The following is a 142595-nucleotide window of genomic DNA, read 5'->3' on the forward strand; positions in this document are numbered from 1 at the left end:
CTCTCTTAGAGAGAGGCAAGTGGTTATATTGCCTGAGGGCACCAGTGTACATCAAGCATGGGGTAAGGTAAAGAGACACTATGCTTCCATGAAGGGCCTGCCAACAATTAAGAGGACAATTAAGCTCATTAACGGATCAATTGACTCCGATTTTTCATGGTCCTTCCAATCTTATAGTTGGTGTACAGGCGAATCAGCCAAGCGGACTTTGCATTTTTCATGAAACATCATCCAAGGGCGGGATGAGGTTTCCGTTATTAAATAAAATAAAAATAAAAATAAAAATCTATGGACAGCATTTTTATCATCTATATGTTCAGGTGCCTGACTGTGATGCTTGGACATTCTTTTCCTGATTTTAAAAAACTTTATTCATGGTTTTCGGGTCTGCAGCACCATGTGGCAGCTCTCCCCCTTCAGGGAGCTTTCTCTCAGCGCTTGCCCGTGCCTGCGGTGACATCATCACCCGCTGTCCTCCCACCCCGGCAGCACTGAGCATTTCAGCAGGCGTTCCACACTGGCTGGCTGTTAATTGGCCAGCCAGCGTGAAATGGCCATCGGGGGCCAATCGCGGTCAGCGGTCCGTTTCCAGACGGCTCCCGGGCCTGCCGTTCGCGCCTACCCACCGAGCTGAAAATTCACGCCCAGATCTTAATAAACCTTTGTGTGAAGAAATTTCTCCTCAATTTCCCTCTCATTATACCTCTGTCACTGATCCACTTGCCACAGGAAACATTTTCTCCTACGTACTCTGTCAAACCCTTTCACAATTCTGAATAACTAACTTTCTCTAAGTCTAACCCCTTCACCTTCCCTGACCCAAGAATCTTCACCCAGCTTCTCCAATCTTTCCACCTAACTGAAATCCCTCATCCCTCATCCTGGTGAACCTCCTCTGTACCCTCTCCAGAGTCTTGATATCATTCTTAAAGTGTACGGGGCGCCCAGAATTGCACATAATATTCCAGCTGAGGCTTAACTAATTGAAGCGATGAAATAAATCAGGAACTTGTCACCATGTAATGCCAGGTTTTGGCTTGTAGTGACAAGAAAAGACTGAGGAGGTGAGGAATTCCATAGTCCTGAGTCGCTGTGAAAGAATGAATAGGCTATGCAATGAATTTTAATTTCAGCACCGTGAGGATATAAGGGAGCTTTTTTAATAGTTAATTTAGCGTTAGAAGGAGCAAAAGTGTTCAGGAGAGTACTGGTTGTATTAGTAATGATAAATTGTAAAATGGCAGTAAGAAAATATTATATCAATACAGTAATTTAGCCAAATTGGCTATTGTATTCTTACATTGTTTTCATATTTTCGATTCACGGGGAGATGGATTTTTTGCCTTATCCATTTTGAGTGTTGTGGGAAAATTCCCGCAGAACATTTTTCCTTATTCGGGGTAATTTTCGATGTCTGATAGTGTATTGTGAACCAGGAGCCTCTTCTACATCAGTCTCAATTTTCATTTTCCATTGACTTCAATGGGCTTCATTGTCTTGAACTCCCCCTCAGCTTCTGATGGAATTCCTTTGAGCCATCTGCCTGATTGAGATCACTGTTTAAATCTCAATCTAAACCTGACAGTTCTATTGAAACTCAGGTAGGAGACTAATGAAAACTGTCCTCTCACACTCAACCTCCAGCTAAAGAGAACTGTACTGTCAGAGAATGGTAATAGGAACACAAAGGAGTAAATTAGAGAAACTGAGCAATACAAAAATTAAACAGTGCTGATAAAATATACAGAAAATAAAGAATGTTATTCAGGTAGGAATGTTACCCTCAGAAATTTCACTAATAAAATGAATATCTGTGTTTGTATCTTCATAGGCTTTATACATTCCTTGTCTCCCTCTCCCTTCTTTATGTTCCTATTTTTCACCAGAGTTTCACAGTTTTCCAGCTTTCATTTTATTATGGTGAACTTATTGCCTCCTACATGGTTTTACATTCTTTTCTGTTGAATTTTACTTCTCTCAAGCGCTGTGTTAAATATTTACAGGATTGCAATTCTGAGGTGGCAGCAGGATGTCTTCTCAGCAGCAGCTGTGCCTGAAAATAGAGCAGAATTCCAGGAATTAGGCTCATTTTGTCCAGAAACATTTTCTACTAAAACACGAGTACTGCCAGAAATGTTAAATTCGAGTATTCCCTTTAGCCTTAGCTAGAATGTGGCTGTTTTTTGCACTGAAGTATGCTCACACAGAACAATTCAAACTCCGGTTCAGTTCTCTTACTTAATGGCAGTTGTCATGGAAACCCAAACATTGCTTCATCAAATGCACAGGCAATCTTCCTCGAACCACTTCTCAACATATGAGGAAGGGAACAGAGTGAAGCAGCTGGGCTTTTGTGGTAAGTATCTGGAGATTAGGGTGGAAACATAAGAAATTATGGTGTCAAAATGAAATAGATATATAAAATAGGTTAATCGATCTTGATCCTTGTAAAGACCAAATATTGTCATGATTGCAGCCATTCCAAAGTTCTTGGTTAAAATCTTCCCTAATGCTATTTCTTTCAAGCAAGACATCACCAAGGCCTCAGTTGACACAGCTCTGCAAATCTATCACCGTGTCTGTAATGGAAAGACGAAAGTCAGCAGGAGAATTTTAACCATCCCCCCCTCCCCCCACAAGAATGGGTGGATTGGGGGTGGGTGAGAAGGTAAAAATGTTAAAATTCTCAAACTTGACTCCAACCTGCTTATTTCCCTTGTTGGGGTATTGGGAAACCTTTCATGTATTGTTAAAAAGGTGTCATGAGGTGTCACAAGGATGTGCTGCAATAATAAGTTGAGATGTGTCTGCTTTGTATTGAGAAACAAATCGAATGATTAGCCAAACATATTTTCATAAAGGCATTCGTCCTTGAATATACGACCAACAATTATTTTTTGAGTTGTCCTTTCCCCCCAATATTTCAACCTTATTTGTAATTTGATCGGACTTTTCTCTCCAATTTCAGGTTATTGAAAATGTTTAAGAACATTTCCTTTCAGCAGAGCCCAGTTATTTTGGTTCTGGCATTAGTGGCTCTTCACGGTAAGCTACAGAAAAGCAATCTATAACATTGAACACTGTTGAATTTTAGACTGTACATAGTTCATTGAGCAGGAATAGTGTATAAAATCAATTTCTTCACACAAAGGGTAGTAGAAATCTGAAACTCTCCAACTGTGGGCTGTGGGAGCTGGATCAATTGAAGCTTTCAAGACTGAGATGGATAGATTATTTCTTAGCTAAGGGCATCAAGTATCAAGGAATTGTGGAGCTAATATGGGTGAATGGAGTTGAGGTGCAGATTAGACATGCACTAATTGAGTGGTGAAACAGGCTCAAGTGGCTGAATGGCCTCTTCTATTTCCATGTAAATAAAAACAAAATACTACAGATTCTGGAAATCTGAAATAAAAGTAGAGAAGTGCCGGAAATGCTCGGCAGGTCTGGCAGCATCTGTGGAAAGAGAAACATTAATTTTTCAAGTCGAATATGACTCTTTCTCAGAACTGGAATCATACTCAACTCAAAACATTTGGCATAGCTCCCCACCGGCGTGTTTAAAGGCAAGGGGACTTGTAAGATTCGTAGTCTTCCCACTGCCTTCCCGCCCACTCCTGACCATTTTATGGTGGGCAGGGAAGGCATCAGGCAGTTGCTTGCCCTCACTTGGGCCTATTGAAGCCCTTATGTGGCCAACTAATGGCCACTTAAGTGCTTCATTCTGCCTCCACCACTATTTTACCCAGGGTTAGGGGGAGGCCCAGGCTAGGTGGGTACCCTGGCAGGTTTTAATGCTGATGTCAGGGACCCATCAGAGGCACCCCCTCCTCCCCCAAGGTTATATCCCCCCTTTAACCTTACAACCCCTGGCCTCTAAAACCTGGTTCCACCCGCCCGCCTCCGACCACACCCCGCCCCCCTCAGTCTTCTTTCTGAACCAAAGATGCTGCCAGACGTGCTGAATATTTCCAGCACTTTCTATTTTTATTCATGTTTCCATGTTCTTGTGCTCCATAAGAATAATTCCTTTTGGAAGTGAATTTTGTAGAATAATGGGTTAATAATTATGATAATGAGATAGTGATGTGTACCATGATGCAACTGACATCAGCAGTCATGTGCAAGAGACTAAGAAGAAAGATGGAATAGTCTGTACACCTACATACTTATTACATACACAGTGCAAATAAGGTAGTTTTGAAGAAACCTACCTGAGTTAGACCTAAGTCAGTCACGAGTAGTGGGAAACCTAGATTAGGCCACAAGTTACCCAAAGAGAGGTCCAAGTACTATTCAAAGTGGGAACCAAACTACAAACCAAATTTGACTTCTTGGGTCTGTTTAGGTGTACATACACAAAAAGAGGAATAGTAATTGCCCTTTGTTTTATGCCCCTCCAGGATATGCTCAAAAGACCACAGAGAGAAATTTGTTTTGTTAAAACTATCTGTGATGACTGCCACTTTAAGATCAGTTTAACTGAGTAGGGGGTCACGTAATTTATTCCCCCGCGCTAGCCACACATTGGTTGAACAAATCACGTGGCCCCTACTCAGACGAACTGATCTTAAAGTGACAGTCATCACATCATCGACAGGTAGAATTACATTTACTAACAAAATAATGTCAGTCAGGCCAGCTTTCTCTTGCTGCAGTTTCTGGCATTGTTCAAATGTTCAAAAGATTTGTTTGTCAGGAAGATATAATAATTCTCATAATGTTATTGGAATTTATTGTAAAATAGTGGAATCTATGTCTACATGTTTCAGTGTGTGAGAGACTTAATTGGATTAAAGGCAGCTGGTCTGAAGGCTTTGATGTAAACATGGTAAACATGGGGGAAGTTTAAAAGATGTAAAAGTACATTTGCATTTTTAAATAAACCAGACTAGATTGTTTTCAAAGGAGGAGTGAAATGTGTCACCTAGCCAGGTGAAGTTTAAAACAGTGTGTTTATTTTTCCCAAAGATTACTGGTAAAATTAGTACTATGATAAATCTTTATGATCAGGAAGGTAAAGTCCAAAGACATAGTGAAACAATGGGAATTTGCATTCAAAGAGGAAAGTATGTATAAAGGAGCGAAGTGTGTGTGTGTAAGGGTAGGCATTTTAAAGATCTAACAAGTGTGAAAAGCCTTCAGCATCTATGCCTCAAGCTGCTATTTTCAAAGAACTGAAGTTAAGAAAACTCACTTTGAATTTGACTGGTTCAGAGTATTGTGTGTCACCTTGCCTGGGTCTTTTAAAATCTATGTGTTTTACTGTTGCCTTAACAAAATTGTAACTGGAAGTCAGATTAAGTAGGGGATGTAGAAGTTATTATAGTAGTAATTTGTAGACGTATGTATGTGCTTAAAATCATTTTTCTTGTTAATAAGTGTTTAATCTAGTTTTGTAAAAACCTATAAGACATGGTGGTCTTATTACTACTGAATTCAAGGCATGCATCTCGAAATTTATACAAATTGCAAAACAAGTTGTGGAAGTTGTTTCAAGTTTCCCTTTGGGATTTGAACAACTCAGCATTTACCATCGGCTGTGCCATAACAATGTTTCTTCCATCTTCATTGCTGCACTGATACAACTTGACCCTATAATGACTACTGCAATCATATCTAACTGCCTAAAATTGGTTAACACCTCACCTTACAACTAGTTGATCAAGTGGTAACATATTAGTACAAGAAGGTACAGCATAGAAACAGACCATTCAGCCCAACTGGTCTATGTCAGTGTCTATGCTCCAAATGAACTTTCCCCCGCCCTATTACATCTCAACCTATCCTTCTATTCCTTTTTCCCCTCATGTACTTATCTAGCTTCCCTTTAAACGTGTATAGGCCATTCACCTCAGCTATTCCATGTGGTAGCAAGTTCTACATTTTTAACCTAAAGAAGTTCCTCCTGAATTCCCTGTTGGACTGATTAGTGACTATCGTATCATTGTGACCATTAGTTTTGGATTCTTCCACAAGCAGAAACATTTTCTCTACATCAAGTCTATCAAGCTCCTTCAAAATTTTAAAGATTGATTTAGGTCACCCCTCAGCCTTCTCTTTTCTAGAGGGAAGGGTCCCAGTTTGTTTCAGTCTTTTCTCCCAGCTCTGGGATAATCCTTGTAAATCTTTTTTGCACTTTCTCCAGTGGCTCTATATCCATTTTGTATATGGAGAGCAAGTTATTGAGTAATGCCTGGGGATTAATTCCCCCAAAGATCCTTTTAGATTCTCTGAGCAGGAATTGGTAAGGACTATGCCTTTCCTGTTTTCCTGTCTATTAACTCCAAGGAGAGATGTTTACTCCCCCAGGGTACCAACACAAACACTGTTCTTGTTCACGAGTGACATGATCCTTTTTACATATTTGCAACTGACAGTTCATTTGTTGTAGGTTGCTTATATTGCAGCCAGTGCACATAAAGGGCCCTTGATTGTTTGAAATGTGCCAGCTGTAGTTAGGATGAAAGATTGTTGTTATCTGCAGCAAGCTGGAGCCAAGCGCTGAAATTGCTCCGCAATTTAATCACCTGCAGAAAATGTTCAAAGAATAAGCTCCTGGAGAGAAATTTAATGCAATTTAACAAAAATAACATTCTGAATAAAGTTTGCTAACACATTTGGAGTACATTTGATCCTAACTATGTTTTCCAATTTTATATTTTTAGGTTCCTGCAATTCCCAAAACAGTAAGTTATATTTCCTACTAAATGGATAAGTGCATGTAATTAGCATATTTCTCATACTTTAATCAAAACTATTTAATATAAATGTGGGGAGTAATTTAGCTTTATCTTTTACAATTTTCTCCCTTTCTATTCTAAAGAGAATCTTGCATTTATACAAAGTCTTTTCATTTGCTCAGGACACCCAAAGCACTTCACAGGAAATGACTTACTTTGAGGTGTAACTATTATTATTTTACATAGGCTTTGCTGTTATAAAGGCTGGGGTAAAGTTCCATGGATGCCACCCGTCCTCTGGTACCACACAAGAGGAGTAACTTTCATCTGTCAGCCTTGACATTGCTCAACTGTGAAGTTATCAAGCTGAGCCTGAACTTGTTCCCACCTAAGCATTTAAGAATAACAGCTTGTGTTTATACAGCAGCTTCAACGCGGAAAAACATCCCAAAGCACGTCAAAGAGACATAATCACAAATTACATCACCTATGCCTGTGACCGCGGTGTATTATTATTCATTATGCTCCTCGGCCTTTCTGCAACCTTTAGCACAGACCACACCACACCATCCTCCTTCAGTGCCTCAGCTCTTGTCATCTACCCCCGTGGGATTGCCTTGCTTGGTTCCACACTTATCCATCCAATTGTAGCCAGAGTATCTCCAGGAATGGTTTAGCTTTTCACCTCTTCCAGAGTCCCCCAAGAATCAATACATGATCCCTTCCTCTTTACTTCCTTCCCTTTGACAGCATCATTGAAGACATGTTTAGCTACCACATGTCCGCTGATGAATTCCAGCTCTGCCCCTATCCCTCCACTGCCTTTATGTTACCAGATTGCTTATCTAACATCAAGTGTTGGATGGAACAAAATTTCATCCACTTCAAAATAAGGAATACTGAAGCTGTTTAGCCCTTGCCACAAACTCTCTACTCTTGCCACGAATCCCATCCACCTGCTGGTCACAGTCTTAGATTGAGCCAGACCATTTCAACCTTAGCATCCCATAAATCCTGAGCTGATCTTTCAATCATATAACTTTTTTATCACAAAGACCACCTCTATCCACCACCATAACATTGTTTATGTCCATCCCTTCATCAGCCCATCTGCTGTTGAAACCCTTAAATGTGCAACTGCAATGTGAAATTGACAATTCCAGTAGTCACCTGACCAACTTCCTATCCTCAAGCATCCACGAATATGCTTATCCAAAACTCAGCTGCCACTCTCTTGCCCCACATCAAGTCCCATTTACCCGTCACTCCTGTGCTCATCACAAAGTGGCTCCTGGATTCTAATGCCTTCGATTTAAAATTCTCATCTTTGTATCTACAATTCTTCATGACTTCACCCCTCCTTATCTTTCAAACCTACAGTGCTACAACCTTCCCAGAACTATGGGGAGAATTTTATGGGCACAGGCAGGCGTGGAGCCAATCGTCACCCGTGATCGGCTGCGCGCTGCCATTTTACGTGGGCGGGCCAATTAAGGCCTGCCCAGTGTGATGCGCGCCCGGTAGTGCTCAGCGCTACCTGTGGGCAGAGGGAGGAGGGAGGGTCGAGGCCTGCACTTTTTCGCATATGCACGCAAAAGAGCACAGAAACCTCCAAGAGGCACGGAGCTGCTTCAGGGGGATTAACTTCAGTTTTAAGGTTTAAAATAAAGAAAGTCGAAAATCATTTACGCTTGTCCCCTCATGTGACAGCGTGACATGAGCTGGACATGTTTATGAAATGTTTAAAAATTTTTTATTAATTCAATAAATCCTCATGAAACCTCGTCCCGCCCGCAGATGAGGTTTCATGAAAAATGCGAAGGCCGCCTGGGCTCCTTGCCTGTCCCCGCCAACCTTAGGGTCAATTTATTTAATTGGTTTATTAGCGGAGTCAACGCTACTGGAACCTCGCAACTGACTATTCATCTACTGGAGTCAACGCTACTGGAACCTCGAAACTGACTATTCATCTACCGGAGTCAACACTACTGGAACCTCGAAATTGACTATTCATCTACCGGAGTCAACGCTACTGGAACCTCGCAACTGACTATTCATCTACCGGAGTCAATGCTACTGGAACCTCGAAACTGACTATTCATCTACCGGAGTCAACGCTACTGGAACCTCACAACTGACTATTCATCTACCGGAGTCAACGCTACTGGAACCTCGCCTTTGACAGCTCGGCAGGCACGCAGCCGACTCCGGTGCGTGCCTGCCGAATGGAAGATCGGAATGATGCACGGTGACATTGGGGCGCATGCCCGACATCACCGCGCATCATTTTACGCATAGGCGTGCAGGGCCTGCCGCCGCTTGCCGAAGAGAAAATTCTCCCCTATGTCTTCTTCTGTCTCGGGCCTCTTGCACATCGCCCCTCACTTCACTCCACCATTGTGCCTCACTGTGCTTTCAGCTGTATACTCTACCGAAATTCCCTCCTTAAATCTCTCCATCTCTCTCTACTACTTTAAATTTCTCCTTAAAAACCTACCTCTTTGCTCAAGCTTTTGGTTACAGTTCATAATATTTCTTTCTTTGGCTTAATGTCCATTTTGAAACGCCTTGGGACATCTTTCAACATGATAGGCACTATATAAATGCAACTGGGGACAACAGGATTGTCAGAAGCAAAATCCTTGAGTTTTTATTTATTTTCCTCAGCTCAGGAATGTCATGGCCAGCTGCAACACTTCTAATGCTGCCCCCTCAGGTCAACAGAGTGGCCTCAAATTTGGGATCTTCCTGATCTCAACAGTTCAGTAAGCTTTAACTATTAAGTTATCTCGAAGTTGGGGAAGGTTAATCTCACTCAAGTTTGTGGCTGTTTGAGCCAGGGCTAAAATCTATTGTACTTGTTGCCATAGGAACTGCTAATGTGTTTGTCACAATGAGAATTAAGTCTTGAGGGAATTTCAGTTTGTTATAATGAGGCTAAACTGCACAGCTTTTGCTCAGTAAGTGTAGTGGCTTTCATTAATTTCCTCACAGCACCATTTTTCTATCTACTCATTGGATTCCATGTGATTGCAAACAACAGGATTGTAGACAAGGCAGGAACACTTACTGCCTGATTGATTGTTCATTGGCTTCAGGAGATGTAACTACTCACATGAATGATGCTGAATTGGTGCAGAGAATCAATAACATATTTTCAAAATCTCAAAGTAAAATCATTTGCAACAATAGAGAGCTCCATTAAACCCCCTGAAATAAAAAAAAACAAGAGCTTTTCTCTCCATATAAGGTCCTGGAATAATTTTATACTTGTGATAGCAATAAAACAATATTCCAAAACAATATGCTTCACTAAGCATTCTGCACATTCATTACACAGATTTACTTGTATATCCTCATTTTAAAAATTTGTTCATGGGACATGGGTGTTGCTGGCTAGGCCAGCATTTATTGCTCATCCCTAATTGCCCTTGTTTAGAGGGCATTTAAGAGTCAACCACATTGCTGTGGGTCTGGAGTCACATGTAGGTCAGACCAGGTAAGGATAACAGATTTCCTTCCCTAAAGGGCATTAGATGGACTTTATGACAATTAACAATGGTTTCATGGTCATCATCAGACTTTTAATTCCAGATTTTTATTGAATTCAAATTCCACCATCTGCCATGGCAGGATTCAAACCTAGGTCCCCAGAGCAATACTTTGGGTCTCTGGAACACTAGTCCAGCAACAATGCCACTACACCATCACCTCCCCTAAATGTTTGTAGATAGCATTAAGTGAGAAGCACAATAAAGTTGTGTAGCTGGGAGCAGTAAATTACAAAGGGATGTAGATAGATTATATGGGTGGGCAACACTATGGCAGATGGAGTTCAATGTGCAGATCCAAGAAAGACAATAGCAAGAGACTAGGAACTGTGGAGGAGCAAAGGTGTTTTCGGTGTTGAGGTACACAGATCACTAAAAGCTAGTGTATAGGTTCAAAAACTAATCAAAGAACTAATGAAATCATAGAATGTTTTTCTTTATTGCAGTGGGGCTGGAATGTAAATTGGAGGCAGTGATGCTTTATTTGTGCAGAATCTTGGTCAGTTCCCATCTGGAATACTACATTCAATTTTAGGAACATCAGGAAGGACATATTGGGGAGAAAGTACAGTACAGATTCACCAGGATGAAAGCTTAATTTGTGATGACAGGTTGCTTAAATCTGGCTTGTATTCCCTTGAGTATAGAAGGTTGGGGGGTGATTTAATCAAGGTGTTTAAAATGATAAAGGGATTCAATAGATTAGATAGAAAGAAACAATTTCCTTTGAAAGGGTAATCCAGAACAAGAGGGCATAATTTTAGGATTAGAGCTAGGTCATTTAGGAGCAAATTTAGGAAGTACTGGGAAGATGGTGGCATAGTGGGATTGTCACTGGGCTAGTAATTCCGAGGCCCTGGCTAATGCACTGGTGACCAGGTCCAAATCCCACCATGGCAGCTGGTGGAATTTAAATTCAATGAATAAATCTGGAATATAAAGCTATGAGACTAGCCACTGAGACGTAATGGTGACCATGACAACTATCATTGATTGCTGTAAAAACTTGTCTGGTTCACTACTGTCCTTTAGGGAAGGAAATCTGCCATTCTTGCCTGGTCTGGCCTACATATGACTCTGGTTGACTCCTTACTGCCCTTGAAATGATCTAGCAAGCCATTCAGTCCAAGGGCAATTAGAGATGGCCAACAAATGCTGGCCTTGCCAGTGGCGCCCACATCCCATGAAAAAATAAAAAAACACAGAGGGCAATGAATAGTAGAATTCCCACCCCAAAAGGCTGAGGGTGTTGGATCTTTTGAAATTTTCTAGACTGAGATCAACAGATTTTTTATTATGTAAAGGATATGGAACATTGGATTTGATGTACAGATCAGCCATGATCTAATTTAATTGACACAATGGACTCAAGGGCTGAATGTTTCTGTTCCTCTGATTCATCGTTCAATTGTGTTTTGACAGCTGATTTACTGTAATTTTTGGTAACTTTACTATACTTACCTTTAAAGAAATGACTTGTGTATTCTCTCTCTTTTTTAGCACCTGACACAGATATTGAACTCACACCTACAGTCAATAGATTTACAGTAAGATTCTTCAAGTATCTCTGCTCCTTTTATTCAGGGCCAAGTCCCATAGTGAAAATAATAGATTTCAAGTGTGCTTGGTCCAGTTATACCGTCAAATGCCTTCCAATACTTCCACTTGAGGAACGGATAATTTTACTAACAAATATCAGAAAAAAAGAACTTGCATGACCTCAGGACATTCCAAGCCACTTTCTAGCCTGTTTAGAAGTACTTTTTTGAAGTGCAGTCACTGTTGTAATTGCCAATTTGAACACAGAAAGGTCTCACAAACAGCAAGGAGATTAATGACCATATAATTGGTTTCAGTGATGTTCTTTCAGGAATAAATATTGGCCGGGACACCAGGAGCACTCTTCTTTGAATAACAACATGGACATTGGAGATGAAAACCTGAGACAAATTCATGAATCAGTTGGATGAGGGGAGTCTAAACTTTCAGAACAGGTGGCTGGATCCACACAGCACACTAAACATCTAAGCCTGCCATTCAGTAAAATGTCATGCTCACTATATTTTAAATATCTCCCACCCCCACATAAACACCACATCATTTATTTACCTTTTTGCTCTTAGTGGCCTGGTAGGCTCACTTCTGCTACTTCCTCTTCAATTGCTTGGCCTAGTCCACTAACATTTATATCTTGCTGCTCTTTTGGTGCCATCTCTGCTTTCGTTGGTTCATGCAATCTAACTCCTAGTTGTCACTATGCAGCTTTTTAAAATTCCTGGACTTATTGCTACACTTCAGTTAGCCAGGCATTGAAGACTAGAAGCCCCTAGATTTAACACACTTATAAGCTTCTATGTGTGTCCACTGCAGCTCAGCTGATAGTACTCTTGCCTCTGAATCACAAGGGCCAGGATATTGAGGTCGGTGAGCGGGGGCGGGGCCCACTCACCGACGTGTAAAATGACGTGAGATGACATTGGGCGGAACTCCCGAAGTCACCCCGCCTCATTTCAATTTTCGGGTCGGCGGGGGCGCAGCTGAATCAGCTGTGCACCCACCGACCTGTCAACGGCCAATTGAGGCCATTTAAAAACTAATTTAAATAGTTAATGGGCCTGCCCGTCCAACCTTCAGGTTGGCGGGCAGGCCGGGAGCCCTGGCGGGCTTCAGAAAAAGCATGAAACCTCATCCACGGGCGGGATGAGGTTTCATGAGGGTTTTTAAAAATTTAATGAAAGTTTGATTTAAAGTGATGGACATGTCCCAACTCATGTGACAGTGTCACATGAGGGGACATGTCAGGGAAATTTTATTTTTGTACATTGACCATTTTTAAATTTGGCGCCGATCTCCCTGAGGCAGCACTTAGCCTCAGGGAGATGAGTGCACTCTTTCATGCACATGCGTGAAAGAGCGCACTCTCAGCTGAGGGAATCCCCCCTCCCCGCACGCACAGGGAGGGCATAGCGCTTCCTGGCGGACATCACGCTGGGCGGGCCTTAATTGGCCTGCCCACGTAAAACGGCGGCGCGCCCCTGATCGGAGGCGTGTCTGCATGCGCCCGCTCCTGCACTTCCCCTTTAACGGGGGGAAAATTCTTCCCAAGCTTCTAGGTTCAAGTTTCGCTCCAGGCTTGAGTGCAAAAATCAAGGCTGACACACTGGTGCAGTACTGAGAGCATGCTGTACTGTTGGAGATGACATCACCTGGATGAGATGCTAAACCAAGGCCTGATCTGTCTGCACTATTTTGAGAAGGACAGGGAAGTTATCCCTGGTATACCAGCCAATGTTTATCCCTCAATCAACATCACAAAAAAAAATTATTATCTGGTCATTATCTCGTTGCTGTTGGTGGGAGTTTGCTATGCGCAAAATTGGTTGCTGCATTTCCAACATTAAAACAGTGATTACACTTCAAAAGTACTTCATTGGCTGTAAATTGCTTTGATATGTCCAGTGGTTGTGTGGAAGGCATTTCATAAATGCGAGTCTTTCTTGTTTTTTTTTACAGAGGCACACATTTCAAATGCAGACCCACAAACCCAACCAACACAGTTTCAGTCTGCTCCTATATGCTCTTTTGATTAAAGACAGCACCTCCAACATTGCAGCATTTCCTCAATCCTGCATAGATTTTGTGCTTATGTTCCTAGAGTGGGACTTGAACCCAAAGCCTTTTCCACTCAGAGGCAAATGTGCTACCACTGTACCATGGTAGCCACTGATCCTATATATATACTATTTTAATTAAACCAATAGAAATGGGGTCAAATCAACAAATTAATAAAAGATCAAATAAACAAATAAAAGGGGCAGCCCCACAAAGGGAGACTGCAACAAAAAGACAGAACTCAAAGGAAACTTACAAAGATCAAACCAAAATGTGATTTTGGGGTCAATAATGCACCCCAGTCCCCACGGTGCCCATCGGTCACAGAAGGCCTCACTCATCACCAGTGGACAGAATATTGAGCTTGGGGGTGGGCACGCGCCCAACCCAGCCGAGTGTAAAATGATGCACAATGACATCAGGCGAGCCCCCCGACGTCATCGCGTAGTATCGCGATATTTCGTTCGCCAGGCACGCACTGGACTTGGCAGCGCACCCGTCGACAATTAAAAGGCCTATTAAGGGCATTAAAAGGATAATTAAATTCCAAATTACGCTGCCCGTCCAACCTTACGGTTGGCGGGCAGGCGGTAACACCAAGCAGACTTTGCACTTTTTAGGAAACCGCATCCATAGGCGGGATGAGGTTTCCTAAAGCAAATAAAAATAATATTAAAATTTCACACTTGAATTAAAAACATGTCCCTGCTCATGTAACAGAGTCACATGAGGGGACATGTTTTATGACATTTTTACTTTGTTCATTAGTTGCGCTTCATCTCCCTGCGGCAGCTCTGCGCTAGGCCCACATGCCCTCCCGCCTGCAGAGGCAATGATGAGCGCTGCCGCTTGTGTTCCATGCTGGGTGGGACTCAATTGGCCCGCCCGCGTAAAATTGCGGTGCGCTGCTGATCGCGGGCGGCGGTCGGCTTCCTGACCGCTCCCGCTGAGCACCGCTGCCAAGGGCAAAATCCTGCTCCATGTGTTCCCACTCTAAGGACACCCAGCCGCGAACGTAGCTGCGAAAGAGGGGCAGACAGTTGGTTCGGACGACCTCCTCGACCACCCGCTGCCTGGACCTGTGAATGTCTTCTTTAGCCAGGCCCAGGAGCAGGCCTATGAGGGGGTCCATCTCCTTCCCCATCCTCTCCATGCCAGGTGCCCAAAGATTAGGAGCACGGGTCTGAAGTGCAACCAAAAATTAAGAAACAAATTTTTTACATAACTAAAGAGACAGTGCAGCCTACAACAACCTATATATGCATCTCCATGGACTCCACAAGACCACAAAAAATGCAGGTTTCTTGGGAGTCCGTGAACTGACACAACTTACGATTGTATGGGACTGCTGTGTGCAACACCCTCCACCCCAGATCCCCACTGAAAAGTGGGGGGACTCTGCGTAGAGGGCCCTCCAGTGGGGACCTCCACCGCTGGATGGCAACAGGGCACGCCAAGGCATGTCCGGACAGTGGGCGAAGACAAGGAGATGAAGGTTGTGCAACTGCAGCCCACATAGGAAACCCCTCGGCACCGAGCTAAAAGACACAGAGGGCATTTCCACGAGGCAGCTCACGTTATGGGGCTCCAGCTCCCGAGAACGGGTTCAGGGCTTAGGGCCAATGTGGAATTCCATCTGAGCAGGGCTTCGCTCAGACCCGAGTCCACCGCACATATGAGCCTCCTTGAGACCTCGTATGACATTGGGGCCATTGGGGCAATGGCCATGAGCCAGACATCCACCAACACATGATGCACCAATTCCTGTGGAATCATCCAGCCCATTCCTCCGCCACCCAGTATGTCCCCGATTCAGGTCACCCCAGCTGCCACATCACTCCCTTCCACCAGCCACCTAAAATGGTGGAGATGTGGATTCCTGAGCCGTGGCTCTCTAACAATAGCCACTTTTCCTGACAGTGGAGAAGTGCGGCGCAAGGCGACCATGATCCAGACTTTGATCATGTTCTAGTATAAGATGGGTGGTGCCTGCAAAGAGCCACGAATGCCCCTCAGGTCTAGAAACAGGGTCTGCACGTCATAATTCAGACTTTGCACCTGGTGGAAAAAATATATCACCAGGGCACACCATCTAGGATGGGGCTCAACGTAAAGGTATCACTGCAGGGCCTGACAGCGGAAGGTTGGATCATATATAGGAGCACAACTGAATCCCCAGTTAATGTCCACCACCTGAATACAATTAAACATTCAATTAATGTACAATTATCACTACCTTTTTTATCTCTACCTTTTAGCCTATTTCGATCCCTTCCCCCCACCCCACCCCCACTAGGGCCATCTGTCACTTGTTCATCCTGCTTTCTACCCTCAATGTCACCATTAGCACATTCCTCAGCTAATATCACCACTGTCAACACCCCTTTGTCTTTTCGTCTATGACATCTTTGGCAATCTCTTCTTTGCCTCCACCTATCACTGGCCCTCTATCCAGCTCTACCTGTCCCACCACCACCCCACCCCCCTCAACCAGCTTATATTCCACCTCATTTCTATATTTCTTAGTTCTGTTGAAGAGTCATACAGACTCGAAACGTTAATTGCATTCCTCTCCGCAGATGCTGTCAGACCTGCTGAGTTTTTCCAGCTATTTTGTTTTTGTTACAATTATCACTTGTTCGGGATGGATGAGTTAAAATGCACCAACCTTTCACAGGACAAAGATTTGTGTAAGATGTTTGCTCACTTCATAACTTTCTAATGTTTCCTTTGTATTTTAACTTCTTTGCTCCCTGAATAAAATTATATAGGGGATGATCATCCTCAGGGCGTCTCCAACTCCACCACTGTAACTTCAGCAAAAAGCCCGCTTACACATTCCTTTTATTTATATTGTGTTCGTCTTTGATTTGCTGCTTGCAGTATTGCTGTGTACATAAAACTAAATTTTGGGGATAGCCTTAGCCACTTGCCAAATTTCATTATCTGCTGGAAAGGACCCTCCATTATAATAGATAATTGAGGTTACTCTTGCCAAGATTTTCAGGTCCCAACAGCGGCGGGCATTATCACGGGCAGGACGGGAAAATTTGGAGAGTGGCCAATGGTGACTTTTGGATATTAAAGGATATTTTCTGCATTGTTTCTTCAAATAAAATCCAATGCATCATTTTGGGAATTTGTAGTCACTACAGCACAGGAGACTATTCAGCCTCTTTTGCCTGTGCTAATGCTTCGACTGGAGTTGTCCCCTGTACTCTCATTGCCTTGCTCTTTCCCTGTGTTATTTAACATTCTTTCACTTCAAATACTTCTATAATTCTCTTTTTATGTAATATCCGATCTGAAACAAACCTGTACAAAGGGCAGCAAGTGTAGACCTGATGATGAAATTCAAATTTCTCCACAATTTGCAGGGAGCCACAACCTCTGTACGAAGGACTGAAACCTCTTGTTACTCATGCAATGCCACTGAGAACTGTGCTGAGTATCAGCTTGCCAACTACACAACAGAAAAATGTGAAGATGCCAATGCTGGCTGCTGGGTACGTCTATAGTTAGATTCACTTTGTCTTTATTCCAAATGCCAGTACAGTACATAGCTTCTATCTTCTGTGCAATAATGCCTTAGACCTGGGTGCTACAATATCGGCTCAACAACTGAATTCAAGGGGTGGATTAGCATAGCCATTTTCTTTTACACTAATGGTCAGCTTCACAGTACTTTATTAGCAGATTAATTTAAGTAAAAGCATGGAAGACCTCCAACACATTGTGCAGTGTGATAACGATGCAAATAAATGCTCACCATGGTGAAGAAGCACCTACAGGATGAAAGAAGGAAATAACTGGCAGCTTGGGAGGGTTTGAGTTGCTCATCGCTGAAGGATTAAATTTAAATTCATCTGCTCAATGAAGACATACTAATGAAAGAAGCAGACAGCCAAATCCTAAATCTAAGCAGTCACTGGATAGAAATTGTATTCAATTACTTCCTATACTGGGATTAAAGGTAATTACTCAAACACCACAACATATTTCTAGCTCTGGCTAGAGGGAGTTCACTCTAAGTTAAACCTTTTTTTATTCTTTCATAGGATGTGGGTGTTGCTGGCAAGGCCAGCATTTGTTGCCCATCCCAAATTGCCCTTGAACTGAGTGGCTTGCTAGGCCACTTCAGAGAGCAGCTAATAGTTAACCACATTGCTGTGGATCTGGAGTCACATATTTGTAGGCTAGACTGGGTAAGGATGGCAGATTTACTTCCCTAAAGGACATTAGTGAACCAGGTGAGTTTTTATAACAATTGATGATAATTCCATGGTCACCATGGACTAGCTTACAATTCCAGATTTTATTAATTGAATTTAAATTCTCCCAACAGCCGTAGTGGGATTTGAATCCATGTTTCACAGTTCTGGAGGCATGCCATACTCTCAACTTTTGGACACTTACCTCCTTTACTCTGATGAAGGCAGTTTATCATAGAATTAGTTAAACAGAAGTAGGCCATCTCGTCCCTTGAGCCTGTTCCGCTGCCACTCAATGAAATCATGGCTGATCTGCAACCTAACTCCATATACCCAGTTTCTCCCAATATCCCTTAATACTTTTCGTTAATAAAAATCATCAATCTTAGATTTCAAATTAACAATTGCTCTAGCAACAAATGTCATTTGCGGATGAGGTTTCCAAACTTTGTGTGTAGAAGCGTTTCCTAATCTCAATACTGAAAGGTCTGGCTCTAATTTTTAGTCTATGGCCCCTAGTCCTAGATTCCCCAACCAGCAGTCATTGTTTCCCTATATCAACCCTATTTGTTCCCCTTAATATCCTGAAAACTTTAATTAAATCACCCCCTAACCTTCAAAATTCCAAGAAGCACAACCCTAGTTTGTATAATCTCTCCTGGTAATATAAACCTTGGAGTTGAGATTTCATTCTGGTAAATCTATGCTGCAATCTCTCCAAGGCCAATATTTTCTTCCTAGGGTGTGATGCCAACAACTGCTCACAGTACTCCAGATGTGGTCCAACCTGAGTTTGCATAGCTGCAGCATAACTTTTCTATCCTCTTGCATTCTATTCCCTGAGATATAAAGCCAGCATTCCATCTGCCTTTTTGATTATTGTCTGTACCTTGTTGTGACTGGGTGAGGACAGGTGCAAGGATTCCCCCACTTCTCAGTTGATTGTAACAGGGTTTTTTGAAATTTGTACGGGTGAATGTGCCAATTCAGTGTATGTACTTGACTATTTATGTGCTGATTGTAAAGAACTGTCAGGCAGGCTTTCTTGAGTTTAAACACATACGGGGCTAGTTTTTGTTGTGCTAAAAACCCACCCAGGTAAATTTATTAAAATATTAAAAAAGGTAAACACATATCCTGACTGTTGCAACACAGAACACATACAAGCATGCAAAATACAAGTTACAAAGTAGAAGAGGTTAACTTGTGGCCAGATTAAGACGCAACGATAAAAGGCAAAGATATAAAGAGTTCACTGATTATGAGTCCTTCACTGTTGTTCGTGGCTGAGGCAGTTCTTAAAGCGCAGTCCTTGTTTTTTTTTTCTTGGAACCACTACTTTGGAATTTGAAATCTTCTTTAGAATTTCTCTGTCTGCTGTCCACAGTCTGATATAAGCAGGCAGGGTTCACTTTAGTTGAAAGAGAGAGAGAGAGGCAAGCAGCGTTGTTGCTGCCTTCGGATGTTCCTTCCCTAGACTGCCCCAAAACAAAAGCAGGATTTTGTAATAAAAGATATTTAAAAATGGTGATCACACGACCTCTCTTTCCATAATGATTGAGTATTCCACAGAAGGTAATTGATTAGCTCATGTCTGGTTAGACCTTGGCTATTGAGTTATGGCCTAAGTGATTAATTTTAATGCCCAAGACATCATTTCTGAGTGATTGATTCAGTCTTCCATGTAATGAGCTAGGAAGAACATATCAACCCCTCCAAGGTACCCATTGTCTCCGTAGACTCTCCATCTCCAGCCTGATAGATGATGTAAATGGTGGTAGTCATTTTAAGTTTCAGTCCATCCTTGAAATAATCCTTGACATCAGCAGGTGTGAAATTCCACAGGAGGGTTGACTGCACATGTCTTAATTGTAGTTCACATTGGAAACTTCCAGAAACTTGACCAAATTGCAGTTGCAGGCATGTCAGGTGACCTGTGGTGGTCAGGATCTTTGTTTTAACTGTTGAAAATGCCTTTTTAAAACATTCCACGTGAGTCCAGCAGATGAAATTGAAATTTAATATTTGACATCAGCATACCCTAACTTGTTCATGACAATTTAAAGATCTATGTATCTGAATCTTCAAGTCTCTTTAGACCTCCACTGTTTCTAGCTTATCACCAAAAGAAAGCACCCTGTTCTATCCTTTTTACATGTGAAGTGAATTAACTCACAGTAACCTACATTGAAATTAATTTGCTACAAGTTTTGCCCATTCACTTAATCTATCAATATCTCTTTGTAATTGAATGCTTTAATTTACACTGCGTTAATGATGCCTATTTTTATGTCATCATCAAATTTGGATTTGTAGCTTTCTATTCCATTATCTAAGTGGTTAGTAAATGCAGTAAATAGTTGAGGCCCCAAGATAGATTCTTGCAGGGCACCATTCATCACATCTTGCCAATTAGAGTACCTGCCCACTATCCCAATTCTTTTTCTCCTGCCAAACAGCTAATTTCCTAAACAAATCGATAATTTCCCTTCAATGCCATGAACTTCAGCTTTAGCTAGCAGTCTCTCATGAGGGATTTTACCAATTATCTTCTGGTAGTCCATCTAACATCCGTAACATCCATAGATACTCCTGTCTACCACTTTAGTCACCTTTTCAAAAAATTCAACCAGGCATCAGTTACTCTTCGCAGGTTCATGCTGGCTTTCTCTGATTAGTTGAAAGTTTTCAAAGCGTTCAGTCATCCAATACTGAATTATGGACTCTGGCAATTCCCTGACAACAGATGTTAGGCTAATTGGTCTATAATTCCCTGGGTCTCCATCTATCTCCTTTCTTAAATAGCAGAGTGATATGTGCAATTTTCCAATCTAAAGGAATGGTTCCCAAATCGAGAGAACTTTGGAAGATTACAGTTCGGGCATCTGTAATGTTCTCTCCAACTTCCTTTGAAACTATGGGATGGAAGCCATGTGGTCCTGGGGATTTGTCACTCTTTTGTGCCATTATTTTCTTCATCACTGTTCTTTTGCTTACATTAATTTTGGTGAGTCCCTGTCCCTGATCCAATATTAGTTTCTCTGTGATGTTGACCTCTTCCTCTACTGTAAACACTGATGCGCAGCAATCATTCAGCATGTCCACTGTTTTTCTTTTTACCGACAATACCACTGTAATCAGTTTTCAAGGGGCTCATATTGCTCCTTTTCCTCTTTTTCCTAATTGTAAAAAGCTTTGGTGTTGATTTTGCTATCCCTTGCAAGTTCCTTTTCATACTCCTTTTTGTATTTCTATTTGTTTTGTCATCCTTTGCTATTCTTTGTGTCTTTCTCATTCACCATGTGCTATTTTTTTAAAGTTCTTGTATGCTTTTTTTCTAGTTTTGTTGTCACTTATCCCTTTAATTATCCATTGTTGCCTTTTTTGGCACATAAAGCTCTTGCTGTTAACGGTATAAACTGGATCATGTTAATTTTTTTTCCAAAAATATACTTTATTCATAAAATTTGTAAAAGCACATTAGAAGACATTTCAAATTGAATATTACAGAAAGTGTAATAAAATTAAACTTTTCTCCATACAGCATGTTCCACTTTGTGGCGCTTCAATACAATTGCAATACTCTTGGTATTCATAATATACATTCCATGTCAGGCATATAGTCCGAGGGGTTCCAACAGTTTCTAGCCATTTGGTGTACTTTGGCTGAAAGGCCCTGTAGAGTGACTTTTCCCCATTGTGCCTCTGCGGTGGCTGCCCTAAGCTTTAGTACATCCCTCAGCACGTAGTCCTGGAACTTGGAATGTGCCAGTCTGCAACTTAGTTGAGGACAGCTCTGTACTGGAAGACCAGCAAGTTTTGGTAAACCAAAGTGCGTCTTTCACTGAGTTGATGGTCCTCCAGCCGCAGTCGATGTTTATTTTGGTGTGCGTCCCTAAGAACTGTGCTCTGTGCAGCACAGAGTCCTGCTGCTCAGGATGAACCTTGATAAAAACCACTGTATCGCTCTGCAGACCTTCTTTGTAAAGGTACATTCCAGAAGGAGATGGGCGAAGGTCTCTTCCCCACCACAGCCACCTTGAGGGGAGCATGCAGAGGGGATGAGACTCCGATTATGTCGGAAGGATCTGACAGAGAGGGCCTTTCAAACCACAAGTCATGCTATGTCTTGGTGCTTGTTTGAAGGTTTTGGCAATGAGGCATTCTGCCAAATGACTTTCCTGCTCAGGGAACCATCGAACAGGATCTACCATCTCCTTTCCTCGCAGGGCCTCTTGGACATTAGATGTGGATCATTGACTGATGGACTTGTGGTCAGAGGTGCTCTTCTGCATAAACTTTTCTATGAAGGATAGGTGGTGTGGCACAGTCCAATGGTTTGCAGCATTCCGTGGCAACATGGCCAGACCAATCCTTTGCAACACCAGGGACAGGTAGAACCTCAGTACGCAGTGACACTTGGTGTTTGCATACTGAGGATCCATGCAAACCTGTATGCAGCTACACGCAAAGGTGGCGATCAGGATGAGGGCGATGTTGGGTATGTTTTCTCCCCCCTTTATCTAAAGATTTGTACATCGTGTCCCTGCAAACACAGTAATTTTTAACTTCCAGATAAAGTGGAAGACAGCACAGGTGATTGCCACAATGAAGGAACGAGGAATGGGCCCAGACCTGTACCACATACAGTAACACCATGAGCACCTCGCACCTGATGACCAGGTTCTTACCCGCAACGGAGAGGGAGCATCGCTCCCACATGCCGAGTTTTTGTTTTACCATAGCTACTTGTTCCTTCCAATTTTTAGCTCATGCCCCGGCCACTCTGAACCATATCCTCAGCACCTTCAGGTGGTCTGACCTGATGGTGAAGAGGACAAAGGATTGATCAGTCCAGTTACCAAAGAACATGGCCTTGCTCTTGCCACAGTTTACCTTGGCTCCTGAGGCCTGGTCAGAGATGCTCATCAGTCTGTGCGCAAATAGCGGATCCAAGCAGAAAACAGTGACGTCGTCCATGTACAGGGAGGCTTTGACCCGAGTGCCTCCACTATCTGGTATTGTCACCCTACTTATGCCCACATCTTTCCTGATGAATTTGGCAAAAGGTTCGATACAACACATCAACAGGGGAGAGAGGGTAGCCCTGCCTGACTCCAGATTTGATTGGAAACCTTTCCAATTTCCACTCATTGATTGAAACTGTGCTACTGATGTTTATGTAGTGTAGTTGTATTTAATTGGTGGTTCCCTTCCCTAACCCCATTTTGGAGAACACATACATTATGTAACTCTTTTGTTACAAAACAATTAAACTAAATTAACAAAATCAGGGACAAAGTAAAAGGCAGCCCCTTAAAGGGAAACTGCAAAAACAAAAGACAAAATTTAAAGGAAACTTACAAACATTAAACTAAAATGTGATTAAAGGGGTCAATAAAGCACCCCAGTCCCCGCGGTGCCCACTGAGCATGGAAGGCCTCGACGGTGCCGGCAGAACCGCATGCTCCCTCTCTCCCGCTCCAGGGACACTAGGCAGCAAACGTAGTCGCGGAAGAGGGGCAGACAGTTGGGCTGGATGACCCCCTCGATCGCCCGCTGCCTGGACCTGTTGATGGCCAACTTGGCCAGGAGCAGGTTCACGAGAAGGTCCCTCCCCGCACCATGTGACCAAAGATCAGGAGCGTGGAACTAAAGTGCAAACGAAACAAAGCAAAAGGTTTTTCAAATAACTAAAAAGTGGGTGCAGCCTACAACAGCTTACATATGCTTGGCGCACAGACTCCACAAGGCCACAAAAAACGCAGGCATCTTGGGAATCTGTGAACCAACACATCCCACGGGTGTACAGGACTGCCGCGTGCAACACCCTCCACGCCAGGTCCTCAGTGGAAAGGAGGAGGACACCCCCGTAGAGGGCCCTCCACTGGGGACCTCCACCGCTGGATGGTAACAAGGCACGCCAGGGCGTGTCCGGGCGGTGGGCGAGGGCAAGGAGGTGGAGGGCGTGCAGCGGCAGCCCATACAGGAAATCCCTCCGTGCTGTGCTAAAGGGCAAGGAGGGTATTTCCGTGAGGCAACTCAGGTTGCGGAGCTACGGCTCCTGAGGGAGGGTTCGAGGCTTGGGGTAAATGTGGAATTCCGTCCAAACAGGGGTACGCTCAGATGGAAGACCACTGCCCGCCTGTGTCACCTCGAGTCCCAGAATGATGTTGAGGCTGACCATGACCGTCCGAAGGTCACGGATGGTATTGGCTGCGAGCTGGACATCCACCAATGTGCCAATTCCTGTGGGAGCATCCTGCCCGATCCACCGCCACCCAGCACATCCCTGATCCTGGTCATGCCAGCAGCCACAGCCCTCCTCTCCGCCAGCCACCGAAAGTGGTGGAGGTGCAGATTCCTGAGCAGCGGCTCTCTGATGATAGCCGCTACTCCTGGCGGTGGAGAGCTGCGGCGCAAGGAACCATGTTCCAGACTTTGGTCAGGTCCTGGTAAAAAATGGGCAACGCCTACAAGAAGCCATGAAGGCCCCTCAGGTCATAGGGTCATAGAGGTCTACAGCACAGGAAAAGGCCCTTCGGCCCATCGAGTCTGCGCCAGTCAAACAAGTACCTAACTATTCTAATCCCATTTTCCAGCACTAGGTCCATAGCCTTGTATTCCATGGCATCGTAAGTGCTCATCCAAATACTTCTTAAATGTTATGAGGGTTTCTGCCTCTACCCATCTTTTCAGGCAGTGAGTTCCAGATTCCCACCACCCTCTGGGTGAAAAAGTTCTTCCTCACATCCCCTCTAAACCTCCTGTCCCTTACCTTAAATCTATGCCCCATGGTTAGTGATCCCTCCACCAAGGGGAAAAGTTCCTTCCTGTTTACCCTATCTATGCCCCTCATAATTTTATACACCTCAATCATGTCCCCCCTCAATCTCCTCTGCTCCAGGGAAAATAACCCCAGTCTATCCAATCTCTCCTCATAACTAAAACTCTCCAGCCCAGGCAACATCCTGGTAAATCTCCTCTGCACGCTCTCTAGTGCAATCACATCCTTCCTATAATGCGGATTCCAGAACTGCACGCAATACTCTAGCTGTGGCCTAACCAGCGTTTTATACAGTTCCAGCATAACCTCCCTGCTCTTATATTCTACGCCTCGGCTAATAAAGGCAAGTTTCCCATATGCCTTCTTATCCACCTTATCTGTCTGTCCCACTACCTTAAGGTACTGGTGGACATGCACACCAAGGTCCCTCTGATCCTCGGTACTTCCCAGGGTCCTACTATTCATCGTATGTTCCCGTGTCTTGTTTGTCCTGCCCAAGTGCATCACTTCACACTTATCCGGATTAAATTCCATTTGCCACTGATCAGCCCATCTGACTAGCCCGTCTATATCCTCCTGTAATCTAAGGCTATCCTTCTCAGTATTTACCACCCCACCAATTTTCGTGTCATCCACGAACTTACTGATCAACCCTCCTACATTCAAGTCTAAATCGTTTATATATACCACAAACAGCAACGGACCCAACACCGATCCCTTTGGAACCCCACTGGACACAGGCATCCAGTCACAAAAACACCCCTCGACTATCACCCTCTGCTTTCTGGCACTCAGCCAATTCTGGATCCAATTTGCCAAATTGCGTTGGATCCCATGGGCTCTTACCTTCATTATCAGTCTCCCATGCGGGACCTTATCAAAAGCCTTGCTGAAGTTTAAGTAGACTACGTCAAATGCATTGCCCTCATCTACACACCTGGTCACCTCTTCGAAAAATTCAATCAAATTGGTCAGACATGACCTCCCCTTAACAAAACCATGCTGACTGTCCTTAATTAATCCCTGCTTCTCCAAGTTTAGAGTAGTTCTACAAACAGGAGCTGCAAGTCATAATTCAGCCCTTGGACCTGGTAGAAAAAGTGCATCGCCAGGGCACATCCATCATGTGAGTGTGCAATATTCTGTGAAAGGCCTTCTCCTGATTCAGGCTGATAAGGCAGGTATCCACCCCACTGTCCCACACATTGGCAATCATGTTTCTGACTAGCACAAGGCTATCAGAGATCTTCCTCCTGGGTACAGAGCAGGTCTGGTCAGTGTGGATCACCAACTCCAGAGCCGAGTCCTTGACCCAACTGGCAATGACCTTGGACAGAATTTTGTAATTCACATTCAGCGGTGAGATGGTTCGCCAATTTCTGATTTCCTCCCTTCCCCTTCCACTTGTGGATGAGCACAATGATGCCTTTCCTCATGGATTCTGACATGCTGCTGGCCAGAAGCACTCTCATACACTTCCAGCAGGCCTGGGCGGATCCAGGCCCACTGAGTCAAATACAACCCAGGCAGCAAACCATCGCTTTTGGGAGTTTTGCTTTTGTCAAAGGACTTGACAGCCTTAGTCAGTTTGGTCCCTTGTACTGTCATCTAAGATCTAAGTGATGGAGGACAGGAAGGACTGAGAGGCTGTACTGTCTGAGGACTTCACGTCATAAAAGAATTTTCTGATCCTCAAAATGTCAGACTATGATGTCGTTACTGAGCCATCCACTTTCTGATCTTGGAGGCCTCTGCAGAAAAGGGTGAAGCCTGCTGCTCTTCACCTCTTGGAGATCTTCCTTGAGATCGACTGCAACTGGATCAGATTCTGCATGCTTTTCTGAAGTTGGGACATTTCCCTCAGTTCCTCTAAGCCTTCTGAACACCTCTGAGGACGAAGAACCTCTTGATGTTTGTCCTGATCACTTCCCACCAGCGCGTCTGAGACTCAAAAAGGGGTCTCATGGTTCTCCAACCTTTGTAATCCCTTTTGAATTCCTCAACATTTTCTGGGGTCAGCAAACTCATGTTCAACTTCTATGTTCCCCTTACCAACCCTCTGGTCTTCCTGTAAGTGTCAGTCAGCCAGTGGGAGGCCGTGGTCAGAGAGAAACACCGGCTTGACGCTGGTGGATCTGATGGTGAATGCACAGGACACAAACAGGAAGTCTATTTGGGAACAGATAGATACGTCTGACCTCAACCAGGTGTATCTATGCGGTGCTCCTTCTGCAGGATTGTTGAAAACGTTTTGCAGCTTGGCATCTTTTCCCATTTCCATCAGGAGTCTGGATGTGGCGTCTAGTTTGCTGACGGCTGCAATTATGAAATCGATCATGCAATTGAAGTCACTGCCCAGAACGACCGGCCTAGCCATGGGAGCTGCTGAAAGACAGACAGCCACTCACAATTTTGAGCTGGAGCATACAGGTTAATTAATCAGCATGGAGCATTTTTGTACATTTCATATACTACGAGGAGGCATCACCTCCTTAACTGATGACAGTGAAGTTACCTCCCGCAGCAGAATACCAGGGAATAATTTCCTCCTGACTAAATCGATGGTGGCCCATGGGACCACCATTGCTTGTAAAAGCTGAGGTGCGGTATTCTCCCCTCCTGCAGAAGCGGCAGGTCAGTTTTGACCTTGGCAAGGAAGGTTGAAACACATTGCGTAATATATTTTACAGTATACACGTTAATGGAAGCTATTTTAAATTTTAAAGCGTTTTGTCACTTACCAGACCCATTGTCTTTGAACACCTCTCACTGATCTTTTGTCATTTTACCCATTAACAAAGCTGTCCAGTTTACTGTGGGCAGTCTGTCTCATCACACTGAAGTCAGCCGTACCTAAATCTAGGATCTTTGTAGCTGTTTCACGTTTCTTCCTCTCAAACATTATGTTGAATTGATTCTATTATGACAGCTTTTAGATAAATGTTCACACACCTTCCGGCTGTTAACTAAATTTGGCTCATTATTCTTCTAAATGGCACAGCCTCTTGTTGGTTCATGTTCCAAGACACAAAGAACCCTCTTGTACTTTGCCCCAAGTGGCAATATTTTTAATTTGTGAGCCAGGGTAGGCTATTCAATTATACAGGAGAAAGAGAGGAATGTCACAGTTAGGCATGATCCTATGATTACTGCATATCCATACAGCAAAGATCACTGAATGATGATGATTAGGACAGCAGAGCTCTGGCTGATTATTATACCCCTCCATAACTGAAGGGCTAACATAACAATTCTAGTTGAGGTCAGCTGACTCATCACAGACCAAAGGTAATTAAACCAAAGGACCCTCATAGGCTATATAGCTCAGTGGGACATTGACTCACTGAGGAACCTTAAAAGTACACTCTCAACTAGAAAGTCTTAATCTACAAATGTTATAAACTCACTATTTACTCAGAAAAATACAAGTAGTATTTCACTTGATATTCAGGAAAATGTTATTCCTGGTCCTAATCTCCTAAAAGAAGATTACGAAATCTTTGCCATTATATACTGCATGTCCACACTTGAATTAAAGAGGCAGAAATGGATATGGATAGGAGGTCTTGTGGTGCAGTGGGTAGCATCCCCACCTCTGAGCCAGAAGCTCCGGGTTCAAGTCCTATTCTGGGACTTGGTGACCATGGAAGGTGCGTTCGTAACGTGGTAAAACAGGTTGATTATCAACCTGTAAATCCTTCCAATATACCTATGGCAGGTGGTAAGAACAGGAGAGTTTCCCGGTCAACCATGCTTGGTGTGGAATGGCACCACTTAAGCTACAGCCTCTGGTGACGGGCTAGTGAACTGTTCCAGGAAAAACTACTATGGAAACAGATGGATGCATGTCTGCCTCATGTGTCATTAGACATGGAGAAGCCTCTAAGTGGATATACTAGCATTGTTGTTATTTACTAGTAATACAGGAAACATGAGTTCAAATCACACCTTGGCAATCTGAGAATTTGAATTCAGAAATTACCATGAAGCTATCAAATTATCATAAAAGCCCAAGTGGTTTATAATGCCCTTTCTTTAGGGAAGGAAACCTGCTGTCCTTACCTATATTGGCCTATATGTTACACCGACCACATATCAATATGGTTAATTCTTAATTGTCCTCTCAAGTGGCCTAGGAAGTCAATCAGTTGTTTCAAACTGCTAAAAAATAAGAAATTTTCATGCAACCTAGGCATCGAATTAAGATACAATGAAGGTACTCCCAATCCAGTCAACCATGCACAGTCCACCTCATTAATATCTGGGAATAGCTACACTACAGACAAGTTAAGGAACAGACTGACATGGTCATACTGACAGAATCATACCTATCAGCCAATATCCCAGACTCCTCCATCACCATCCTCAGGTATGTCCAGTTCCAATATTACTAAGAATGACTTGATAATAAGTCATCTGCTCTTCTACAATTTATAATAAAACATATCATTTGTGTCATCTGTATGAGGATACCAATTTATTCAGCAAGGTGGAGAAAATATTGTGAATGGCATTCACTGTACAATTGCAAGGAACCGTCATCAATTGTTTTTGAGTGGAGATAAGAAATACATAGGAAGGACGGCATGGCCAAGTAGCCTTCTCAGAGTGTCTGCCTTCACTTAGCAAAATTCCAAACCAGCATTAATGGACAATTAAAATGATTCTAAGTTGCAAAAAGAAAAACTTTTCTCTGCCTTATTGATTAAAGTGCTATTTCAAATTCTAATTCTAATGTTCTTTTGCAGATATGGATGACTATCTTAGGCAATGAAACTACTGTAGCTCGTGGCTGCAGGGAAAGTTGCACAGATTCCAACAGAGAGGAGAGCTGCAAAGAGCTGATGGGCATGAAGTATTGCATCAAGTGCTGCCCAAATCCTGTGTGCAATGTGGAGGTGTTGTTCAGTCATGGCACAAGGATAAGACAGGGCACATGTAACATGCTTGTCATCCTTTCACTTATCATTTCGGCTAAATCAGTGACATAAGAGGAAAATGTTGAATCTTTTAAACGCAGACTTTTTCAAAAGCCTCATGGACTCCACATAACCCTATTTCATGTCACTTTGCATGATTTCAATTGACAGCTCACTCACCAGTCAATGGTGTTCCTGCTTCCTATGACTTGCAGCTCTCAGTGTGACTCAGATTTAATAGCACCCATACCACTTACATAATTTATATAGTAAATGAATTAACAGCAGGGGTAATGATGTTTGATCCTGCTTTCATGTTAATTGACCTCATGAATTGTCCAAGGGGCACAGACATGAATGGATACAGCAGATAACTGATTTAGCCATTCACCATCAGACTTGGCTGGACCACATAAAGCACCATCAGGTCTTCTCTAGTCTTCCAAAAACTGCTCGCTATTCCAAGACCATCTTGAAATGCAAAGATAACTCACAGCTTGTTTTCTTTAACTGGTCTCTTAAACCCCCTCCCCTGTCTTATCCACCTTCACCTCCAATAACAACTGCAAGGAGCTCATGGATTTTTGTCACTATGTTTCAGGCCATCCAATCAGGTGCCTCTGCAACTTCCGTCCCTTCCTTAGCCCACCAGGCTAAACTTCATCCAAGGTTACTCCCTGCCCTAGCCCTTGTTGTGCCTGCATGCCACTGTAATGTAAAGGTGCTCGGCAGAGCAAGGGTTAATATGGGACTGGAGAATAGCCATGCCCATGGTATGATGTTTGGAGTCACACGGTAATAGACTGAGAGAACAGCCTAGAAAGAACACTCTGGAACCAAGCTGGGAGTTTCCCTTATCTCAGTGTTGACATAGCTTTTAACCATCATAAAATATAAACATGTTAAGAAAAGAACTTGTCATTATAGGCTTAGAACCTAGGCAGCTGAAGGTATGCTACCAATGGTGGAGTGAAGAAAATTAGATATCTGCACTAGGCCAAAATTGGAGGAGGGCAGAGATCCTGGTGGGTTGTCGGGCTGGCCATGGCTATGGAGATTAGGAGGGGTGAGGCCATGGAGAAATTAGGAAACAAGAATGAGAATTTAAAATCAAAATGCTGCCAGGCAGGGAGCCTGTGTAGGTCAGTGAGCACAGGGATGATGGGGAGGTGGTGGCATAGTGGTCGTCACTGGGCTGGCAATCCAGAGACCCAGGGTAATATTCTGGGGACCTGGGTTGGAATCCCACCATGGCAGATGGTGGAATTTGAATTCAATAAAAAAATCTGGAATTAAAAGTCTGATGATTACCATGAAGCCATTGCCAATTGTCGTAAAAACTCGTCTGGTTCACTAATGACCTTTAGGGAAGGAAATCTGCTGTCCTTACCTGGTCTGGCCTACATGTGACTCCAGACCTACAGCAATGTGGTTGACTCTCAAATGCCCTCTGAACAAGGGCAATTAGGGATGGGCAATAAATGCTGGCTCAGCCAGCGACACTCCCATCCCATGAATGAATAAGGAAATTCATAATGCTCCTGCAAAGAGCCTTGGGACATTTTATTTTGTTCAAGTAACTATGGAAATACAAGTATTATTGTTAAAATTTGTGTATTCATTTGCATTATTTTGGATAACCGAGATTCAATTCTATTTTACTTATTTCACTGACATTTAATCTGAAATAGAATTCCTAAATAGAGAAGTGACTTTTGTTGCCGGTTTTGAGCTGGAACAGCATTTACACATTGCTATGAAATCCCTACATAATAATAGAGTGAAGAGTGAATAGGGTTTTGGAACAAAATGGAAGTGGTTTCCTTAGCACACAACTCACACTGCACAACTCCTCCTGAGACTGCAATAACCTTCTTTCCCCCTTTTTAATTATCTGTTGTCTTTAAGCCTGGAGAGAAAAATCAATCAGATCATTCACAGCAGAATGGCATGATGCAGTAATAATGCAGTGACATACTTCTGTGGCACATTTTGATGAGAATTGTGTCACTTAAATGCATTTAAGATGTTTTGACACATCTTGCATGTATATCCCATGCACTGTAGAGTTCTATCTCTAACACTTGCTCATGCTTAAGGATGATATTAGAACACTGTGCGGAGAAAGGGGAGCAGTTAGGTTAGCAACAGTTTACAGTTAAACATGAGGAATTTGCATGGTAAATATGTGGTACCTCTCTTCATTTGAAAAGTCTTTGACTTTGATTTCCTCTCCTACAGTTTTCTCTCTATGCTACTCTGTCCATTTTTTACACCTATCTTAGATGGTTGCTATTCTCTGAGGCATGTTATAGCAATGTGTAAATATGTATCTATAGTATATTAATCTTGCATGTGGCATATATTTCCATCCAAGATCACCTATTTCCACCTGCATAACATCACCAATTTCCATTCCTGCTCTAGCTCATCTTCTGCTGAAACCTACATCCATGCTGCCTCTAGGTTCAACTATTCCAAAGCATTCCTAGCCTGCCTCCCACATTGTACCTTCTGTAAATTCCCCCAAAATGTTGCTGCCAAGTCCTGTTCACCCATCATCCTTGTGCTTGCTGACCTACACGGCCAGCCCTACAATCCACCAGCATCTCCCTCTTCCAATTTTGATCTAGTGCACATACCCAATTTTCTTTACTCCACCATTGGCAGCATGCCTTCAGCTGCCTAGGTTATTTTCTCAACATGTCTATATTTTATGATGGTTAAAAAGCTATGTCAACATTGGGATAAGGGAAAAACTTAACTGCCTGCCATGGTGTTGTCCCCTACTGTTACAATTTCCTCACAGGCCTCTGGCATCTGGCCTGTTTATTTTCTTCTAACCCCACTTAAAAGAGCAACCACTTGCATTTATATAGCACTTCACACCCAATGAACTTCTTTTGAAATGAATTCATTATTGTCATGTAGGCAACTGTAGTCACTAATTTGCACACAGCAAGGCCATCATAAGATGATTGACCAGCTCATCCAATTTTATTAAAGTTCGTTGGCCAGGTACAAGGAAAACTCCCTTGCTTTTGAATGATGGCATGGAATCTTTTACACCTCCTGAATAGCCAGAGAAAGCTATTCTCACCCAATAATCTCACCCAAAAGATTGCAGCCCCAGGAATGCAGTACTGGTCTGTTAACCTAGATTATTTCAAATCCTGCATCAGGCTTATGATTCAAAAGCTCTCAACTGAGCCAAGCTAAATGCATGGTGCAGGATGAAGCATCCAAGCTGTGCACAAGTCTTTCATTTGGAAACTGACTAAGCGGACTGAGCTCAGAGGAAGGATGCTGGTTCAGCCATTCAGGGCAACGAGGGAACATTAAATTCTTATTTTTCTTTGCTGCCATGTACTCTGTCTCTGGAAAGGCTCCTCACTCAGAGGGGAGAGGCACTAAGCTGAGGTTGACACCATCTTCTCCTGTTGCTATACACTATATTTTTTGTTACATTCTGATTCTCTCCTGTTGGCTTGAAGTTTACTTCTGATTCACTCATTTTTTTAAAATGAAATTCCCTTCCCCTCCTGCTACCATGTGCTATATTATGGCTAAATTCCCATGATCTCCTTCCACTTTTTTGTTTAAAAATTAAACGAACATACGAATTAGGAGCAGAAATAGACCTCTCAGCCCCTCGAGCCTATTCTGCCATTTGATAAAATCAGGGCTGATTTGATTGTGGCCTCAACTCTACTTTCCTGTCTATCCCCTATATCCTTTGACTCCCTTCTCAATCAAGAATCCAAAGTGAACATTGCCCTGAATTCCCATTCTCTCTCATTGTCATGTATTCTTTTTTACAATCCCTCCCATTCCTGTTACGATGTTGCTTAGCCTGTTGATATGAGGAAAGAGGGAGGAAATATGGAGTCTAACTCAAGATAAGGTGAACATGAGGTAGAGTTGTAGAAAACTTGTGATAACAAGCAGCTAAATGGCACAAAAACACTTAAAAATATAAGAAAACTGAAGTAGCTAATGACTGACAAACATTATCAGCAACACATCACCATTGGTACCACATACAAATAATATGGTGAGCATAACCTGCAAATTCCCACAGAAAAATGCCACAGAAAATCCTTTGAATGTTAAAACAATAAACTACAGACAAGAAATGCTTTGCCAAATACTTTTCAATTAAGGCTGTGCCCTTTCCTTAATACGTTCACAGCATCTTTAATTTACTCAATGGATAATACGAATAAGTAAGAAGTATTCTGTTCTCCCAGATAGTTTTCTAGCTTAAAGTTCAGTATTCACATTACTGAGTATATTTTAAAAGCTGCAAAGGGAATTCATTATTACAATTAATTGTTTCTTAAGTCATATCTGCCAAGGGTCATGCATTTTGTTCTGTTTCAAAGCAAATTTTTCAAACTAAACATTTGGTGTCCCGGAATGAGTTTGCAATCTGTATTGCACTTTAATCATATATCTCACTCCAAACTTTTCCTTTATGTTGAAAGCCCTGTCATCAGTTACGCTACAAAAAGAATGCCAGATTCATATATAACTTCAAAGAAACCCATTTTGTAACCTAAACTGTAAATTCTTACACCTGGGTATTCCAATTGATATTTTAAATTTGTTACCCCAGCTAATCGAAAAATTTTGAGAAGGTCACTGACCTGAAGTGTTAACTCTGTTTCTCACTCCACAGATGCTGCCTGATCTGCTGAGCATTTCCAGCATTTTCTGTTTCTATATGTTTAGTAGTTTCACAAGTTAGTGAGAATGCAGGTGTTAAATTAATCTTTTTTTCCTCTGTTCCTTAATGCTAGCAAAGTAAATAAATAAATGATTTCCCTATTTTATACCGTGCTGTCTTTAGATAACATCATTGACTGAAAAAATATAACCCGGGGCCTCTAGTTCTGTACTAAATGAAGGATCATTGAATACCTGGGATTAACTCAGTACATCAGATGTTTTGCCGAATTTTGTGTTGGACAAGAAAGTTGGACACAGCAAGCTCTACAGTACTGGAACAGAAAAGCTAAACCAGCTTAGTCACATGCTGCATCAGAGAGTGTTAGAATATGATCCATGATCTTCCTCCTGCTAATTAAGCTCCTGATTCACGAAGACTATCACCGATAAGCACTGAACGTGTATTGATAGTGAGGGAAATGCCACCTGGATCGTTCATGTTTCTCCCTGTATCTGGTTCAACAGCAGCTAAGACATATTTTCGAGGGGTAGTTGTCTACCTTCTCTTTCAGTCAGGAACTAGTTTGAGGAACCTAAAGTACATGAGAAAATAACTAAATAAGATTTTTAAAAATGAAACTGTCAAAGTGCCAGCACCAGGGATATATAAAACTTTACTTATACATCTGAAATTTATTTTGTCAGCAATTTATATTAGTAGATTTCACTGTTGACGTTTCTGTTCTCAGATTAAAATTTAAAAAGTAGAAGCAAAATCTTTGCTATTCATTTTTGAAAATGCTTAGCTGTTAAGTGCTGGTTCACCATAACTACTCTAGCCACTGTCCTCCATGACATGATTATCTCTGTACATCTGCTCAACAGCAACTTCCTTTCTGTGTTCAAAGCTCTCACTCCCTCTTAACTTCCTACCCCTGACATCCTCTCAGTATATCCTGTAGCTTTATGTGACATGCAACTCTGCTGGTTTCTAACCATTAGATTTGGTTGAACTATCTTAAACATTCATCATTGTCTAAAATCCCTCCATGGCCCTGATCCACACTAACTCTACAACTTCCTTCAGGCCTGTGCTCCAGAACTCACTCAGTTTTACCACATCACTCCCCACTTTCCAAAGTCTCATTAAAACCTATCTCCTAATTGATGCCTTCAGCCTCCTTACCTAAACTTCCTCTAAAACATCTACTTGTTGGCTTTCGCACAAACAAAGGATGTTATAACTATTGCCCTGTAAACCGTAGCTAGCCAATTTAATGTCTTTTTAATCCTATAACCTCACATGAACCCTTCTAAAAGCCCTACTGGCTTTAGACAATCTGTGGTTCATCATCTGGGAATGCATCATGTGGCAAGGTGCTTCCTAGGTAGGTAAAACTATTCACTTCAGACAGCGTGTGCTTCTTGATGATTGTATGGAGTGATACATAAGGTTTTATGGGGCAGAATTGTACATCATTTCCATCTTCTACAGACAGATGTTGAGACCAAATTTCTTAGGAGCATCTGAGAAATGGTCCATGATGATTTAGAGGTTCTCTCCTGTGTGGGCAGCAAGGGTACAATATTCAGCAAACAACAACTTCCAAACATGTTCTTCAGAGGTTTTAGTTTGGATTACAGATGACAGAGATTGTAAAAATTTGCCATCCACCTTGAAGCAAATGCACACTCCTTTATCCAGGTTCCTGAAGGCATAAACAAGCATAGAAACAACCTATGTATTAAACAGGGTGGGAGCTAAAACAATAAGCCACAGGAGGCAGAGGAGGAGCTTGAAATTTCACCATCTTCCATGATCCTGGCCAGCTTGGAACTGGCAGATCATCTGAATACACTTTTCAAGACAACTAATTTGGCCAGTAGTTTCCACAGGCCCACTCTGCTGACTGTATCAAAGGCCTTTGTGAGATCAACAAAGACACATTAAAATTTTGTTCTGGACATTTTTCCTGAAGTTGTGTAGCAGTAAAGACCTCAGTAGTACTTCTGGCTTTTCTGAATCCACACTGGCTATCAAGCAAGAGTTTCTCAGCTGTATGGTCGATGTAATGATTTAAGATAACACTAGGAAGGATTTTCCCTGCAATGTCAAATAGGGGAATTCCTCTATGTTTGTCACACACCTAGCTACTTGTGTTTGGATACATCATGCACCTCTTATACCTGTGTGGGATTAATTATTTTTGTCGCAGCAGACAGAAAAGCTCAAACACTAAGCTAGTCGGTGTCCTCAGGTTTGATAGACCTTAGCAGCTATAGAATTGGAGCCTGGATCCTTGACACTGGAGAGAGACTTGATAGCCGGATTGCCCAATTAAGGTCCTTCAGCGAGACACACTTTAATCAAACTTTGAGGTAATTGATCTGTGATCTGATTTTCTATATGTATTTAATAGATTTAAATTGTTAGCTGATCTGTCCAAGATCTGCATCCGTCAGTCAACAAGATAGAGCCACCAACACTCATTAGGGAGGTCACCTCTAAGAGGACCATAGATGGTTTGTAGAGCCTTTCATACTATACATATTGGCCTACATCTGGATTTCCCCAGTTTTGTGCATGGCTCACAGTTTTGTTTGAAGCTCACTGTGCTTATTGTTGAATGCAGCTCCTTTTGATGTTAGTGGCTGGTCTTTCAACCATGCTTGTTGAAAGGTGTATTTCTCACAGTGCAGTTCAGTGATCTCCATGTCATTCTCATCAACAACAATATATAAATGCATTTTTTTATTCTTGTGGTTCTTGCTGGCAAGGCCAGCATTTATTTCCCATCCCTAATTGATCTTGAACTGAATGGCTTGCTAGGCCATTTCAGAGGGCAATTAGGAGTCAACCACTTTGGTGTGGGTCTGGAGTCACATGTAGGCCAAACTGGGTAAGAGTGGCAGATTTCCTTCCCTAAAGGGAATTAGTGAATCAGATGGGTTTTTATAATAATCACGACAGTTTCATGTTCACCATTATTGAAGCTAACTTTGTATTATCAATTGAATTTTTTTATTAATTAATTGAATTCAAACTCCACCAGCTGCCATGTGGGATTCGAACCCATGTCCCCAGAGCATTAGCTTAGACCTTTGGATTACTAGTCCAGTGACATTACCTCTATGCCACCATCTCCAAATTATTGTTGGTAATTCCTCCACAAATGCTAGTTTGACCAAATAACGCTTGTTAGGCATTTAGGATAGAATTTTACCACTTCTCATGTTAGAAATAGTGGAAGAAAATTTCACCCACACAGCTTTATTTAGATTATTACATTTTGATTTATCACTATACAGTACAACTGATACATCAACTCTAACATAACCTCACTCCAAACAAAAACAAAAATACCTGGAAAAACTCAGCAGGTCTGACAGCATCTGCGGAGAGGAACACAGTTAACGTTTCGAGTCCGTATGACTCTTCTACAGAACTAAGGAAAGTAGTTTCCTTAGTTCTGTTGAAGAGTCATACGGACTCGAAACGTTAATTGTGTTCCTCTTCGCAGATGCTGTCAGACCTGCTGAGTTTTTCCAGGTATTTTTGTTTTTGATTTCCAGCATCCGCAGTTTTTTGCTTATAATCTCACCCCGATTTAGTTTGCATTAATTCTGAAATGAGAGAGAGAGAGAGACAGTAGAAGGAAACCTGTCAATTTAGGGAGTCTATGACAATTTTAGCAGTAACTTACTTAGACTTAGTTCCTCTGGTCCCAAGCAGGACAATGGGCAGCAAGACTCTCGTTCAGCGCAATCTCTTTTGCTCCAGCCCAGGTGATGTCCCACTCTTGAAGGTCCTCCTTAAATGTACTTCACCAGGTCTTCTTTGACTGGCCCCATCTTCTTTTTCCATCTGGTGATGTCCATTCTACAGCTACTCTGGGAGGCGAAATACGTGTCCTGTCAATCTGTTGTCTCCCTTTCATAATGTCCCACAGGCACTTCTGACCAGTTTTCTGTAGCACTTCTCTGTTGGCGATGTTGTCTGTAATTTGTACAAACCCATCAGCTCTACAGAAACAGCAAGAAGTAGCCATTTAGCAGTAGAGAATTATTTCTTTTTAATTAAAATCTAAATGTGGGGATATATTTTTTGTGCTGGAGTCAAGATGGGTTTTTAGGTTTATGTTGTTGTTCTTTTTGTACATCAGCTCAGAGGTAGCTGTGACACAAGCAACTAATATAGAAAGCAACTTCACAACCATTCACTGCCGACTATGCCTCTTGTAGAATAGGATAGCATGACAACAGAGTACAATCACAGATGAATGTATCAAGGGCCAGAATCTCATAGAATTGAACCTAATGTTTGGAACACAGACTTAGAGAAGCTGTATCAGAGCAGATCACAGCCCCTATAGCCTAAAGCATGATTCAGTGATTTTTAAAAACTCTACCTTAAGTTTCTGTGCACTAAAGAGTTTCAAACTATGACACTATATGGGAGAGCTTTCCACATACATGAGAACTGAGAAGCTTCACTACTGGCAATTGGTGCAAACATTTTGAATCAATTTAAAATTATGGGATGCAGCTTGCGATGTCTGGCTGAAACACTTAGCCGAGTGCTTGGGAGGAGCAAAAAACTCATCGGTTCATTGGTCTGCACGACTCAAATCTGACATTCAATTCTATTCTGTACCTCCAACATCGCTTTAACAAACCTCAACCTCATGGCAGGTGATTTACCAAGCCCCAAGACAGTTTGTTACTTAAGAGAATTTGCAATCTGATGAATATAAATCTCCAATAGACACAACAATCACCTATTTCTGACTGTGCGCGCTATTTTGCTAGCTATCGTGTATAAGTGTAAAGGGGCCAGGGAGATGAGCTACCTTCCTCTTTGCTTTGAGGAGTTGCTGTTGGGGTAGGGGAAGAAGTGGCCGTCGCCATGGTAACGTGACCCGGAAGTGGTGCTGGTGGTGACGGCGCGCGCGGTAAATGCAAAGGAGGAGAGAGAGAGTGTGTGCATGTGTGAGAGGGAGAGGGGAGAGAGTAAAAGACCCGAGGGAGACTCTCAATCGGGCTCTGTGGGTGTACGCGGACCGGGATCAGCGGTACGGACACTCACCCGGGAACAGGCTGGTCTGGTCCGGCCGAGGCCTGGCCCCCGTCCCGGGACCCCCTTGACTGTACCCGGGGAGGGGCAAGGGCAGGGCCAGGCACCCAGTGAGGCGAGAGCCCCGGGGAACCCGAGCTGCCGCCATCTTCTGGCTCTGGGGAACTCCTCACTTCCGTCTCCATTGTGTCTGCTGTTTGTTTTTCTTTTAACTCCAGGTAAGAGCTTGTTTACTCTTCCACTATGTTCACCTTTTTAGATTAAAGTTGCGTAGTAACTATTTTGGACACTAACTTTTTTGGTCACTTTGAGTTGCCCCAACCTAATTTTTCTTAAATTTTGAGAACAGAAATATTTTTCTGAATTGTATGTCACCCCCTGAGCGCTCCTGTGTAGCTGTCACACGAGGTGTTGTAGTTAAGTCAAAAGTTTCATCAGTAATCCTTTGACTCAGTTATTTTGTTAATTTAGTAGAAAAAAGTAGTCAAATATTGCTTGCTTTGTATGAAGTAAAATGCAAATGAAGTTTATTGAATGTTGCAGAACAGCAGGTGCTATAAGTATTTGCAAGGATTGCAAAAAGAATTTCTTTAAATGTTGACTTTAGAAGTGAAAATATTCTAGTGCTTATAACTTGTCAGGTTTAGTGAATATGTGTGTGTGTATAAGAGAGGTGGAAAAGGTGATTGTTTAAAATATAGACCTACCAAAATGGCTAGAACAAATGATCTGGATCATGTCTATATTATTCACATCCAAAAGATGGAAAATGAAATGACACACTCCCTTGCAAAAGTCGTAAGAAGTAAACTGTAGCTTCGGATTTTTTTCTTAAACTCCTAATTCACGCTGGGATATAACTGCTTGTATTTGCACCAGGCCATTTTTCACAGTGAGCATGGGAACACAATTCAACTAGAGGGAGAGAAGGAAAGCAGAGCTGGAGGAATGGTCATATGTTGGCATTTCTAGCAAGGAGTGGAAATATTAACACATTTTTCACTCCCTCATCCAGGAGTGTCAAGAGCAATTATAGAACCCTGACTGTGATCACTTAATTCAGCAGGGACTGTAATTGAACCTGGGGCCCTGCTGCTACCAGTAGCTTGCTACTTGCTTTAATTAGATAAACCATTTGGGAGAGAGCTAAATAGATTGAAATTAAAGCAAAATACTGCAGTTGCTGGAAATCTGAAACAAAAAATAAAGTGCTGGAAAAACTTAACAGGTCTAACAGCATCTGTGGGGAAAAACAGAGTTAACGTTTCAAGTCCGTATGACTTCTTCAGAGCTAAAGGGTAGTAAAAATGTGATGAAATTTATACTGTTTGAGGGGGGTGGAGCACGTGAAGCTGGATCGAAGGCCAGCGAAAGGTGGAGGCAAAGGAGAGATTGACAAAGATGCCATGAACAAAAGGACAAAGGGGTGTTAATGGTAGTGGTAAAAGCAAAGAACTGCGGATGCTGGAAATCCAAAACAAAAACAAAAATACCTGGAAAAACTCAGCAGGTCTGGCAGCATCGGTGGAGAAGACTCGAAACGTCAACTGTGCTCTTCTCCACCGATGCTGCCAGACCTGCTGAGTTTTCCCAGGTATTTTTGTTTTTGTTAATGGTAGTGGTACTGGCTAGAGGAGGTGCTGATGGTGGCATTAAGGTCACAAAGCAGAATATGATAATAGCAAGACAAGGGTAAACACTCTGGAAAGAACAACATTAACAAGTGACAGATGGCCCGGGTTGGGGGAGGGGAGGGTGGGGGAAAAAAGATCAAAAATAGAATAACAGGTGGGGATAAAACAGTGAATGAAAATGAATAAACATGAAAATAAATAAAAATAAATGGATATAAAAAAAAATGAATATCGTGGACGGAGGAGAGAGAGTTCATGGTCCGAAGTTGTTGAACTCAATGTTAAGCCTGGAAGGCTGGAAAGTCCCTAATTGGAAGATGAGGTGCTGTTCCTCCAGTTTGCGTTCAGCTTCACTGAAACAATACAGCAGGCTATGGATGGACATGTGGGCATGAGAGCAGGATGGTATGTTGAAATAGCTAGCGACAAGAAGGTCTGGGTCATGCTTGCAGACAGACTGAAGGTGTTCCGCAAAGCAGTCACCCAGTCTGCGTTTGGTGTCGCCAATGTAGAGGAGACAGCATTGGGAGCAATGAATGCAGCAGACCAAATTGAAGGAGGTGCAAGTGAAGCACTGCTTCACCTGAAAGGAGTGTTTAGTCGGTTTGACGGTGAGGAGGGAGCAGGCAAAGGGGCAGGTATTGCACCTTATGTGATTGCATGGGAATGTGCCGTGGGAGGGGGATGAGGTGTTGGGTGTGATGGAGGAGTGGACCAGGCTGTCCCAGAGAGAACAGTCCCTATGAAAGCCGACAGGCGGGGTGAAGGGAAGATGTGTTTGGTGGTGGCATCATGCTGGAGTTGGCAGAGGATGATCCTTTGAATGCGGAGGCTGGTGGGGTGAAAAGTGAGGACAAAAGGGGACCCTATCATGGTTCTCGGGGGGAGAGGAAGGTGTGAGGGCAGAGGCATGAGAGATGGGCCGGACAGGGTTGAGGGCCCTGTCAACCACAGTGGGTGGGAAACTTTGGTTAAGGAAGAAGGAAGACATGTCAGACTTAACATTGAGTTCAACAACTTCAGACCATGAACTTTCTCCTCCATCCTCATCCCTTTTTTATTCCCTTATTTCAATATTCATTTTTTAAAAAATTTTATTTTTTATCCACTTATTTTTTATTTTTTTCCCCATTTTTATTCATTGTTTTATCCCCACCTTTTCTCCTATTTTCGATCACTAGGGTCATCTGTCACTTGTTCATGTTCTTTCCAAAGTGCTTACCCTTGTCTTGCTTTGTGACCTTAATGCCACCATCAGCACCTCCTTTAGCCAGTACCACTACATTAACACCCCTTTGTCCTTTTGTTCATGACATCTTTGTCAGTCTCACCTTTGCCTCCGCCTTTCGTTGGCCTTCTATCTAGCTTCGCCTGTGCTCCACCCACCCTTAAACAGTGTAAATTTCATCACATTTTTACTTTTCTTTAGCTCTGAAGGAGAGTCATACAGACTCGAAACATTAACTCTCTTTCTCTCCACAGATGCTGTTAGACCTGTTGAGTTTTCCCAGCACTTTCTGTAGATTGAAATAAAATTGGCTTGAAGGGAGTGATTTGTGCAGATAATACTACTGTCCTTCCCATCCATTTGGTTTTTCTTCACTATAATTGGGGACAAATAAATTATTTCCTTAAAGCAAAATTTGTAAATGATCAACTTGGCTTGTATTCAGTGCCAGTAAAGTTTACATAATGTAAATACATAATTGCAGATGTTTTTGGATCTTAATTTTGTTTTCCTTTTTTAAAATTAGTGCCAAGCAATTATTGAAGAATAATAAAACATTACAACTTCTTCCTCTTTCTCTTCTCTTCCAACACCACCCCCCCCCCCAAAATGGCATTTTTTAATTCTTTCATGGGGTGCGTGCTTCGCTGACAAAGCTAGCAATTTTTGCCCATCTCTAATTCCTCTTGAACTGAGTGGCTTGCTTGCCATTTTCAGAGAGCAGTCAAGAATCAATCTGGAGTCACATGTAAGCCAAACCAGGTAAGGACACCAGATTTCCTCCCCTAAAGGAAGGACACTAGTGAACCAGATGGGGTTGCTTTTTTACAACATTTGATGCTAGTTTCATGTTCATCAATAATGAGACTAGCTTTATAATTCCACATTTATTAATTGCATTTAAATTCACCAGCTGCCATGGTGGGATTTGAACCCATGTCCCCATAGCATTAGCCTGGGCCTCTAGTGTCATTATCACTACACCACCCATTGGTAGGGAGAGAAGTGGTAGTTATTGATTGGTGGTTGTTAGCATCCCAGCTACAGATTTCTGTCTGTGTTTAATCAAAATGGTGTTTGGCTGTATCTTCATATAGACTAGTATCACAGGTTTGAGCAGATAAATTAAAGGACCCATTTTCGAGCATTTTAAAAAATCTTTTGCTATTAAGATGCTACTTAACTGTAGGAAAAGGAGCCTTCAATTTTATTAACTTTCCCAAAATATTCTGCATGTTTCCACTGCTTTCTGCTGTTGAATCAGTTGGGAGGTCTGGTTTTGGTCACAAAGTACAGAATGTTGAGGGAGAAAATAGGAGTAGCTTAACTCCAACACATCACAAATGCTGTCTTCCACCACCTCTTTTTTTTAAAAATCCTCGGCTTTGTGACCTGTATCACATTCCACATGTGTAGGTTATTTACTTTTCATTCTGCTGGACCTGGAGATTGGTAACTGAACCAGTTTATGCCTTTTAACTTGCTTTGTCCTATACAGGAAGTTTGTGCAGAATTTTCTACACTGCTTTCAAATAGTGGGTTCAGTAATTTCAGTTTAAGTTATTTTGGTTTAAGTTTGTACTGTGTTGGCAAATCAATGTAAACAACTGGTCCTGTGCCTTAAATCTCCTTTGGCGGGCGATGGTGGCATTTTGATGATGTCACTGGACTAGTAATCCAAAGGTCCAGGCATAATGCCCTGGGGTTAAATCCCACCATGGCAGCTGGTGGAATTTGAATTCCATTAATAATTCTGGAATTTTAAGAAAAAAACTAGTCTCGGTAATAGTGACCATGAAACCATTGTCGATTGTTGTAAAAACTCATCTGGTTCACTAACGTCCTTTAGGGAAGGAAATCTGCCAAAATCTTAAATACATGGAATGCCATGTACTCCGCCTTCTCACATCTCTCTGATAGTGAAGGATTTAATTCCATGATTTGCACAGATTTCTTGGTAGGGTTTCCTGCCCTTGAGTAAAATTTACAATGTATTTTTCTTAACAGTTTACTCCTCACTCCTAAAGGTGTTTGCTTCATTGTGCTAGCTTTATCCCCATTATTTCTAAAGTCTGCAATATTCACCTGATTGTTCACAGTGAACCAAAGCAAGCTAGTTTATTCTGGGGAGATTCACAGACAAACACCTTTAGTCCTTGCCCAATGTCCATGTCTGCACTTCCAGCACACGTTGCCGGAGAGCGATTAGAAACAGGAAGATAGCTAATTTTTACCTCCTGACCCATGGATGCCAGTGGTTATTGTAGCATCTCTGCTATCACTCCAACTGAGCACAACTCACCCAGTGTGACCAGGGAATTGACCTGGGATTTTCCAGTTACTCAATGGATCCTATTTCTCACCAAGTTTACCTTATTCCAGTCACTCCAGCTTTTGCTCCTAGTACCTGAATGCATCAAATTTAAAATTCTTATCCCTTGTTTAAATCTATCCACAACTTCCTCCTATCTTTGCACCCTCCTCTAGTACTTTAGCTCTTCATGAACTCTCCATTCTTCTGATCTCAGTCTTTTGGTCATCCCACCTCCTTTGGCCTATCATTGACAACCTGTTAATCACATCTTGTAGAACCTATAGCAGAAATATTGGCTACATCCGCCATCAGGTTAGCGTATTGGCCAGAATGATGGTACTACCCAAGTAGTATCACTTAACTATTTGAGATGAGTCTAGGTTACCCTGTTCCTTTTAATAATATTAACTGTTTCACAGTTAAACCATTAACACAGACATTATGTCAAGTCTGGAGGATCGGTGAGAAGGAACTTGCTCCAATATACTTTCTGGGTGTCATGTGATATAACTCACAAAAGAAAGGTATACAATATATCAGGGAACAGACCCTCTAAGGTCAGAACTCAGAGGGCAGCCAGAAAGACAACATCAACAGAGGCCAAGTTTGATCACCGTGGGCCTGCAAAAAATCAGGTTGTATGGATGTATTGTATAACCGTACTAGTTATTATACTATTGGTGTCTGAGTAATAAACTTGTCATGCTGTCCATGTGCAACGTACCCTAGCCTGAATCACGATGAATTACTTAACTATGTTTAAAAGATTTCTTAACACAACCTATGCCTCTTGCACTGGAGTTCCCTTCCTAAACTCATCTACCTCCACCTCCTTCTCTTCCTTTAACATTGTCCATAAAATTGCCTGTTTGAACAAGCTTTAAGAAATAGGAGCAGAAGTAGGTTATTTGGCCCCTCAAGCCTGCCCTGCCATTCAGTAAGATGATGGCTGATCTGTCCCAGGCCTCAACTCCTCTTTTGTTCCAGCTCCTCATAGCCTTCAACTCCCCAATATTTCAAAAGTCTATCTACCTCCTTTAAATACTTTGTGATCTAGCCACCACAACTCTCTCGGGTAGAATCTGTACCCGACATTCACTAACCTCAGAGAAGAAATTCTTTCACATTTCAGTTTTAAATGAGTGCCTCCTTATTCTATAACCAAGCCCCTAGTTTGAGATTCCCCCAATAGTGCAAACATCATCTCAACATCTACCCTGTCAAGCCCCCTCAGAATCTTGTACATTTCAATAAGATAACCCCTCATTCTTCTAAACACTAATGAATGAAGGCCTAACCTGTTTAGCCGTTCTTGATAATTCAACCCCTTTATCCCAGGAATCAGCCTAGTGAATCTCTTTTGAACTGCCTCCAATGCCAGTATATCCTTTCTTAAATACAGGGACCGAATCTGTACACAGTATTTCAGGTGCGGCCTCACCAACACCCTGTACAGTTGTAACAAGACTTCCCTATTTTTAAACTCCAACCACCTAGCAGTACAAGTGAAAATTCCAAAACAAAAATAAAAATACCTGGAAAAACTCAGCAGGTCTGACAGCATCTGCGGAGAGGAACACAGTTAACGTTTGAAGCCCATATGACTCTTCAACAGAACTAAGGAAAAATAGAAAAGAGATTAAATATAAGCTGGTTTAAGGGGGGGTGGGACAGGTAGAGCTGGATAGGGGGGCCAGTGATAGGTGGAGATAGACAAAAGATGTCAGACAAAAGGACAAAGAGGTGTTGAAGGTGGTGTTTGCCTTCTTAATTACTTGCTGCACCTGCATGCTAACTTTTTGTTTCTGCACCTGCATGCTAACTTTTTGTTTCATGCACAAGAACACCCAGATCACTCTGTGCTTCATTATTTTGGAGTGTCTCCATTTTGAAATAATTTTGATTCTCCCTACCAAAGTGCATGACCTAACACTTTCCTACATTAAACTCCACCTGCCAAGTTTTTGCCCACTCACTCAACCTATCTATATCCCCTTGCAGGTTCCTTATGTCTTCATCACAACATGCCTTCCCACCTATTTTTGTATTGTCAGCAAATTTGGATACATTACACTCTGCCCCCTCCTCCAAGTCATTAACATAGATAATAAATAATTGAGGCCCGAGGACTAATCCTTGTGACACTCCACTAGTTGTCTTTTCAACCTGAAAAAGACCTATTAATCCTGACTCTGTCTTCTGTGTGTTAGCCAATCCTCAATCCATGCTAATACATTACCCCAACACCGTTAGCTCCTATCTTGTGCAGTAACCTCTTATGTGGCACCTTATCGAATGCCTTCTGGAAGTCCAAATACACTACATCTACCGGATCCCCTTTACCAACTCTGCTTGTTATATCCTCAAAGAACTCAAGCAAATTTGTTAAACATAATTTCCCTTTCACAAAACCATGTTAACTCTGTTTGATTGTGTTAAGCTTTTCTAAATGTATTGCTATTTCTTCCTTAATAATGGACTCTAGTATTTTCCCAATGACAGATGTTAGGTTGACTGGCCTATAGTTTACAGCTTTTTGTCTCCCTCTCTTGAACAGGGGTGTAACATTAGCAGTTTTCCAGTCTGCTGGGACCGTCCTGGAATCCAGTGAGTTCTGGAATATTTCGACCAATGCGTCCGCTATCTCTGCAGCCACTTCCTTAAACCCTGGGATGCAGGCCATCTGGTCCTGGCGACTTGTCTGCCTTTACTCCCATTAGTTTGTCAAGTACTTTGTCCCTCGTGATAGAGACTGATACAAGATCTTTCCTCCTATTAGCTCCTTGCTTATCTGATATCTTTGGGATGTTTATATTGTCCTCCACCGTGAAGACCGATGCAAAATATTGGTTTAAATTATCTGCCACTTCCCTGTTCCCCGTTATCAATTCTCCAGTCACATCCTCCGAGGGTCCCACGCTCACCTTAACCACTCTCTTTTTATATACCTGTAAAGCTCTTGCTGTTTGTTTTTATATTTCTTGCCAATTTATTTTCATAATCAGTTTTCCCCCTCTTTATTAGCTTTTTAGTCATCCGTTGCTGGTTCCTAAAAAAATAATAATTCGCAGTCCTCTGGCCTACCACTAGTTTTCACCGCTTTGTATGCCTTAGTTTTTGATTGGATACTCTCCTTGACCGCCTTTGTTAACCATGGGTGTTTCATCCTTCTCATTGAGTATTCCTTTTTGACTGGGATTAATTTTTGCTGAGGGTTATGAAATATCTGCTTAAATGTCTGCCACTGACCTTCCCCTTAGTCTATTTTCCCAACCCGCTTTAGACAACTCTTTCTTCATACCTCTGTAATTGCCCTTATTTAAGTTGAGGACACTGGTTTGAGACCCGAGTTGCTTGCCCTCAAACTGAATTTGAAATTCTACCACGTTGTGATTGCAACCCCTAGAGGATCCTTAACCACAATAACCCTGAGTAATCCCATCTCATTGCACATTATTAGATCTAAAATAGCCTGTTCCTGGCTAGACTCTGCAATGTCTTGCTCTAAGAAACAATCCCTGATGCACTCTACAGATTTGCCTTCCATGTTAACCCCTGCCAATCTGATTTGTACAGTCAATATGCAGATTAAAATTACCCATGACAATTGTAGCGCCCTTCTTACATGCCTTCATTATTTCCCGTTTTATTCTTCATCCTACAGTGAGGCACCTCTTCGGGGGGGCCTATAGACGACAGCCACCCGAGACTACTTCCCCATGCTATTTCTTATTTCCACCCAAATTGATTCCACATCACAATCTATTGCACCGATATCACTACTCAGCACTGCACTCATATCTTCCTTTATTAACAAAGCTACCCTACCCCACCTCCTTTTCCTTTTTGCCCATTTTTCCAGAACGGTGAATACCTTTGCACATTGAGTTCCCAGTCTTGGTCACCCTGCAACCACCACTCTGTAATAGCTATCAAGTCATATTCATTTATTTCTATTTGTGCAGTCAACTCATCTATCTTGTTACGAATGCTGTGTGCATTCAGATATTGTATGTTAAGCTTTGACTTTCTACCATTATTGCTCATTCTGGTTCTGATTTCTGCTGCACTCTTCCTGTCGCACTTTGATTATCTTCACTACCCTGCACCTCTGCTCTCTCGTTTAGTTTTGATTTTCTAAGCTTCCCTTCAATTGAATCCCCCCCACCCCCAAACTTATTAGTCCTGTCTACAACCTCAGTTATACAATTTGCCAGGACACTGGTACTAGCATGGTTCAAAAGAAGCCCATCCCAACAGAACAGCCCTCTCCTTCCCAGTACTAGTGCCTGTGCCCTATGAATTGGAACCTATTTCTCCAACACCAATCTTTGAGCCATGCATTTACCTCTAATCTTATTCACCCTATGTCAATTGGCACGTGGCACAGATAGTAATCTGAAAGGTAATCTAAATTACCTTTGTGGTTCTGTTTTTTAATTTAGCCCCGAGCTGCTCATAACCCCTCAGCAGAATCTCTTTCCGAGTCCTACCTATGTCATTGGCACCTACGTGGACCATGACATCTGGATCCTCCTCACCCCCACCCCCAAGTTCCCCTCCAGCCCAGAAGGCATGTCCTTAATCTTGGCACCAGGTAGGCAACACAGCCTTCGGGACTCTCTGTCTTTGCTGCAGAGAACAGTGTCTATTTCCTCTAACTATGCTATCCCCTATTACTACTACACTTCTCTTTTCTCTCCCCACTTGAATAGTGCTCTGTACCGTGGTGCTGTGGTCAGTTCACTCATCCTCCCTGCAGCCTGTGCCTTCGTCCACACCGGGAGCACGAACCTCTTACCTATTGGACAAGGGCACTGACTGAGGCTCCTCCAAAGCTAAATTTTGGGTCTCCATACCTGCCTTACTTGCAGTCGCACTCTCCTGTCCCTGACCCAGTCCAAATTTGATGTAATTAATCAAAGGGGTCTGACCGTCTCCTGAAACACAGTGACAAGGTAACTCTTCCCCCTCCCTGATGTGCCGCAGTGTCTGCAGCTCGGAGTCCAGCTCATCAACTCTGAGCCTATGTTCCTCGAGTAGCCAACATTGCTGCAGATGTGGTCACTGTGGATCGCACCAGTGTCCACCAGCTCCTACATACTACAGCTGCAACACATTGCCTGCCCAATCATCTCTATTCTATTTAATTATGCTAAATATTTTAAAAGTGAATTTCTTAACTATACTCTTCAGCTGTAGTAACATTTCCTGGTTTACACCACTTGGCCAATCAAAAGAGACACGGAAGTGATACCCACCAATCACCTACCTGTTTTCCTTTGACGTCACACTTCCGCTCTGACAGGTAGAAACAGGTCCTCCTCTCGCACTCTTCTTTAGGTGCTGCTGACTGCCTGAGGTCCTCTCCTTACACTGTCCTCTAGGTGTTGCTCACTGCCTTATGGTTACTCCTGCTAATAGCTCCTTTATTTTGGCTCCATAAAATTTTTTTCTTACCCCTCAATCAAGTTCCTTCATGTGCTATTCAGTTGTTAAAGGCAGTACATAAATGGAAATTGTCAAATAAAATTGTTTACTGTGCTTAACTTCAGTGCATTTCTCTTAACATTAAGCGCCTATTGACTCAATGTGGATTTACCACATAGAATTTTGCATTTGTGCACTTTAAAATAGCATAACTTCAAACTGCAGAACGCCAAGTGAGAACCAGACAGAAAAGGGAGAGAAAATCCAATTGCAGGTATTCCTATCTGTTCAGACACTCCTGCAGGCTATTTTAAGACCCAGCATTGGCAGAGCATTAAGATCAAATCACTTTTCATACTCTCTTGAATATGGAATGGTGTTTCAATGCAAGGGAGGAAACTAACATTTAAAATGAGGCAGTATAGTAAGTGTAGACAGTGGGTTTGATAACACTGTAGAGAACTGAATTATTTCCATGCTCGCAGAAACCAGCAAAACAATTGCTGTGAAATTGGTATATTTATTGCAACAATACTTCTTTAAATCCCCTTCTCATGTCATATCCATCCCATTCCTTTCATCTCTCACATATCATCCTCATCCCTTTCTTCCTAAGCCATCTCCCATTTCAACCCTCTTATGCCCTTCTGTTCTCTCTTTCCCCCCCATTCCATCCCTCCCATGCTATTGCTGCCCTGCCCCCTCCCATGGTGTGTCATTCACCGCACACACCCCCACCCCCACTGTAATCCTTCTAGTAAGGGTGGCTTTGGGCTCCCCTGACTTCCCACCGATTTTCTCCATCGACAGCACACCGCTCCTCCCTGCAACCTGTCACTGCTGCCACCACTGGTTGGCCAGCCTCGTGTGTCATGGACACAGGTCCTCCCCCTTATGCCTCCGTGTATGTCTGTCTAATCAACTCACCAACCAGTCAGAAAAGTGTGGCAGACAAAAACTACATACTATTTTATTATTATTATAGATTGTTCCACTGTTACTGCTAAAACTAACCAAAATGTGGGTGTTGCCAATGCTTTGAGAAGGAGTCAGCGAGAATTAGAAAGCCTTACTTATATTGGTCCAGGTATACCATTAGTTCCAACTTAACTGTCGCACTTTAAAGTACCTCTTGCTGCTTCAACCCACCAACCGTTAGTCCATTTTTTTGCATGCCATCTTAACAATCAAATTTACATTAGGGATAGGCTACCCAGTACTGGACAGGATTACAAATTGGCTCAGAGAAATTCTCACTAATTCCAATCCTCCATAGTTTTTTGTTTCTAAACTTTATTTATCCATTTGCAATTGCATTTCATTGTTTATTCGTTCATGGGATGTGGACATTGCTGGCTACTCCAGCATTTATTGTCCATTCCTAATTGCCCTTGAGAAAGTAGTGGTGAGCCACTGCCTTGAGCTGCTCCAGGCAATGTAGTGTAGGCACACCCACAGTGCTGTTAGGGATGGAGTTCCAGGATTTTGACCCAGCAACAGTGAAGGAACGGCAATATAGTTCCAAGTAAGGATGGTGTGTATCTTGGAGGGGAACTTGTAGGTAGTGGTGTTCCTATGAATCTGCTGCCCTTATCCTTCTAGGCGGTAAAGGTCACGAGTTTGGAAGATGCTGTCGAACAAACAAGATTAACAAGATGACTGTTGTGGGAAGTGTCAAAATTTCTGTGCAGTCAGATCTCAACTGGGATCCGTAGTTAATGCACATTATTGAGGCAGAATAGAGGTATCCTGTTACAGCCAACCAGGAAAAGAACAGCATTGACATCAGTTCAACAAAAAAATCATTCTCACGATGTGAATTTCTATCTTTACAGTGGTGAGTGGGACTGCAGATGGAGCCAGAGGAGAGTGTTATTGTAATCAGCGACACTGAAGGAGAGAATGATGGTGAAACCTCAGTGTTTATTGTAGAAAATTCTCCAGGTCTGACTTTAATAGTTGAAGATTACATACTTTAGACATTAATCTTTCATTCCTTACATTCACTGCTTGGTTTGCTTGTATTTCCAGCAATTTGTGTTTTGATTTCAGCCTTTTGTGATTGACACAACTGAACTGCAAATTGTGATTTGGAAACAATTATTTAATTTCCAAACTCTTATCGTGTGGATCCCAATGTTCAAAATGTGTAGCCAGTCGTTGTTTGCAAAACAAATCCCTGTCCTTTTTTCTTGAAGGAGTTTGAAATGAATTTGAAACAACCAAGGGTATATTTTCTAATAACATTATATACATTAACAGCTTCATGACATCCCCCTCCTTATCAGAAAATGAACCGCCATAATTCTAAAAGATGGCTTCATTTTAATAACCCATCTCTCACTATCCCCTATACTTATTACACTATTACATTACCAGATGCCTGCATTAACAAAACGATATATATACACAAGTCCTTGGTATCAACAGGAATCACTCCAGTTCAGTGTCCAGGTTTTTTTTTAAATGTCCCATTTTCCTTTAAGTTTCAAACTCTTGATAACACATCAGCGAACAGATTTCCTTTTCCAGAATTATGTATAATACGTAGATTAAATGGTTGTAATAATAGACTCCATCTGAAAAGCCTTGCGCTTTTGTCATGAAATTTGTCCAAAAACTTCAAATGATTATGGTTTGTATAAACAATTGTTTCTGATGAATTGTTTGCAACATAGCATTGCAGCATTTTGAAATTTAACACCAAACTCAGTCTCTTTTTCAATCATTGAATATCTTCTCTGTTGTACATTCAGTTTCTGTGAAAAATACCCGATCGGTTCTTCAATTCCAGTGTCGTCATCTTGTAACAGTACAGCCCTAATGCCTATATCGCTTGTGTCAACTTGAATTGTTTGGCGTAATTAGGTACTGCCAACATGAGTGTTGTACAGTTTTCAAACTATTGAATGACTTCTGACACTCCAGTGTCCATTGAAACTTTTTGTTCTCTTTTAATAGTTCAGTCAGTGGACCAACCACTTGGCTAAAATTTGGTACAAATTGCCAGTAAAACCCACTCATGCCCAGAAATCTCAAAACTTCTCGTTTTGTTGTAGGCACCGGGAAATCCACGATAGCCTTGACTTTTGCATCTCTCGGAGCCACCTTGCCATGTCCAATGGTATGGCCTAGATACATAACTTGTGATTTTGCAAATTCACTTTTAGCCAAGTTCATCACCAAATTAGCTTCTTGTAGCCAAGTAAATAATTCTTCCAGATGCAGTAAATGCTCCTCCCACGTCTGACTGAAAAAGGTTAGATCATCAATAAAAACAGCACAATTGCTGAGACCTGCAATTACTTTGTTTGTCAGTCTTTGAAATGTCGCTGGTGCATTCTTCATACCAAATGGCACGACTTTAAACTGATACAGTCCACTTGACGTTACAAAAGCTGATAACTCCTTTGCTCTCTCCGACAACAGTACCTGCCAATATCCTTTTAGCAAGTGATAAATTTCAATTGTCCCACTTTCTCAATGCAATCCTCCAACCGTGGTGTGGTATATGAATCCGCTTTTGTCACCACACTCACCTTTCGATCGTTCACACATAGTCTTTGTTTTCCATCCAGTTTCAGTATCAGTACAACAGGTGAACTCCAGTTACTGCAGCTAAACTCAATGATCTAATTTTGAAGCATTGATTTTGAAGAAATCAATTTCTTTTTGTACTTGTGATAACTTGGCCGGATTTAATCTATAAGGTTGTTGCCTTATTGAAGATGATATTCCTATACATCCATCATGTAAAGCTAAATGTGCCTTTCCCAACTTATTTCCACAAATAGGTTTATATGACTGCAATAGTTTTCCAAATCACTTTGACACTTGCTTGGAAGGTAACTCAATATTTCATTTAAATTTTCAAACACCCTCTCATTATCCAATTTGATTAGCGGCAAATCAGTTTAAACCCTGCATTTCTACCTCTTTCTCATCATCCACCATCACTAATACCTCTTTTTGTTCCTCTTCCCTGTCAAAGTACTTTTTGAGCAAAAAGCAAAAAACTGCGGATGCTGGAAATCCAAAACAAAAATAAAAATACCTGGAAAAACTCAGCAGGTCTGGCAGCATCTGCAGAGAGGAACACAGTTAACGTTTCGAGTCCATATGACTCTTCAACAGAACTAAGTAACAATAGAAAAGAGGTGAAATATAAGCTGGTTTAAGGGGCGGGGTGTGGGACAGGTAGAGCTGGATAGAGGGTCAGTGATAGGTGGAGAGAGCCAAAAGATGTCATAGACAAAAGGACAAAGAGGTGTTGAAGGTGGTGATATTATCTAAGGAATATGCTAATTAAGGGTAGAAAGCAGGACAAGCAAGGTACAGATAGCCCTAGTGGGGGTGGGGTGGGGTGAAGGGAAGGGATCGAAATAGGCTAAAAGGTAGAAATAAAACAATGGATGGAAATACATTTAAAAATAATGGAAATAGGTGGGAAGAGAAAAATCTATATAAATTATTGAAAAAAAAAGGGGGGATCGGAAAGGGTGGGGATGGAGGAGAGAGTTCATGATCTAAAATTGTTGAACTCAATATTCAGTCCGGAAGGCTGTAAAGTGCCTAGTCGGAAGATGAGGTGCTGTTCCTCCAGTTTGCGTTGAACTTCACTGGAACAATGCAGCAGGCCAAGGACAGACATGTGGGCATGAGAGCAGGGTGGAATGGCAAGCGACAGGGAGGTCTGGGTCTGAGACAGACCAAAGGTGTTCTGCAAAGCGGTCACTCAGTCTGCATTTGGTCTCTCCAATGTAGAGGAAACCGCATTGGGAGCAACGAATGCAGTAGACTAAATTGAGGGAAGTGCAAGTGAAATGCTACTTCACTTGAAAGGAGTGTTTGGACCCTTGGATGGTGAGGAGAGGGGAAGTAAAGGGGCAGGTGTTGCACCTTCTGCGGTTGCATGGGAAAATGCCGTGGGGGGGGGTTTAGGTGTAGGGGGTGATGGAGGAGTGGACCAGGGTGTCACGGAGGGAACGATCCCTGCGGAATGCCGCCGGGGGGGGTGAAGGGAAGATGTGTTTGGTGGTGGTATCATGCTGGAGTTGGCGGAAATGGCGGAGGATGATCCTTTGAATGCGGAGGCTGGTTGGGGTGATAAGTGAGGACAAGGGGGACCCTATCATGGTTCTGGGAGGGAGAGAAAGGTGTGAGGGCGGATGTGCGGGAGATGGGCCGGACACGGTTGAGGGCCCTGTCAACCACCGTGGGTGGAAAACCTCGGTTAAGGAAGAAGGAAGACATGTCAGAGGAACTGTTTTTGAAAGTGGCATCATCAGAACAGATGTGACGGAGGCAAAAAGGAACTGAGAGAATGGGATGGAGTCCTTACAGGAAGGGAGGTGTGGGGAGTTGTAGTCGAGGTAGCTGTGGGAGTCGGTAGGCTTGTAATGAATATTGGTGGACAGTCTATCACCAGAAATTGAGACAGAGAGGTCAAGGAAGTGAAGGAAAGTGTCAGAGATGGACCATGTGAAAATGATGGAGGGGTGGAAATTGGAAGCAAAATTAATAAATTTTTCCAGGTCCAGACAAGACTTTTTAAGCATATTGACGTGACACACCCTCTGCTTCTTTCTTCTATCTGGAGTATTTACTAAATAATTTACTTCACTCAATTTCTTTTCAATCCTGTAAGGCCCACTAAATCTTGCATTTAATGTATCCCCTAGTACTGGTAACAAAGCTAGTACTTCCTCCCCAGAAACAAAACTGTGAATTTTAGCCACCTTATCTGCTTTCACTTTCATCACTTGCTGTGGTATCTTTAAATGTTCCCTAACCAACTCTCATGCTCTGTTCAATCTTTCCCTGAAATTTGATATGTAATCCAGGAGAGCAGTTTCTGAATTTTGACCCACTAATTTCTCATGAATCAATTTCAGTGGTCCCTTTACCTCATGACCATAAACTAGTTCAAAAGGGCTAAAATGAGTCGATGCATTAGGAGCGTCTCTAATAGCAAATAACAAAAATGGAATTCCTGTATCTCAATCCTGTGCATAATCATGACAGTATCCCTTTATCATAGTTTTTAAAGTTTGATGCCATCTTTCCAAAGCTCCTTGTGACTCTGGATGATAAGCTGTTGATTTAAACTGTTTTATCCCCAAACTGTTAGCTGTGACATGAAATTTGACCCCTGATCTGATTGTATTTCTTTAGGTAAACCATATTGTGTGAAAAATTTAACTCAACAATCTTCTTAGTTGTAATATTTAAAGGTATTGCTCCAGGGAAACCTGTAGACACATCCATTATTGTCAATAAATGCTGATTTCCACTTTTAGCCTTTAGGGAGGGTTCCTACACAATTAATAATGACCCTACTTAAAGGTTCTTCAAATGCTGGTATTGGGAATAAAGGTGCTGGCTTAATCACTGCTTGTGGTTTTCCTGTTATTTGACCTGTATTACAGGTTCTACAGAATTTGACTGCATCTGTAAGCAATCCTGGCCAAAAAAAAAACCTCTATGTTTTCCTAATTCCTAAATGCACCCCCCCCGCCCCATTGGAATTTCATGAGCAATCCTCAGAATCTCATTTCTATACCCTAATGGGATAACAATCTGATGTACCTCCCTCCAGCTTTCATTTGCTGAGACATGATTCAACCTCCATCTTCTCATCAAAATATCCCCTAGAAGATAATAGCATACTGGAATACATTTTGCTTCTGTTTCTGAATAAGCTTTCTGAGATAACTGTTTTAATTGCAAATCATTTTTCTGTAATTCCATTAATCTCTTTGAGTTAAACGTTTCAACTGAACTGTCCTGCATTCTTTCCTCCTGAACAATATTATCAAATACAGTGCCAGCTAATTAGATTTTGACACCTTCTTCTTGCCTTTGATGTCTTGTTTATCTTGTCCTTGCCTTTGATATCTTGTTTATCTTGTTCTTCCCGATGAGCCTTTGATCTCGTTATAACACAATCAGGAAACAATGCAGATGTTCCTTCTGTAATACCTCTGTGGAAAACACTTCCATAGGATGCTTAACTACCATAGGCATCACCCACATTTGTGATCCAGCTATATCATTACCCAGAATGAATAAAGTGAACCCCTGCAATAGGCATTTTTCCACCACTCCAACTATAACTTCACCTGTCTTCCATTTGCTCTTTAAATTTACCTTAGATTTAGCATCTCCATGAGCCCCACTTATTGTTACCTTCTCCTGAAATACTCCCTTTAAACAACAAACATCACTATCCCACAACATTAAGGATTGACTAGCCTCTGTATCTCAAATTTTAACATCTTTAGCTATTCAACCCTGTACACATGGAAAGACTTTCCTCTCACATACAAAATCTTTAAACATTTCTGCAACCTGCTGCTCTTGAGTAGACAGTGAATACATTCCCACTTCTTTATCTATCACTGATTCTCCCTGTTTTACCCGTACACAAACCAATGGTTTCTCCTATGCCTGAACCTCAGAATCCACAGTACTCCACAGTAATTTTACTTAGAACTTTTCTGTACTCCAATAATTCCTACAGATTTTTCCTGCAACACACTGACTTTGTGTGCCCCACTTTATTACAATGAAAACACCTCAGTTTTCGAATGCCACTTCTACCTTCAGCGCCTTCCTTTTTATTCTGAGAAAGAACTCCCAGCTACTCCTTCTCTTCCCTGACTACCTACCACCTTTTCACAATCCCACTTTTTATCCTTCTCCAATTTGAAAGGGTGACGAAGAAAAGGTTTAGCTCTATGAGCTAACTCATAAACATAAGCTATTTCTGCTGCTTGTCTTACAGAATCAACCCTCTGTTCTTCCACATGAGTTCACACTAACGAAGGGATTGAATCTTTAAATTCTTCCAAAAGAATTACTTCCCTAAGAGCTGCATAAGTTGTCTCTCTTTTTAATGCCCTTATCCGCCGGTCAAAATTACTTTGTTTTACTCTTTTAAACTCGATATAAGCTTGCCCAGGCTGTTTTCTCATTATTTCCTAAATTTCTGCCTGTATGCTTCAGGAACCAACTCATATGCACTCAAAATAGCTTTTCTCACCACATCATAATTCACCGACATTTCTTCTGATAGCGAAGCATATACCTCAAGCGCCCTACATACCACCTTAGACTGTAATAAAAGCGTGCAGTTTTCCTGTGGCCATTTCATCTGTTTACCTAACTTCTCAAATGAAATAAAGAATGCCCCAATATCTTTTTTTCCCTCTCCCTCGCCTCCATCTATTTCTCTGTCCTTTGCTTCTAATTCAAGCTTTTTCATTTGCAACTGAAGTCTCACTACCTGCAACTATAACTCACTAGTGTCAGGTTTCACTTCCAACTGTAGATGCTGTGCCAAACTTTTAACTATATTTGATTCCCTAGCCCCCATAGGTAATCCCAAGTTTAACTTATCTGCCAACTCTGTTAACTTACTTTTGGTTAATTTCTCCAACCCAATCAGAGTTATCTCTTCTACTCCCAGACAAGTTTTAGCAATTGCCAAAGCTATCTTGCAGTCTGACCACTTCTTTAAAAAAAAAACCTCCCCAACTCCTGAATTCAAAGTGCCTCTCGTACTCGTAACCTTAAGATTCACCAATTCCAAACCAGTCAAGGAATTAGAAATATAATTTATCTCGGATGAGCCCCCAATTGTTACGAGACAGCAGTTGGTAAAGCTGAGTTATTTAAAAATTCCAGAAGGAAACTTTAAAAAACTGTCATAACCTTTAATCTTAAGTGTTATGTTTGAGATGCAACTCTAAATTCAGGAATCAGACCACTAGTTCTCAGAGGTTTTATATTAAGCTAAATGAAACATTTTATTAATTTATACAAGTGAAATATATGCGCATGGCCACAAATTACTACGATCATAACTTACAACAATTCCCAAACTAATCTCCATTTAAGGCAACAGCAACCCATAGACTTAACCAGACACCAGGCAAAGCATTTTCACCTTAAGAATTCAAAATGAGGTTCTTTTCACTTTGGTTCCTATGGAGACGGTTGGAGGCTTTCAGCTGTGTTTGATCTCACATTGCCTCTGCTCTGCACACACAAAACTGCTGAAGTTATACCTAGCATTGAATGTAAATTCTCATTGTATCATCAGCCTCTTCTAACAAAACCCCTTTCATAGTACCAATTTCATTAGCAATATAAACATATGGCTTGGTATCTGCTAGATAGGTATCAGTTTTCACCCCACTTCTTGAATGCTGTATTCAAAAAATGTAAATGCGCTCTATCACTCCCACATATCAAAACTAGTACATGTCGAAGCACCCAGACTAGGTGGCTTTAATCCAATTAAAACACCCCCACAGACTAAATCTCTAGTTTAAAAGAAAAATATTTTCTAATAATATTATATACATTAATAGCTTCATGACAAAAGTGACACTGCCCTTTATAACAAAATCATGCCTAGGTGTAAATGGATTCTTTTCATTCAAATCTACAGCAATAATTCACAAACATTCTTTGGCCAGACACACTAAAAAGTTCTTCTGGCCCTTTACATGGTATTGTATCTCTTTTCTAGGTTAGGTAATCGAATAAGTCTCAAAATATTGGTTTATAGCCTGTTATTTGATACATTTTTTGAGTAGATGTAATAGTGATTCATGCATTTGTAGTAATGTTAGTAAGATGATACATAATGGACTCTTGCTTCAAATTTTATGACTTTTTTTTACTATTTTCCTCCAGTTTGCTTTATTTCTCAGTCTCCTTATTTGTACCAACTATTCTCATTCCAGTTGTACTGTTTCTATCTTTAATAATTGTTTATCGTTAATTTAGATAATTGTCTTGCTATTTAAGACTACTACCATTAAATATAATACATGGTAGGATACTGAGAAGCGTAGTGGAACAGAGGAGCCTTGGCTTACTTGTCTGCAGATCCCTGAAAATAGCAGGACAGATAAATAAATTGGTTAAGAAAGCATGTGCATTAGCAGAGGGATCGAAATGAGAGAAGAGGTTATGCTAGAACTGTATAAAACACTAGGCCATAGCAAGAGTATTGCATACAGTTCTGGTCAGCACATTATAAGAAGGATGTGATCACAAACCACAGAGGGCACAGGAGGTTTGCAAGAATGTTGCCAGCAATGGAGAACTTTAGCGATGAGGAAAGATTGGATAGGCTAGGGTTGTTTTCTTTGGTGCAGGGGAAGATTTAATTGAAGGGTCTAGAGGTTCTTCCTATCTGTTTCCCATGGCAGAGAGGTCAGTAACCAGGGGGTATAGATTTAAAGTCATTGGCAGAAGAATTGGAGGGGAGTTGAGAATTTTATTCACCCAGAGGGTGATGGGGGTCTGGAACTCACTGCCTGAAAGGATGACAGAGGCAGCAACCCTCATGATAAAAAAAAATTTGGATATGTATTTGAAATGCGGTAACCTAGAGGATCAAGTGCTAGAAAATAGGATTAGATTGGATAGCTCTTTTGGCTGACGCAGACACGAGGGTTTGACTGTCTTCCTGTGCTGTAAATTTACAACCTTGGTCAAGCAATTTTACTTTCCTTTTCCTTACTGTTCCATCGGTGCTGCATTTTTTTTAAATGATGGCAGCTCAACTTAACCTGGAGGAATCAACTTTTTGCACAAGGGATTTATGTAGAATTATGGCATATTATCCAGCCATTTGGTTCAGCTGGTCTATACCAGATTAATGCACCGTATGAGCCTCCTCCCATCCTCCTAACCCTATCAGCACATCCCTCTATTCCTTTTCTCATGTATTTTTCTTACTTCCCCTTTTAAATGCAGAATTTGCAACACGGTTTACTCAGGCAACCAGCTGATTTTAACACCCCACTGATTTCAGTTACATAGGGGGCAGTAGCATATCTGTGTGAGGTAACAGGGTTTGTGGAAAGGGGAGGCTGCAGATTTGAATGCAGACCCACAGTGGTGAACATTGTTGTAAAATATTTTAATTCCTGATTTTATTTTTGGTAGCCTGTATGTAAAAATTTTGTCCAGAGTTTTGTTTGAAATGTAAATCATGAATGGAAAATACGTTCTTGTAATGTCAGAAATTAATTCAAGTTGTCACAGAAGTACCAGCTTTTAATTTTTAATGTAAAGTAATGATGGATGCTTGCATACAATGTGGAGTGCATGCAGTCAGCTGTGCATTGGTCTGGATGATAACATTTTATGCTGTCATTCGGTTAACCTGATTGTACAGACAAGTCCACTTTTACTGTTTGATCGTAATTTGCCTGTATTTATTTGGAAGTCATTAGATAATTTCGAAACTTTTGTGGGGTTGGGTGAGAAGGGAAGGGGTGCTGGTTATGGAATATACAGGAAACCCAATTCAAAAGAAACTCTGGTTATGTTTATTGTACACTCAGAAGAAACTCTAATGTTTTAGCTGTCCTCTGTTGAGCTTGAATCAGCCTCAGTTAATTTAGTTGTACATTGACATGCATACTGTGTTTGTTCATCAAAGGCATTTAATTATATTCTTTGGTCCCTTAAGTCTAGCAAATTACTGAACAGTTCAGTTTTGGTAAAAATCTGTTCAATTTCTTTGCAGAAGTTGCTGATGTAGCCAAGGAGAAAAGCACCGAAGTAATTGACGAAGAATGCGGGCTTGCCATTACATACAGTAAAAAGGGCAATGTGATGCCACATGCACGTTACGACTGTGTGGAGAAAGACTTTACGTATGTAGCACTGAGAGCTGATTGAGAAGAGTTAGTTAGGTGTGAAAGGCTTTCAAGTTTGTCATCTGATACTTATCCTTTTGTGAAGATTTGAATTGAGCGGTCTTGCAATGATTATATGCCTGTAATGCAGTAACTTATTGTACTAATAGGTTAACTGGTGCTATAATTCCCTGATATACAGCAACAAATTGAACAATGGTGTTTTTCTGTTCCAGTAACATCAGAATGCACCACACAATTTTCAGTCAGTATATTTTCTAGTGTTGGTAGCTTTTGTTCTGAGACCACAATTCATATTTTTAATTCAAGTCAGATGATCTGCATAAAATGTGTGCGCTTCATTTATATGGGTTTTTAGCTGAAGTGTCTAATCAGTGGCTTTTGTGATACATAAAGCCCTTGTACACTGCAAACAAGGGCATCACACTTCTATTTAAGGTTAAGGGGTTCTGACTATAGGGTATTGATGACCTCTCTGCAGGGTCTGCCTGATCTCCTAAATATTTCCAATATTTTTCAGATTTCCAGTGGCTACAATGTTTTGCTTTTTATTTTAACATTTGTTTTTTCCTCTTTGCTACTTATTCTGTTTGAATTTGTTGGTTGATCCTGGAGATTTAGTTTTTAATATTGTTTCCTTGACAGAAATTTTTAAATTTAAAAACCTGTTGGTGTGAACAACTTGAAATGTATGCAAGTTAATGGGAATATTTGAATTTAAACTTTGTGGGCTGCAGGACTCTGATAGGTGTGTGGCCCACAAACAAAAAGCTTGGACATCCCCTGCTCATGGTATCACCTTTGCCTGTATTTAACATAAAACAAAAATGTTAATTCTCTCTAACCCTCCGCCATTGCCTAATTAAATCCTGGGACCGGCTCGAGGCCAATTTTGGGTGTGTGAATTTCAATTCAGCAACAATTTAAAATGTATTTCTTTTTTAATACGCCGATGAAAAAGAGAGACATTTTTGAACTTTATTATCCAGTGTCAGCATCATTCACTCTCATAATCAACACTCATTCTTCTCTGCTTCATCAGTGCTCTTTACACTAAATGTCAAACGTGCATCGCCTGGCTTAAATTTTTTCTACTTTCCAAACAAGTCGCCCTGTGCGTCCTTCAGAAGATTGACACTCTTGTGTCGCATTATAGCTGTTTCAAACACATGATTACAGGGAAGTGGGTGAGATCTGTGTTATAATCTCCATAAAGACCCATAACTTTTAAAGATATGAATATCCCAGTGACCTATGGAAAGGATCACATGACAAGCTTCCACGTTTAAAGATTTTTACTGCAACAAGCAAACTAAAATCAACATTGACTTAAACATTACTTAGTCGGCAACTAATACACTAAACTCCAGAAAAGGTATTTTGGTCATTACCATGTAGATTCAAGTCCAAACCCCTCCACATCAGGGTAAGCTCTCCAGTGTCCTTTTTAAACAATTTCCCATACTCAATCCTCTGAGCATAATCAAATGGACTTCCAGCTGCAAGGTCCAATTTGGTGACTCCTTGGTTCTTGAGTCTCAAGTTCCATCTGTTCCGTCGTCTTCTTTCTGAACATAAAGCCAACACTTGGAAAAAGGTCCTGCTCTCACAATAGGTTTCCCTGCCTTGCACACGCAGCAGGATCTTGCGCTCTCACTCCAGGGTCTCTGAGTCTGTAAGCCTGGCAATAGTAAGGCCAGCTTCCCCCTCCTTTGTGTCCAGGTATTAAAGCTTATACTTCACTTGATAGGTTTTTAACCTGGGCCCATGTCTCCATGACAACCAAATCATATGGACTTAGCTCTGGGCAGATTAATATAAAGTTACATGCCCCTCTCTACTACTGAGTGTTACCTTGAATTAAAGGAGATAGTTTAAACATAACCATCTTATAAAGTCTCGCCTTCAAAACCGCTTCCAAGCCACTATTAGAAATGTACATCATGGCAGAAAGCTTGAAAGAACTGACTTCCAGCCTGTCAGTTTGCTAGTTTCAAATTCAAGTCCAAGGTGTGAGAAACCATTCATTTATCTGCCACATTAACCCTCTCGTCTCCAATTCTCAATGACTTAAAAGTTGCACTGCCTTATATTATTTTTAAAATGTAGGCAGAAATGATTGCAAAGAAAATCATCTCAATTTAAAGGTACAAGAATTTGGATCTTACATTCTAAGTAATATAATTTGAATGTTTTGATCTATAGTAATGCTCACAAAAATGTATAATTCAATTACCGTTTGACAGAAAGAGAGGTGAGATCCAGGCAAAAGTAGCAGGAGGTGGAGTTATCTTATCCTACTTTCTTGTCTGGAATTAGTTCCAGCTCTGCATGGATGCACCCGCCTTCACCTATTTTTCTGGTACTGTACTATCAGCACCATTTCCTGCTCTTGTTCCAAAACTGGAAAATTTTCTTAACTTTGTTTCCAATTTCACCCTTTCCCTACACTCTCATGGTCCATTTCTGACTCTTCCCTCCCCTTCCATGATGTCTCTGACTCCCTCCCTGAGGGACAGGCTATCGACCAATATTTGCTATAAGCCTGCTGATTCCCACTGCCCTTTGACTACACTTCCTCCCACCCAGCTTCGTGTAAGGACTCTATTCCATTCTCCCAAGTTCTCTGTCTCTGTCACATCTTTCTGACAATGCCACCTTCTGTTACCAATGCTTCCAATATGTTTCCTTTTTTCCTAAGCCAAAGGTTCCCCCTCAACCATGGTGGACTAGCTTCTTGACTGTGACCATTCCATTTCCTGCACTTCTGCTGTCACCCCTGCTCCTCCTTCCCAGAACAACTTAATCAGCCTTCATATTCGAAGGAACATCCTCTGCCATTTCCAACATGATCCACAAACACATTTCCCACCCCCAACCCCCAGCATTCCAAAGGGACCATTTCCTCTACGACACTCTAGCCATTCCTTTAGCCTTCACAAGACCCTGCTCCTTCCCATGGCCCCTTCCCATTCAGGCACAGGAGATGCAACACCTGCTGTGTTACCCTCTCTGTTCCCATCATCCAGGACTCAATGAATTCCTTACAGATGAAACAGCGATTTAGTTTCCTTTTAATTTAGCGCATTATATTTGCCTCTCATGTTGTGGTCTCTACACTGGAGGGACCACTTAACACAGATTGGGTGACAGCTTTGCTGAACACCTTAGTCCACTCCTCCAGTGTGACCACCAGCTTCTGCCCCAATCCTGCTCTGAGCCCACTATCCTCTGCTTCCAATGAAGCTCAAGGAATAGCACCTTACACTTTGATTCGAAGTTTTGTAGCTCCCTTGACTCAATATTAGGTTCTACAATTTCAGATAATAAACTTTTCCCACATTTATTTTCTTGGACAGCAGCTGTTGATGATTCTGTTCTTCCCACTTACAACTCTAGACCCATCATTTGTTTTTTTTCACCACTGCTGCTACTGCCCCCTTTTTGCCTTGCACCGTCATCCCTTTTGACATCTTTTGCTTTCTACCTTATCGCAGACCTTCCCTTTTGCACTTTCCTCCACCCTTTCTATGTCTCTGTAGTTACTTAAAACCTGATACATCTCTAACCTGCTTCCATTCTTTTGAAAAGGTCATCTCCCCATTTGCCTGACCCAAGCTTTTGTAGCATTTTCCATTTTTATTTTGAGCACCCATAGTACTTTGCTTTTCTATTAATTATCTTGCTTTTCTCGTTTTGAAATGGAAGGAGAGCAGTTCAAGAGTTTGGCCACAATTTCCGACAGCTAAATACTTGGAAGACCAAAGCTTATTATCTTCATCCCTGCTACAAACAATTGCTACTGACTTCATTCACGTTTGTACCCGCTGTTTCAAACTGAATTAAACTATTGTCAACCTCGGTGTCCTACTTGAGCCCAAGCCAAGCTTCAAGCCCCTTGCCCTCTTTATGACTGGCACTGTAACACTCTTCTGCTCTAGCTCAACCCATCAGCTGCTGAAACCCTCAGCCATACCTTTATTACATCATGACGCAACTTTCCAATGTTCTCCAGCTAGCCTCTGATCCTGCACCATCTGTAAACTTTAGCTTATCCAACTCTTTGCTGCTGTATCCTATCCCACAGCAAGACCTGTCCCCCACATCTTCTCAAAAAATAAAATTCTCATCTTTTTTACATCCCTCCCTAGCTTTATCACTCCCTATCTCTATAACACCCTCAAACCCTACAAATCCCTTCATCCCGAACTCTCGGTTCCTCTGACTTTGGTGCCTTGTGCATATATTTGTGCATTTATATACCCCTGGCATCGAACGTTTTTTTGTATTATGTTTCACAGGCCTGTGATCAGAGCAATTATTGGCAAGCTACAGAAAAAAAAACATGGCTTGAGGGGCAGCTAGAGTTGCTGTGGGTAACAGGGAGGTGGAATTTCAGGATTGTATGTTCCAGGATGTCACCACCCCACAGGCAGAGAGTTCAGGATAGTGGATGGGTGGCCGTTTGGAAGAGGCAGGAATTACATATCTCTTTGGAATGTAGGGTAGGGGGTATCACTCAAACTGCTAATGCATTTTGACAGAAGGGATGGGGAGAGATGGTACATAAGTATAAGCACAGTTTTAAAGACTGCAAGGCTAGAGGTACCTGGGTTTCTGTGCATAATCTTTGAAGGTGGCAGGAGATATTTAGAGTAGTTAGAAAAACATTTGGGATCTTGGGCAATAGAGATATTGAGTACAGAACCAGGGAAGTAATGCTAAATCTTTTAAAGCTTTGGTTAGGCCACAACTAGTGTATTGTCTAGTTCTGATCACTACTTTAGGAAGGAGGTGAAGAGCCTTGTGAGGGTGCAGAGCAGATTCACTAGAATGTTTCCAAGGAAGAGGGATTTTACCTATAATGTTAGGTTGGAGAAGTTGGGGTTGTTCTCCTTAGAGCAAAGGAGTTTGCAGGAAGATTTGATCAAGGTGAACAAGATTATAACAGGTTTACATAAGACAAAGAAAAGCTGTTCCTATTAACTGATGGTACAAGGACTAGGGGACACAGATTTACAGTTTTGTGCAAGAGATACAGAAGTCTGAGGAAGAACTTTTTTACACAGCAAATGATGGTCAGGAGTTTACTGCCTAGGGGAGTGATGGGAGCAGAGATGATCAATGATTTCAACAGGAAATTAGATGGGCACTTCAGGGAAATAAACCTGCAGTGTTTCAGGAATTGGGTGGGCGAGTGGAACTGACTGAATTGCTCTACTGAGATCTGGCATGGACCTGATGGGCCCGATGGCTTCCTTCTTTGCCATTATGATGATAGTGGCTGACCAAAAGTTTACCCAATGACTTGGTTTTGAGAAAAGTCTTATAAGTCCCTTAAAACTCACCTCTGGTCAAGCTGTTGTTCACCCCTATTACTATGTTCCCCATTGGCTTGAAATGCACTGTATATCTTTTTTTCTGTTTTTGATTATACCTCTGAAGTGATTTGTAACATTTTCTACACAAAAGGTGCTGTGTAAGTGCTGGTTTGTTATCTTTCCCAAATACAGCACAGGGTTAAAAACCGTTCATGTTTTTCTGTATTTGGTTCTGCATGGATATCAGCAACACAAGGCAGTTTGTGGCAGTGAGGACCTGAAGTTTATTGATTTCCAGAGTTAAATACTCATTAACCATTTTTGACGTCCATCCTCCAATATTTAAGAATTTGTGATCAGTTATATTCTTCCTTTAAAATATTTAAAATAAACTATTTTCTCTGTTATAGGCGCACAGAAAATGAGATATCGGAGCCTGTGGGCAACAATTCGAATTTCTGTGAGCAGTGCTATTGTTACATCTGTGACAAGCCTGCCTCTGAGGTGGGTACTACGGACTGCAATTTTTCACAGAAACCATATTGCATCCTTTTTATGGAGTATAGTGGTAAAATGTTATGATGTCCTGAGAAAAAATAAATCAAAAGTTAGCATCAGGGAAATGAGAGAAAATTTGAAGTAAAACATTTTGTTTGTTGGGATGCAGACCAAATTTTTGTTTACAAGCTGTGAAGGAAAACGATGCTTTTGACTTCTGCATTGAAAGCAAATTGGAAAGAAATAGCTTACTGTCATTGCACATTTATAGTAAATATTACTATGTGCAATAAGGTTGATGTGCTTTCTCGCTACTTAGTGTTTTTAAATTTGTAATGTCTTCCCCTTTACATCTCTCCTCTATATTAGTGCCAATACTGGAAGCTTCCTTCAATTTGCCATTGCAATGCTCACAATAAGAGTACATACTGGAAAGCACATCGTGATGTTGCACTAACCGGTGCGCTCTCAATATTCAATTTCAACTTGGTTGACATTGATGCGGAGCTTCGACATGGAGGTAAACATTATCACTGGGTGTGGTTACAGAGTCTGTTAGCAACTTGGGTGTGCTAAGTGTTTGTGCCTAGATTAGCAATTATGTATTGCAGCTTAGAATTCTGTTTTACCAGCTGTCCCGTTGTCTAGAAATTCGATTCCTACTATAATGATTTAGGAATCCTGATCCAAGCATTCTTGTCAATCCTATTTTTTTGAGAGCAGCATATTTTAAAAGCTTAATGACTGTGTAACTTTGTAATTTAAGTTCTGCAAGCTCGCAAATTGACACCATGAAACTATGTTAAGCATAATATTTCATGTATATTAGTTATGCATTCATCCAGATTCATCTGCATTGACACTGATGTAAGATAGTCAGCAGTTAATTACACAAGAGTATTAGGATAAAGCAGCTGCAATGTCATAAAACTACGCACCCTCAGCAGCTTATGAACATCAACAGGCCAAGATTGAATTATTACTTCAAATTGACTGTTTGGCATTTAATCTTTATGTAGTGTTGGATTTTTAAAAATTTAGTCTTCTGTTTAGTTCTTTTAAATATATGATGAATGTGGCAGATGTGATTGAAGCAGTGACATAACAAAGAGAGTACAAATGAGGACTGCAATACACATTACAGCTTCAGCCCGAGGGACTTGTCAGAGCTAAGTGGGTAAATGTACCGTCTAACACACCATTGAGCCATGTAGATTAGAAAAGCCCCAGATTTGTTCATTGTTCTGTGGTGAAGTTATTTGAACATAACTGGGATGTGGTGGGAGTGCTCCAGGTAACATTCATGTTCCTTGATTGGGAAAAATAATTAACTAGGATTCTCATTCCTTTTTTGGTATCCAGTAGCTTTTGCTGCAAAGTGCATGTGTATAATGATTGTGATGAATAAAGAGAAGGCCATTTAGACAAGAATCCAGAGGGCTAGAAAGACCCACAAAAACTACATCCTAGTATGAATTTAAACTTTTAGGAAAGGAAAAGAAGATGCTGTGTAGTCAGACTGACCAGCTGTCCCGGATTTTCTGGGATTGCCCGGAAATTTTCCTTCCTGTCCTTGGCATGCATTTTCTGGGGTGCCATTCGTCCCGGATTCCTCCAGCAGCAAAAGAGGAAGCTGTCAAGGTCGTCTCTTGTTGCTGCCCAAGCATCTTTGATGTCTGTGCATACACACTGTACTAATGCACATGTGCAGACATCAGCTGATACTCAGCTAGGATGACAGTGAGGTGAGTGAGCACTGAGCAAGAGGAGTAATGTTGTTCCTCTACGTATGAACATGTGAATTAGGAGCAGGAGTAAGCCACCCGGCCCTTCAAGCCTGCTCTGCCATTTAATAACATCATGGCTGATCTGATTTACCCTCCACTCCAGATTTTCGCTTATCCTGATTAACCTTTCACCCCCTTGCTTATCAAGAATCTATCTGCCTCTGCCTTAAAACTTTGTTTCTACTGTCTTTTGAAGGTTGAAGAGAGTTTTAAAGAGTTCCAAAGACTTTCAACCCTCAAAGATAAAAAATTCTCCTCACCTCTGTCCGAGATGGGTGACCCCTTATTTTTAAACAGTAGCCCTTAGTACTAGATTCTCCCACAAGTGAAAACATCCTCTCCACACTGACCCTGCCAAGATCCCTCAGGATCTTATGTTTCAATCAAATCGCCTTGTACTCTTCTAAACTCCAGTGGATACAAGTCTAACCTGTCCAACCCTTTCTCAGAAAACAACCTGCCCAATCCAGGTATTAGCTTCGTAAACCTTCTCTGAACTGCTTCCAATGCATTTGCATCCATCCTTAAATAAGGAGACCAGTACTGTGCACAGTACTCCAGATGTGGTCTCACCAATGCCTTATATAACTGGAGCATAACCTCTCTACTTTTGTATTCATTTCCCCTCATAATAAATGATGACATTTTATCAGCTTTCCTAATTACTTGCTGCACCTGCACACTAGCCTTGTGCAATTCTTGCACTAGAACACCCGGATCCCTCCGCATCTCAGCTCTACAATCTCTCACCATTTAGATAATATGCTTTTTTATTCTTCCTGCCAAAATGGACAATTTCACATTTTCCCACATTATACCCCATTTGCCAGATCTTTGTCCACTCACTGAACTTGAGGCTAACTCATCAGCCTCTTGAAATTTGACACCCCTTACATTGTATGAACATTCCAGCCAAGCCAACACAAAGGACTTCTCACCTTTCTCTCTCCTCTCTCTCTTTGTATGCTCGTGAATGTGCTGCGATCCATTCCTCGGGTTTTGAATATGTTAATAAATCCTGGTTTTGTTTCACCTTAAAGAATTTGCTGTAGAGTTATTTTTAACATTGGACTTCAAACCGGGGTTTGGGAAACACACCACAGCCCATTTCAACAAAGGAAAGGATACTAAGGGAAACAAATTAAATTAGAAATTAAAGCTACCTCTGTCATGGGCAGAAGAGGGAAACTAATAATTCAATTCAACTCTCCCTCTTATCTGTAACACTATCTATATCCCTTTTTGGCCTCCTTGTGTCCTCTTCACATCCTACTATCCTATCTGTCTTTGTGTCATCAGCAAATTTAGCAACCATACCTTTGGTTCCTTCATCCATGCCATTTATATAAATTGTAAGAAGTTGAGGCCGTAGCACTGATCCCTGTAGCACACCACTCATTACATCTTGCCAATGAGAAAAATACCTGTTTATGGCTGCCCTCTGGCTAGCTAACAGGAAACAATCTTCTGCACGTGCCAATATGTTAGCCCCTACACCATGAGCTTTTATTTTTTGCAATAACCTTTGATGTGGCACCTTATCAAATGCCTCCTGGAAATCTAAAAACAGTACATCCACCTTTATCCACAGCGCATCTTAATTCTTCAAAGAACTCTAATAAATTGGTTAAACATGATTTCCCATTTCACAAACCCATGTTGACTCTGCTTGATTATCCTGAATTTTTCAAAGTGCCCTAGGATAACATCTTTAATAATAGCTTCTAACATTTTACCTATGACAGATGTTGAGCTAACTGGCCTGTAGTTTCCTGCTTTCTCTCTCCCTCCCTTCTTGAATAAAGGAGTCATGTTCACTATTTTCCAATCTAATGGAACCTTTCTCGAATCTAGGGAATTTTGGAAAATTAAAAACAACACATTAACTATCTCACTAGCCACTTCTTTTAAGAGCCACGGATGAAGTCCATCAGGACCTGGAGACTTGTCAGCCCACAGCTCCAACAATTTTCTCAGTACCACTCTCCTGATGATTGTAATTTTCTCAAGTTCCTCCCACCCTCTATTCCCTGAATCACAGCTATCCCTGGGGTGTTCCTCGTATCCTCAGTAGTGAAGGCCAATGCAAAATACTGGTTCAATTCATCTGCCGTTGCCTTATTTTCCATTGTTAATTCCCCAGACTCACTTTCTATAGGACCAGCACTCACTTAACTCTTTTCCTATTTAAATACCTAGAGAAACTCTTACTATCTGCCTTTATATTTCTCGCTAGCTTTCTCCCGTACTATAATTTTTCCTTCCTCATCAATCTTTTCGTCGTTCTTTACTGTTTTGTATACTGTGTCCAGTCTTCCTAACCTGCCACCCATCTTTGTGTAATTATGTGCTTTTTTCTTAAAGTTTGATTATCTTCAACTTTTTTTAGTTAACCATGGATGGTGGGCCCTCCCCTTCGAATTTTTCTTTCTCATTGGAATGTATCTATTCTGTGTCTTCTGAAATATTTCCTTAAAGGTCTGCGACTACATCTCTATTGACCTATCCCCAGCCTAATTTGCCAGTTCACTTTGGCTAATTGTGCTTTCATGCCCTCATGATTGCCCTTATTTAAGTTTAAAATACTCATCTTGGACCTCTGTTCTCCCTCAAACTGAATTTTTAAAATTCATTTATGGGATGTGGGTGTTGCTGGCTAGACCAGCATTTATTGCCCATCCCTAGTTTATCCTTGAGAACGTGGTGGCGAGCTGCCTTGAACCACTGAAGCCCATTTGGTACAACCACAGTGCTGTTATGGAGGGAGTTACAGGATTTTGACCCAATGACTGTGAAGGAACGGTGATATATTTCCAAGTTTGGATGGTGAGTGGCTTTGAGGGGAACTTCCAGATGGTGGTGTTCCCATGCATCAACTGCCCTTTTCCTTCTAGGTAGACTGTTGACTACCTTTCAGCTCAGCTGAAGGGCATTCTCTGTACTTGGAACAATGGGAAAAGTTACACATCCATGGAGGCCCAGGCACTAACATAATGCCTGCCTTTTCAATACTGGGTGTTCAGCTATGAGAAGCAGACAACTTGTTTTATCATCCTACTATATAAATGTCATTGGGTTGACAACATTATGGAATATTGGAGATGGGGAAGATCCTGAATACTTGAATCTTTGGAGTATGTCATTTTCTTGTGCCCTCATCTTTGAGTTTCATGAATTAAATAATAGTTTGGAACTGTTCGTAAACCCTGTTTGACATTCTTGCAGTCCTGTAGAAATCTCTCCCAGTCTATTGCATACTCTTAATTGTTTTTCAGGAGCCTTATTGCAGAAATTTTGGTTAGAACTTGCCTTGGAATATAACAAGTATTTGATGGGGATAATAACCACTCGGAATTGCCTGATTCCATGTATTTGTATTTGTCACAAACAAGTCAAAGTGTTCTGTGAAATGTGCCAGATGAACCATGTTGAGATCCGGTTGTACAGGTAGGACACTGATATGTCTGAAATCTGTCTTATTTGTTGTCATTTTTAAAATGCCTTGGAAAAATATCACTAACTTGAGACTGAGCACATAATGAAATGCACATCTGTGGCCCCACCTGCTCTCTGGATGTTAAAGTGGCCATGGCTCACCACCTGCTTCTGCTGAACCCCATCACCACCCCCACCTATGCTATGCTGCTTCAGATCAGGCCACCTGCCCTTGTGCCAGGCCAATCCTTTCCTTGCTGTATTGCACCTCTCTTGCTCACCAAAATGAAACTAGCAGCAGCACAGTTAGGATTTTGCTATCCTCATAGAACAAGGTGCAGTTGCAAATTAATGACTCCCACTTTGAAAATGATGTGAGGAAAATATAATTTTCATAATGTTATTTGGAATTTATTGTAAAGTAGTGTAATAGTGGGGTTTGTGTCTATGTGTGTGTGGGATTTAATTGAATTAGAGACAGCTGATCTGAAGGCTTTGTGAGAAGGTTTGAAATGTTAAATAGGTAAACATGGTTGAAGTTTAAGAATGTGAGGTGTAAAGGGAACAGTTGCATTTTTATTTAAACCAGAGTAGCTTGAGTTCAAAAGTAGGGTGAAATGTTTCACCTCGCCAGGAGAAGTTAAGAAACAGTGTTTCTTTTTCCTAAAGATTACTGGTAAAATTGGCACTATGATAGATTTTATTGTTGGAGAGGTAAAGTCCAAAGACATAGCGAAACAAAGGGAATTTTCATTCAAGGGGGAAATTATGTATAAAGGAGAGAAGGCTGTGTGCCAGAGAAGACATTCTAAGATCTAACCAGTGCGAAAAGCCTCCAGCATCTAAGTCTCAAGCTGCTGTCTACAAGAAACTGAAGCTAAGAAAAACTCAATTTGAATTCGACTGTCCAGGGTGTGTGCTTCGCCTGGGTCTGTTTAAATCTGTTTTACTGTTGCCTCAACGAAGGTGTAATTGGGAGTTAGATTAACATGGGGAGCTAGGAGTTATCATAGTAGTAATTTGTAAACCTATGTGCTTAATCATTTTTTGATTAATAAATGTTTAATTTAGTTTTGTAATGAACCATTAAGGCTCGGTCTTATTACTACTGAATTCAAGGCATGCATCGCAAAATAAATACAAATTGTAAAAGAGTTGTGGCAGTTGTTTCAAGTTTCCCTCTGGGATTTGAACAGCTCAGCATTTACCATCCGCTGCGCCATAACAATGATGTTTGATTTACATACAATAAACTAGCTTTTTTGGTTTAGAACCATGTCTCGTCTTACATTCCTTCCAAGTTGCATGGGTATGCAGCAGCCTAGAATTTACAGTAAGAAGCTCTCTTTTAAGAGATGCGAGTGTGTGCTCTTATTTTCTATGTTTCTAAACTGCACAAAATGAAGAGAAATTGGAGGGAGCGTTGGTCTCATATCACAAGAGTATCCTCCAGACTACTTTCTTTGAAGGCTGTAGCTTAGTAGCCACTGTATGCAATAAGGATGCAATATTATGATCTCCAGAAAGCTTGTCAATTCCAGTAAGCAAATTATAGTAGAAAGGATATTATTTTCCACCTGTGAACAAGACTGTAACCAAGCATTGTGTGTGCAAAATCACAAATTGGTTTTTGTAAAGTGAGGGTTCACTTATGGGAGTTGTCCTTGATGCTAATACAAGGGTGAGTGTTCTACTTTCATAAAATGAGCTGTAAAATTAGGAAATTTTTAAGAATATAAGAAATATGAGCAGAGTTGCCAACAAGTCTGCTCTGCCATTCGAGTAAGATCATGACCAACCTTCCTCCTCAACTTTACATTCCCACCCTATTCCCATACCCCTTGGTCACCAATAATTTAGATTTTATTCGAAAGATAAAAGTTGGTTTGTGACTTCCATAGTTTATTTGGATTTTCAAACTGGGGCTTCCTTATGATTGCTCACTGGCATATTAATTAAAGTAGTCTGTTAATATAAGAACTAGGAGTAGGCAATTCAGCCTCTCGAGCCTGCCCCATCATTCAATACGATCATGGCTGATCTCATTTCGGCCTCAACTCCAATTTCCTGCCCTCTCCCTATAACCTTTCAACCCATTGCTAATTAAAAATCTGCCTATCTCCTCAAATTTATTCAGCGTCCTGGCATCCACTGCACTCTGAGGTAGTGAATTCCACAGATTCAAGACCCTTTGAGAAAAGTAATTCCTCCTCATCTCTGATTTAAATCTACCACCCCTTAGCGTAACACTATGGCCTCTCGTTCTAGAATGCCCAAGAAGGGGAAACATCCGCTCCACGTCTACTTTGTCTATCCCCTTTAGCATCTTATATACCTCAATTATGTCTCCTCTCATCCTTCTAAACTCTAGCGAGCATAGGCCTAAACTGCTCAATCTCTCCTCATAAGACAAGCCTCGCATCTCTGGAATCAATCTAGTGAATCTCCTCTGAACCGCCTCCAATGCAACTACATCTTTCCTCAAGTAAGGGGACCAAAACTGTGCACAGTACTCCAGATGCGGTATCACCAATGCCTTGTACAGTTGCAACAACACTTCCCTATTTTTATACTCTCTTCCAAATAGCAATAAATGCCAAAATTCCATTTGCCTTCCTTATTACCTGCTGTATCTGCATACTAGCTTTCAGTGATTCATGCACGAGGACACCCAGATCCCTTGGCACTGAAGCATTCTGAAGTTTTTCTCCATTTAAATAATAAGTCGCCTTTTTATTCTTCTGACCAAAATGGATAACCTCTCACTTATCCACGTTAAACCCCATCTGCCAAATTTTGACCCCTTTGCCTAATCTGCCCATATTCATTTGTAAATTTCTTATTTCTTCATTGCAACTTACTTTCCCACCTATTTTGGTGTCATCTGCAAATTTAGCTATAGTATCTTCTATCCTTGAATCCAAATTAATATAGATTGTAAATAGTTGGGGCCCAAGGATCGAACCCTGTGGCACCCCACTAGTTACAGCTTGCCATCCAGAAAAAGACCCATTTATCCCGACTCTCTGCTTTCTGTTGGTTAGCCAATCCTCTATCCAAGCTAATATATTACCCCATACTCCGTGTGATCTTATCTTGTGTATTAATCTTTTATGCAGCACCTTATCAAAGGCCTTCTGGAAGTCCAAATATACTACATCTGCAAGATCCCCATTATCCACTTTGCTTGTCACATCTTCAAAGAACTCTAGCAAATTAGTCAAACACGATTTACTCTTCATAAAGCCATGCTGACTCTGATGGATTGCATTTTGACTTTCCAAATGCCCCATTACTACTTCCTTAATAATGGATTCCAACAATTTCCCAACGACAAACGTTAAACTAACTGGTCTATAGTTTCCTACTTTTTGCCCCCCCCCCCCACTTCTTTTTGAATAAAGGGCATTATATTAGCATTTTTCCAATCCACTGGAATATTTCCAGAATCCAGGGAATTTTGGAATATTATAGCCAATGCATCCACTATCTCCGCTGCCACTTCCTTTATGACCCTGGGATGTAAGCCATCAGGTCCTGGGTATTGTCACCCTTTAATCCCAATAATTTGCTCAGTACTTTTTCTCTAGTGATGGTGATTGTTCTAAGTTTCTCCTTCTCTATACCCTCTGCACTGCCTGTTACTACTGGGGTGGTACTAGTGCCCTCCACCGTGAAAACTGAGGCAAAATATTGATTGAGTGCCTCTGCCATTTCTGCGTTTCCCACTATTAACTCCCCAGTCTCATCCTCTACTTATTGAACCACTTAATCAAAATTCTTGTTATTTCCTCATTCACTCTCTTCACCTTTGGTAGTTTCCTGCACCATTGGCTGTCATTCCTCCCTTCTTCAAAATTGCCACCTTTATAATATCCCAACACTGGAACAGCAGAAAGTACAGAGTTATGCTGTATACAAACCATTTTGCTGTGCAGTGCCCCAAACACAGTAACAACGTGTCCATATATTTGAATCTACAGTTGAATTTAATTTCTGTGTAAATACTTGAGTATATACCTAGATGCATTTTGGGTAAAGATGTGAGTTAACGTTGGCTGTAGCTATAGTATCCCTTTTTGGGTAATCTACCAGCAATGTTTCCTGGATAATACAGTACAGAAGGAGATCATTTGGTCCATGAAGTTTGCACTGGCTCTTTCAAAGAGCAACCCAGTTAGTTCCACTCTATGGCTGTGTCTCCGTTAACCTTTAAATTTTTTCTCCAGTATTATCCAATTCCTTTTCCAAGGCTATAACTTAATCTGTGTCCATCCTATCAGGCAGTACATTCCAAATCTGAACCACTCATTGCATGGAAAAGTTTTTTCTCACATCACCTTTTGTTCTTTACCAACCACCTTTAAAATCTGTGCTCTCTAGTTACCGACCCTCAGCTAGTGGAAACAGTTTCTCTTATTTTACTCTACCTAAACTCTTCTCAATTTTCAACTCTACCTAAACTCTTCTCAATTTTCAACACTGTCTTTGTCAAATTTCCTCTTGGCCTTCTCTTCTCTGAGGAGAACAACCAGAGCTTCTCCAGTCAATCGTGTCATCCTTCATCCCTGGAATCATTCTAGTAAATTTCTTCTGGACTTTCTCCAAGGCCTTCAAGCCCTACGTAATGTGTGGTGGCCAGAATTTTTACACTTCTGGGTCAAAGGCACCAGAAGCAATACATTGCACCACTTGGAACTGGCAAGCTAAAAGATAGTGTGGCAAAGTGCCAGAGTGATGGTATGAAGAGAGCATTAAGCAGCACAGTAGCTGATATAATGCAAAAATGCTACTTGGCCACCTAATAAACTAAAGACCCAATTCATTTTAATGTCTGTTTAGTGTTGATAGTCTTTTGGCAGGGACTAAAAGAATGGATCAAAGTTTACATAAGTTGTTCTTCTGTTGATTCAGCTGGCTATGGAGGTGAGTAGCGTATCCACACAGACCAGGGAAGTCCCAGGTTTGATCTCCAGACTATGCTGAGGCAACTGATGCCAGCGATAGGTGTGCTACAGTTAGCTTCAGTGCCTCAGTTAAAAGAGAGAAATTGGTAAGGTTTCCTCCTCTTCAATGCTAAACACTGACCTCTGCTGGTAGTGCACGTGTACATCTGTTGGACTAAGCCATGAACTGACTCAGGTCTGCTGGCTGACACTGGCTAGCTGTTCTTCAACCTATTCTTTCCTATGTATGCAATTAAAATTTGCAATACATTTATTAACTGGCATGATCTTTTGTTGTAGGGAGTTGTCATGTGAGCAGTTTGACTGCCTTTTGCTAATGTTACCCCTTTCTTCCCATAGTTACACACCTGTGTTTAATATAGTGAACAACTTTCTGCATCAGGCAGAGAATGAGAAGTCGAAAGCAGCTGCCATTATGATGATCGGAGTTGCAAAGGAAATTCTTCTGCACAAACAACCTCCACAGTTAGTTCAATTTTTTTTGTGTTTTCTTATGTACTTCTAAGAATTTGATCTTGGGGTCCCTTAATGAATCACCAGGTGCCTTTGCTAATAAGTCTTGCTGACCAGAAAGCTCTGGTTTTGATTCTTCATCTGTGCTTAAATAGAACCCAAATAGTACAGTACTTGGGTCTCCATGGTTATATTCAGTTCTTCTGACTTGAGAGAAAAAGGGCAGGGACCTGACTGTTATTTGCTATGCAGTAACTCCCACTGGAAAGTATGTGCAGTCATTTAATGAGTGCAAGATCATGCTTAGCTGTAATATCCTCCTACTTTTGAATGTCCTATCATTTTCTTATTAATAATTGTTTATTTACTGCTCAGGCTCTTTCTGCTACCCAACCCATTTTCCCTCGTGAGACTCAGAAACTGACTTCATTCTTGGACTTTGACAATTTTGGCTACTAGGAGTTATGACAGGAAAAACATAACTTGCCCTTAGCATGTATTCTCCTGCCTTTCCTCTAATTCTCTTCCACCCTACTGTCCCTTACCCCAATCCTAGGGCTGCGGACAAGTTGGATGCTACCCACTGCTCCTCCACACCTTTCACCCTTGCTTCTCCTAGAAGGTGTTCAGGTCCAACCCATCTGGGATACAGTTGAATTTTGATTTCTTCTCAAAGTAATAAAAGCCAAAAAGCGTCCCAAATCTAAAGTGATGATTAAAGCAGCAAATAATTGGAAGTTCCAAACTGAATAATAATTTGAGTGGGGGCAGTGTCCAAAAGAATTTCTACTGCTTAAAGCACATATGGCATACGTGATGTGGAATGGTCAGTTCTGAACACAACCTTCGTATCAAAATAGTGCTGTATAATTTTAACCTATATTCATAATCAAGTTGCTAGCAGCAGCCGCCAATGCCCCAGCTTGCCTTTGGGTTGGTTAATTTTCTACTTTCCTTTGGTTACTGTACATCTGAGCAGCATGTTATGTTGTAACTGGGTTGTAGGCCCTTGTTCATGCAGCAAATCACATCAGGAATAGGTCACTTCCAACATCTCTATACAGCAAGATCTAGAAAGGTGAATGTCCTATTTTGCTATTTCTTGAAACAAAATATTTTTGCCCAGTTCATCTAGTTTGTGTTTTAAAGGGAAGTTTTCAACAAAGATGACCAGACATCAACTCCGAGACAGGCTGTTCCATTATTTATGCGCAGGTAAGATGTGTATGTGTATTTACTTTATGATAAAATGCTGATAATGCACAGTGTGAAGCTTTTCAGGTGGGATTCTGGGATTCCATCAGAATTGGGAATTCTGGCAAAATACCTCCTCATATTGTTAACCCTACTCTCGGTTCAGATGCTGACCAAGGAAACCAGGACGTGAATGCACAGAATTTACATCATGGAAATTTCCTGTGTATTGATGATATTAAATGCATTGCACAATACAGAAAAATGTAAGCACTGGAAATCCAAAAAAGCAGAAATGCTGAAAATGCAGCACAAATCAGTGAAAAACAGGCCTAATGACTAGGCAGCCCATTTTCCACCTTATGACTTTTGATATTTAATTGTAGGTGGATGTTGCAAATTTCTAGCCAATAGACTTTTACAGCACAGGAGTCTGTATGGCCATTTTGCCAGGCCTTGTTAAAAGAGCCATCCATTTTGTTCCACTATCCTACTCTCTCCCTCAGCCTGCAAGTTTTTCCTACTCAAGTATGCATCCCTTTTGAAAATTATTATTGAATGTGTTTCCTCCTCTCTTTCAGGCAATGGATGCTAGATCAAAGCAACTCATTGCATTAGAAAGAAAAGGTCTTATCTCCCCTTTGGTTCTTTTGCTAATTTTAAATTGGTTTCCTTTGGTTACTGGCCACTTGCCAGTAGAAACAGTTTCTCCTTTATTCACTCTTTCAGAACTTCTCATCATTTTGAACATCTCTTAAATTTTTCCTTGACCTTTTCTGTTGTAAGGAAAACAATGCCAGATTCTCTTCTTCCCATTTTCTGCCAGCAACAGTGACTTGATGCATCAGCCAACTGCTTGTATCATGGAGGACTAAATAGCCCTGCTTCAGAATACCAAATTCAGTTGTAAGAACCATATAGTCTGACATAGTTGAAAATCAGGGTATTAACAGGAGAAAAAATATCTATGGAACTGGGCTTGAACACAAATTTTAGAACAAGACATCTCAATTGGACTAGTCTCTTGTAGTTGTGCTTGTTTATCATTACATTAAGGCATGATGGTAGCACATCTTACTCAGTATGGTTTTTATTTTTGTTTTACAGAATCACCCATTCGTTACAGAGAATGCTTGTATTGAGTGATTTTCCTCCTTACCTATTTAACAAGCTGAAGGCCTTCTATAAAACCCTTTCACTTCCTTCTTACTGCTATGCCTTTACTAATAGGTGGGTATTTTTCTTATAATTCTATGATATTAAGTATGTTTGAAAATAGGAAGAGGGAAGGGTGAGTTCTGCCTTCTCAAACTTTCACGGCAGTACCAGTGCAGGTTCTGTCTGGTGGCATTTTCTGCATTTCTACCTTCTAATGAAGGGGATTTTCGCTGCCACTATCTGGTTCCTCACTTAACTAACTCTGTTAATTTTCCTTGTAACTGTAATGATGTTTAGGAGGTGGAAAAGGGGACAAACTCAGAAGCAAATAGAGCAAAGGTTTAATGAAACTATGATATAAAAGATGTCCAGCTCAGTCTTCCAAATGAGGGGTGGGAACTTGGTATCATTTAGTGCAACAAATGCTGCAAAGGGGAAAATTCAATGTTTGTTTCTTAGATGGATCTTATTAATGCTTCCGCTAAAATCTGTGAGCTAAGCACTTTGGCCTAATTAAGTCTGGCACATGACCAAAAAATGTTCTATATTAAAGCTTTATTGATTCGGTATCTTTTAAAATAATTTATGTAAGATGCTTGCTGATTAAATGGTACTAGCATTAAAAAAAAGTCAAATGTAGTCACATCCATAAAGATAATTGTTCAGAGATTCTTTGTTCGCAGTCTTAATGTGCTGTCCTGGGAGGACCCTTTCCTGACCTCCATCCTAAGGGGTCAAAATATCACTGGGCACCGACAGAAGAAAGGCAAGAAAGAAGTGTTATGGGAGGATCTCACTGTTGTGCACGCTCGGGTGGAAAGAATGGAGACAAGAGAAGAGTATGTTACTTTTAATTAAAGTTAATTCTCTGCTGCAGCAGCCGATAGCAAAATGTGTGGCTTTTTTTCTTGTAACTCATTTTTTTTTTCTCGAAGTGTAATTTGACACACGTCCTGTGTTACACTTTAAAATTACACTTTTTAAAAATAGAGGCGATTGTGGGGTGAAACAGTTAATTTCTACTGTCTTATCTCTTTTTAAATTTAAAGAACTCTGATAGAATCAGACTGTGCCTGGTATTGAGTGACCTTGAGCAAGGAGACCTGGATACAAGCTTGAATTTAGGGCAGTGAGCGGGGGAAACCTTTTGTACATGTGAGACTGCAAGATGAACTACCAGAGTTAGCACTTGAGAGCACAAAAAGTTAAGAATTGATGGCTAAAAGGGTGGGATTAAGAGATGTGGGAATAGTGTGGGCAGAGGAGGTTGGGATGACTGTGAAGGACAGACACCAACATATGGGCCAAACAGCCTGTTAGTATGTTGTAATGCAATGCTTGGGCAAGTTACTGGTGCTCATGGAATTCAGAGTCAACCTTGAGGGAAAAAAAGTAGTTGGAGAAAAGCAGCTATGACTGAAGTTGTTCTGAGCTATATGGACGAAATTTGTTTATGACGTAACTCGATCAACAAATCACAGGTTTTTTTTTTACTGGAAATCAAAATTCTTGTCATGAAGTAAAACTAGTTATAGAATTGCAATTTAAACAGTCAAACTCGATGTTGATACCAGTGCCTAAATGACTTGACATATTGCAGAAGATTGCCTGGATGTCGAGATGTTAGTGTGTAGGTTTGGCTTGAAATTTACTTTCTGCTTACCAGCTTTTTTGTGTTATGAATAATTCTCCATTCTCTGAAGGTCCTGAGACTTAAAAGGCCTTTATTTTTAAATGAACCCAGTTTTACAGAGCAGATTCTGCTTCTACCAAGTCGCACATTGGTGCCTTGTGTTTTATAGATCAGATATATTGTATTAATTTAACACTGATTCCACAATGTGATGCACAAACTGCACTGTAACTGGTTTAATGGAAACAATGCAAGACTGTCTGAGAGATAGGATCACGTTATTTGGCTTTGCGTCACTTCAGTTGAAACAATGTGAACTTTGAAAATGCACGCTTCTTAAAATATTTAGTGTTGTCAAAGAATGAACTAACGCCTCAGTACTTTCTTAACTTGAAACCAGAAGGTAACCAGCATGAGCTGTCCACCTAACAGTCACTATTCTTCACTTTGAGACGTTTCTGAGAGTTATATTATAAATACAGGTCTGCCCTTCTACAGAAACATTAGGATAAACTGCTAAACTGGCACTGCTCTAGATAGGTTGTGGTGTTGAATGGGGATTTTAAGTATAATTGTGCCATTAATGAGCCACTCTTGGTAATTCTTCAACAGTCCAAATTATAACTGGATTCACGCTTGAACCTGTACTATAGACATCCCTACAGAGATTTGATGTAGATGATAGATTGGTTTGAACTGAAGACAATTTTCCACTGGTAGGCTGCTAACAACATTTGGTGCCCAGGATACGAGAACCAATCAGCCATTTGATTTAGTACGCAGTAAAGTTTGACTAGCTCTGCAATGTGCAGATTTCTGTTAGTGAATACTGCATCACATCTCCTTATGGTAATGGACTAGTATGTCATGCCTTACTAGTATTTGACTGACTAATGTGCAAAAGTTATCTACAAATGTTGTCTCCTGTTTTGAGCTTTACACACAAGTGGTATAAAGTCACGTGAGGCCTGTGGCTACATGGATGCTGGAATTTGGTATTAAAAATCTGCTGACAGTGTAAATATTTTTCTTTCAGGTACAGAGAATTGGTCCGATACCTACGAGTGGTAAAATGCAGTGACACATTAAAGTTAGTATACATGTTTTTCAAATCTGTTTTTTTAAATGGTTAAATAATTTTATCAATTTTTCTATACAAAGTAGAATGACTTCAGTGTGTTGCATACACCTTAGAACTGTGCTTGCATTGAGTGTATTTTTTCTTTTGATCAGGTTAAGAATCCTACAAGATAAAATTCCATTCTACTTTTGCAAGTGTGGAGATTTTCATGCTGCTGCGCAGTCATTTCATTTAAACTCCAACCTTTCTTGCTGCACAGCCTGCCGCTTAACATCTTACCAATACATGGTATACTTAAAAATTCTCAAGACTGGAACTGTACCTGCTGGTTGTGAACTTTCAGAGGAAGGAAGATGGGTATTTGTTAAAGGTCAGCCTCTAGATTCTAATCCAGTGAATCAATTTATTTGTGTTTAAACTGATATGGTGCTCTAAGAGAATTGGTGTTACTCTTTCTTCCACTGAGTCTTCCTATCTTGCAATTTTCCCTCCTCCAATTTTCTCCTGTCCTCTCAAAAGTGCTGGAGTGTGGCTTTAGATGCATTGCTCACTCTGTGGTGTGAGTTTAGACTGGTTGTGATCTTGTCAGCAAACTATCTCCATTCTGTCCAACATACTTTCCCAGAAAGCATCACTGACTAGCAATTTGGAGCAGGAACCCTGACTAATTTTTCATTTCACCTGCCCAGCTCTTCCCATGACTGCAGGCTCTGTTACCAAATGTCATAACCTCGATTGATATCTCACCTGAGACCAGTGAAGGACAAACACCAACAATTCACTCACGTTCACTTAATGAACGGTGTCGTTCAGTTTCCCTCTAGACAGTATTCTTGCCAGTTGAGGTACTGTGGAGACCTTTGCCATTCCTTTCCAAGGTATGTTTTTTTTTACCTGTAACAACTCTGGGAAGACTGGGAAGACACTGAACCTTTTTCCAGTGTTACTTGATGGGTCACCAGCAGCCAGTATGTTTGTTTGTGGACGAAGTATATTTAGGTTTTTTGCTTATGTATACATATTACATATGATTGTACACTATCTTGCATGTAATATTGCAATGGGTAAATTAGAAAGTAAGAATGCGTACACCATCTTTGAGGAACAAAATCCACAAGAATATATTGTATTTCATTAGTAGTATTTCAAATTTAGAAATAACCTTTTTGTAATTGTTTAAAATGGCCTAGTAATTTAAAAATTAACGTTGGGTAATTTTTATGATTGAAAATTATGGCCAGGTATGTCATTTACAGTAAATTAGCATTTGAACCTGAGTGATCCTGAATTCCTGGTAAAGCCTTAGTCTTGTATTGGAATTGTGTTTGAGGGTGTATTGACTCATAAGAGAAATTTTATTATATTAAATGGCTTTGATGACCAGGCTTTTAAAACAAGCAGATGATGAGTTAAATGCTCTGTTATTCTATAGTGCAGTAATTCATTCCCATTTTCTTAAATTATGCCTTTTTGAACCACCATGTGTTGTTTTCTATTTTAAAGGCGCAGTGTAAATGCAGTTTTTTTTTTCTTGCTCTCTTCCTTCCACCCCATCTTAAAAAGACAAGTCTGCCTATAAACAAAATAAAAAACTGTGCCTATGATGCCATAAGGCCTGGTTTAAAGAAGAAAAACTGTTGTAATTTGCAAAGAACCATGATTGAGTTTACTTTGTGGTACAATGTTTTTTGTTTGCTTCCAGTGATTTTTGTCCACATTGTGGAAGATGTAATTTGGCATTATTTTCTGTTTTGAAGGTGCTAATTTGATAAAGGATTGTTTACTACTAAAATGTGCACTCAGGATTCTCTTTGTGAATGAAGTACTCTACAGAGGTGTAAGTACTGTGAGGCATTTTGATATGCATTATACAGTTGTCAACTGCTGATTTATTTCTCAAGCTTTATGATTCCATCATTATACAATGTGAGAGCAGTATTTGTGTATCAATGTCCGTTAGAGAATTGTTTGTCTTAGGTGTTACCGATGGCTGCTGCCAGCACAACGTTGCCTCTCTTTCTCCCTTGCCAGAAAAAGTTAAAAGAATATAAATATATTAGTGCAAGACACTTGTGACAAATGTATATTTTTGTCTTTTAGGATTTCTTGATTTTGTTAGCCATGGGCTCCATACTTAAGTTGTTGACATCTCTTCTCTGCACCCAGAGGGAATTCATGTTATAATCTGACTGATATTCATTTTTCTCAAGGCAAGGGAGAAACCTGTAGATCTGGAAGCTTATGGTATGCAGACTGACTGCTCTTGTATGCATTTCCAGCCATGTACAAGTGCTTGCATGGTTATCAATAGGGGAATGTTTATGCATCTGTAATTTTTGAAATAAAACGGGAGCAATTCTTCAACTACTGACCCTGTTTCTTGCCTGGAAAGCAGGAAGATTACAATCAAAAATGAGTGTGTGGCTGGATTGCATCTGATGCAACTTCCTATATTTAAAAAGGGGGCAGAACATTCACAGTGAATTATAGACCACTCAGTTTGATATTGGCATGGAAAAAATAAAGAAAAATGTAGTAATGAATAGGCAGCGTGGATTTCAAAAGAGAAAATCTTATTTGACCCCATTGAATTGTTTGAGGAGATAAGAGAGTGTATACAATGATAGTACAATAAATGTAACTTCTTTGGATTTTCAAAAGACCTTTGATAAGGTGCCCCTTAATAGACTAATGAATAAAGGTTAGAAAAGGTGGAGTCGGGGGACAAGTGGCAGAATGGATTGCTAATTTGCTTCAAAACAGAGAGTGGGAATAAAGGATAGTTATCCAGAGAGGCAGAAGGTAGTGTTATGATCCCAGACCAGACCCCCAAAGTTTGTTATGGTCCCAGATGAGACCTCTAAAATTGGTTATGTTCTGGTTAGGGACCATTAACCCTTTTTGTTAAAGATGAAATTTGAAATCTTAGTTATTTAAGGCAATAAAGCCACAAGATTCCATGGTTTTAAACAAACTGAAGAGCTTGTACTATACAAAGGCAGCAAAGCAAACAATCAACACTATCTATCTTATACTTTAACATCCAGAATCAGTGTGGGGTAAACATGAATTAACAGGCAAATTGTGGTCATACTCACCACAAACTGCATATTAAATGGCAGACACAAGCAAGGTCAGGTCCCCGAATTTCTCTGCAAACTCACCCAGACGTCAGTGAGTCACAAAAATTCGCTGTCTTCCTCCTGAAGGATTTTAGCTCCTCTCTTTCAAAGATTTAGCCTCTGATTTGCCTCAAAAGCTGCTCCAATTCAGACTGCCACAATAATTGCTCACTTCCCAGTTGCTCAATCTCCTCCTGAGATACATCCCACTGGATTCATAAGGCTGCACCCCAGCTTCTAGTTATCGGCACAATTCCAGCTCTCTAGCTACCCTGAACAGAGCCCCCATTGCTCATTGGCTTTCCTTTGCCCCAACTGCCAGCTTCACTGAGCCGATGGCTGCTGTTTACTTCAGCTTCACTGGGCTGATAACTGCTCTGGGCTTCTCTTAGCCCCAATCTCCTGAGCAGCATGAAGCTAGCAACCTTTTGCCTCCTCTTCCAGCTCCGGACTCATCTGAGCAACCTCTGCTCACCATGGACTGCTGTTCCTCAGAAGCACAGAGCTAACAGAAGAGCTCCAGCTGCATAGAACTGACCCTCCTCTTCATGTGCTCCCTACAGGCTGCAGTTCACTCTGCCCCTTGAACTAATTGGTGTTAGCTGTTAACATCTCCCAACAGGGTTCTGCCCCTGCTTTGAGGCAGGATCAAATGTATCAACCCTTGGTACATTCTGCACCTGAAATGCCTCCCCTACAGATGCTAATTTACAAAAGCCCACAGGCAAAAACCCAAATATATAGATTCCCTTACAATAGGAAGTGGTGTTCCACAAGGTTCAGTGCTAGGACAATTGTTGTTCATAGTTTTGGACTTTGGAATTAAAAACACAATTTCTAAATTAACAGATGATAGCAAATTGTGGGGGTGGATTGTGGTACTCAATACCGAGGGGGGCTGCAACACATTACAAACAACAAATAATAAACTTGCAGAATAGGTGATTAATTGGAAAATGAAGCTTGAACACATAAATGTGAGGCTGTACATAGGAAGAATAGGGAGGTCACTTGTTACTTGGTGGTATGGACTGGTTGGGCTGAATGGCGTGTATCTGCATGGTGTGTGTCTGGTATCCCATGTGATCCTGTGGTCAGGCTCTCCTCTAAATGGACAAACAACAGGTTCTGCTTTGGGCATAAGGCTTGTTTACTATGCAAATTGGGGCCCTATGCTTAGAGAAGAGAAAATTATATCCATGAACACTAATTTGCTATTTCAGTAACCTAACAGACTTTCAGGATGTATTCTCTGATCGAATTGGTTTAGTTTTGAATCAGTTGGAACTTAATTTTTAATGCTATAAGAGCTGATTAAGATCTTGCCATTCAAATTTTAATTAAAAACAGAAGCTATTTAAATAAACTGGCACTACAGACAGTATCTGTACTGGGAACTTCCAAAACTGTATTGGGATTGCAGACAGAGGCTTACTTCTGTTGTCTTGGATGTCTAGTGTATGTCTTTACCTTCATCTTCCCAGATTTTATGTGAACTCAAAGCCGCCTTATCTTTTTCCCCCTTCCCTCTTCCTCATTGTTGCCAAACCTCAAGAGTTGGGGATAAGAATATCCTTCAAATTATGAAGCCTAGAGTATCTGAAGTATCTACTTAAACAAAGTTGTTGTTGCATTTCTATCATTCAGTGAGATCAGTCATGAACAGGCTGGAGGGGCTAAATGGCCTGCTCCTGTTAAATGTAACCATTGCACATTAGCATTTGGAGGCTGAACTCCTGAATGATTTAGATTGAGATTTTTTTTAGCTGGTAAGTGTGATGGGTTATGATGTGTATATATGTTTTTCCCCATGTTCAGGTTCACTGCTGGAGCAGACTGATTCAAATTCACTGCAATTCATTTACATTGACAGAAGTGGTGCTACCGGCGCCACCTACTGTATTTGTGAAAGTAAGTTACTTCCAGTAGCCTAAACTTGCTGGAGTATAGGAAAGTGATATGTTTTGGTCTGTTTTTTATTCTTTCTTGGGATTAGGGCGTCACTGGCAAGGCCAGCATTTGTTGCCCATCCCTAATTGCCCTTGAACCACTGCAGTTCATGTAGGGTAGGGACACCCAAGGTGAGTGTATGAAATGTCAATTTGCACTTTGTAACATTTCTCACTTAATGGGTGTATCAAAGTTCATTGCAAGGGGGGGGATTCAAATGACCATGGAATAGGAACCATAGCATTTCACAGCACAAAAGGGGACTACCCAGTCCATTTTGTCTGTGCTGGCATAATATTACACGAACCACATTGTCCTGCTCTTTCCACATATTGCTGTATCTTCCTATGCTGCAAACATTTATTTACTATTTTTCTTAATGGCCTTTGCCTCAATTTTTTTTCACGGGATTTGGCTAGGCCAGCATTTTTATTGCCCATCCCTAATTATTCCCTGTAGCAAAGCATTCAATGCTTGCAGTAACTCTGTGTAAATAAATTGCTTTTTCACAACATTTTGGCTTTAAATTGTCATTGTTTTTCTAATTCCCAAATTACCAGATGCACTGAAATCAATTTCATAATTTTAATTCAAAGCAATTATTTGGGTTACCGCTGGATCTGTTAGCCTACTGCACCAGTAGTGTCAGATCTTGTAATGACCACCAATACTGCTAATACTGTATTATGAGAGAGGGAAAGAGGATGCTTAAAGCTAAGTGTATATAAATTTATAGGCAACCAGCCTACAAATCCCTATTCATTATAAAGCATGAGTATTCTCACTTAAGATGTCCTAAATGATCTTTATTTCTTGTTCCTTTACAAACAAATCAAACTTAAATTTGCATAGTGCCTTTCACAACCTCAGAACATCCCAGAGTACTTTTGAACTGCGGTCACTAGTTTAATGTAAGGAAATGTGGCAGCCAGTTTGAGCACCAGAAATAAGGACAGGAGTAGGCAATTTGGCCCCTTTAGCCTGCTCTGTAATTCAATAAGATCATGGCTGATCTGATTGTCACCTCAATTCCACTTTCCTGTCTGCCCTCTTAACCCTTCACTCCCTTGTAGATCAAAAATCTGTCTCACTCGACCTTGAATGTATTCAATGACCAGCCTCCGCTGCAGTCTGGGGAAGAGAATTTCAAAAATTAATGACCCTCTGAGAGAAGAAATTCCTCCTCATCTTAATCTTAAATGGGCCATCCCTTATTCTGAAACTCTACTCTCAGTTCTAGGAGGATTAACATCGAGGGGAGAAACATATTTGCACACAGCATGGTCCACAAAAAATCCATGAGACAACGCAATGTGTTTTGGTAGCTTAAGCATAAGTATTATGTTTTTTTTTCAATATATTGACCTAATGGCTGTTGGCAATTAAATCAGTTGACTTGGAGATGGTGGGGTGGTGCAACATACTTTAAACAAAAACTGAAATACTAACAAGTTTAAATGGCCTTAATAAAAGGATTTATTTTACTGTCATACAGGACTGTGCACTGAAGAATTGTACGTTGTAGTCTGTAGGAGTGACTTTAATTCTAATCTCTAAAGAAATTTTAGGGAAAAATGTTAATATAATGCATATTAGTGTCATTTCCACCATGATTGTGAATTTGATTGTGTTGACAACTTGGCTGTATTCATACCACAGTTGTAACATTAATGTAAAGCACTTAAGATGTTTTGTCCCAGGGCTCAGTTTATAGTGTAAATACAGCATGAACCTAGTATTTGGGCCTAATCCGATACCAGGACAAAGCAGATTATTGATTGGTTTGGTGTCATCTTAGGGTCATACCATTTGATGGAGACTCAAATGTTGAGTGCCTTTGTGAAATGGCTTCAGCTTTACACCGATAAACTTGGATGATGCAAATACACCATTATTGTTTTGAGACTTGGTAACTGAGGGGCACCCAGAGATGAGCTGATTTTAGAACTTGTGTTAATTGCTGCAACATGAATCTATTCAGAAGTTTAACAGTTGGTCACAAAGGCCGTGTTTTATGGTTCTGTCCTAGAAATTATTTTCTCCATTAACATATAAACTTTTAAAAACATTTCCTATCAGAGCACAGCTGTCCTTGCAGCGGCAATCCTTGAAGATCTGAAGAATGGAATCGTGGGCTTACCCAAAGCCTTTTCATCTGTGGTAGGTGAAAGTCTTTTGTCTAAATGCTGTGAAGGGTTGTATTAATTAAATGCAGTAGATCCTGAGTTCTGAGTATTTTGGGAGTCACTATTAAATGAGTAACGTTAAATTACTTTTGTAGAACTATCTGTGAGCAGTAAATAAATGCCTAGGGCTATTGATCTAGAGTGGGGCCATTTAGCTCAGTCAGTTGGTTAGATGAGTAACATATGGCTCAAAATAACACTGACAGTGCCGGTTTGATTCCCGTTCCGGCTGAGGTAGACTTGGGACTTGCCTCCTTGCCCTGCTCCTTTGAAGGCAATGGCAAACCACCATTAACAAAAACTGCCATGAAAACAGCTCAGGATCAGCATCAGCCGACAATGAGCCATGGACTTCCCCTCGGGCAGAGCACACATGACATGACATTGGACTAGACTTATGGAAGCCTAAAACTTTGTACTGCCCTTCGAAATGCTTTTTTTAAAGCTCAATGCTTTCCGTTCTGTCAGTGTTGTGTATACATTTCCAACCCATAGCACTTTTTAATTATCAGCTACCTTAATTATACTTAAACAATTAACCATTCAGGTGAATAACACTGTATAGGTGGCCTGGATAACATTGGCAGTGTCACACTAAAAATGAAATGTGTAATGATAACGCAGTTGTTTATTATGTATATTGATTTTGGAACATTTACCTTTCATTTAACATCCAATACATGATTATTAGCTCCCCATACTTTCTGACCTATGCTGTTCTGATCATCTGTTTATAGCTCCCTTCTAGAATGAGTACAATTAAATCTTCATTAACCACACAACTAAATAAAAAAAGGCTAGGCATTCACACCATGTGACTTGAGCATTTGAAGGAGAAGCAGGATTAACTCTTCTATTTTGAAGCTTCATGAACTGGCATCAGTTTTGAAGAAAGTTCTGTCAGAAATGTTAATGTTAACCTTTTTCTTTTGAGATGCTGATTGACCTATTTGTGTCAATCTTGTATTTTTTATTTCAGATTTCTAAAAATCGTGCTTTTTCTTATCTTTAAACATAATTACTTTGCCAAATTTTATGAGTAAAAACAGAAAATGCTAAAAAATACTCAGCAGGTGCAGCGTCTGTGGAGAGAGAAACAGAGTTTGACCTATCATAAGAACCAAAATGTTAATGCTGTTCCTTTCTCCACAGGTGCTGCCTGACCTGATTATTTCAAACAATTTCTGTTTTTGTTTCCGATTTCTAGTGTCTGCAATATTTGGCACTTGTATTGGTGATGATTAGAGTTTCTGCTTGACCAGTGCTAAAGTTGTAGGGTGAATCTTGCAGCCAGAGCCCAATCTGACTCTAAAGCAGAGGATACTGAGAATTCCTGCTTGTACTTCATATTGCAGAGTGTAAATTCAGTGTAAAATTGCTTAGTCCTACCTCCACCTACAATTTTAAACAATGAGATTGCAGATGCTACTGCTCGCACTGCCTAAACAATTCAACTTCGTCTACTGAGAGGAGTTCAGGATGTCTGTGTAAACACAGGTGCAGGGAACTCCATTCCGGGCAGCTGCATTCAAGTCTTACACAGACAATGTCAACAGGATACTAACTGGCTGAAAACAAAACCACAGCCATCAGCTGCAGGCCAGTAAATGCAGCCCCAGTCAGACATTCAGTAACTTGAACTGAAAAATTTTAAAAACGTTGAATATCTTAAATAGGCTGTTATCTTTGAACGGTGAATCCCAAATTCTATCTAATGTATTGTACTTCCACTAAAATTAAATATAGGATATTATTTGATGTTTGCAACACGTTTTAATGGTGTACTTGCATCCCAAGTCCCACGTACTGCCCTAAGTACCTGGTAAAGCAGAGTTGCCTATTATACACCATTCTCTCTTGTGCATGTACATTGTTGTCTGATCCTCGGCATAATTGTTTTGTGTGGTAACTTTGATTTGAAAATGAAAAAACACCAATTGCAGCTAATAATGTTTTTGCCTGTCTGTATCTCAGGAACCATGGGCACTTGTTGAATTAGCAGTACTTGATTTGGGGCAGAGTTTTCAGGCCCTGCTGAGGTCTGGAATTGAGGGGGACAGGACCCAAAAATACTGATGTCAAGCAGCACGCCAGTTTCATGGCGTCGGCCATTTTGTGGGAAGTTGGTTTGGGGTCTGACAAGGCCGTCCACCCCCATGAGGCAGACAGCCAATTAGGCACATTACCTGCCTTTAACAAGGTCCTTAATGAAAGCTGACTTAGACTTTCCAGCCTGTTTCCAGTTTCCTGTCACAACTGGGGGCAGTTCAGATGCCTGGAGGCTGCCATCCTGTGGCAGGCAGGGGTGCCTACACCCCAGGCAGGCCTACAGTAACTAAATAATGTGGACAATTCAATTCGTAGAAATAACTTGTTTATCTTTTTAATAAAATTTTAGAATAGTTTACTTGATGACCAGCATTCCTTTCAGTTTACCAAAAGAAGCAATGTGAATGCTCATCCATGTATTAACAGCCACTATCATTTCAGGCAAATTTTCAGCTTCCTGGATAGGTTTCCATTCCATTGCCAGACTCCATGGACTGAATTTTCACTTTGGGGATAAGAAACGGGCGCTGAGACAATTTCCAGGTCCCTAACCCGCTCCCTCAGGTTGGGGGGAGATAAGAGTCACTCTTTAGGATTTTGCCCCTTTAATCGGCATGGAGACAGGTTCAGTTATTCCAGACTAGATGCCTTAGTTACAGTGCTACTTCACAAATGATTTTTTTTTAACTCTTGTTATCCTAAAGCTACCATTCATTCTTTTGTGTAGTTTAAGATATTGAGAGTTCTTCACTACCTGGACTCTGATGCGTGAATGTGGATATTGAGTGTTGTTTGGTTATTCAAGCAAGTGGGCCATTACATCATGGTCTAGTGTTATCCACGAAACAGCATCTGCACCTACACTCCTTGCAAGGGCTATTCATTGCTCAAGTACAGCAATAATTGTCAGTTTGTTTCCCCCTAAGCCTGGGAATAAAACAAATTGTAGATATCGAGGTTCTACATCATTTCAGGTTGCTTAGTCCTCGGAGATGCTTGCTTTTTAGTGAATTATGCCTTTTGATTTACAATTGTTTGAAAGGTTTAACTGCAGTTAAACTTTGAATAAAATTCCACTGGCACTTGGGTGAATGACAACTAATAAAATATTCTTTCTTACAGCTTCGCAGGGAATCTGCATTAATTCTTGTAACGGTGGCTGCTGCCCAGATGTTGCATCAGAATCTCCCTGTGATCAACATTGTTCTGCCATTAATTGTAGCTTATGGGGTAAGAACAGTAAAGTTACTAACCAGTTTATTTTACTTTTCTTTTGAAACTTGTCCTTCCCTTCCCAAAATCAATTTATGGAGTTTGATAGCTACTTTCAGTGTGGAGGGTGGTGGCGATTCTGTAGCTGTTGCTCCAATTTCTTTCAAAAAGCTAATTTTAATTGTTTCACAATGTCTTTATGCTTACATTTCAATGTCTTCTGTGACTATCTCCATAGAGATATTACTTTTGCAGTTTCTTTAGATTGTGTTTTTCCTGGCTTCATAATATTTAGGATCCCATTTTATGGTAACACTAATAATACCATTAATGTAAATTTCACCCTCTTATTCTTCCCAGTTGCTTTCTTTCATTGTTTCATCTTGCTGCTCCTTTTTCCTTCTGACGATTTTCTTTCTTCCGCCATTCCTTCTATTCTTGCGAAGATCTTGACTCATTGGGCAGAATCTTTGGCTCCTCGTCGAGGCGTAAAATGACGCGAGGTAACTTCGGGCATGTGTCCAGACGTCACTGCGCGTCGTTTAGATTTTCAGTTCGGCGGGCGCGCATGAAATCTCATCCACAGGCGGGATGAAGGGTTTTAAAGTGTTGTAAAAGTTTTTAATAAAATTAATAGACGTGTCCCAGCTCATGTGACAGTTTCACATGAGGGGATATGTCTTAAAAAAAAAATTTTCCCTTTATTAAATTTTTCTGCACTTAAACTAATCTCCCTGAGGCAGCTCAGCGCTTCCGGGTGCGCCCACATAAAATGGCGGCGTGCAGCCAATCGCGAGAGGCAATCAACTGCACGCATGCCCGCTCCCGCCCAACTCTGTTGACGGGGAGAAAATCTCCCCATTGAATTCCGCATTTTCCTGGGCCTCCATTCCTGGTTGCATGCTGAGAGCTGGGATTCAGGAGAGGGAGATGGTGTGTGTTTCATAAAAGTAAATGTTTAAATGGAAATATCAGATGGAATGGCTTTATGGTCATTTTCAAAGTGGCCTCAAACATGTCCATTTTCAGGATTGTGGCTTTTCACAAAATGTATGTGCTTGGTGGGGCACATTAGAGTTGGACCTGATTCCATCCTCTCCGATCTCGAGGGAGACCAGTAACTTTTTAAAAGCAATTTGAACTCCCAGTTATAACTGAATGAATTATAGTCATTTGGTAGTATAGGACTTGAGTATTGCTGAAAAAAGAGATACGTCTAAGCTTTCATCTCGCACTCATCAGGACACTTGCAAGAATACCAATACAAGGGGAAAACAACAATTTATACTGTATGTCAAGAGAGTGCTGATTGGCTGGCAGTTGGACTCCGATCGGCAGAGGCGTTGCCATGGTAAATGCACCAATGATGGTGATTGACAGTTAACTGTCAAGCATTGTTTGTAATTTAAACCAGGCAGCCTGAACCCAATCAGGGTTATGGAGACACCAGCTCAAGCATAGGCCGCACTGCTTTCTTGCTTAGTGACTCCAAAATGAGAAAACATCCTTGGTTTCTGACAGTCCTTCACTACTGCTCTACAGCTCCTGGCAGATTTTGTGTGTCTCTTTCTTTCTCTCCCTCTCCTGTTCTCTCTCCCCCTCTCTCCTTCCCTCTCTCCCGCTTGAGAAAACACACGGATAAAACCCAACCCTAAACAAAACAAATTCCTTCCTGCAATCTATTCCCACAGCAATGTGACACCCTGGAATGTCCCAGATTGGGAATCTCCCATTCCCAAACCTTTCCTTTGTCCTGGGAAACCAGGTGAATAATTTAAACCTCTTATGAAGACAACAGTAGACATCTCATCTCCACCAAGAATCTCAGAAAGGAGCCACCCATTGTTTAATGTTTCCCACTCCCAACACTCATTTTGTTAAATAAACAGAGGTCACCCTTTGAATTGTAATTACTTTAGGTCTGTTTACCAGCTTCTCACCACATGTTTCTATTATCTTGCATTTAAAAATTTCAATCTCCAAAACTTAAAGTTATACTCTTAAAATATATGAATCATGAAATTGGACATTTTTGCAACACATGTTAGCAATTCAGCAGATTCAGTAAGTAGACCCAGTGTCTCAAAGTTTGAGTCATGACAATCCGATGCTTCTCTGAAACTACAAGCTATTTAGTAATCATGATAGCCGACAATGGTTACTGCACCCTTGCTGTGGGCATGATTCACCTCAGTGCTGTGGTGATACTTTGTCTTGCTTTAATAACTAGCAGAAATTTTTAGATTGCCATAGAGTTTGGAACTAACTTTCGGCTCATATTTTGCACAGGAGTGGGAGGGGTTACTAATTTTGATAACGGCATCTTAGGACGGACCCAGACTTGGAGAATGGCACACGTAGTTGAAAATTGAATTTCTATTGGTTTTGTTCCCCAGTTTACATTATGTAAATCTACTTTATCGTTAAAATGAATGCAGAGGGAAAAATAGTCAGTCAACAGGGCTGTCTTTATAAATACTTTGTTATTTTTCCTTGGTGTCTGCTGTTTTTGCTCACCTGATCAATAGTGGGGTAACTGATATTCTGGTTGGAATATTTCACTTCACCCATCAGACCAATAGTGCATCTTGATTTAATGGACTCCAACTCTCCGTTCTAGGGGGTGGCCCCACTGATCAGAATGTTGTCTGGTCTAATGGTAGATATTAGATTCTTAGAGCCCTGAGGGACAGCAGAATGCATTCTTGCCACTGTGGTCTGGAAAACACTGCGTAAGCCACTCTCTGTTCTTTGCGATGCTGACATCAGTGTTGCTGCGTTAAGCACCATGTACCATGAAGTCTTCTATTATTTAATCTCTCCTATCTTCCCCCCACCCCATCACAGACCTTCCCTTTTTTTTGTTCTTTTTCTACCCTCCCCTTTGTATCACTTACTTAAAACCTGTTACATTTCTAACTTTTCCCAGTTCTGAGGAAAAGTCAGTGACCTGAAACATTAAATCTGCTTCAATAGATGCTGCCTAGCTAACAGCATTTCCAGCAGTTACTGTTTTATTCCTCCATCACTACTGTTGGTTATGTCCCATCCTAGGCAAGGCAGACCCACTAGAGTAGTTGGTGGCACAGTCAGTGCACCTCTGCAGTATGCAGTCAAGAGTAAACATCTCCGTAAGTCCGTAACTTTGACTTCGGAGCCCATGACGTTTCATGGCATCAGATTAAACTTGGGCAAGAGAACCTGTTGATTACTACCTACTGCCTTCCTTCACCTGATGAATTGGTATTCCTCCTTGTTGAACATCACTTAGAAGAAGCAAGGGCACAGAATTTACTTTGTGGGGGACTTCAACATCCATCACCGAGAGTAGCTTGGCGTCACTACTGGACAAGATCTGAAGGTCCTAGCAGCCAGACTGGGCTTACAGTAGATAGATTAGTGAAGACGAGGTCAAGTAGATTTCTTCCTTGCACACTCACTATCTGCTGCAGATGCATTTGTCCGTGACAGTATTGGTATGAGTGATCATTGCACAGTCCATTTGCAAAGACAAACTCCTATCTTAGAATGATAGAGGATATCCTCAACCTGATGTGCCATGACCACTGTACTAAATGAGATGAATTCAGAACAGCACTAGCAGCTCAAAATTAGGCATTCGTGAGGCACTGTGGCCATCGTTAACAACAGACTTTATAGAATCAGAGGTGACAAAACTGACACACTGCTCTATTTGTGGCCTTGATTAACACAATCTCACACTAAGCCCAACATCTTTATTGAGAATTTTGAACAGAACAGTTTCAACTAAATCATAGTTACCCCTCAGGTGGTCAATTTGGGATGACTATAGGTTACTTACCTTGTGAATAAGATCTTCCTGCTTGGTTCACTGGCACTCCTCTTGTCTGTGTATCTTCTGCCTTCTTTCTGGATCACCCCCCGTCGATACCAGGTTGACCAAGCATCCTGTTTTTTATGGGATTGTCTTGGAATTTTGCTGATTGTCCTACATCCCGTATGTTTTCTTCCAGGGTGGCATTTGTCCTGTATTTCTAAAGCTGGGAGAGCATCCAAACTGGACGTTAATGGGTTTGAAACTTTGATTCTTAGCATCCAACAAAACTGAGCTTAAAGGGAAGGGAGCTGTAGCTACATGGCTGAAGTTACAACGCAACATGATATTAAAAAAATAACACACCCCTCTGGAAATAGTGACTGTAAATGTTCCTGCTTGGAACATTTACATCTATCGTGTGATGGAATTGGAGAAAACCAGATGCTGCATGCCCAGAAAGATGGCCATCAAATTTTTCTTGCTGTAACTGTTCCATTTTAATGAGCAAAGTATATTTAGGTGAGAAGAGGGTGGTTGAGTTGAGCGAGAGAAATGCTGGACAGATTGTTCTGATTTTCTATTTGGGTAATATAAAAGGCTGCTGTAAAAGTATTGTATAGCCAGACCTATCTGTTGTACATTAATACTTTAAAATATCTGGAGGACTGTGTGAATAAATATTAACTCATGCAATATAGATGCTGTCTTTCTGTTATTGGGGGAGATCATCCAATGGGAAGTGGGAGGAGGAGGAGAGAACACCCAGATCAGCCAAGGGACTTCGGTCCCCTCAAAGGATCAGCCTTTCCCTGTGTCTCGTCAACTAAACAGTATTCTAAAGGTGATGTGTCTAATTGTCTGTCAAACTGAAACATTTTCAAAACACCACAGAGATGCAGTGTAAATTGGGAATAACTTTGAACAGTGTAATCGGCTGATCTCAAGCCCCTCAAACAATGTGATTCTCCCGCAATGTCACTTTGACATAATCAGAGCAAGTGGCCATTCGGCCAGTCATGTCTGCGCCAGCTCTCTGAAGGAGCAATTCACCTAGTGTCACGATGCTGCCTTTTCTCTGTAGCCCTGAACATTCTTCCTTTTCAGTTGTTAATCTCTTATAATAATTCCTTCTTGAATGCCTTGATTTGAGCCTGCCTCCACCACACTCTGGCAATGCATTCCAAATTGCAACCACTCATTGCGTGAAAATTTTTCCCAATGTCGCCATTGCTGCTTTTGCCAACTAACTTAAATCTGTGTCCATTCATTCTCAATCCTTCCACCAATGGGACCAGTTTCTCCCTATCTACTCTGTCCAGACCCCTCATGATTTTGAATACTTCTATCAAATCTCCTCTCAACCTCTTCAAAGAGAACAGTCCCAGCTTCTCCAATCTATCTATATAACGGAAGTTCTTATCCCTGGAACCATTCTCATGAATCTTTTCTGCAATTTCTCTAATGCCTTCAAATCCTTCCTAAAATTTGGCCCCCAGAATTGGATGTAACACTGCAGTTGAGGCCAAACAGTGTTTTATAGAAGTTTAACCAACTTCCTTGCTTTTGTACTCTCCCAACCTGTCCTGGCACCTTCAATGATTTATCCACCCAGATCCTTCCTACTTCTTTAGAACTGTGTCTTTTTATTTTATATTGTCTATTTGTAATCTTTCTACCAAAATAACCACTTTACACTTCTCTGCCCTAAATCACATCAGCCACTTGTCTGCCTATTCCACCAGCCTGCCTATGCCATTTTGAAGTTCTGCGCTGTCCTCACAATTCACAGTACTTCCAAGTTTCATGTCATCCACAGATTTTGAAATTGTATCCTGTACAGCAAGGTCCAGGTTATTAATATGTATCAGGAAGAGCAGAGGTCCTAACACCAATCCCTGGGGAACTCCACTACAAACTTTCCTCCACTCTGACAACCATTAACCACTAGTCTGTTTGCTGTTACTCAAGGCAATTTTGTATCCATGTTGCTACTGTCCCTTTTATTCTGTGAGCTCTAACTTTGCTCATGTCTGTTGTGCAGCACTTTATTAAATGCCTTTTGGAAGTCCCTGTACACCACATCAACATCATTGCCCTCATCAACCTTCTCTGTTACCTCATAAAAATACTCAACAAATTAATTAAACATCACTTACCCTTAATAAATCTGGGCTGGCTTTCCTTAATTTTCCACTACCCCCCCCAGTAACCAGCGCACAACACCACTTGTGTACCTGCACCCCCAACTCTTAATTCTCTCAGCCTCCCCCCACCCCCTGCTCTCATGGTCATCAGCAACCTTCTGGCTAAATTATCCCTTGTTTATGCTGGTCACCTTGATTGATACATATCTTCTGTCTTTCTTCTCGAGTGCTTCTGTGTCTGTTTACATAATACAGCTGGAAAGAGATCGTGCACAATCCTCTTCTGGATGCAGATTGGTTAGTTGAGTGCATGATCAGCTGTTGGGTGGTTAGCATATTCCCAAGTTGTCTTCCATTGGCTTAGTCATATAAGGACTTCTTCCTGTCCCACTGTGGTTACCTTTCTGGCTTTGATCAGTTCTCTGCAATTAACTGTTCTATTTAAATGTAAATCATCCTATTCAATTCAGCAGTATCAGTGTTGTTAATGAGTATTGTCATAATTAGCAAGCATCGCACCCATTTGGTTTCCACATAACAAACACTGATCTGAACTTGTAGCCAGCCCAGTAACCCTCATCAAAAAAAGCAGTAGTCTTAGCACTGAACCCTTGGGGAAACACCAATACCATCTACCATCTTCCAGTCTGAAAAATAACCATTTACCACCACTTGCTGTTTTCTGTGCTTAAGCCAATTTTTTATCAAGCTGACACTGACCCTCCAATTCCATAAGCCTCAAAATCAACCAGCCTTTTATGTGGTACTTTGTCAGACGCTTTCTTAAAAATCCAAAGAGGCAACATTCATTGTTTTCCCTTCATCAACCATCTCTGCTTGATCAGAAAATAGCTAGATTAATCAAACATGTTCTGCCTTTCACAAATCCATGCTGGCTCTCGTTAATTAACTCAAAGCTCTCGATGCCTGTTGATTTCCCCCCCCCCCCCTATTGTTTCTAAAATCTTACTCATCATTGAAATGAAACTGACCGGCCTGTAGTTACTAAGAATGTTTTTACACCCTTTCTTGAATAAGAGTGTCACATTTGCTACCCACCAATCCTGTGGCATCTTGCCTCATACTCAAGGAAGATTGGAAGATTATGGCAAGCATTTCTGCTATCAGCACCCCCATTTCGTTAGCAGCCTGGGATGCAAACCATGCAGACAAGGCAACTTATCCACTCCAAGCATAGCCATCCTTTCCAGTACATCCTTGCTAAAAATTTTCACCCCATCTATTACCCCTACCATCTCCACTTCAACTGATAATTTGTCAGCATCCCCTTCCTTAGTGAATACGGATATAAAGTACTCAATTATTCTAGCCTTGTCCTGCACCTCTAAGCAAATATCCCTCTTTGTCCCTAATAGGACCCGTCCCACGATAAAAAGGAACCCGATAATCCTCTACCAGAATGTAAATTTTAATATTTACATTCTGGTGTAGGATTATTGGGTTCCTTTTTATGTTAACTGCTATTGTATTCTCATATCAGTCTTATTTTCCTCCTCCTTCCCCTCTCAACTTATTGTATTTGGCCTGGTTCTCACTTGAAGAATTCACTTGACTACATCATATACCCTCCTTTGTTTCATCATATCCTCTGTCTCCCTCACCATCCAAGGACTCTGACTCTGGTTCTCCTACTCACCCTTGTTGAAATGTACCTAGCCTATGTTTGAAACATCATAAAGATCATCCAGTGTTTCACCATTTTTCCTGTTAGCCTTTGGTCTGTTTTACCCTGGCTAGATCCCCCATCAGCCCATTGAAGTTGATTCTCTTCCAATTCAGAATTTCTACTTTTGTAATGGAGAAGAGCAAAGCACAATCTAATCTAAACCATATGATCAGATGATCAATCTTACCCAAGTGTTTCTCCACAGACGCTTCGTCCACTCAGCCCACCTCAATCCTTAGCACCAGATCCAGCAAATTTCTGTTGCTATTTAGCTATAGATAGGTAGCTTATCAAGTCAGGTATGAATTTCTTGATGCTGATTTAATATTGTTTATGGCCATTCTAGAAGAATTTCTGGGCTCTGAAACTCCTGTTCGACAGCCTGAGCATGAAAGAAGACGTCTTGCACCATTTCTGTGGCATGTTGAGCAGCAATATTTATGTATATAAAAGCATGTTGATTGATGCGTAAGTATAATTTCAACCACTGGTAGATCTAGATAGTTTGCAGGTACTTTAATCCTCCTCAGCCAATTGTTTAGATGGTTATATTGAAGGGGATTCTTAGTGTAACTGCTGCACCACATGAAGAATTGCATTGCCAACTACTATGTATAATATCAATGCCATATCTATCACAAAAGTGTCAGAACATTCCATTTCACAATGCATTGAAAAGTCCAATGTCTTACTATCTTAATGGGAAAATTTATCCTAAGGTTGCCAATATGTGGCTGCATTAGATATTACCATAGATAGCACTGCAATTGGTTATTGGTGATAAATGCCTGCCAAGGATCATTGGGTGGAAAGCCCTCTGTATAGGTGCTTAGAGTATGCTGATCTCTTGTAGTTATTTTGCAGCCTCCTGTGTTTGTTTAGTCCATCAGTAGTAATAAGATTGTTACTCCCACCTACTAGACTAGGAACTGGAAATACATTGCTACAATAGCATTTGTCTCCAATAGCCAAGCTGTGGCTGTTAGTAAGAGCACTGAATATCCTAACCAAAAAAAAATCTCCATCTCAACTGAAGTTGTGAAAAACTGAAATAAATTGCCCATCAGGTCTAGATGATTCCTACCTGCCCAGTTGAATCCAATAAGTGCCAGCCAATTCTCATCCAACCAGTCAACCCAAGTGCAAGTCTGTTAATTGTGCAAACTCCTGAATTGCATACTTCCTTCTTCCTTGGGTGACTAGTTAAGTGAGCTCTTTGGTATCCATTAACAAGGAAATGTAAGCTGCAGTTTTCCATTCAATCCTTTTCTGACCACCCCAGCCCAAAAATCCAGTAATAGCCATAATAGAGTGAAGACTGTTGCATGTTTGTAAACCACCCCACAAGCATTGAAATCTAACTTGAAGAAAGTGTACAGACTTGGGACTGGGAAGGAAGCTGAATGCCCTCTTCTCTTCCCCTCACTCTTTCCTGTCCCTTCCACTCTGCTTCCTTCCCCTTTTCGACCACTTTCACCTGGCTCCGTATATCCCCCACCACACTCTAACCCTGCTTGACCTGAATACTAAATTTGGTCTCGACTTCCCATTTGCAAGAGAGTGGTTATACTACATACAATTTTTTGCATTTATTTAAGCACTTCACATGATGTCTTATAGTTAAGACATTTCTCTAAAGATTTCTAGTGTAATTACTGCTTAATCACCCAATTATGCGATAGCACAAACCTTTACCAGAGAACATGATTCATTACATGCCCATCATTCTTATGGGGGAATTGTTGTCTTGTGAAGAGCTTTTTAATTCATCTTACATTGACTATGGACACAATTGATGACAGTCTGTCTGCAAACAGGATGCCATTTGTAATTGAGCCTACTAATAATTTCATGTGAGATGGTATGCGGTGCACAGACCTTCCTGAAGAAAATGTGACACCAGCCAGATAGAACGCATTTTGGATAAACAGGTTATTTCACTACTTTTTCCGTATGAAAAAATAAGCTTTTACCAGAATTGCAAAGCCTCACTTAATTCCTTTTAAAGTCCGTTTTAATGCAAGGCACTCAAAAGTTCAATTTCAGTTGTTTGTAGCTTGTCATTGTTTCCCTCAAAATAACTCTGCTTCCAGTTTGCTGACCTTAATACTACTAAATTTGCTTTACCCTGATTATTAAAATCTTATCGAAAATGATAATATACTATTTATTTAAAAAGTGCATTTCTTCTAAATTAGGTTTAAGTGTCGTGATGCAGACTATGTTGCCGATCTGGTGACCCTCTTCCTGTCTTTTAAACAAGCTACTATCCAATCTGTTAGCATTCCTGTGCTCAACGTTCTTGTGGAGTCGTGGCACGAGTGAGTATTTCTGGAATCAGCACAAGATCTCGTTAAATATTAAAAGTAATGTCAGATGTCTCAAGTTAGCTGCAGTGTGGTGCTGGATCTTTGGCATCTAGATTTTTAAATGTTACTGATATTTTAATAAGACCTTTTTCAAAAGTGGTTCAAAACAGTACGATGAGATTCACTGCCCACACCCCAAACAAAGTAAAAGCTATGTGCTGAAAGAAGACTGACCCTGAAAAATACAGTGGCTGTTTCTCTTCCTTGCTGTAATATTTAGGATCTGTGTCTCTTATTTTCTGAATAAAAACTACAAAAAATGTTTTGTTTTAATGCTTTCTATTTGAGACTTTATAATTGGTACACTTTTCTGTACCAAAAGAATCCCTTACCTTATTTTCCTGGGTGATATTCAAGCTGAGAACTCATCTCAAAAATATTTTTGTCTTTGAATCTACATGTCTTTTTTTTGTTATAAGAATCAAAACTCTGTTTTCTTCCCTTCTGAATGTACTGACCTTGCGGGTCTGGCTGCCCTCTGATTCCTTGCTCAAATGTGTGCATCTTTTTTTGGGCTGTTTGACCATCAGGATCTTCGCAGGGAGCTTGGTCCTGTTCACTTCTCTACCCACCCACCCATTTTCCCCTAGCTGATAAGGGATGCTGAGGCCAAAAGCTATCTTGGCTGATAGCTGCCAACTGATTACAAACTTTACTGTAAAAGCAAAATACTGCGGATGCTGGAAACCTGAAAGAAAAACAGAAAACCCTGAAAAATCTGAGTTAACATTTCGAGTCCATATGGCCCTTCAGAGCGCTGAAGCAGAGTCATAAGGACTCGAAACGTTAACTCTGTTTTTCTTTCCGCAGATGCTGTTAGACCTGCTGAGTTTTTTCCAGCATTTTATGTTTTTGTTAGAAACTTTGGTGTTGGTGTGGCTTTAATAATTCAGTGACTGTAATCTCACCATAGCAGTTTCAGAATTTGAATTTGATTTAAAAATGAGGTTTCTGGAAATAAAAGGCTGGTACCAGCAAATAACTGATCATAAAGCTGTTTGATTGTTGAAAAAACCCAATTGGCCCACTAATGCCTTTTAAGGAAAGAAACTTGCTGTCCTTATCCAGTCTGGTAAGGAACTAGAGATGGGCAATAAATGCTGGCTTTGCCAGTGGTCTGAGGTGTGAAACAGAGACTAGAATCGTATTTTTGACCAAAGGTCTTGCAACAAATTCTCTCAAATTACTGTTTGTTACTCTTCATTCTTAATATTTGTAATGACAGTGAATTGACCTATAATTATATGTTGAATATTGGATATCCAAGAGAGAGAGTTGTAAAACTAAGAAATGGTGGGGGCGGTGGCCTCTGAGGCCATTGCAACACAATAGTCAAACTTAAACAGTTAAAAACTATCATTAGAAACCAGAGAGAAATTGTAGATAAAAGCAAAATTCTGCAGATGCTGGAAATCTGAAATAAAATCAGAAAATGGAAAAATTGTAGATGATTGGCTTCCACCCAGGTATTTGTGTTTTAAACAATTCTAGTGCTCTTTTCAATGAATTGGTCAATGAGTTAATATAGCATTTGATTGCAATAATCTGTCACATCTTAGTTTTATCATCATCATGCTCTGTCGAGAGGTACGTCCTTGGCTCATAGTCTTCTCCATGTGTCTCTGTCCTGAGGCAGTCTTTTCATTTTCCAGTGATTTCCTTCAATTTTCAAGCCATTCATCATTGATATTCTCTTCCTCTTTTTCCTTGAAATCTTCCCTTCATAATGTCTCTTACTAGTCCATTTCCACTTGAGATTTGCCTGCCCAGTCTCCCTGCCTCTTCTTAATTATGTTCAGAAAATTTCTTTGTTTGTTCACTCTTCAGAGCACTTCATCATTTGTTACTTTTTCCGTTCAGATCCTTGCCATTCTCCTCCAAATCCACATTTCAAAGCTATTTGGCATTATTTTTAAACAAAGTTTAAAAGAAACGCAGCAGTGAATCGGAGTTAAAGCAACTGGATGGTTTTGCATATCACCATTAACTTGCAAGTATAGAAACTAGGAGCAGGGGTAGGCCATTCGGCCCTTCGAGCCTGCTCCGCCATTCATTATGATCATGGCTGATCATCCAACTCAATAGCCTGCTCCTGCTTTCTCCCCATACCCTTTGATCCCTTTCGCCCCAAGAGCTATATCTAACTCCTTCTTGAAAACATACAATGTTTTGGTCTCAACTACTTTCTGTGGTAATTAATTCCACAGGCTCACCACTCTCTGGGTGAAGAAATTTCTCCTCATCTCAGTCCTAAATGGTCTACCCCATATCCTCAGACTGTGACCCCCTGAGTCCAGGTTCTGGACTCCCCCACCATCGGGAACATCCTTCCTGCATCTATCCTGTCTAGTCCTGTTAGAATTTTATAGGTTTCTATGAGATTCCCCCCCCTCATTCTTCTGAACTCCAGCGAATATAATCCTAATCGACTCAATCTCTCCTCATATGTCAGTCCCGCCATCCCAGGAATCAGTCTGGTAAACCTTCGCTGCCCTTCCTCTATAGCAAGTACATCCTTCCTCAGATAAGGAGACCAAAACTGCACACAATATTCCAGGTGTGTTCTCACAGAGGCCCTGTACAATTGCAGCAAGACATCCCTGTTCCTGTATTCGAATCCTCTGGCTATGAAGGCCAACATACCATTTGCCTTCTTTACTGCCTGCTGCACTTGCATGCTTATCTTCAGCGACTGGTGTACAAGGACACCCAGGTCTCGTTGCACATTCCCATTTCTTAATTTCTAGCCATTCAGATAATAATCTGCCTTCCTGTTTTTGCTACCAAAATGGATAACCTCACATTTATCCACATTATACTGCATCTGCCATGCATTTGCCCATTCACTCAGCTTGTCCAAATCACACTGAAGCATCTCTGCATCCTCCTCATAGCTCACCCTCCCACCCAGCTTTGTGTCATCTGCAAATTTGGAGATATTACTTTTAATTCCCTCATATAAATCATTAATATATATTGTGAATAACTGGGGTCCCAGCACCAATCCCTGCGGTACCCCACTAGTCACTGCCTGCCATTCGGGAAAAGACCCGTTTACTCCTACTCTTTGTTTCCTGTCTGCCAACCAGTTTTCTATCCATCCAATACACTACCCCCAATCCCATGCGCTTTAATTTTGCACGCCAATCTCTTATGCGGGACTTTGTCGAAAGCCTTCTGAAAGACCAAATAAACCACATCCACTGACTCCCCCTCATCAACTCTACTAGTCACATCCTTGAAAAATTCCAGCAGATTTGTCAAGCATGATTTCCCTTTCATTAATCCATGCTGACTCTGTCCGATTCTGCCACTGTTTTCCACGTGCTCAGCTATTAAGTCTTTTATAATGGACTCTAGAATTTTCCCCACTAACGACATCAGGCTGACTGGTCTATAATTCCCTGTTTTCTCTCTGCCTTCCTTTCTAAATAGTGGGGTTACATTAGCTACCCTCCAATCTGTAGGAACTGTTCCAGAGTCTATAGAATCTCGGAAGATGACCACCAATGCATCCACTATTTCTAGGGCCACTTCCTTAAGTACTCTGGGATGTAGGTTATCAGGCCCCAGGGATTTATCAGCTTTCAATCCCATCAATTTCCTCAACACCATTTCCCTACTAATACTGATTTCTTTCAGTTCCTCCCTCTCACTAAACCCTGCATTCCCTAACATTTCTGGTATGTTATTAGTGTCCTCCTTTGTGAAGACAGAACCAAAGTATTTAGTTGGTCAGCCATTTCTTTGTTCCCCATTATAAATTCCCCTGTTTCTGACTGTAAGGGACCTACGTTTGTCTTCACCAATCTTTTTCTCTTCACATACCTATAGAAACTTCTACAGTTAGTTTTTATGTTCCCTGCAAGCTTACTCTCGTACTCTATTTTCCCCTTCTTAATCAATCCCTTGGTCCTCCTTTGCTGAATTCTAAACTGCTCCCAATCCTCAGGTCTGTTGTTTTTTCTAGCCAATTTGTATGCCTCTTCCTTGCATCTAATACTATCTCTAATTTCCCTTGTAAGCCATGTTTTGGTCACCTTTCCTGTTTTACTTTTGCACCAGACAGGAATAAACAATTGTTGCAGTTCACCCATGTGCTCTTTGAATGTTTGCCATTGCCTATCCACCGTCATCCCTTTAAGTAATGTTTCCCAATCCATCATAGCCAACTCGCACCTCATACCATCGTAGTTTCCTTTATTAAGATTCAGGACCCAAGTCTCAGAATCAACTACGTCACTCTCCATCTTGATGAAGAATTCTATCATATTATGGTCGCTCATCCCCAAGGGATGCCAAGGGATCCCCAAGGCACAACTAGATTGCCAATTATTCCTTTCTCATTACACAGTACCCAGTCGAGGATGGCCTGTTCTCTCGTTGGTTCCTCAATGTATTGGTCCAGAAAAACATCCCGTATACCCTCCAAGAATTCCTCCTCTACGGTATTATTACTAATTTGATTTGCCTAATCTATATGCATATTAAAGTCACCCATAATTACAGATGTTCCTTTATTACATGCATCTCTAATTTCCTGTTTAATGCCATTCCCAACATCACCACTACAGTTTGGGGGTCTATATACAACCCCCACTAACGTTTTTTGCCCCTTAGTGTTTCTCAGCTCTACCCATGCAGATTCCACATCGTCGGAGCTAATATCTTTCTTCACTATTGCGTTAATTTCCTCTTTAACCAGCAATGCAACTCCACTGCCTTTTCCTTTTTGTCTGTCCTTCCTAAATACTGAATACCCCTGGATGTTCAGCTCCCATCCCTGGTCGCCCTGCAGCCATGTCTCCATAATCCCGACTATATCATACCTGTTTACATCAACTTGCGCGGTTAATTCATCCACTTTATTGCGAATGCTCCTTGCGTTAAGGCACAAAGCCTTAAGGCTTGTCTTTTTAACATCACTTGTCCCGTTCCCACTATTTTTCACTGAGTCCCTGTTTGATTCTTGCCCTTGATTTCTCTATCACTTTTCTTCTTCCGCTTTCTGTCTTTTGTTCTTGTCTTTGATTCCCCTTCCTCTGACTTCTTGCATAGGTTCCCATCCCCCTGCCATTTTAGTTTAAACCCTCCCCAACCACTCTAGCAAATTTCCCCCTAGGACATCAGTCCCGGTCCTGCCCAGGTGTAACCGTCCAGTTTGTACTGGTCCCACCTCCTCCAGAACTGGTCCCAATGCCCCAGGAATCTGAAACCCTCCCCTTCACACCATCTCTTCAGCCACGTATTCATCCGATATATCCTGCTATTTCCACTCTGATTGGCACGTGGCACTGGTAGTAATCCTGAGATCACTGCCTTTGAGGTCCTACTTTTCAACTTACTTCCTAACTCCTTATATTCTGCTTTTAGGACCTCATCCCTTTTTTTACCTATGTCGTTTGTACCAATGTGTACCACAACCACTGGCTGTTCACCCTGTTTACAAACAGGCCATTCAGCCCTGAGGTGTTTATGCTCCATAAAACTCACCTTCCACTCTAGTTCATCTCAGTCAAGATATCCTTCTATAAGCTAGTATTTTTCTAGCTTTTCTCTTAATTAGTATTCTGCTCAACTCCAAGTGATAGTGTTTGACATTCTTACCACTCTTAGGTAAAGAAGCTTCTCCTGAATTCCCTTTTAAAATTCATTAGTGACTACCTTATACTTACGACCCATTAGTTTTGGACTCCCACACATAGAAAATGTATCACCACATCTAACCTAGAGAACTCCTTCATTGTTTTAAAGACCATAGGGTCACCCCTTGGTCTAGAGAAAAGACATGTTATGATATGGCAAGTGATATTTGTCAGGCTGACCAAATTCATAAGACATAGGAGCAGAAAATAGGCCATTCGGCCCATCGAGTCTGCTCCGCCATTCAATCATGGCTGATAAGTTTCTCACCCCATTCTCCCACCTTCTCTCTGTAACCTTTGATCCCCTTACCAATCAAGAACCTATTTCATATTTTAATTTTTTATTTTATTTTAATAGTGGAAATATTCACAGGGAAACTTGGCCACACTATCACAATAGTTTTGCAATTTGTATTTATTACGAGAAGGTTAGTGCACTGAATTCAGAAGCACTGAGTCCACTAACACCTTTAGAGATTTTAAAAATTTATTCAAAATATTTATCAACAACAAAAAAGAATAAAACACACACACAAGATTACAATTACACAGTTACTTAATATTATAACTTCCCCAAATTCCTAATTATCCAGACGCCCAACTACACACCCCCTTTAAGGCAACGATCCAAAATAGATTTTAAATTTAAAGCGACAATCCAGTAATGTTACCACAAGCACCCACTCGACAATGGAATTCCAAAGGCTTTTGACACAACTTTGGTTACTGGAACATCAGACTTCTGCAAAGTGGCTAGAGGTGCTTTACCCCAAGTCTGTTTCACATGGTGTACCTTTCAGATATTGCATGGCCACACCCAAAGCCTTCCAATCTTTCTTTAAATATATTTCTTCCTCTTTAATCTGTAAATCCCATTGTTCCCCCATGTCTTTGGAGTTTACTTTTCCCATAATATAAACATTTTTTATATTGTCATTGTGGCCAGCCCTTTTGGAAAAATCAGTGTAATAACCTGCCTTATTTATCTTGTTAATTGTAAACATCCTACCAAGTCTCTTCGAAAACCAAACACTTCTCCACTTATCTTAAAATGCAAATTTCATTCACACTCTATCTGCTGACTTTAGCCTAGCTCATGCATTAGCATTTCAAATGCCCTTTCTACACTTAACTCTTTTCATAATTTCAACTTTGCAGTCTATCCGCCTCTAATTAAATCAGCCACACAGAACCATCCATATACAAACATAAGCCGACTTTACAGTGCCCCACAATAATATTATGAAAAATATGATAGTTTCATAACAGGCTGAAGGGTCAACTGGTCTTGTTCACTCATGAAGAATTCTTCCCCCAAAATGAAATGCAACTTCCTTATATAAAAAGTTTTCATGTCTAGAAGTTCTTCTGTTTTACATTGTGCTGTCACATTCTGTGAACTTTGTCTTTTAAACGTGCAAATGATGGAGATTGAAACAGTGATTTTGCCAATAGAAATTAATTTGTACAATGCATTCCCTCTCCCATCATGGCAAATATAATTTAATTTCCATAACCCTGCTATGTTCACTTTCAATACTTGCGACATCTTTGTTAACACTTGTTGGCCAGCAAAATGTTTTTATTCATCCTTCCAGTCATGCCTACCTGTTCTGAGCTGATATTTTGCAATAAAACTTTTGCATTTTTTTTAGGTATGTATTTTCACTCACCAAAAATCTGTGTTTCTTTGCAAGATCTTACAAGTATGTGGTGATTTGTTGACTAACTTCTTTCTGTTTGCACAGTCAGGCACGGTGGTATTAGTGCCAGGCTTCTACTGTAGATATCATGATTTAAGACTGGCCAAACTCATTACATATAAGGTCTTACAGCTGGCAGACAGAAGAGTTTTTCATGCCATTAACTTGCTTAGATGTGATTTTGGATCACAAGAGATCTCAAATCTCCACCACCTAGTTCCTAAAGTAACTTTAAGCAGCAAGTAAATTTACTAACTTGTGACCATATTCTTCCACAGATTCAAAAACAAGGAATGTCTCTGGACACAAACACTCCATAGTTTTCTACAAAGTAAGGTATGTTTGTACTTGAAATTAAAAATCAATGTTGTCAAATTCTTTGCACGTTACAGTTTTTGGGAGGGAAGGAAATTTGGGTGATTACATAATGATACTTTAGAATCTACATTTATATTCAATTCCCTTATAATTGAGCCTCAGAATTGCTATTTCATTACCTTCCTTGCTCTCGATTTTCCATGTCACACACCAAGGATAGCCAAGAGGGCAGTCAAGCAGCCTTTCAGCATGCTGTTATATAACCAGCTTGTTAGAGTGTATCCCAGTAATTGTATTACTGGGGCAATTCCTGGCTTCAAACCTATGTCCTACCGTTACAAAGTAGATAGTTGAAGTGGACCACCTTCTAACCTAGGGTAACCAGATTTTCAGAAGTCAAACCAGGACACACTGAAAAGCCTTGGGAAGGTGGGACTCTATAATGATTGCCATTGGCCAATCAACATGTCAGGAGTCTGTAGGAGGGCTTGTTGAACATAGGAAGTTGTGTGATTACATCTCTCATAATAAGTCCAGCCAGAGTTGGCAACCAAAGTAAGACTCCTAATTATTGAAGACAGCAGTTGCAAACCACAGGCTTTTTTTTCAATGACATTTCTGCCTCATTTTCTTAAAAAAAAACTGAACCAAAGCTTACTTTGTCACCAGATTCCAGCCAGAATCCTTTACTCCAGTCTAATTTTACTGTGCAATGCACAGTGGTAAAACCAATCTCCAATTAAAAGCCTTATTTATTTTCATTTGCACACTGTTTTAACAATGGACGTTTTCAGCCAGAAGCTGTGTTTTAAACTAGCAAACGTACTTCAGGTGCGGGAGATTTTGTTTGCTAGTGCAGGAAAGCATGCGATCTTTCAATGAGAAATCCAGTTAAACATGCCATGGCTCAGCCAAACTTGTCTGCCGCCTTCCTCATCACTGATTGATAGCTTACAGGCAGGCGCCATCCAACTACCTCATCAAGTGCAGCTTCCTGTTGGTGGACACCGCTGTTGATCTTCTGTCATCACCCAAAGGCTGATTCCCACCCAGCTCTGGATGCCAGTGAGAAGAATTTTCTGTGCCCGTGGGAGCATCCCAACACGGCCTCTTAAAGGTTGGCAAGTGGGCAACATCCCGAATTCCCCGGCGCAACCCAGCACGAGAGGGTTTTCTTGGGTTTGCCAACAGTGAATGGAATGAGAGGAGAAGGTTAAAGGGGAGGGGACTCGGGGGAGTGGAAAACTGAGACATTTGAGCAATTTGAAGGAAACTGCCGGGACACGGGGATTTTTAGTGAAAGCCCGGGACTGTCCCAGCAAAACTGGGGCATCTGGTCACCCAACCGCTTTCCTGTCCTTGGACTTCCATTGGGAGTTAAACATTGTTTCATTTGAAATATTATAGCAGCCCAATCATTTTAAGAATAATATCTATCATTTTTCTTTCTTCGTTGCTGCAGGTTATTCCAGCCATGGAAATGCTGAACACTGCCCCATTTGTAGAGTTACGGAATAAATTAAACCAGCTAATTTAAGAGAAAAAAATGTTGACTCATTCTGGAACATACCCAAAGCGATGACCACTGGAAAATGTGGATTACAACAGCAATGCATATTTGGAAACCGATGACTGACATTTGCTCCTTACATGACTTATTACAATGATCAGATATCTCCATTTTAAATGATCATACAACCATGAAAACTACACACAAATGGAAATCCTACAGTTTTTTAAAAATATCAGTCAGCTTTGACATTATTCCGCTGTTCGTAAATAGAGTTTCCTTAAGGACATCAACCCCTTTTTTAAATTAGAAAACAATTAAAATATTGGTGTTAAGGGGTCCAGTAAATAAAATTATTTTCCTCCTAATTATTTATCTTTGTGTTACCTGGTTAAATATATTGTGCTCCAATAGTCAGAGGCATTTGAAAAAATTAGTGTAAGAATTTGGGGTGTGGGGAGATCCAATTGGCCCAATAAGAAATTGTCTTATATTTACTTGATATTTTCTCTAAAAGCAGAAAAAAAACAAAGTACGGTATGTTTATACCTGGTTTCATAGAATTAACTTGTACATAAAGCAGATGTTAGAAAACATAGGCCAAATCTGCCATTCTCATTTCAGGCGCTCATTAACTAACTTTGAGTGGGAATCGTTCATTGCTCTGAATTATTTTAGTAATGTTTTCTAATACTGGTAAGGACAGATTGACTAGAAAGCCCAACTCATTTTGTCTCATTCAGTGCACGAAGTTCAGCATATTGTATACAACAGTGATTGATACTTGGTGCTGTGCAAATAAAATCCTGGGGCATTGTAATTTTATAGAATCCTTTCGAGGATCCTTTTTTCACATGTTAATTTTTTTTTTTAATGTTGTATTGGCTAAAATTGTAATACAGAATGTTCAAATTATATTGACTTAAATCTGCCTTTCTGCAACCCTCTGTTAGTGAAAGGGTGGTCCCTATCAGCAGAGCAGTGCTGCGTGCACCATTTTGACACTGTTGTTTCCTGAACTTCGTTTGGCCTTTTTCATTTAATTCTCCCTTAACATTGCAATATAGAATAGCCAGTTAAAGTTTACCTTTGAAAATCTTTTAAAATACTGCATTGAGATTTTCCAAAACTTGTGATTTCTATTTTTGAATAGTTTTTTTGTGCTCAGAACACCATATTTGTATCGATCTGATTTGAGTTTACATTTTCTTTCAGTCAAGGTTCTGCAAAATGAATTTACTAACTTGGTGCCTTCCATAATTAAAGGATATTCTGTGATGAGGACTTTTTAAGAGAATGACATCTTTAACCTTTAGAAAAATACATGTGCAACTTGTTTTTATTATGTGCCACAGAATATCTTTTAATACCTCTATGTTTTGTGGTTGCTGGCAGCCTCTGCATATGGGTGTGGCGTACCAGCCTTCAGTGCCGTGTTTTTTTGGCATTGGTACAGTAACAAAACCTGGGCCTGCTTGCAAAAAGAAAACCCTTAGCTACAGGAGATCAAACTTGCAATTGATATCTTAAAAAAAAACTTGTTTCAATCTTTTATAGGGAAACCTTGTATATTTTTCTACAGGTTCTGTGACATTCATGTCTTTTTAAAATCTGTTTTTCAATGTATTCATTTAATAAATTTCTTCAGAAAATCTGCACATCACTTGTGTATGAAATTACATTTGAGTTTGGAAAATATTTTGTGTGGTTAGCTGCTTGGTACCATTACTATGCTACTTTGATTCTAAAAGATAGTAATGTGCAGTAATACCCTCCACTTATTTGGAATATAGAACAAAATGGAAGTTTTTCTAGTAGAAGGTGCGCTGTCATGGAGTTAAAATAATCAGACTAAACACATGCTTACAATTCTTCATGAGCCTCAAAGTGAGAGCTCCAGAATTCAACACTAATTTTGTAGATGGAACAGTCAATCCACAGAGGAATTAAGTTTCTTTTTAGCTATCTCTTTGATCTATGGTCCTTTGAACCTTTCTCGCTCATTTCTGCAAATACACTCTCCTACAAACTGTTCCTCATTGTCTTCAAATTGACACATTACACTCTTAACTCATTCTTTCAGAAACCACCGAACTCTGAAACTCCTTACTTCCTTTACTGTTACTTTCATACAACCAACAAGCTTTTAAAGCTTAGTATTATGAAACAGCCAATAAGCTGAGTTGTTCAAATCCCAGAGGGAAACTTGAAACAACTGTCATGACCCATTTTTGCAATTTGTACATTGAGATGCAGGCGTTGAATTCAGTAGTAATAAGACCACCAAGTCTCAGGTTTTATTGAAACTAAATTAAACATTTATTAATATAAGAAAGATTGTAAACACATACATGCTTCTACAAAATTACTACTATAATAACTACAAAAATCACCTAATTAACCTGACTCTCAGTTACACCCCTGTTAAAGCAGCAATAAAACACAGATTTAAACAGCCTGGCAAAGCACACCCTGGACAGTCGTGTTCAAAATGAGTTTCTTTCAGCTCTGGGTCCTTGCAGGCTGCAGCTTGAGGCTTATAGGCTGGAGGCTTCCCACACTTGTTGGATCTTAAAATGCTTCGACCTTACACACAATCTCTTTTATACATATCTTTCTCTTTGAATGCAAATTTTCTATTGTATCACTAGGCTTTTAACTTTACCTCTTCTAACAATAACATCCTTTCATCCCACCAATTTTATTAGCTGAAAAAAATAAACCCAGTACTTGGCGCCTTCTAGCTAGGTGTAAAATTTCACCCGCAGTCTTGAATGGTTCCTTTTAACAAATGCAAATTTACACTTTACTTTCTACCCTCCTTAGGTTTACTTAATTAACATCTCAAAACTACTATACATCAAAGCACCCAGACTAGCTGGCTTTAATCGAATTAAGACATACATAGACACAAACTCCACTAGAACTCTATTTTTAAAAAATAATTTCCAATAACATTGTAGACACTAATATCTCTTCATGACACTTGGCTTCATTTAATAATTACTCTCCAATTGAATTTACATCTTTTTCTTTACCTTGATAGTATCCTGTACCGTGGACCCTAGCTTTTGACCTAGACATCTCAATTTTTTTTTAAAAAAGAAAGCAATATTAAAATGTGACATGTTGACAAAGCTTTTACTTTGCACTCATCAGTTAGTGCTTTCTCCATGGCAACACCTCGGCCAATCAGAGTCAACTTGCCAACCAATCAGCACTCTCTTCTCCTATAGTATAAATTGTTGCGATTGTTTGAAATTTGGCATTCTTGCATTTGTCCTGATGGATGCAAGACAAAAAGCTTCAGCAACATGTCTCCCTTTTCACCAGTATTCAAGTTCTGTACCACTAAGCGACTGTTTGTAAATATTAAAGTATTTAAATACTTTAAAGGGCATGAGATGGAAGGATAAACCCTTGGTGATGGAAAAAAGGCAGTAGCCAAATGAGATTAAAGATGTAAGAATCAAAAGCCATGAAGAAAGGGAGTTGTGCTGGAGGTAGTATGTTACAGTTCACTCTTAAGTTGAGTTGCTGTGGCAGCATGCACTTTTACATGAATTTTGTTATTGAAGCCATGGATAGTGATGGTAGAGGCTCCAACCTTCTTTCCATCACATGGCTGACCAGGAATCTCTCCCATTCTTACCACCTGCCATTGGCATATGTTGGAAAGATTTGCAGGTTGATACCTGATCTGTTTTGGGCGTGTTATGAACACACCTTCCTTAGCAATTAAGCTTTAGAGTGGGACTCGAGCTCAGAGCTTGTGGCTCAGAGGCCGGGATACTACCCATTGTGCCGCAAGACCAACGGGAGTTTTACAGAACCAAAATTAAGTTGTAACAGGATAGTCAAGAGTAATTATAGGAAAAAAAAGAGGATCCCAAAGGTATTTATGAATGCTTTCTGCTTAGCTTAAAAATACAGTTGCACAAGTTGGGGCCCTTAATGGATATGTAGGATGTATTCATGCAATGGTTCTATCAGGTAGAAATAGCACACAGCACCATGCAATAGAGACATGTTAAATAATTTCTTAGTGATCATTCTTCACAAATGGAGATACTAGACACGTTTCAAATCCAGTTATAAGAACTATAACTTGTAGATCTGTGAAAAGATTCAAGAATTAATTACAATCTCAGGGCCAGATGGAATCATTCCAAAAGTGGTCAATAAGGGAAAAATAAATAAGGGGCCTGAGCCCCACTAGTACAGGGGATATTTTGGAAAATAAAATGAATGCAATCCTGATTAATAGAAAGGAATGAGTTTTGAAGTGGAACTGTAGACTTCTATGCAGACTCTATATATCTCTAACCCTAATAGTGACCTGAGAGCATCAAAGGATTGTACAAAAACCTGCCCAAAACTCATCTAAAGAGCAGAGGGGCCATGAGGAATAGTCAGCATGCTTTTAGAGGTGGTGGCTATGGTTTGCTGCCCCTGCATTTTCCAGACTTCTCCACCCCCTTCCCCATTTGCTTTAATGGATGTAATATAGCAGGTTGGCAAGCAAAGTGGAAAACCCAATCATTAAGTCTTGCCTTAATCTGGTAGGCATTTGACTCAGTGAAAGAACATTGGGCCATAGGGAGTAAGAACCCAGCTATGGGAATGCTTGAATGCTTAAACCTAAAATAGCAAAATCCCCAAAGGCATACCTTCTAATAATGCAAAATTTATTGAAGGTTCCAAGTTATGTGGTCAAGTGGCTTACTTTAAGGGGATGGTAGCAAAGCGGTAATATTACTGAACTAGTAATCTAGAGGCCCAACTAATGCTTTGGAGACCAGAGTCAAATCCTACTATGGCAGCTGGTGTGATTTAAATTCAATGAATTATGAACTCTGGAATAAAATTTTATTCTCATTAGTAACGAACATGAAACTACTGTATTGTCATAAAAACCCATCTGGTTCATTAATCCCCTTTAGGGGAGGAAATCTGCCGTCCTTACCCAGCCTGGCCCATATGTGATTCCAGATCCACACTAAAGTGGTTGACTTTTAACTACTCTTTGAAATGGCCTAGCAAGCCATTCAGTTGTAAGTGGCTCATCATCACTTGTTCAAGGGCAGTTAGGGATGGGCAAGGTGTGCTGCCTTGACAGCAATGCTCACATCCCAAGAACAAAATTTAAAAAAGAACTTGGGATTATTTCCAGATTCCTTTTTGACTGTTGGCAAATTCAGTGAAAAGACTAAAGAACAGCAGGTGGAATTTCAATGTAGATGAATGTTACATTCTGCACATTAACAGAAAATGTGTAATGTACATAATGGATGTCTCATGACAAAAGTGAGAGGGGAAAGAAATGGACATGGTTTTGGCCAGTTTCTGAAGTATCCATTATTTTTGGAAGCTATTAAGGAGAACCCATTGTTAAGATTATAATTATGTGTAGCTTTCAACACTATTTTCAAGAAGACAGAAGCTGATTCAAAGAAGTGTTTGTTAGATTTTGGAGTTTTTCCAGTATAAGCATTATGTTCAGCATCAGTAATCACCCTCATGGGCAGACCTGTGCCAGAGCAATGAACATAATATCCAAGTCAATGTAACTAGACCCATTGCAGACGTTTACCTCTCTCCCTGCCTACCTCATTTTTAAAAAATGTGACTAGAGCAGTAGGCTGATTTAAAAATTAACAAAAGAAAGCTACTATTCCTTTCCCGTCATGGTCGATGTTCAAAATGGGGAGTCAGTGCTCTCGTCCAAAACCAATGGGGAACCTTAATAAATTGGGGTTCCACGCCAATTGTAGAACCCTCTGCAATTTTGGCGTTCTACTGTAAGAGCGTACTGGTGAAACTGCGTTCAGTAACTAAACCAAGGGTCCTTAAAAGGGGCCATGACATGTTGCTCAAATGATTCCTCTTTGAAAGAAACAAAACATAGCCACTGATTTTATTTTTGCAAAATATACTTTATTCATAAAGTGCCTGAAAGAACATTACAAAACATTTCTAAATTGCCATCACAAAAAGTGCAATCGTATTCAACTTATACATGTGGATCACAAGGTGCTTCAATATAATCAATGACTATTACAGTCATTTCAATATGGTCATTACAGACAGTCAGACAGTGCAGTGGGATTGGAGTTATCTACATACATCATGTTGCACTCTGAGGTGCTTCAATACAATTATAATACAATTAGTATTCAATGCATAAATTAATTGCTGTAGGAGACAAATTTATTTAACAGGTATGTAAGCAATCTCCATTATAGTAATTACAACCTTTGACGTTTTAACAGTAAATAATAAAGATGTTTATCCTGCACTACCTCTCAGCATAATATTAATCTTAGAAACAGTCACTCACTCCTTAGGTAGCAAAATGCGACTGAACCAGCTACATTTCAGTCATTCACCTGGCTTCAGACTAACTATTGACTGATCCCACAACAATCTATTTAAGACCTGAAACTGAAACTCCTGAACGTCGAGCAGTCTGGGAAAGCTGAGCTCTTAAACTACACTGTTGCTTGACAGCTGTCAATCAAACTGAGCAGGAGACAGTCATCTCAGATGTTTGGAAGTGAATGGGATAACTTCATTCCTTGATCTGCATTAAATATTCCTGACTTGTTAAATGGGGCCCATTCAGCTATTACATGAGCAATCAATCGCACATTATAATAAGTAGGTTTGGCAACTCCTCAGGAATGAAAGATTAATCCCTGGGGCACTGCCTATCAGCAACACAGGAGAAAAATCATTGGGGCATTAAAAAAATAATTTTCTTAAAAGTATTTTGTCTATTAGAAAAATATTGGAGATGGGCAGGGGGAAGCTCTTTGACAGTAACGAAGTGTCTAATTGGATCATGAAGAATCCATTCATTTTCTAATTGGCTGTGGAAAGCTGGTGCATGTCGGGTGACAGAGGGCAGGTCATGTGGGGGAACCTCCAGCAAAATATCCACCCAAGGTCGGAACTTTCTGTCTTGTCCTGAAGTAGAAACATTAACTTCACTGCAGTGTACATTCCCCACAGCTTGCAGAAGCAGCTGGCAATAACTGACCTTAACAGCCTGTCTTTATTAAGTGGCCAGCAATCATGGATTCAAAGGAGGAGCTAACAAAGACAAAAACATTTAAAGTTGCAAAAGTCTTCTTAGATGTAGTTTCATGACTCCTTAGACTGAGATAATTTGCTGGCACCTCCTCGATCTGCTTTGCAATCCTGCCGTCAGCTCATGCTCCCACAGGATAATTTACCCTGTTGAATTTGATTGAAGCAATATTGCACTCAAAAAGGTTATTAACAAGTGCAAGGGATGATGGCACGGCAACCAACTCTTACACTTTGACTGGGGCAGGGGTATGCCAGTGAAAACAACTCTCCCTGGTGGCCAACAGCCACAGTGCAAGCGTTCACAAATGAAAAACAAAGCAGCAAAAGAGGGAAGAAACTGCCGGGTTCAGTCTCCCGCAGGTTGTCCAGAAATAAGCAACAAAAGACATTCCTTAAGAGACATGGGACAAACAGGAAAAGTAAGGGGAAAATCCTTTAAAATACCAGACAGTTGGTCACCCTGAATGGTGAAATCAGTTGTGTGAACATAGTACAACAATGGAACCTTTGTTCCCTGTTCACTGCCAACAGTTTTGGTCCACTACATTTTTGGAAGGTTTAGCATTTCACAAGAGCATTGATTAGGAATTAAGTCCCAGCACATTAAATGTTGAATTTCATTTACCATTTGAATGTTATCCCCATGAGATCAGGTGCAGTATCATCAACTTCTTACTTCTTCCTTCATTACCTCATTTTAAAAAGAGACTTTTTCTCCCTAAATAATCTCGTGTTGCACAGGAACCCAACCTGTGACATTGCTTAGTTTACCTGTGTTAACATTAACCTTCTCATGCATTATTGTTCTGTCTTCTACAGTAAGTTAAACTGTTAAATACTTAATTAATTAAGCATTAATTACTGTCATATCAAAGATATATTCTAGTGTAACAAATGGAGTTTTCTCCTTCCTGAAGTTAATGATGGGATCTGCAGAGCAACAATGCTAAAATGCAATTTACATAGAATTTACAGCATAAGACAGGCTCTTCAGTCCAGTTTATGCTCCACATAAGCCTCCTTCCACTCTACTCACATCACCTCAATCTATTGGCATATCCTTCTATTCATTTCTCCCTCAGCATCCCCTTAAAAAGTTCCTTTGTTCACAAAAACTAACACCAGCAAAGGTATCTTATAGTTCAAATTCAAAATACTGCAGATGCTGGAAATCTGACATTGAAACAAAGAACACTGGAGATGTTCAGCAGGTCAGGCTGCATCTGTGGCAAGAGAAACAGAGTTAATGTTTCAGGTCACTGACCCTTTGTCAGAAGAAATGACATGACAAAAGGCATGACAAGTAAAGAGGAGGTGTAAATGCAATGTAACAGAATCATTACCAACATTTGCCATCCAAAAAAATGGGAGTAGAGGTTATGATCTGAAAAATAAAAAATTTACTGCATAAAAGGAGGACATTCAGCCCATCACACCTGTGTCAGCTGAATAAGAGTTATCCAGTTTAGTCCCACTGTCCAGCTCTTGATCGTTATCCCTGTAACTTATGACACTTCATGTGCATAAACACTATTTAAAACGTGATGAGGGTTTCTGCCTTTACCACTCTCTCAGGCAGTGAGTTCCAGGTCCTGACCACCCTCTGGGTGAAAGGACCTTTCCTCAATTTCTCCCTAACCCTTCTACTAATGACTTTTAATTCTATTCGCCCTAGTTATTGACCCCTCTTCTATTGGAAATGGGCAGTTCCTATCCACACTATAAGCCCCACATAATTTTATACACCGCAATGAAATCTACCCTCAGCCTCCTCTGTTCCAAAAACAAACCCAGCCTATTCAATCTTTCATCAGAGCTAAAATTCTCCAGCCCTGACAACATCCTCATAAATCTCCTCAGTACCCTCTCTAGTGTGATCACAATCTTCCAGTATTGCGATGAGCAGAATAGTACTCAGACAGTAGCTGTGTTCTAACTAGTGGTTTTTCCAGTTTTGACATAACCTCCCTGCTCTTATACTGTATGCCTCAGCCAATAACAGAATATATCCCATATGCCTACTTAACCACCTTACCTACCTGTCCTGCTACCTTCAGGGATCTATGGACATGCACTCCAAAGTCCCTTTATTTCTCTAAGTTTCTCAGTATTCTATCATTTATGGTGCATTCCCTTGCCTTGTTTGCCCTCTCCAAATACATAACCTCACATTTCTACAGATTGAATTCCATTTGCCACTTTTCTGCCCACCTGACCAGTCGACTGATATTTTCCTTTTTTTTCCCTTTCATTCACGGGATGTGGGCTTCGCTGGCAAGGCCAGCATTTATTGCCCATCCCTAGTTGCCCTTGAGAAGTGGTGGTGAGTTGCCTTCTTGAACCACTGCAGTCTACAGCTTTCTTCCTCACTATTAACAACACAATTAATCTTGTATCATCTGCACAATTCTTAATCATTTAAGAATTTAATTCTAAATCATTGACATACACCTCAAACAGAAAGAGTCCCAGTTCTGAGCCCTGCAGAACTCCACTGGAAACAGCCTTCTGGTCATAAAAACAGTTGTTGACCATTACCCTTTGTTTCCTGCCATTCAACCAATTTTGGATCCAACTTGCCACTTTCCCTTGAAACCAGTAAGCTTTTAATTCCCTGAAAAGTCTACCATGTGGGACTTCATCAAAAGCCTTGCTAAAATCCATGTAGACTACATCAAATGGACTACCTTGATCTGCCTTGTTGTCTTCTCAAAACATTCAGTCAGATTCGTCAGACAAGACCTTCCCTTAACAAATCCATGTTGATTGTCCTTAATTAATCTTTGTTTCTCTAAATGATGATTTATACTGCCCCTTGGAATTTTTCCAACAACGTTAGGCTGACTGACCGTAAAAATACTTGGCCTAACCCTTGCTCCTTTTTTAAACAATGGTGTAATGTTAGCAGTCCTCCGGCACTATACCTGTAGCCAGAGAGGGTTGGAAAATGATGGTCAGAATGTGTACTATTTCGCCCTTGCTTTTCCTACCGGCCTGGTAAACATTTCATCTGAGCCTGGTAATTCATCCACTTTCAAAAATACTAAACCCCTTCATATTTAGTTGCTTGGTAGAACAGAACTGAGTATTGCTGGAGAAAGAGACGTACTGTCAAAACTTTTCATCTTGCACTCATCAGGACAGGATTGCAGGAATACCAAATCTCAAAAGGAACAACAAATTTATACTGCATAAGAAAAGGGTGCTGATTGATTGACAAGTGGACTTTTATTGGTAGAGGTGTTGCCATGGAGAAAGCACCAAGCAACAATTATCCCTCAAGTTTATGTTTAAATTCAAACCAGGCAAGTTGACTCTTGGGTTTCCAAAACAACAATAAATCTAACTGAATTATGATCACTACTACTAAAATGCTCTCCCACCAATACCCCTTCCACCTGCCCAGCATCATTCCCTGAAATTCAATCCAGAACTGCCCCTTCTCGTGTTGGGTTTGCTTCATACTGGCTAAAAAGGTTCTCGTTTTTTTTATTCATTCATGGGATGTAGGCTCTGCTGGCTAGGCCAACATTTATTGCCTATCCCTACTTGCCCTTGAGAAGGTGGTGGTGAACTGCCTTCTTGAACCGCTGCAATCCATGTGGTGTAGGTACACCCACAGTGCTGTTAGGGAGGGAGTTTCAGGATTTTGACCCAGCGACAATGAGGGAAAAGTGACATATTTCCAAGTCAGGGTAGTGAGTGGCTTGGAGGAGAACTTCCAGGTGATGATGTTCCCATCTTTCTGCTGCCCTTGTCCTTCTAGTTGGTAGTGGTCAGGGGTTTGGAAGGTGCTGTCTAAGGAGCCTTGGTGAGTTCCTGCAATGCATCTTGTAGGTGGTACACACTACTGCCATTGTGTGTCAGTGGTGGAGGGAGTGAATGTTTGTGGATGGGGTGCCTATCAAGTAGGTTGCTTTGTCCTGAATGGTGTCAAGCTTCTTGAGTGTTGTTAGAGCTGCACTCATCCAGACAAGTGGGAAGTATTCCATCACACTCCTGACTTGTGCCTTGTAGATGGTGGACAGGCTTTGGGGAGTCAGGAGGTGAGTTACTCACTGCGGGGGCCCTGACCTGCTGTTTTAGCCATTACATGGCTAGTTCAGTTCAGGTTCTGAATGTGTTTCAAGAATTCTGTGCACTCTATAAATTTTACACTGATTTTATCCTAGTTAATATCCCCTGCTATTACTGCCCTAATGTTTCTGCACTTCTCATCAATTTGCCTATGAATTTGCTCTTCTATCTCTCTCTGACTGTTTGGGTGTCTATAGATTGCTCACAGCAATGTGATTGCTCCCTTTTTGACACTGAATTCAACCCATATGGCCTTATTTAATCCTTCTTCTAGCATATCATCCCTTCACGTATATTTGATTGCTTCTTTAACCAATATTGCGAACCCCACCCATCCCCCCCTCCTCCCCCATCTCCTGTTTATTTCCCTTCCCAACCTGTTTGAAAGCCCTGTAACCAGGAATGTTTAGTTTCAATTCCTGGCTTTTTAAAGTTACAATATCATACTTCCAAGTGCCTATCTGTGGCCTCGACTCATTTGCCTTATTCACTAGGATCCTTGCATTGGAGTGTATACCATGAATCACTGAACCATTCCTTTGTTGCCTATTTTCTGGCTTTGTTTCCTTGGCCTTCCATACTTGTTTACTAATCTTCTGCCTTCTATCTCCTGCTTTGGTTCTCTTCCTTCTGAATCTAACCCCACCGCCCTAACCAACAATAGGGGCAAACCTCCCCTTTGAGTTCAGAGGCTGTAAAGTGCCTCACTGAAAGATGAGGAGCTGTTGTTCCTCAAGCTTACTTTGAACATCATTGGGACAGTGTCGGAGGCCAAGGACAGAAAGGGTAGAGTGGGAGCACAGTGGAAAGTTATAATTTTAATGACTAATTCTCTATCCCTCCCCCACTCTGCCCTCAGCTCAAAGTTTGATTTTTGGTCTGTGCTGACTTAATAGACGTGGTCTTGGTACTAGGGTAAGGAGATAAACATCCATCAGGGTTCCAGAACATGATTGGTAACTCCTGTTGGAAATATATACTTGTGGAGGACTATAGGAAGGATTCAAGAGGGGGGAAACTAGTGAGGAAAGGGGAAAAAATGCAATTAACATTTCAAAAAAGCAAAACGATTTTTAAACATCAAGGTGAAATGGATGTCAGGCAATTAATTTGCATTTCAAATGATTTGATTCTTACTGGACTGAATCTTCAATCAAAACTCCAGGCCAGCATGGATTGTGTAATTAACTCTGCCTGTGCTTTGCATAAAGCAATGTGGAGCTTGGAAATGATCCCAATTTGCATTACTTAAAGCAATATCCTTTACATGTAAATAGATGCATGATTGCAAGAGTAGAATATATTTGCTGGGTATTTCTGTCATGTTTTCCGGTCCATCCCCGCATTTGACCAAATTAATTTGTTTTTCACATTTGCATATTTCAAACGTAGGGAAAGAGTCTGAGTAAATGCGCTTGCTATGTTGGATTTGGCAACGCATCATCCCACTGTTCTATTATTTCCTGCTCATCAATACTTTTTTCCTGTAAATCTTAATTCTTATGCATAATACAATTCATTTTGCAGCTCATTGACTCCATTTTTGCAACCGCTCGTCACACGCATGCAGCCATTATTATTATTTTCCTGTCATGTAGTTGGGTGGCAGTTTTCACGATCCCCCTTTAAATGTAGTGAGGATTACAAAGTGACTTCTGATAAGCACCAAAGGCAGAGCTGACTGCAGAATGATCTGTAAAGTGTCGCTGTAATTCAAGAGTATAAGTTGGCGTTGTATAGTTGTCACCTTTTTGGCGAGCAAGTGAAGTGATGGTATCAGAAGTACACTAGCGATAGATCAGGGCTCCTTTCTCCCTTCCAAAAAAAATTGAATACAAGGAATCTTGAATAATAACCTTTCGTCATTCTTCCCATGTAATACGCTTAAGTGTAGTTGCCGTGCAGAAGTTAGTTGAAGTCAACAAGAAAAGTAATAGAAGACCGAAGATGGAAATAGAAAGTGTAATTTTGGACAAATTGTGAAATCATGAGACCATACCAACATCTACATTATATCATTTTTAATTTGGAATTTATAGCCTGCCTGTATTTGGCAAGTTGTGTTTTAGATGTGCTTTCTAAAGAAGGAGGCCTGCAATCTGTTGTTGGCATTGAAATTCCTGTTGGGTTATCAGTCCTCCTTTTGTCTACATCTTTGTAAACTGTCCATTATCAGGTGCAGATTATATCAGCAGACAAAACTCACCAGTAATATGTTGATATATTTATGGGTGCCACTGCAAGAGGAGATGTTATTGTCAATCTTAAAGGCTGAACTGTAAGCTTTGCTTTTCAAAAGCTTGTGTCAGTGTTAGCAACACCTAGTTGTGATAAGACACATTTGGTCATTTAGGAGTTATTTGTACTGCTCTGCAAGCATTAATACACGTGAAGGTCACCTAGATGATAAAACTATGTATTCTTGGTCACGAGATGGTTGAAAACCTATTCTTCAATTTATTTCTGGTGGCTTTGAATTGGATTTCAATTGACAACCTTAATCTCTGCAACCTCCTTCAGCCGTACAGAACTGAGTGTTTCTCCAACTCTGGCCTCTTGCGTATCCCCCATCTGTTTTGCCCCATCATGAGGGGATGTGCCTTCAACCATTCAGGTCCTAAGCTCTGGAAGTCCCTACCTCTTTATCTCACCACCACTCTCTCCTCACTTAAGGTGCTGCTTATTTCTGTTCATTGATCAAGCATTTGGTTACCAGACTTAATGTCCCCTTCTTTGGCTCGGTCAGTTTTTTGTCTGATAATGCCGCTGAAATATCTTGGGATGTTTTAATGTTAAAGATGCTGTATAACTGCTAGAAAGAGAGGAAGAATATTGATCAGTATGTGACTGTACTGAGATGTCTAAGCTGAATCTTGTGACTTTGGGCAAATGAAGGATAATCTCATCAGAGATAGGATTTGCTTAGGAACAAGAGATCCTGCTGTGAGAGCACGTCTGCTGAGAGAAGAAGCTCATTCTCAAGAAATCTATCGACGTGTGCAGAAGCTCTGACATTGCTAATCTTCAGCTGAAGAGTATTGATGGGAGAGTGAATAAGGCTAAGTACTATGCTGAGAGGCAGTCCAGACCTTCCAAGCACAAGTCAACCATGAAAAGGAAGGACAATTTATAGAAGGGCCAGCAAAAAGTCCAAGGCCAGAGTACAGAATGTAAATATTGTGGAGGACAGCACGAGAAGGAAAAGGAAACATGCCAGCATGGGGAAAGCAGTACTCTAACTGGAAAAAGCTGAGCCACTTCGGATGAAACTCCTTTGCTAGAAAAAAGAAAAGGAAACCTATAAAAATGGTTGCTGGAGAGGTGTTGGGCAGAATTTAATGGGCACGGCGATGGGTCTGTCCACCAGGGTGAGTGCCGGTGGCAGCGCTATCACAGCCATTCTAGGCCTCCCGGCCTGATTAATGCCAATCAGGCACTTATCTGGTTGGGAATGGGGTGCTTGGTGTCTCTAAGGCGAATATCTCCCTTTCAAGAGCTGCCGCCAAATCAGAGGCCAGCAGCTCTCCAGCACTGGCAGCGTCTAGTGGGCACTGCCGGTACTGCAGTAGGCCCAGGCTGCAGATTGCCGCTGGAGACCTGGAGGAAAGGTAGGTGAGGCGGGATTGCCAGTCAGAGAGACCCCAGAAAGAGGGGAGAGGGGGTTCAATTGAAAAGTCTTCAAGCGTGAGTTGCCTTTGCCACCTGCCATTTCAACTGACCCCTCTCCCCCTGCCACTGGTTGAATACTGAATGAATCAATTGACTTCCGGTTGAAAAGGCCATCCTCAACCCTTTCCACACCAGACTTAAATAGTGAGGAGGAGGGGGGACAATAATGCAGTAATGTGACTGGTTCTCCACCCCATACCTTCCCACCTGATTATACAGGCCTCCGCGTCTCTCAGGCCACCTCCCGGGAGCACTAAATTCTGCCTGTTGGCTTATGAAACCTGAACCTGAAATAAATTGGCGTCATCAAATCTCTAGGTAGAAAATGGTTTGTGACTGTTGGAATGATGACTGCAGAAGGAGAGCATCAAGTTAATGTGAAGTGTCAGATAAACACTGGTGCTACATGCAATATCACGAGCTTCACAAACCAGTGTTAACTCGCTTAAGATGGTGACCTGAAGCCATTGAAAGGAAGGTTGAGGCTCTATGTTGGAATGAGGCTCACACCAAGAGGACAGGCTAAGCTGAGAGTCCAATGCAACAGAAAGAAAGAAGATCTTCAGTTCCAGATACTGGACACAAGGAAAATCTCCTCATCTTCACTGAAACAAGGCAAAAGTGGTAACCCTCCACGTACCAGGAGAGATTTGCAGCGCTTCACATAACACCAAGCCATTGACTTTTTAAAATTCTTTCACAGGATGTGGGCATTGCTGGCTAAGCCAGAATTTGTTGCTCATCCCTAGTTGCCCTTGAGAAGGTGGTGATGAGCTGCCTTCTTGAACCGCTGCAGTCCATGTGGTGTAGGTGCACCCACAGTGTTGTTAGGAAGGGAGTTCCAGGATTTTGACCCAGCAACAATGAAGGAATGGCGATATGTTTCCAAGTCAGGATGGTGAGTGGCTTGGAGGGAAACTTCCAGGTGCTGGTGCTACCATGTCTCTGCTGCCCTTGTGCTTCTAGGTGATGGAGGTCATGGGTTTGGAAGGTGGCATCTAAGGAGCCTGGTGCGTTGCTGCAGTGCATCATGTAGGTGCTGCCACTGTGTGTCGGTGGTGGAGGGAGTGAATGTTTAATTGACTGCATAACAGGTCCTTGACAAATTATAAAAGTGTTATCACAGATCTTGGCTGTCTTATTGGTGAATATCACCTTGAAGTAAATGAGAACATGAGGCTAACTCAACATCTTTCTGCTGCTCTCAAGTTGAGCCTGAAAGACAAGATGGAGGAACTGGTAAAGATGGGAATAATCCAGAAAGTGATAACCATTACAGACTGGATTAGCAGCACGGTAGCAGTGAAACAGCCTGGAAAGCTGAGACTGTGCATAGATGTGAAGAACCTCAATAAAGCTTTGAAGAGACCTCACAGTCCTATGCCAACCATTGAAGAAATTCTGCTTCAACTTACCAAGGCAAAGGCCTCTACTACCTAAGGATGGATACTGGCAAGGGAGTTGTTTGAAAGAACAGTTTTCTGACTACATTCTGGATACCATTTGGGAGGTACAGATAGTTCCACATGCCGTTTGGCATTTCTACTGCTCTGGAAGTGTAGTGATTGTGGATGGTCTGCTAGTCTAAGGGTGTGGAGACATGATGGAAGAAGCCACCACAGACCATGATTGGAATCTAGTGCAGCTGATCGGGAAATCTCACCAGATGAAACTGAAGCTGAACAAGAAAAAGCTGCAACTGAAGAGGACTGAAGTCAAGATACCTGGAATGAGTGGACTGGCTTATGAGGAAAGGTTGGACAGGCTGAGCTTGTTTCCACTGGAGTTTAGAAGAGTGAGGGGTGACTTGGTTGAAGTATATGAGATCCTGAGTGGCATTGACACGGTGGATGCTGAAAGGATGTTTCCTCTTGTGGGTGAGTCCAGAACTAGGGGGCACTGTTTTAAAATTAGGGATCGCCCTTTTAGGACAGAGATGAGGAGGAATATTTTTTCTCTCAGAGTGCTGTGCGACTTTGGAATTCTCTGCCTCAGAAGGCGGTGGAGGCGGGGGTCATTGAATATTTTTAAGGCGGAGGTAGATAGATTCTTGTTAGGCAAGGGAATCCAAGGTTATCAGGGTTAGATGGGAATGTGGAATTCAAAACACAAGCAGGTCAGCCATGATCTTATTGAATGGCGGAGCAGGCTCAAGGGGCTGAATGGCCTACTCCTGCTCCTATTTCTTATGTTCTAAGTGCATAGGTCATGTACTGACAGCTAAAGGACTTTGCCCTGGTCCAGATAAGGCGCGAGCTGGAGTAGAGATGCAACAAATGGGGGTGAAGGAGGTTCAGTGATTTTTTTTTTCCTTTTTATGAAAAGGGGAAGATTGGATAAATACCTTTGTACACTGTGGCTTGCCATATTCATGTGACCACTGATGCCATGATATGTAAATAGAGGCTTTTGGGCAGTAGCCATTATACACAACACTTGGAACAATTGCAGTCAGAGGTACTGTCTTTCAGAGGGGATGTTAAACCGATACACTTCAGATTGATTATAGGGCATTCTTATGATGATTGTGTGAACCAGTGGAAGGATTCACAGGCTGATTAATGAGTTAACAGACTGCAACATGAACACTCCTTCCATAGCCATAACCATTATACCATTATACCAGCCAACAGGGTAGTTCATCCTACGTGGCTGGAGGGCTTTATGAGCTCCATCCAACCCACATGATAAAGGAGGCAAGTCACATCCATCAGATCCAAGTTTCCTACCAGGTGAAACCAGAATTGAGAGCCAGAGGCCTGGTCTCCACTCGCTGGGATTGTCCAGAGCTGGGTTTGAAACCTACACCTTCAGACTCTGAACCAGGAATGCTACCACTGGTTTGCTCCATCTGGTTTAAAAAAACCAATACTGGCCAGATTTTGCAGTTAGTGGTGAAGCAAATGGGTGAGAATTTCACCTGGATTGTAATGCGGTGACACAGCGACTGATTACAGCATAAAGTGGATAATGGGGATCCTGTAGATGTAGTATATCTGGACTTCCAGAAGGCCTTTGATAAGGTGCCGCACAAAAGATTAATACACAAGATAAGATCACACGGAGTCAGGGGTAATATACTAGCTTGGATAGAGGATTGGCTAACCAACAGAAAGCAGAGAGTCGGGATAAATGGGTCTTTTTCTGGATGGCAAGCTGTAACTAGTGGGGTGCCACAGGGTTCGGCTCTTGGGCCCCAACTATTTACAATCTATATTAATGACTTGGATTCAGGGATAGAAGGTACTATAGCTAAATTTGCAGATGACTCCAAAATAGGTGGGAAAGGAAGTTGCAATGAAGAAATAAGAAATTTACAAATGGATATGGACAGGTTAGGTGAATGGGCCAAAATTTGGCAGATGGAGTTTAACGTGGATTAATATGAGGTTATCCATTTTGGTCAGAAGAATAAAAAGGCGGCTTATTATTTAAATGGAGAGAAACTTCAGAATGCTTCAGTGCAGAGGGATCTGGGTGTCCTCGTGCATGAATCGCTGAAAGCTAGTATGCAGGTACAGCAGGTAATAAGGAAGGCAAATGGAATTTTGGCATTTATTGCTAAAGGAATAGAGTATAAAAATAGGGAAGTGTTGTTGCAACTGCACAAGGCATGGTGAGACCGCACCCGGAGTACTGTGTACAGTTTTGGTCCCCTTACTTGAGGAAGGATGTAGTTGCATTGGAGGCGGTTCAGAGGAGGTTCACTAGATTGATTTCAGAGATGCGGGGCTTGTCTTATGAGGAGGGATTGAGCAGTTTAGGCCTATACTCGCTAAAGTTTAGAAGGATGAGAGGAGATCTAATTGAGGTATATAAGATGCTAAAGGGGATAGACAAAGTAGACGTGGAGTGGCTGTTTCCCCTTGTGGAGCATTCTAGAACAAGAGGCCATAGTTTTAGGCTAAGGGGTGGTAGATTTAAATCAGAGATGAGGAGGAATTGCTTTTCTCAAAGGGTCGTGAATCTGTGGAATTCACTACCTCAGAGTGCAGTGGATGCGGGGACGCCAAATAAATTTAAGGAGGAGGTAGACAGATTTTTAATTAGTAATGGGTTGAAAGGTTATGGGAAGAGGGCGGGAAATTGGAGTTGAGGCCGGAAATGAGATCAGCCATGATCGTAATGAATGGTGGGGCAGGCTTGAGGGGTTGAATTGCCTACTCCTGCTCCTAGTTCTTATGTTCTTATTCTTTACTAGGGATTCCCACTGTGGAGCTGCCGTGATGTCATCAGTCTGCCCAAGAAGCCAATTGAAGGATTTACACCAATCTCCCCAAACAGGAGACTGAAATTTAATCACTTTCAAAAATTTTGGCATAGAGGAAATTAAAGATTGGGATATACACCATGGGGTGAAGGTGGAAACTGTGATCTAAAAAACATTAGCTTTAATACATCTATTAATTAATCAGGTAACAGCACCCCGTGAATATAAAGTTATCTTTTTTAGGGTCAATTCTGATGTTCATCAAATTTTATTCATCACATCACCCTTAAAAACCGAGCTAGACCTGACTATAACTTTGTAAGGGATTTCTAACGGTGATGTGAGTAGAAAGTTTGAAATTCTCTGCACTGATTTCGGTGACTGCCGGCTCTGGGGAGGGGGCTACAATGCAGCCTGTGTGGGAGAACTGAATGACCGGCTGCAACGCAGGATTTCCATGCTAGCCTGCGTACGCTTGATATCCTGAAGTTTCAGTCAGTTTCAGAGGGGTAAAGATGGTGTATGCTGACAGTTTGCTCTCAATGACACCCCTACCTCCTGCAAAATCTGGCCCAATGGACATTGAACGCAGCGCAGTGGCTTGTTGGATAATATATTGCATTCTATATACCCACAACATACATTGTAAAAGACCCCAGCTGATCTCACCTATTGGAGAACTTGTGACTCGACAGAAGCTTTAATGTGACTCTGATCTACCAAATGGAGAATAAACCATGCAAAAAGGATTCTTACTCTTGGTTGCTCTGCCTCCCCTCCCCTGGGAAATTGTTGAGAGCAAGTTCAGGGTGATTCAGAATCTTGCAGCACAGAAGAGGCCTTTGTGTCTGTGCCATTTCTTTGAAAGTGCTGTCCAGTTAGGCCCCCTCACCTTCAGCAAGGTATTGGAGGGTTTCATTCCCTGAACTGTACCTCAGGGAGAAGCAGCACCTTCAGAAAAGAAGGGGAGAAAAGCAAGAACTTCTAAAAAGCCTTAAAAATAATTACCTGCTGAGTACAGGTAAATCTACATTGTCAGGTATGGATTGAATTTAGTTTACAGTACATGCACTATTTGCAAAATTGAGCAGAAATATTGGGCAGAATCTTCTGTCCTCAGTGAGTGTCTCGCTCACTGCCTGAAAAAGCGACGGGACACCCGCACTGACTCTGAGGAATATCTTCTGTCCATCAGGCAGTTAAGTGGACAGCGGCAGGCCTTCCTCCAGACTGAGGACCCTGGAAGACAACTTCCTGCTCGTCAATAACTGCCGGTCAATCAGAGGCTGGCAGTTCTTGTACTCAGCAGCACCACGGAGGAGGCCATGGCTGCTGCTGGAACAATGCCCTGGGGTCCCAGGATCGCAGAGCGACTCTGGAAAAAGGTAAGTGCTGTTGGGGGGATGGGGGTTGTGAGGAGAAGGAGGGCCATGGGGGTCAGTAGAAGGGGCAGGGGAGTGGCTGTCAGCAGCCACCCCCCTGCACCATGTCCATCCCCTTGATCCGCACAGGTTAGTGTTTTACAGGCTGCCTGTCAGCAGGCCTGCTGGGAAGATTGCAGAGTCAGGAAGGGGCCCTCAAGTGGTCGCTAATTGGTTATTTAAGTGACTCAAGTGGAGGCAGGGCGAGAAGGTCAACCATGGGCCTTCCCACCCAGAACTTGTTTCCAACGGAGGCAGGAAAGCTTTTGGGTATCAGTCCCAATGCCAACCCACCAAATGCTCAGGCCCGCCCGCCACCTCCCTCGCCTCCTGCAAGGGACTGAAGATTCCGGCCATAATGTTTCCTTCCTTCCAATCTTCTCCATGGAATGTACAGAGAGGAATATAGGAACAGGATTGGGCCATTCAGCCCCTCAAATCTGTTCCGCCATTCAATTAGATCATGGCTGTCGTGTATCTTAAATCCATCTAATCACCCTGGTTCCATAACCATTAATACACTTGCCTAACAAAAATCTTGAATTTTCGCACAGTCCCCATCCCCAACCGCTTTTTGGGGTTCTTTAATTCCTGAGCGTGGTGACTCATGTTGGGTTACAGATATGTGTTGCACGAACAGCCCTCTCAGACCTTGCTCGTGCTACATGTTCGAGCATAGCTAGAGAGCATTGGCAGATGCTTTGGAGCATCAGAGCCAAGACTAATTCTGTCCTCACCTGACATTCACTGTACCTTTCAGCTGAGGCATTGGATTATAAGTGGGAGTGGGAAGCCTGGCCAAGTTAGTCACCCTACCAGGTACAAGAACACCAGGAAGTACCAGGACCACTCAAGCCCAGGCCACCCAAAGTGAGCTCACATCAGAAGTCAAACTTTTGTGGTCTGTTCGAGCCAGTGCCTACATGTTCATTCCTTGATCATTGGGCATATTTTAATGAATTTAATCTTAAACGTGTGTTCTGTTTCAAAATGAACAAAGGTAGAGGGATAGGAATAACAAATAATTGGGTTTTGTGCGGGGTGGGGGGAGGGAACCATCTCTTATTTTTATCTGTTTAAAAGGTAATTAAGACCCAAATTGACCCTCTGAGCAGGATGCATTGTGACATTGATACATTACAGTGGGTGTTTACATTGATTTCTATGCAATTCATCCCCATGGAAAACATCTAATTTGTTTTCCTGACCATGAGAGCACAAAGATGTGGTCAGATTCAAATCTGTGACTTAACCTCTTCGTTAGTGCATAGTGTTTATACTTGAGCTCAGTCTAACAGGCTCAGATTTGGTGAGCCAGTTGGTACAAAACTGCCTTATTGTTACGACCAGGTGAGGAGGAGTGAACTGGTTCCTCCTCAGTTGGTCACAACAAAGGTTTTTAAATTTCTTTTCCCTGTGGATACCTTTTCCAAATCCAAACATATTTTTTACTATCTATGATGTGAACAATATGGAGCCAATCATGAGATTTTCTTGAGTCAAAGAAAGAGCAAGTTTATTAGCCACTAAACCTGAGGGAAAGAATAATAAAACTCGTGAGAAAGTTATAGCTCATGGAATAAAAGGGACAGTAGCAACATGAATACAAAGTTGGCTGAGAGACAGGGAACAGAGAGTAAAAGTTAGTGAATGTTTTTTTGGGTTGGAGGAAGGTTTGTATTTGAGTTTGCCAGTGGTCAGTGTTAGGACCCTTGCTTTTCCTGATATATATTTATGATCTAGACCTTGGTGTACAGGGAACAATTTCAACATTTGTGGACGATATAAAACTTGGAAGCATTGTAACTGTGAGGTAGATAGTGTAGAACTCCAAAAGGACATAGACAAGTTGGTGGAATGGGCAGACAGGTGGCAGATGATGTTCAGTGAGGAGAGGGGGGAGGTGATACATTTTGGTAGGAAGAACATGGAGAGACAATATAAAATGGGCACAATTCTAAAGTGGGTGCAGCAGCATAAGTCATTGGAGGTGGCAGGACAGGTTGACAGAGCAGTTAATAAAGCACACAGTATCTGTCAACCTGCCCTGCCACCTTCAATGACTTATGCATATATACACTCAGGTCCCTCTGCTCCTGCACCCATTTCAGAATTGTGCCCTTTAGAGGCACAAGTGATATGAGAAAAAGCTTTTTCACACGGTGAGTGATTAGGGTCTGGAATGCGCTGCCTGAGAATGTGGTGGAGGCATGTTCATCGGGGGCATTCAAGAGGGAAACAGATGATTATTTGAAAAGATACAATCTGCAGGGTTACGGGGAGAAGGCAGGAAAATGGCACTAGGTGAATTTGGTTGTGTCTGTGAGAATGTGTGTGCGTGTGAGTCTGTGTGTTCATGTATGTGACAGTGTGTCTGTGTGAATCCATGTGTGTGCCTGTGAGTGTACATGAGTGTGTGTGTGTATGTGCATTGTGTATATGGGTGTGTGTATATACTGTAGCTGCGGAAAGCATTGTGCTAACTGTGTCAACCTCTTCAGTCAAGTAACCATAGGCCATCACTGCCTAGGCCCACTGCTACTTAAATACTGGAGAGCAATCAACCTCTGGGACCCACAACCCAACAGAAAAGTCTTCAAGTCAAGGAGAGGGAAGAGACTGGTGTCATGTGGCAAGGGAACAGCAAGTGTGTAAAGTGATTGAAATGAATATAATCTCATTTGGTTCCAGATGACAATGAACTGCTAAATCTAAATTGAATGACCTCAGCAGCCCAAAAGAAATCACTTTTTTATTATCACTCTTACCTATCATTTTCCACTTATTTGATGCGCTGTTGATTTAACCCATCAGGAAATCAACAGTCATTATGTTGGTTGTTATGTTGGGGAGAGCTTCTACAGGCAGCATAGAATAAGTAAAAATTTTTCACAGATGTAGACAACTCCAATTAGGGAGACCCTTCCTTCATTCATAACAATGATTCGGGACAGAATTAATAGTCACACGGACAAATGCGGGTTAATTAAGGAAAGCCAGCACATATTTGTTAAGGGAAAACCGTGTTAGATGAACTTGCTGGGGTTTTTGAAGAGGTAACAGAGAGGGTTGATGAGGGTAAGGCTGTTGAAGTGGTGTACATGCACTTCCAAAAGGCATTAGATAAAGAGCAAAGTTAGAGCTCTTGGGAATAAAATGGACAGTAGCAACATGGATGCAACAGCGGCTGAGTGACAGGAGACAGAGAGTTGTGGTGCATGGTTGCTTTGGGACTGGAAGAAGGTTTATAGTGGAGTTCCCTGGGGGCCAGTGTTAGAGCCCCTTGCTCTTCCTGATATATATTAATGACCTAGACCTAAGTGTAGAGGGCACAATTTAAAAATTTGCTGACAACACTTTAGTCTGAATGGTTGACAAATGGAAAATGCTAATGTATGAAGGAGACAATGATGTGGCACTGACATCAGTCAGTCATGCGTTAGACTTGAGAGAGAGAGAGAGGTTGGAGCACCATGCCTAGGAGTAACATGCCTACTCTGTAGCTTAAGCAAGTACCAGAGTATGATTACAGTCTGTCCAGTAACTAAGTACCACGCCTAGGGTCCACAGACAAGAAGAAACATCTCAGAACATGGTGGCAAGTGGAGACAACAATGTAAAAAATACATTGGTGTTATCAAAGGAAGCACAGAGTGAAGGAAAACTCAATAGCAGTTCATACTTACAAATCGGCGGGAGGAGGTGATGGCGATTCCAGCAATCCCTTTTGAGAAATTTGAAATTTGATCCACAGAGAGACCAGAGTTGGAAGGTTTTGAAGAAACACTTCCTCGGGTATCAGGCGGCATCGGGATTGTAAGATAAACAGCAGCAATGTCAGATCAATTTATTTCTTTATGCTGTGGGTCCGATAGCAGATGAAGTTCTCCTGAGGCAGGGGGTTGAAGAGTCCATTGCAGACTTTGACACCATTCTCAAAGCCTTTGACACATATTTTAGTCTACCACGGAATCCGGTAATAGATCAAGCTGTTCAGTACAGGATGTAGGCTGAACTCAGAGAAAGAGACTGGGCTATAATCCAGTATGACTCTGAGGCTTCACATGACTTCATTGACTGGGTAGGCCCACGGGCAGCGCCTTCACCCATAAGAAAGCCCACCAAACCGGGCAAAAGGGCGGGAAACTCTACACCGGCAACCATTTTGACATGCTTGCGTTGTGGTGCAAGAAACCAACATAGACACCAGGGATGCCCAGCAGTGGTTGCAGAATGTTTCTAGTGCAGCAAAACTGAACATTCAAACAACCTTAATTGAGATAGAAGACAAGAAATTATTTATGAAACACACTCCATCCAAGAAATTGGAAATCAAGACGAAACTACACAGTTCCTAGGGGAAGTTAATAGTCTTAGTCTAGACTAATGGTCAGTCACAGTGCAAAGTAAAGGTTTCAATACCGCTTTTAAAATTGATACTGGAACTGCTGTCAGCATACTAGCAGATGGCCTCGACTGGCTTCAACCAATACCCCTTCATCTATCAGACATCAAATTACAAGGTCCAGGCGGCATAGAGTTTCCAATTAGAGGCAGGATTATTGCTCCTCTTTGCTACAAGGGATGACAGATCATTGACTCTCTCTGTGTTCTCCACAATCAATGCACATTCTTATTGAGTGGTGATGTTGGCATGCTTTTAGGAATCCTAGAAAAAACAGATGATGTCCAGCACTTGAACAACTCAATGTCATTCGTGGAACAATTTTCAACCTTTTATTTAGAACCAGTGGAACTTCAGCCTTCAGAAGCTGAGGAGGTTTATTCAAAAACTGCAAGAGTCACAGAGACACCATCCACTAGAACCCGAGCAGAAATTGAAGTTATGAATCTCTCAGTTCTTCATGAAGTTAAGCCAGAGGCGGCTGATACAGAAGGCACTGCAACAGACAGTGACCATCCCCATGAAGACCTGCTAGACCTGAATTGGCTCTTCCTAGAAGAAAGTGATTGCGATGAGGCCATTGCAGCACTGCGTGATCGGTTGGAGGATGAGGTCCTAGAGGCTGCTCTGTCTTTCCAGTCCATGGATGCACATTATGAAGTCTACGCTGTCTTTTTTCAGGAGTCAGCTGTGTTTCTAGTGCCTGAGCAGCATTCAGATCTTTGTTCCACTGAACCTACCAATGTACTGCCAAAGCTATCACTTGTTGTCCATGAAGGGTCTTCCATAGAGGATGCCTTGCCTGAGTCCATGTCAGAGTCCATACAGGATCACACTTCTGAAGAGCTGGTACATTCCAGGGTGAAAGTCAGTTGATGCCCATACTTCAGTCCCAACTGAAAGTCTTCTTCCCTCCAGAGCTGGAGGTCAGCACAGAAGCTCCAACAGAACCTTTAGCACTACTGAAGCTGTAGAATTTTGTACAGCAATCTTGTCCCCGATTTAAGTGTCTTCCTCTCATTACAGAAGATGAGGCTGTCTGGTCTCAATATTCTCAGCAATTCTTCCCATTGCCCATAGTGCAGAAACTTCATACAGAGGCAAGTGTGGCTCTCTTACCATTGCCTCCAGGAAGCAGATGGTCCTCCCAAAATGTCATCAGAAAATCATCTCTTCATCTTTTAAAGGCTTACAGGAATTCTGTTGTTTTTTTCCCTCCATCATTTATATTCATTGAAATATTAGATCTTCATTACCTTTTCAGTCTTCAATGCAGCAGTGCATGATACAGCTGTGACGGGCTTCCCTGGAGTTGAGGATCATTCCTCTTCTGAAGCTCTTTCCCAGTGTGCTACAAGTGAGCAACAAGTTCCTCAGAGATTCCTGAGTTCTTCTCTTCTAGTCCCAGAGAGTCCAGAGGTTGATGCTCTTTAGTCTTCTCTCTTAGGTCAGTCTTTTGTTGAAAAGTCCTCATTGTTCCTGTAGTTCAGTCATCCTGAAACCTTTATGCTGCTTCTCAGCAATGCTGCTAAGTGGCTATCCCATTCTGATGATGATGATGATTAAAGCAAAATACTGCGGATGCTGGAAATCTGAAACAGAAACAAAAATAGCTGGAAAAACTCAGCAGGTCTGACAGCATCTGCGGAGAGGAACACAGTTAACGTTTCGAGTCCGAATGACTCTTCACAGAACTAAAGAAATATAGAAATGTGGTGAAAGATAAGCTGGTTGAGGGGGGGTGGGACAGGCAGAGCTGGATGATGATGGTGCCCTCCAAGTCAAGGAAGAAATTCTGTATGTCTCCAAGGCGTCTTCCCTAAGGGTCAAGAATACTAAGGAGACTGAATCCCTCAGGACTGTGACTTAGGGAGGGGGAAGAGTAGCATTTGGAGTTGGGTAGAAGCTGCAGTTGTAAAAAGGGAGTTACAGAAATGTAATATAAATAGTTAAAGATAGTTTCATATTGTTGTTGAAAATTCGATAGTATACTTGGGGGGAGATGCAATTTAAAGGGTTTGCAGGTGGAATATGCTAAGGATGACATAGATGATGAGGTAGCACTGACATCAGTCAGTCATGTGTTAGAAGAGAGAGGTTGGAACATCATGCCTAGGAGCAACATGCCTACTCTGTAACTGGTTTAGATGTAGTACTAATAAACAAGTATTAAGCAAGTACCAGAGTATGACTACAGTCTGTCTGGTAACTAAGACCATGCCTGGAGTCCACAGGCAAGAAGGACCATCTCAGAACAGACATGAAACTTGAAAGTATTGTGAACTGTAAGGAAGATAACGTTGCACTTCAAAAGGACATAGACAGATTGGTAGAGAATGGGCATACAAGTGGCAAATGAAATTTAATGCAGAGAAGTATGAAGTGATTTATTTTGGTATGAAGAATGTGGAGATACAATAGTAAATAAAGGGTGCAATTCTAAAGGGGGTGCAGGATCAGAGGGACCTGGGTTTACATGTGCATTAATCATTTAAGGTGGTAGGAAGGTTGAGAGTGTGGTTAATAAAGCATCTGGCATCTTCAGCTTTATAAATTGGGGCAAAGAGTACAAGGGCAAGAAATAGAAAGTGCTGGAAATACTCAACAGATCTGGCAGCACCTGTGGAGAAAGAAACAGTTAATATTTTCAGTCAAAATAAGACTTCTTCAGAACACTAAAGCATGAAGAAATCTGAGCTCTGAGAACCAGAGGACACCAATTTAAATTATTTAGCAAAGGAAGCAATGATGACATGAGAAAAAACTTTGTTATGCAGTGAGTCGTTAGGATCTGGAATGAAAGTTGGTTCAATTGAGGCCTTCACAAAGTAATTGGATGATTATCTGAAAAAGAAAAATTGTGCAGGGTTACAGGGAAAAGGCTGGTGAGTGGCACTCTTAAAAAATTCATTCATGGGATGTGGGCATCACTGGCTCCAGACGCACAACAAAGTGGTTGACTCTTAAATGCCCTCTGAAAAAAAAAGGGCAATTAGGGTTGGGCATTAAATGCTGGCCTGAGCAGTGACACCCACATCTCATGAGCGAATAAAAGGAAAAAAATGGCCCCTTTCTGTGCTGCTATGATTCTATGATTCCATATTTGGAACTTGTAAAGTATCTCTGATCCCTGTTGTTTTCATTCCCTTTCATTTGACTTCAAACCATTTCATTAAAATACTGGAGCCATATCTGCCAGAGGACTGCAACTGGTGTCCAGATGTACTCCAACATAATCGCTTTTGGTTCTCTAATCTGCCACCTTGTAAGAATACTTTCCCAACAAATCTAGTTATTTAGCTTTATTAACACAGTGTGTCGTAGAATTAAAAAAATATTTATAGTCTGGTTAAAAATAGACTGTTTTACCAGTATGGATTAACCTTGATGGCTTTGTGCCTGCAGTTGGCCATAATACTTAAAGGATGCTGTGTGGGTAATTGCAACATTTATGACATGACCAGCTGTTCTGAATGTAATCTTGGTGTTATTTATTCTGCACCTATATGGAAATTTGCAGACATGTCTTTGGAAGGTTCTGGAACTTCCAAATATGAATATTTGAAAGTAGCTCTGTGGTATGGGTGCTTTTTTGTTTCCTGTTGATTAAGTAATATTGGCATTGTACAAGTGCCAGGCAGTGAACATCTCCAACAAGACAGAATCTAACCATCTCCCCTTGACATTCAACAGCATTACCCCCACTGAATCCCCCACTATAAACAACCTGAGGGTCGCCATTGACCAGAAGCTTAACAGGTTCAACCATATAAATACAGTGGCTACAAAACGAGGTCGGAGCTTAAGAAGTCTGCAACAAATAACTCACCCCACGACACCCCATAGCATCTACAAGGCACAAGTAAGGAGTGTGATGGAATACTTACCACTTGCCTGGATGCGCACAGCTCCAACAACACTCAAGAAGCTCGACACCATACAGGACAAAGCAGCCCACTAGATTTCCACCTCATCCATAATCTTAAACATTCACTCCCTCCACCACTGACGCACAGTGGCTGTAGTACGTACTATCTACAAGATGTACTGCAGCTACCCACCAAGCCTCCATCGACAGCACCTACCAAACCCGCAACCTCTACCATCTAGAAGGACAAGGGCAGCAGATAGATGGGAACACCACCACCTGGAAGTTCCCCTCCAAGTCACTCACCATTCTGACTTGGAAATATATCGCCGTTCCTTCACTGTCGCTGGGTCAAACTCCCTCCCTAACAGGACTATGAGCATACATCACATGGACTGCAGTGGTTCAAGAAGGCAGCCCATCACCACCTCCTCAAGGCAATTATGAATGGGTAATTACCGGCCTTGTGAATAATGCCCACATCTCATGAACAAATAGCAAAGAAGTGATTCAGCCCTGAAACACCCTCGTGCAATACCAATGTGAATTTGCCTGAAATTCTGAGAGTTAATTTGTTTAAATGAGACATTTTAAATCATCAGCAAAAATAGCAGACACAGCAATTTCAGACAGACATTGGGTGGAATTTTACACCGATGGGATTTTACGGTCTCGCTGAAGTCAATGGAGTTTTGAACAGCTGGCCACTTTTTACAGCCCTTCCCCTGCCACAGCGGGGCAGTAAAATGCCAACCATTGTTTCCCATTGCATAATTTCAGAGTCCAGTTTGTTATTTAACCAACAAAAGGTTATGACCGCCAATAGAC

At 41.2% G+C, this 142595-nt stretch overlaps 1 protein-coding gene and 1 long non-coding RNA gene across 8 annotated transcripts; one reads left to right on the forward strand and one right to left on the reverse strand.

Moving 5' to 3' along the window:
- Positions 1-329: 329 nt before the first annotated feature.
- Positions 330-111459, reverse strand: LOC144690813 (uncharacterized). 3 transcript variants are annotated; one of them, XR_013578974.1, is made up of 4 exons: positions 39285-39349; positions 38139-38457; positions 2204-2364; positions 330-2053 (listed from the first exon to the last, which is right to left on the reverse strand). It is a non-coding gene; the product is annotated as an uncharacterized LOC144690813 (long non-coding RNA). The 3 variants fall into 3 exon arrangements; XR_013578972.1 differs by lacking the exons at positions 38139-38457; positions 39285-39349 and adding an exon at positions 111165-111459; XR_013578973.1 differs by having other exon boundaries at positions 38139-39329.
- LOC144690811 (uncharacterized) lies at positions 39356-114676 on the forward strand. Of its 5 annotated transcripts, none has more exons than XM_078558641.1 (20): positions 39356-39411; positions 51950-52058; positions 61669-61798; positions 67533-67626; positions 67990-68140; positions 72683-72854; positions 78149-78274; positions 79412-79477; positions 80564-80686; positions 81298-81453; positions 83284-83337; positions 83481-83698; positions 85086-85165; positions 88269-88361; positions 90480-90560; positions 93758-93865; positions 101824-101945; positions 103676-103798; positions 111473-111530; positions 112975-114676. In XM_078558641.1, the coding sequence occupies exons 2-20, from the start codon at positions 51968-51970 to the stop codon at positions 113047-113049; spliced, it is 2121 nt and encodes a 706-aa protein (XP_078414767.1). In that variant the 5' UTR covers positions 39356-39411; positions 51950-51967; the 3' UTR covers positions 113050-114676. The 5 variants fall into 5 exon arrangements, with proteins under 5 accessions (XP_078414767.1, XP_078414766.1, XP_078414768.1 ...); XM_078558640.1 differs by lacking the exon at positions 39356-39411 and adding an exon at positions 39423-39726; XM_078558642.1 differs by lacking the exon at positions 39356-39411 and adding an exon at positions 39423-39726 and having other exon boundaries at positions 111473-111525.
- Positions 114677-142595: the final 27919 nt, after the last annotated feature.

The sequence above is a fragment of the Cetorhinus maximus genome, chromosome 15 (genome assembly GCF_964194155.1).
Source record: "Cetorhinus maximus chromosome 15, sCetMax3.hap1.1, whole genome shotgun sequence".
Classification (NCBI taxonomy): domain Eukaryota; kingdom Metazoa; phylum Chordata; class Chondrichthyes; order Lamniformes; family Cetorhinidae; genus Cetorhinus; species Cetorhinus maximus.

Bases quoted from the DNA above. Each gene is read 5' to 3' on its own strand.
- LOC144690811 (XM_078558641.1), top strand. From the start codon at position 51,968: ATGGAGCCAGAGGAGAGTGTTATTGTAATCAGCGACACTGAAGGAGAG. The intron at 83,699-85,085 runs GTCAGCCTCTAG...TCTGTTTTGAAG, and splicing joins AAGATGGGTATTTGTTAAAG to GTGCTAATTTGATAAAGGAT. The intron at 85,166-88,268 runs GTAAGTACTGTG...CCCCATGTTCAG, and splicing joins ATGAAGTACTCTACAGAGGT to GTTCACTGCTGGAGCAGACT.